Below are 105,687 nucleotides of genomic sequence, written 5' to 3'. Positions count from 1 at the left end.
GGTCCATGAGTTCATGAAGAGTCAAATACAACTAAATGACTAAACGACTAAACAACAACAACAAAGTTTGCACCAGGAGAAGTTCCCAAGCCATCTTCAAAGAAACCTCACATACAATGCATTGCAGTAGCATAGCTAGGCCACTTATGGCCACAGCCAGGCTATCTCTGTCCAGAAGGGGCTGCTGATACAATACATCATCCCAAGCCGGCAATGAGAACCATTTCCCCCCATCTGAGCCTCTAAAGCATTTATAGATGGTTGGGAAAATAAATGCCACTTTCAACTCTTCCTTGGTGACCTTCACATTGCTCCATGCTCCTCTTGAGTTATTTTCCCTAACTGGAAAGTGTCCTGGATATGTAACAATGCCTCTTGTTCGTCTGGATGGGGACATGTGGGGATAGGCAGGTTGTCTTCTTCATGGCTAGAGCAAAGTCCTCTGTGCAAAGCTAAAAGACACAGGTGGTGTTCCTTCATGCCTCTGTCCTTGCCAACCTCTACTTTTGTAGAAGCATAGAATTGTAGAGTTGGAAAGTAGCCCCAAGGGTCATCTATTACAACACCCCTGCAATGCATGAATCACAGCTAAAGAATCCCTGACAGATGCCCATCCAACCTCTGTTGCAAAACCGTGAATGAAAGAGAGTCGACCACCTTCCATGGTAAGCTATTCCACTACTGAATAGCTCTTCCTATCAGAAAGTTCTTCCTAATAGTGTTAGTCAGAATATCTTTTTTCTTTGTTCTTTTTTTGTAATTTGGGTCCATTGGTTTGGGTCCTGCCCTCTGGAGCAGCAGGGCAATCTCAGAGCAACCACAGTCTTAGGAGAGACAATTTGGGAATTCTGAAGGTCAAGCAAGCAAGGATATGTTGGGGTCTGGGACAAATTGCTCAGGTGATGAGAAGTTGGTTCAGAATGGTGGGATGCAAAGAGGTATATAAATATAAACATTTTGTAGCACTTTTCAACTCCCTAGTTGTATTTTTCAACTTCCTAAACTGAAACTCAGAAGCTTCAGCTGAGGTGAAGCAGCTGAGGATTTTTCTGAGGAAAACCAAGTTTTGGCAAGGCAAACAGATTTCTCCTGGCTGAATCACACATTTCTGGCTTGATTGACTATTGCAGGTCAATATTAAACAACAAAACTTAACTTCCATACAAATCACGTACACCCACAATGTTCTTGCAAAGGGGCTTATGAGTACTGGCAGGCATGTAGGCACGTTTTAAATGCTTTTGTTGATATTGCAGTATTGTGATTATTATTTTTAAATTAAATAAACAGCTGCAAATAGAAATTAATGTCTTAATATATTTGAGCTGGGGCTTACTGGGGCTCAGGCTCCTAGAATTGCTTTTCAGGGTCAAGAACTCCTCCTGGAAAATGTGAAGTAAGGAATGAACATGTGCAGAGTGACTTTTCCTCATCTCCACTGATTAATCTCAACCAGTATCAGGGATTGTTGCTCGAACCAGGAACCCTGATGGCTCAGGCTGGACCCTCATCTAGTAGGACCTACCTGGGACTCAGAGCCCTGTTCTGGTACAGAAAATGAAAGGGGTGTACAACTGGAGGTCGTGGAACAGGTGAGCAATATGGAGCGACTGCCTGTCAGCTCCAACACTTTGTACCCACAAAGTACTTTAAGTCCTTGCTTGCAGCTGGGTTGATCAGGCTTTTTCACAGGCACCTCTCCTTTTCCTCTGTGGTCATAAGATCTGGAAGCATGCATAGCCTGCATTGCTCCCTCAAGACAAAGTTTTCCTCATGTGAGTGCTTGAGCAAACACTGACGGCAATTCCTTTCTTGCAGAAGTATTTCACTGCACAAATTAATCTGGCATTGATGCACATTGAGGATATATATTTAGATATATTCCCTAAGTTCATATATGCACTAATGAGGTCTGAACTGGCAGAGACTGACCAGGGGCCATGATGGATGTGGCTCAATGAAACAGTCATCCCAGTTTGCAGCAGCTGTGAAAAAAAGGTGGATTCCATATTAGGCAACATTAGGAAATAAATTGAAAATAATACTGCTGACATCATAATGCCTTTTTATATGTGGTGTGACTGTGGAGTCCTAGTTGATGCACCTCAAGAGGGATATTGTAGACACAGAACGGTAGCCACTAAAATTATCAAGGGACTGGAGCAGCTCCCCTATGAGGAAAGATTACAACAATTCAGGCTTTTAAATTTAGATAAAAGTGGGGGGGCAACAGCCATGTGTCCAAGACAGTGGTCTTCAACTGATGGGTTAGGACTCACTAGTGGGTCATGGTCTGATCTAAGGTTGGTCTCGACAGCAGCACTACTACCATACAAATATATGGTGAAAGATTAAGAAGTGGATCCTCAAATGCATTTTTGAGTTAAAAGTGGGTCTTGGGTCTGAAAAGGGTTCTGGATGTAGGATAATAATACACGGTGTGGGGAGAGTGGAAAGGGAGAAGTTCTCACGCTTCCTCTCTCTCACACCCACACGCATTAATGTCCCATTATTCAGGGCAGACGACAGAAAGTGCTCTTTCACACAGCACGTAATTAAACTATGGAATTAACTCACAGAATATGTAGTAATGGCTACCAATTCAGGTGGCTGTAAAAGAGGGTTTGGAAAATTCATAGAAGATAGGGCTACGAGCCATGATGCCCATGTACCACCTCCATTGTTGGAGGTGGTGTACCTCTGAGTACCAGTTGCTGGAGGGATAGCAAGTAGGGAAGATAACAGTTGTGCCCAGGTCCTTCTGTTCCATGTTCAGGTTCTGATATTCCAGGTTCGGCTTGGAGGCTTCCCAGAGGTATCTGGTTGACTACTGTGAGAACAGGGTGCTGGATGAATGAGCCTTTGGTATGATCCAGCGGGGCAAGTTCTGATGCCAACCCTTTGTTGGAGAACATGCTCTCCAAGTTTAGAGTTGGATACAGTCACCCATAGCCCTGATCTCATCTGGAGAGCCAGACTTCCAGGGCTGGCCTGAGCCCCACAGAGAAATGAATTACTGTGTTAATCCCAATACAGCCAGAGGCTTTTTGGTGGCCTTTATCAAGGCTGTTTCTCGGCTTCACTGTCCTTGCTGTGAAATGGGAATGATGGTGCCCTTTAACTCACAAGGGTGTCACAAAGCCAAACAAGGAAAGTCTGGTTTCTGCTTTGCTGTCAAAGCAGAAACCATTCTGCATCCATGCCTATCTGTAATTTCCACAATGCATACCATGGCCAAGTAAATAATTTGCTTTCATATCACATACATGCAGGTTTAAAATAACCCTTTAATTCTAGAGCGGTTTTGGCAGAGATGCATTTTGAAAGGTTACGTGAGTCATAATCTAATCCAAACAGCAGCAAAAGGAAGCTTAAGAAATCTAACGACCATAGAAGCACATCCAGAAGGAAACTCGGCTGGAGAGATACCATCCATTAAAGAGGGCAAGTGCCACAAAATGCCCCGTTCAGGGCACCTGTGAATTGGGCTGTGTTTTTATGGTGTTTTTTCATGGCGTCACTTGAGCAAAAGACCAAAATGCAAGAGCTGGTTCCTAGGTAGAAGCAGACAGCTGTTAGTAAGCAAGAGCAATGCAATAGCCTATCTTGAAGACAGTGTGGGAGCTAGAAGGGTATCAAACACCTGAGAGAGAGGGTACCTGGGAGAGAGCAGGATAGGAAGGGGTGAAGCTGAGCAATGAGTATGCAGACTGAGCTGTTGCATTATGAAGACTAAGAGCCTCAGCCAAAGTTGTCTTGCTTACATGCTTCCCATTAGGGTACCTGGTTGGCCACTGTGAGACAAAGGTGCTGGACTAGATGTTCTTATGTTCATCATTCAGTGTAATCCTAAATTGGAAGACATAGATATACATTGAGGCAGGGAGGGAATGTTGAGGAGTGAGGTCAGAGGACAACATAATGCCTAAAGAAAAGACAATGATAATTATATCCAAGCAAAATAGTCACAGTGGCCATAAACAAAATGCTGGTGGTGATGACACAAACATTCTAGCATGGCTAAACTAAATGACATGAACAGTGGAATAAAAACTGAAAATCTCCATTCAAGCCACAGGTGACAGAATTGAATTTCCTGTTAAACTGCAAATCAGTCCTTTCACACTGGAGTTTCCCTTTGCTCTAACGTGGCTCTTTTAAGAGACGAATTGGACTGTTCTGTGAGATTGAAATATTTTCCCACTGGTTTCTGAATATTGCCTTTCTGATGTGATTTGTGCCCACTTATTGTTTTGCAGAAAGCCTGACTTGTTGGTCTTGTGTAATATGCTTTGCTGGCAGATTATATTGCATATAATCTACCATATATTTTGGAAGATGAGCAGGTGAATGAACACTCTGATGTTGTGGGTTCTATAACTAGGTTCTATTGCTAGGTTCTATAGCAGTGTTGCCAGAGTAGATATGTGGACAGAGCTGGAATCTGGGTCCATTGCAGGGCCTGGTCCTTTGTGTGTCTGTTATGTGGCCTGTTGTTGCTGGTGAATAGCTAGTTTAAGTTAGAGGTGGGGGAGACATCTGTAATACCTTCCCCCAAAGGCTTATAAAAGGGAAGAATCATTATCCTGGATGGGCTGTAGATCCTTGATTATGACATTATGAGCTTGGAGGGTCAGTCTGAATGATGCCCTAAGTCCCTTCCAGTTCTTGGGGTCATGTACCCAGTGAGGGTTAGACACTAATGTAGGAGATTGCTGGACTGGTCAGACAAGTTTCATTGTAAGACAATGACCTTAGCCAGCCACTGAAGTGTCATCATCAGCATCCCAAAATAATAAGCTAGGTTGCAAGTGGCTGTGCCTTCCAAGCTAATGGATGGGTCTTTCCTCCACACCACCTCTCCTAGCTGCTATGTAGGAGAACAATAGCCTGCATGGGCTGTGTGAACTGAGCTTGATAGCAGGCTGGAAGCGGGAGACACAGACATGCTTGCTCTGTGCTGGATCTAAAGCTTCAAATAATGTAGAAGCATTATCTTTTCAGGGTGTTAGTGTTGTGAGCCCCTCCATCTTATGATCAGGTTGTGTATATATGTGTAAATAAAACAATATATCCTAAGACAGCACAGTCTCTACTGACCTTCATTCCATGGAACCCAAATTTGGGTAAGCACTGGAACCCCTGGAGTCTCTTGCCACTCAGAGACTGGGGTGGCATGTAACTATTCACTGGAGTGGTTTCAACAAAGCCGGTGGGTGACAGAGAGGTGTTCTGCCATTTTCCATTATAGGTCTGTGCTACAGTGGATTATTCCTAGGCACCTGCCTGCTCTTACTAAACTGCTTTTTCACATCAATGGGTGGAGATTGCAGCCTAAGAAATGACTGATGCAAATCCTTAAGCTGTGAGCCTCTCTTTGATGAGTCAGAGCAGATGCAGTTGTACTTTAGGGCTTTGTTGCAGACAATGGATTTTGTAGCATGTTCTGGATGGGAGCTAGATGCATGTAGATACACATCCTTAGTATGGTTCTGATATAAAGTTGAGCTTATGTATCCATTTTTAGGTCACTGCACAGTCATGTTCAGAAAGTGAGGCTGCCACCTGGATGGGTCTAGGCTCAGGTGGATGGTGAGGTGGAAGTTCTGGTGGAACAGCATAAGCACTGTGTCCAAATGATAAGGATGGGAGACAGGAACTGAGAAAGCAAATGGTAGTTCCAAGCTGGCCATGAAAAAGTTAGCAGATTGTGAAGCCATGTCAACCTCTATGGTAGTGCCACAGATCTGGTGCTCCAGCATAACTAGCCATCAAACTCTGTCACTTTATACTTACCTATAATTACCTCAGTTTGGGGAAAAACAGGCATCTCCAACCTTGTATATGGTCACCTTAACTATTTTGAATCCTTATGGGCTGTCTGGAGAGTCGATGTGGTGTGGTGGTTAGAATGTCAGACCAGGACCTGGGAGACCAGGGTTCAAATCTTCACTCAGCCATGAAGCTCACTAGGTGACTTTGGGTCGGAGGGGGAGAACCGTGTAGGCCACTTTGTGAGTTTCTTGTAGAAAAGGGGGGTGTAAGTGCAATAAATGAATACGCATTTCATTTTCCTGTGACATCACTTCGCTCCATCCATTCCCCTCTGTGGGGGAAACTCTATATTTATCTACCTACAGTATAAGCCTATTTAGGAGTACCTTCCACACATTTAATGAAGTGGACTCTAGTTCACAAAAGCTTGTGCCATAATAAGATCGTTGGTCTTTAAGATCTCACAGGGAAACAAAGGGCTCCAAGCAACTTTGCTAGTAAACTAGCACTTTGATTTTCCTTTAGTCAAAAGTAGTGAGATGGTACTCACATGATAGTACAGGAACACAGGAAGCTTCCTTATACCAGATGAAACCAGTAAGTATTTTCTACACTGACAGGCATCAGTTGTCTGAGGCTCCAGACCATGTTCTCCTCTAGTCTTACCAGGAGATGCAGGGTCTTGAACCTGGGACCTTCTGCATGCAAAGCAGATGCATTTCCACTGAGCTAGGAAACATAGGAAGGAACATAGGGAGCAGCCTTATACAACATAAGCCCATTGGTCTATCTAGCTCTATATTGCCTGCACTGATAGGCAGCAGCTCTGCAGCATTTTTACTAGGGGTCTATCCCAGCCCTACCAGAAGATGCTGGTTGCTGAACCCGGAAACTATTGTATGCAAAGTAGTTGTTCTATCCCTGAGCTATAGTCCTTCCCCACAGCATCTTGATAAACCTGTGGGAAAGTTTTTGTGAGTGTTATAGGAGAGAAATGTGTGCTTGTGTGCGTGCACATGCCTGCGTGTGCATACCTCGTGTGCCTTGCTTGTGTGCGTGAGGGGGGGGAGGGAATTGAGTTCCCTGGAAAGCCAACCCCCCCGCCTCGAACTCTCATGTAATCAGCCACTTCTCTACCTTCTCCTCGGCTCGGTTCTTCCTTCCAGGCAGCTGTGCGATCTCTGCATCACTCGCTTCCAGTATTTTGGGAGGGACATGGGCAGCTGGGACAAGCAGCTGCTCACCAGTCCGAGTGTCAAAGCTCAGGTGCAGGCGGCGGCGGCGGCAGCAGCAGCAGCAGCAGCAAGAGCAGGAGCAGCAGCAGCAGCAGCAGGGAAGCGCCTCGCCTGCTGATGGGAGCAGCCATCCTCCTCCTCCTCCACCTCCTTCACCAAAAAGTTCCAGCAGAATCCCTCCTGGAGAGCGCCGGAGGCGAGTGGGAGGCGCCTCCTTACATCACAGGGAGCCGGAGTCTAGAATCGCGGGAGCTGTCCACTTCAGCACCACCACACTCCAGGGCACGGGCAGGCGCGCAGGGAGCTGTCCGCTTCAGCACCGCGTCGCCCGAGCGGGCGGCGGCAGCAGCAGCGGGAAGGGAGCGGCCCTCTCCAACCCAAGGAGCCCACCCACCCCGCTGCTTGGCTGGGGGGAATCCATCCCTCCAGCGCCGAGCTGGGGGCGGGCCTGCTCAGCACCACAGGGGACCCGGGAGTGACTTCCCTTTCCAGTCGCGGGCTCCGCACCTCTGGCAGTTTTCGCCGCCGCCGCCGCCTTTGCTTGTCGCTTCAGAGACGGGGAGGGGGCTTGGGGCGATCTCCTCTTCTCTCCATCGCCAGTCGTGGGGGATATTTCCACCCAGCTGCTTTTAAAGCACCTGTTTCTGTCTATTCCACCCGCATCCTCTCTCCCACCTCTTCCTCTCTGTAGCACACACACGCAGACACACACCGTGTTGATCTCGAGCTCTTTGGAATTTTTTATTTATTTTTTTTGCTCTTGTGACAGGCGTCTGGCTCTCCCAGGCTGAACCAAGGACAAGCCGCACGCCTCTGAGCCCGGCGTGCGGGGTCTGGATCGGGGATGAGCAGCAGGCGCCTGGCTGGATCTCAGCCTCATGCTCCATCCAAGAGGGGCAGGGAGGAGATCCCTCGAAACGCAGAAGACCAGCACCTGAGGAGCCCGCGGGGTCCCCCTCCTCTGGTCTGGAGAGCCCGGTTCGTGTAGAGAAGGGGCAGCCCTTCCCCTGCATGCCTCCGGCCCCCTAGCTCCAGGGGAGTGTGAGCGACACCTTTGCCTTCTTTCTCCCTCTGCCTTGCCTTCCCCTCCGGTTGGCTGCCCACGATACCATGCATCATTATGAGGATGTGTGACAGAGGTATCCAGATGCTGATCACCACCCTGGGAGCCTTTGCAGCGTTCAGCCTCATGACCATCGCGGTGGGCACAGACTATTGGCTGTATTCCAGGGGGGTGTGCAGGACTAAGTCCACAAACGACAATGACACCAGCAGGAAAAACGAAGAAGTCATGACCCACTCAGGCTTGTGGAGGACCTGCTGCTTGGAAGGTATTGAAACCCAACTCTTTGTTGCCAGCTCTGGGCTCTCCTCGTCTTTTGGAAGTGAGCTGGGATGGGGTGAAAGGAGGACTGCTGGGACTAATGTTGTAGCACAGTCAGGGGAAGTGGTGTTGCTTCCATGGGGAAAGTTTGGCTTTGCCTGAGAGATGCAGAGAGAACCCACAGCCCTAGAAACTTCCCTTTGGGCCCTTAGAGTCTCAAGCCTTTACCTGGGTCTGCTTCTAGCTTCGGACTCTGCTCTGACTTCTTTTTGGCTAAACATTGCAGTGTGGGTCTCAGGACACAACACCGAGGTGGGAAAGGGCTGTTGCACACTTGTGGGCTTCAGACTGTGACATTTGGTTGACTACTGTGTGAGAACAAGATATTAGAATAGGTGGATCCAGTTGCAGGGCTCTTGTGATGCTCTTACGGTGTCCTGCTCCATTGTTACATGTCTATATGTTACAATCTATGCCAGGAAGACAGGCAAGCATTAGATGGTCAGGTAATGGCAAAGCCAAGCCCTGCCCATTAAGAGAGTAGGAAGGGTTGAGAGAGTAGGAAGAATATATTTTCATGCATGCTTTGACTCCTGCAAAGATGGGACTAGAATTTGTGCCGCAGGGTAGGCTGGGGTGACTGTTTTCTCTGACCAGGGCTCACTTGTTGCAGAGGTGTGTGTGTGTGCATTTAACAAAAGGTTCCTTGGGAAACTGATCATGAACCAAATGACCATTGAGCAAGTCGAGGTTTTTTTGTTTTGTTTTTAGTGTTGTGGTGTTTTAGTTAACCCTCCTTGGCTGTGGAGATGGTGTGGGCATTGAAGGAGTGTTATTAGGCAATGACAAATACCAGCATCCGAAGGAGCACTTGAATTCTGGGTTTCTCTCTTTGTGTTATTGAATGTCACCTTCATTAAGATCATGGTGTGAATCTGAGGGGCTACAAAGGGACTTCTACAATATGACAAGAACACTTTATACTGTCCTTCCTTCTTTCCTTCCTTCCTTCCTTCCTTCCTTCCTTCCTTCCTTCCTTCCTTCCTTCCTTCCTTCCTTCCTCGGTCTCCCTCACACTCAGTTTCTGCTGTTGTCACAATAGTTATCTGTATGTTACAAGAGAAAGTGATTTAAGCCACATACGTAAATAATCCCAGGCGCTACATTATGTTCCCCACCACCACCATTCCCCACAAGCAAGACTAAGTAGACTAGCACAGCTGCAGGTTTTTTAAAATGAGCTAATCCCCACCCCCACCCCACCCTTCTCTCTGTTTCAAGCCACAGAGGTTTGGAGTCTTTCTCTGTCTTTACGCACTGTTGCAAGAGAATGCTCATGTGGTCCATTAGCCTGGTGGTCCTCAAACTTCCAGAGAGCTGGGCCAAAAAGGAAGCCAAATTTATCTCTCAAGCTGCCTGTTATCAGCAGCTTCAGTGAGTCATCAGGGAAGTGTTCCATGTCTCTGCCCACTAGTCTTTAACCGCTCCCCCCCCCCCCCAGCTTGTGTAGGTGGATAAATGCAAAGATCCCACTCTTTGGCAACTGCTGCATGAAGCGATGTGGGGAGAGGGTGTTCTCACTGCCCACAGTCCCCTGTCAATGCCTCTTCCCTGTGTATCCCCCATCCAGAAAACCTACTCTAGCTTATATATAGTCTTGGCTCAGCCTTCCTCGTATCTTTCTGTAGAAGCTTCAGTTCACCTTTTGCAGCTGATCATTGCTCCAGGTGGGCCATGTGAAGAGGTCCATTGAAGGGACAGGCGGTCTGATGTCTTTGAGAAAGAGGCAGGCAGCTCAGTCCAAGGTCAATGGGTAGTCAGGCTAAGGAAGGTCATGAGAGTGAAGGATGGAGGGGTGGTGGGGGTGGTGGGAGTTCAACCATCCTTCTCACCTCTATGCCAGAACAAGAAACAAGGCACACTCCTTTTTCCTGGAGCAACTGATGGTCATTCTGTAAGCCAAGGACTTAAGAGAGACAGAATTATTCTGCAACCCAAAATGTCCAAAGGGGGGGGGGGGTAAATGAAAGAGGAAAGGATGGAGTCACAAACATTAGTTGGTCCAATATTTCCCCCCCCCCAAAAAAAAAACCCACTTTTTGTCTCAAAAAGACACACAAGGTGACTATATAGTTTCAGTCTCAATTCCTTACACTGGACCAAGCTGAGCACATTCACACAGCATCCAAATTCCTCTCAGGAGAGAGAAATTGAGACAAGCCCTCATGCTCATCACTCAAGAGTCCCAAATACCCGAGTCTTTGGCATCCATAGTACTCACCAGCAAGGCTAATTCTATTGCTCTTGATGCTAACTGCTGCTCCAAGATTTGGTTTTAGCAGTAGTACGTATCTAGGAGGTAGATATTTTCAGGACGCACCTTATTTCTGTTGTTGCGAGTTGTTTCAAACTGTTTTAACTGTTGCAACCAGCTCAGTGACTTTAGGGTGAAGGGAGGGTGGTGGTGATGACGTCCCATTTTCCTAGAGACAGAAAATTATGGGGAGGCATCACTTGGGCCTGCGTCACAACGTAAGTGCCTTGGAGCTTAAGAGAGGCTCCAACAGGCATGTTGGGCAGTAACTTTCTTCTGATTGCAGCGGTTGCTTCTGTTGCCATCAAATGCTGTGTCAATTTAACACCTGGCTGTGAATGGCTTTCTGGCTGCCCAGTGCTTCATTAGCCTCCTTGTTATGCATCTCTGGACTGGGAAATTATCTGGCTCCGTTGATCAATGGAAGGATCTGTCTGCTTCAAATGTGATGCTCAGAGATCTGAGTAGAAAGACTGAGAGGCAATTTCTCTTTCCCCTTTCCTCTCACGCTTATGTAGTTTGGAATATTTGATTTACAGGAATGGGATACAGACGCCATCCCTACGTTGCAAATGGTACTATGTGTGTGTAGGGGGCTTTATTTCGAATCTCAGCTCAGGCAAGAGCTTGCTAGGTGTCATTAAGTCAGATGTTGACAGGCAGATTAGAGTGTTGGACTAGGGCCTGGGAGAGACCAGTGTTCGAAACCCCGCTAAGCCATGAAGCTCACTGGATGACCTTGGGCCATTCACTGTTTCTCGGGGTTACCAACCTCACAGGGTTGTTGTGGGCATAAAATGGGGAGAAGGAAAACTACATTGAACTCCTTGGTGGAAAAGGTGGGATAGAAATGCAGTAAATAAATTAGAAAAGTAATGAAATGGTTTGAGCGACAACGCTCACCAGCCTTGACTTTGGGCTGTGCTGCATGAGACTGGTGGGAATTATCCAAAACACAGAGGTGGATGGGAAACAAAGCTGAGAGTGGCTGCCTTAGGCAGCCCTCAACCTGCACATTCTCGGTGCAATAGAGGGTTGATGATAATATCAGACTACCTTTCAGGGTAGTTGTAAGGATTGTGGAGTGCTGTGAACACCTTCAATGTTCATGTAAATTAACAGTAAATATTATGATGATGATTTCACTTTATCTCCATGGGAGCAAGCAAAAGATATCCAAACTCAAACAGGTGTCGGGAAGCTCAAGGTCATTCCTGAAAGAGGTAGCTGCTCTTCCATGTTGAATTCCTAACTAAAATGGGAGACACTTTGAGGCTCAAGCTAAAGTGTGGGGATTAATATTTCTTCCAACATTTAAACAGAGCGGAATCAAATTTATCCTCCCTCCATCCCCCACTACAAAAGCACTGAGGCATCAAACAATGCAATGGAGTTGCCAACTTTTGAAGCAGCCTCTGTAGCTCTGCCTGCAATGGATGTGAGCAGCCTCGTCTGCCGAGTCCTGCAGATCCAGTGCCTGTTAAAGGCACAAGAGCAAGCCAGGCCTCCTTTTCTCCCTTGCCCTTACACTCCAATCAATGGCCAGTTGTTGACAACCCAGCATTGTTGAAGAAGGTCAGCTTCTTGTCACAAGAAGGCGCAGGCACCCACTTGCCCTTTGCCTGGGAGTTTGCTTTGTGATCTGCTGGCTGGTGTGGTGCTCGAAGAGCCGCAGTTTCCTCCAGCAAAATTTGAGCAGCAAAACTGTCTAAAGGGACATTTTGCCCCCTCCTTTCCCAGCTGAGCTTCCCATGAACGGGTCAAGTACGTAGCTTGTAGAAGAATCCATTGGGTCTGGTTCTTGAAGCCAAGGATACCTGAAGCACTGAGATGCTCCTGCTGAATATGAGATGCACATGGCAATCAGGGGCTTCTCTAAGAAATCATCTGGGTGTATTCTCAAGTATAAAATCCCAGTGCTAGCTAGCTCACTGTTCCAGATGGCCTTTAATAGTGTTTCAAAAGAGGTGCAGAGAACAGGGATGGTGAACCCTCCGGCCCTCCGGGTGTTGCTGAACTCTCATCAGCACCAGCTAGTGTGGCCAGTTGTCAGAGAGAATGGGATTTGTAGCCCTTGCCTGTGCAGCAGGCAGTAATGAGTTACAACGACTAAATGGAGCTTCCATGAACAGAAGGAGTCTACCTGTGAACCTCAGGTGCTGGAAACAAACATTGTATCCATGTGTTACTTGCAGGTTTCTCAGACGCTTCTGCTTGGATGAATGTTTGGCTAGATTGAACTTTGGTCTTTTTCGTTCAATATTACTCCCACGTCAAGAACTCTTATCATCACGATTTCTCTGAGTACCATGAGCATTAATAACACTGAGAGAGGGAGAAAGGTACACACACAGAGAGAGAGAGAGACTTCCTTTGTTGAAGATGCCCATGTCTGCAGTATCCACATTTCTGGATTTTGAAATGTGCTAAATGTGTCTGACTCCTAGTGCTCTAAATGTTGGCGCTCAAAGAGTCAGCACCAACAGATCTAGTAACCATTCCCATGAGAGGGGCATAGTTATGCTTTTGCATTGAAAGAAAAGCACTCTGTACCTGCCCAAGCTCGCTAATTATTTCACAAGCTCCCCAGCTGCTAGATGCGAAAAAATAAAATAAAATAAAATAAAATAAAATAAAAGCTCAATGTTGCTCCTCTGCTCCCATCAACCGTTCAGATGAACATCACAAACTATTTGCATGTCCGGCAGAAAATTCACCTGCACTTGGAAGCCAGCCAGAATGACCAGGAGAAGTTACCGGTACATCATGAGGAGCAAATGAGGCAATTGAGGAGCATATGACCCCCCCCCCCACCATCCCAGTGTGGAGGAGCCCTACCATTGCAGTTTAATTAAGGGATTGAGGTGGAGGACTGAGTAGGAATAAGATGCATGTGGAAATGTTGTTACCACACACACACTATGGTGGTGCTACTGCTGTCAAGCCTGTGGTTAAGCTAGCATTACACACATACACACACACATACACAGGGGGGGGGGATTGCATGATCTAAAGTGCCTTCAATAGAAAGGAACGCCGTTCAGTGGCAAAGTATCTGATTTACATGCACTGTGTCCAACTTTCAATCCCTGATATCTCCATTTGGATCTGGAAGAGACGCCCTGAATGAAAGAGAGCAGCACTCTGCCTGGAGAGACACTGCCGGTCAGTGTAGACAATACTGAGCTCAATGGACCAAATGGTCTGACTCAGGATAAGGCAACTTCCAATGTTCCTAATGCTTGGAACATTCAATACCAATAGACTGGAAGCTATTCTATTTTACTTATTCCCGTAATGTATTTTTCGCCCAGTCTTCCTCACAAATGATCTCAAGGTGGGTGAAAATTCCCTCGATGTACAGGACAAATCTATTTAACAACAAAGGCATGTAAAGCCACCAGGATTCCTGACCCACCTACCTTGCATGCAGAAGATCCCAAAGGCATCTCTATGGCTGGGAGAGATCCCTGCCTGAAGCCCACAACTGCTGCTGCCCATCACTGTCAACAGTACTGAGCTCTTTGGGCCATAGGAATGCAGCTTCCTATGACCCCAAGTTCTTACAGCTACAGATCCTTAAGAACAACAGATTATGTTTCAGAACTCCAACAATAATATGGATTAAAATGGATGTCCCCAAATGCCTCAGCAAAGAAATGAGGTTTTGCCTGGAGCTGGAATAAAAGAAAGTGCATGTCAGACATACCTCTGACGGGAGGGCGTTCTACAAGCCAGGGACCATCACAGATAGGATCCTTATCAGGCTCAGAAAAAGGTTTAATTCTTCCACTGCAGGGTTTGAAAGAGCTTAACCCTGACTAGATCAGCGCTGTGCTCTTTTACTCTATTGCAGGGATATAGACTTCTATTGGTGTGTAGCAAGGGTGGTTTTTTAAAAACTGAACCAATTTTTATATCATTGCAGAAAGACATTTATTTTTTGTATTTTTAAAAATAATTGAAATATTACAACAGTTCACTCAGCTTTTTAACTCTGTTATCAAGCACTGCAGTTTTGCGTTCATTGGGTCAAATAGTTCAGTTATTCCGATTATTTCAATAAAACATTGAATATTATGATATTATTCATTATGAATTCATATAGCCACCTCATGGAAATGCATCTGGATGCAAGAATTATCCTTGTCGTTCTCTGAAGAAACAATATAGTTCGGATTCTGTCCAAAATATATACAGTGGTATCTCTGGTTACGTACTTAATTCGTTCTGGAGGTCCTTTCTTAACCTGAAACCGTTCTTAACCAGAGGTACCATTTTAGCTACTGGGGCCTCCCACTGCTGCTGCACCGCCACCACCGCCATGCAATTTCTGTTCTCATTCTGAGGTAAAGTTCTTAACCCGAGTTACTACTTCCGGGTTAGCGGAGTCTGTAACCCGAAGTGTTTGTAACCTGAGGTGTTTGTAACCCGAGGTACCACTGTAGGGGGGAAAGTAGATGCTGTGAGTTTTATTGAAACATGCTGTCTAAAATCTCTTCATGGAAAAATATTAGTGACTTTTAATTTGGGGGGGATCACCACATATTTTGGCAATAGTACATTTTGAATTGTTTGCAGATCCAGTGTTATATATCAGTTTGAAGCTTCACATCAAGCCTCCTCAACCTCCATGATCCCTAGCTAGCAAGACCAGTGGTCAGGTATGATGGGAATTGTAGTCTCAAAACATCTGGAGGGCCGAGGTTGAGGAAGCCTGTTTCAGATGCACTCCTTCAGATCGCTTTTGATTCATTCTTTTGTCTAAATTACTGAGTGAGAGAGTTGGGAGGGATTTATATGAAAGCAAATCAAGGGGGGGCGGGATGTGGCAACATCAAAAGGAATAGAATTTCCCAATATGTGATTTTTGTGAAGCTATTTGTATGCAATGGAGTCGGCAGCCTTCCCCAACTTAGTATCCTCCAGATCTTTTGGACTACAACTCCCATCTGGCATAGTCAGGTTGGTCTGTAGAATACTGGGTCTGATGGGAGCATTGCTCTCTGGCTATGGCTGATGGGAGATTGATTGATTGATTGATTGATTGATTGATTGATGCATTTGTATCCCATCTTTTCTTCCTCCGATGACCTTAAGGTGGCATACCTAGATCTCCCCCGCCTCATTTAATTTGCACAACAATGCTATGAGGCAGGTTAGGCTGAGAGGCAACGTTTGGCCCCCAAGATCACCCAGTGAGCTCCAACCTGTGTCCTTGGCATTAAGATATATTTACTATTTTCCCCAGACGGCATATAGTCAGATACCAGCAATACAATATTCTGAATATAACATATATTGAAATAAATTTATTTCACATTGAATACCCCCCCCCCAATGGGACAGGGAGCTTTCAGCCATCCAGAGTTGTGGCTACATAATTCTAGACTTAATTGTCTTGCAGGAGGCCCCCTTTCTATGGGGTATGAGTACATTACACACATTTTCCCCTTCCCCATCCCCTGCCATGTCATTCCATATTTTTGCATTTTGTTTTACATTGCATGTTTTTATCTAGTTTAGTATAATAAGTATGCTTAGTTGGGGAAGGAAACTTCAAAGCAGTTTACAAAAAAGATAAAACAATAAAATTATCAATAAGGAAAAAATAGCAAAAATAATTAAAATTATGAAAAGTTTTTTTAAAAAAACAGATTAAAACTTGCACCAGCTTTCTAAGCATCTGGGTAGGCTTGTCTAAACAAAAATGCTTTTAGCAGGCTCCAGAAAGAGTACAGTGAAGGTGCCTGCCTCATATCAATAGGCAGGGAGTTCCAAAGTGTAGCTGTGGCCACACTAACAGATCGATTGCCTTTACATTCCTGATACATTAGAGAGAAGAGTTTGTCAACCCCGATATTTATAAAAGAAATACTCTGAGCATGTGCAGTTTCACATTCAATTTTATTTTTTAACTGTTTTTATTTCATTCTGCAATATATAATAAACAAGAATGGTGACATTTCCATCATAGCACCATCATAGCTGCAGTATTTCTGGCTACAGCCCTGCACATGGAGCCTGCCACACATCATCCACTGAAGTGAACGGAGAATTCTGCATGTGCAGACATTTTGTGGCCACCCAAAGGGCAGGGAACCTCAAGACTTGAGGTCAAATGCGCCCCCCCACGCCTCTCTACTGGCCATCGGAACTCTCCCCAAGGCACAGCTTTTGCTGGCCACAAGTGGCTTTGCCTGGCTCTGATGTGTCCTTGAACTCTAATAGCACCTCTTCCTTGTCTGGATGGAAGATAGAGTGTGGTGGGTCAGTGTGTGTAGAAACTAGCCCATTGTACAAAGCTAAAATGCTCATTCATTGTTCTGCTCCCTTTCCCTTCTGGCTCCACCTACCTTGGGCATCTGGCCCTCGGAAAGTTGCTCAGAAGGCAATGCGGCCCTTGGCCTGAAGAGGGATCCCCGTCCCTGAAGGATACCACTGGTGCACATTCAGTTCTCTGGTTGCAATGATGTGGGTCTATAGGAATGTGGTTGTCAGAGGTCCTTGCCGTATATACCAGCCCTTCCATCGCTCAATTTTCCTCTGGCATCTCCCCAGCCCCAAGCTAAAGTTCCAGGGGGGAAACCCTTTTGTTTGGGCTTCCTCCATGAAATTATTATCGCTTTTATTTTTGATTGATTTGCACAATACCGTTCTAATCACACGCTCAAAATGTTGTACAGTAAAACCAAATCTTGAAAACAGCAGGAAGGATCACCTGCCACCAGTGATGCACTTAACCAGCCTCAGGCACCCCAGGAAAAGCCCTCGCAGAGGCCCAATATTATCCACTGTTTGGACTATAATGAACCAGAACTTGACACGGATCCAGGCTTGGGGGGGGCATGGAAGGTGCCAGCGGGAATCCAGGCTCACTCCTTTGATTAAGGCGGCCTCCCGCTGGGCTAAAGAACAGCTCCTGCCCGATAACTAGCGCCTTATCCCTTTGCTCATGTATATTGACAGAACTCAGCAATGGGTCAATAACAGGCTGCCAGTTCGGCGTCTGCTTGAAGACACACGATCTGAGATTTCTCTACAGCATTTTGAAAGATGGAGGAGAAGCGGAAGACACAGCAGACTGCCAGATTGCTCTGGCCTTTTCAGGCAGGCTGACAACTCCTGGAACATTTCTGATGACACTCCATCACCCTCGCTTCCTCTAATGAGTGCCAAAGAGTTTGGGAACAAAACGGGCCCACCACACAAAAAGAGGAGGGCACCACAGGGCTCCTGTTCCAGGCTGACTCTTGGGAGGTGGGCATACATGGCAACATTTCATTTTCTCAAATGTTTAGAGTCTTCTTGTTTTAAATCCTCTCTCTCTCTCTCTCTCTCTCTCTCTCTCTTTCTTTCTCTTCCTTTTTCTTTCTTTCCCTATAAAATCTAAATGATAGCTAGAGGTATATACTCCAAGTTTTGCCTAATGGGCAGGGATTGGATCACTGCTAAGCCTCTCTGTAAGAGTAAAGCTGAACACCGTATCAATCTATGAGACCCAATTGTGCTAGAGGAAGATTTAAGGGAGTGCCATTGGTTGTCACACTCTTGGCACTGACTTAGAATGGAAGGCGGAATGCTGGGAGGGGGAAGAGAATTGGTGTTGCACAGGGCGCTACTGAAATTTGCAAGCCCAAAATCCTCCACAGCTTGTGGATGATGACCCTTTTCCCCACCCATATGATGACAGGACTGGTGGGGGAGGACTGGACAAATTCATGGAGGAGAAAGGGCTATTGAAGCCTACTATCCATGTTGGCTATGTTCTGCCTCCACAGTTGGAGGCAGAAATGCTTCTGAATACCAGTTACTGGGGATTGCGGGTGCAGAGAGTGCTCTTGTGCTTCTGTCCTGCTTGCAGGCTTCACAGAAATGTATCTGGTTGGCCACTGTGAGAACAAGATGTTGGACTAGAGCCTGATCCAGCAGGCTCTTCTTATGTTCTTAAGGAGATGAGAGGGGCAGAGCTTGTGATTGCATAATGTGCCTGTAAAAGGGGCGGCATAAGTAAAGAGTATCCCTCGAAGTCAATGAAAGAAGAGCCCTACTTGAATGGCTGCCCCCTGCCTGAAACTAGACTGGCCAGGCACATGAGAGAACAGGGCTGCTGACCCTTTAATTGCTTCTTTTACACAACTATTAAAGGCATGGGAGCCCTGGACTCTGTTGCATCAGGACATTCAAACCTTTCTAACTGCAAAGCCACAATGCAGAAGATTCCCGTTCTGCAGCCAGTCGCTATACAGAAGTGTTCATCAGCCCTGGCGAGGAAACAGTTGACCAGAACATGGTATGGAGAGATGCTCTTCTGCCCCATGTCTGGGGAACTAGGAGTAAGTGAGTGGATACTTTAGTGATGGGGCATTTGATGATAGACAGCCCTGTTTAGGGAAGCTTTTGCTGTTTAATAGACCACTGTATTTTAATACTTTGTTGGAAGCTGCCCAAAGTGGCTGGGGAAACCCAGCCAGATGGGTGGGGTATAAATAAATTATTATTATTATTATTATTATTATTATTATTATTATTATTATTATTAAAACTTTGCACAAGAAACAAAAATACCCAGAAGCCAAGGGAACTTTCCCCCAAAAAGGATGGGGGAGAAAGGGTAGATAGATAACAGTTGCGTTCTCAGACCTTTTACAGGTGCTGCGATTCCAGACTTCAAATATAAATACTCTCAAGAATCGGCAACTCCAAGGACAAGAGGACCACCACAGGTAAAAAGCAGAGCCTTTTGCATTCCTCCCATCTCTCCTTTCACCCCCCCCCCCCCGACCTCTGCATGTCTTCCCCAGCCCTCCCATGCAATGCAAACCAAGGCATTCCAGCTTACCAACCCCACACCCTGGCTCAGCAAGGTGCAGCAGCATCTCCCACAAGTATGTCCTGTGCACAAAAACAGGGGATCTGTTGACTGCCGGGCCCCAAATCTAGATCAGTTCTTTCACTATGCACTGGCACAAACAAAGGGGAGCCTGGTACCATTGTAGGCGAACTATCTGCTGGGTCCTGTTTTTCCTAGCAGGATCAGAGCCAGGGGGCATGAAGGCCAAGCTCCAGGGCCACTCCTTGGGGCTTCTGGGTGAGGGCTGTTTCATTGGTGACAGCATCTCCCTCAAGAAGAGGTTTTTTGGATGCAGACCCCAGGCCACCTGCCAACAAAAAGAAATCATAGAACTGTAGAGGTACTTCCAAGGGTCATCTAGTCCAACCCCCTGTAATGCAGAAACCGAGGCTAAATGGATGGAACCTGGCAGATGACCATCCAACCTCTGTTGACTAGAAGCACTTGGGGGGCAGGACCCCCCTCCTCTGCTACTTCCCCAGGAGTTGTCTGCTGCAGCCTCTTCTCATTGCTCATTACTACCACTAACTATCCCCATGTCTCTCTACAGGCAACCAGGCAGCCCTCTGCACTCATGGAGGAAAAGATGTTCTCCACTCCCCAGTGCCATAGAGGCCACAAGAGAGGCCTAGAGCAGCAGCAGGTGACTCGTGAGATGCTAGATGTTCCTCTGTGGGGTCGTTACTTTTCCTGCTCTCGCATGAGTCCTGTCCCTTTCCGGAATGTGTAAGAGACAGGGTTGCAACCAGAGCAGCAGTACTCTATGACACTGCCAGAGCTCACTCTGCCATGGATGTCCTTCAATAAAAGACTTGATGATTTCAGCGTTGCCTTTGTTCTTAAGTAAATGAGCTGGTGCCTCCAGCACTGCCCCCTTCTTAGTCACCTCCCTGGTCTTCCCTATGGGACACGAGAGGAGGACCAGGAGATGTGCCACCACAGCAGAACGGGAGGTCTGCATGCTGGCTGTGGGTCTTGCTGCTGGAGCGTTGTCAAAAACAATGGCCGAGAGGGCTACATTCTGAATACAAGTTGCTGGAACCCTAAGGAAGGAAGAGTGCTCTTGTTTTGGGGAACTGCTGGGGGTTCCCTTTGAGGCATCTGGTTGGCCACTGTGAGAACGGATGCTGGACTAGATGGGCCATTGGCCTGATCTAGCAGGCTCTTCTTAAAAGCATTTGTGTGTGTTTTAATAAAAAATAGGACAGACTCTAAGTCTTCCATTCTCCTCATGTGGTTGTTGCCAGTGTGATAAGCCAGCCGGCAGAGCTGTATCAGTCACCCTCCCTAGAAGGGCTTCTGGAGAGGATGCCCTACAAATGCTGGCAATAAACTGAAGTTATCCTGAAATGCAAGGGAGGTGCATCTAAATATTGGGCATGGCACTTGACGGGGGAGGCCATTGGCCGTTGCATCACTCACTCGGATTTCCTGTGTCGCACTGCACTCTCTTGCAGGAGCAAACTGAACACCTTTTGTGGGCTTCTGTGGGCTGAAGATGCGTTGTTCCAGCTGAGGTCCTTCAGTACTGAGCTGTGTGGCTAGATGATTCATGTGGAGCTGAGGAGAGCAGGAGGAGGGCCACAGCTCAGCAGCAGAACATCTTGCTTTACATGCAGATGCCCCAAGCATCAATCCCTGAAATTTCTCAGTAGGGCTGGGAAAGACTGAAACCCTAGAAAGCCTCTGCCAGTTCATTTTGAACAATATTGCTGTAGGTGGCTGACACAGGATAAGGCAGCTTCCTCTTTTGTTCCTACATCATGGGCTAGACAAATTGCAAATCTTCCTATTGCGTGGCTGTGTGGTTACTGGCGCTCCTTTATTTAGCATATATTTGTTGTTTGTTTGTAGTTATAGTCCACCTCTTGCCAAAAGGTCCTGGGGTGGGCTAGGAAAATGTCACAATTCAAGCAAGCACCATTTTCAATCAAAATGCACCCCCCCCCAAAAAAAGTACACAGCAGCCAAAGTTAGCAGCACAGCAGGGCACAACAACACAGCAGGAGGAAAGGCACCCACTCAACTCATCATCAAAAAGCACACAGGGACCAAGTTGCACCTCAGAGGGGTGGTCATTCCACAGCCTGGGAGCCACCATGGAAAATACCTTCTCATTCAATGAGGAGCCCTGCATTCTAGTTCCACTCTTGTTATTTTTCACCCAAAATCATTGTGTGCAAGACATTGGAAGGGAACCAGTGATGCAGTGGTGAGAGCATTTGGACTAGGAGTTGGGAGACCAGGGTTCAAGTCCCTACTCAGCTATGAAGCTCAGCAGGTGACCTGGGGCCAGTCACTGCCTCTCAACCCCAACCTACCTCACAGGGTCGTTGTGGGGGATTAAATGAGGAGTGGGGGAGAACCATGTCTGCCACCTTGAGCTCCTTGTAGGAAAGGAAGGTGGGATATAAATGCAATAAGTGAAACTTGTTCAAGGCTGGTACTCAGGTCTACTCCCTTTGATTCCTTGCATCCTTGATATCCTTACACATTGCTCAAAGAGAGGAAATGTGTCGCTGGAAAAGGAGGGCACCTATTTGCATAAAATTTGCATGTGCTCATCTAGATGTATAGCTGCAAGTTGAGGAATAAGTGCTATCATTTAAATAGAAATTATTTAAATGAATTCCACCATCATAGGAACAACTGTGGTCTGCGCCTGCTCAGGGTGGCTGCCCGACTGATAACTGTTGATAAGCAACTTCAGGGCTCTCACCCTCTGCAAATCCTTAGCCTTCACTTTCTCCTTCTGCCGGACTTGCACATTTCGGCTGGAGTGTTCCATGCATGTTTAATGTGGGGGCAGTACTGGTGCGCAATCTCATGATTGGTGGGTTGCCAGGTACACTGTGGGAGTGTCTGTCAGTCGTGTCTCTACAGCTATTTTTGCACTTCTTGCTTTGCTCTCAGGAGCATGTAGGACTGCAACTACAGAATGCCAGCCGTTAGCTCTGGCATGGCAGCCACAGGCAAGCTGGAGCCACGGGAAATGCTTAAGAATCAAGCTCCATCAGAATAGAAGCTTTATCTTCCAAATAAAGCAAGCCAGTGCAGAGCAGTGGCAAAGAGTCTGAGAGTACAAGGTGCCCAGAGCTCAAATTCTATCTCAGCGCCTTTTTTCTCTTCTTTTCTTTTGCAAACAAGTGTTTTGAGATTGCTTTTGCTTTTTTTATTGATACAACAAAAAAAGGAAAACACAGATACAGAATTACACACAAGAATAACAATAAAAACAAAATTTTATTAACAAACAATAAAACATAAATTGGTCTTAGCACTATAGACCCGACCTCCCGTCTATTCCTTACTTCAGTTTCATATTACTTATTGCCAATACACACATTTATCATAATTTAACTTTTTCTTAATATATCTTAACTCGTATGTCTAACTTGCAACTATTACTGAAATTCCTCAAATCCTGCAACAGAGTATAAACTACTGTAATTATATTTCAAATATTCTTCGAAAACCTCCCATTTTGAAACAAATTCCTGTTTTGGATTATTCTTCATTTTTTCTGATAGACCATCTAATTCAGTGTATTCTGTCAGCTTTTGGGTCCATTCATGTATAGAGGGAATTTCAATACTCTTCCATTTTGAGATTGCATTTGCAAGTGCAGAGTTCTTGGAGCAGATGTTACATCCTGTTGTGTCAATTCAAAAGAGGACCGTGGAGGAGAGGGCTGTTGAAGGCTACTAGCCATGATGGGTATGCTCTGCCTCCACAGTTGGAGGCAGCAATGCTTCTGAGTACCAGTCACTGGGGATCACTGGTGGGGAGTGATCACTTGTGCCTAGGTCCTGCTTGTGGGCTTCTCTTTGAGGTATCTGCTTGGCCACTGTGGGAACAGGATGCTGGACTAGATGGGCCATTGGCCTGATCCACCAGGGTTTTCTTATGTTCTTATGACCACATTTTGTCCACATTCACCTAATACATTCCAAGCCCCATGATACCACTTCAAACAGCCGTGCTTCCCCCAAAGGACTCTGGGAACTGTAGTTTGCCAAGAGTGCTTAGAGTTTTTAGGAGACCCTCCCATTCCCCTCCCAAAGCTGCAGTTCCCAGAGTGGTTTAACAATCAATCCCTCTTCACAATAATTTTGGGAATTGTAGCTCTGCAGGGAATGGGGAGAATCTTCTAACAATTCTCAGCACCCTTAATAAATAAATTATTATTATTATTATTATTATTAATAATAATAATAATAATAATCATTTATACCCCGCCCATCTGGCTGGGTTTCCCAAGCCACTCTGGGTGGCTTCCAACAAAAGATTAAAAATACATTAAAACATCAGTCATTAAAAACTTCCCTAAACAGGGCTATTTAAATAAATAAATAGCAGATCCCATTATGCTTTGGTGGAAGCCATGGCTGTTTAAAGATGTATGATACTCATAGAATCATACATTAAATGCATAGTGCGAATGTGGCCTTTGTGTGACTTGACGGACTGCTGCTAAGCGCTGATGATCACCTGGGGGTTCTAGAACAGGATTCCCCAACCCGGTGCCCTCCAGGTGGTTTCGACCACAACTCGACAAACCTGCTGTACCTGGAACTGGGTTTGGAAAGTGCAGCTGAATGCGACAAAGCTGTGAGCAGCCTGAAGTAGCACCATCCACCTTGGACCTGCCATCCACCTGTCTAGAGTGAAAGACTAGGGTGATGCCTGCTGTTTCCAGGATCTCTTCTCATTGTGAAAACTTTGTGGGCAAGTTAAGAGTTTGTTTGGCCCCTGGTTGAGACCCTGGAGTCTGAAAGTGAAGGTGTGTCAGGAGGGAGATGATATCGATTAATAACTTCGTATTAATGTAACATTCTTTATATGTAACTGTGTATCTTTGTAATTAAGGGACGCGGGTGGTGCTGTGGGTTAAACCACAGAGCCTAGGACTTGCTGATCAGAAGGTCGGCGGTTCAAATCCCCGCGACGTGGTGAGCTACTGTTGTTCGGTCCCAGCTCCTGCCAACCTAGCAGTTCGAAAACACGTCAAAGTGCAAGTAGATAAATAGGTACCACTCCGGCAGGAAGGTAAATGGCATTTCCGTGCGCTGCTCTGGTTCGCCAGAAGCGGCTTAGTCATGCTGGCCACCTGACCCGCAAGCTGTACACCGGCTCCTTCGTCCAATAAAGAGAGATGAGCGCCGCAACCACAGAGTCGGCCACGACTGGACCTAATGGTCAGGGGTCCCTTTACCTTTACCTTTATCTTTGTAATATTTTGTTTAAGTTGTCTGTTGTTGCTTCAGTTCTTTGTACACTGCTTAGATATATTTTTAAATAACCAAATCAAACTCCCATCAGCCCCAGCCAGTGTGCTGTCTTAGAGCATGCTAAAAGTGTTTCATAGAAGCAAGGAATGGTCAAGTTGGAAGGGACCCCCCAAGGTCATCTGATCCAGCCCCCTGCCATGCAGGAATCGCAGCTCAAGAATCCCTGACAGATGGCCACCCAACCTCTGTTAAAAAACCTCCAAAGGAGGAGAGTCCACCAACATCTGAGGGAGTCTGTGTTACACTGTCGGACAGCTCTTACTGTCAGAAAGTAATAATAATAATAATAATAATAATAATAATAATAATAATAATAATAATTTATTTGTACCCCGCCCATCTGGCTGGGTTTCCCCAGCCACTCTGTGGGGCTTCCAACAAAGATTAAAAATACATTAAAATGTCACACATTAAAAACTTCCCTAAACAGGGCTGTCTTCAGATGTCTTCTGAATGTCAGGTAGTTGTTTATCTCTTTGACATATGATGGGAGGGTGTTCCAAGGGCGGGTGCCAATACCGAGAAGGCCCTCTGCCTGGTTCCCTGTAGCTTTGCTTCTCACATTGAGGGAACCACCAGAAGGTCCTTGGCACTGGACTTCAGTGCCCGGGCAGAACGATGGGGGTGGAGACGCTCCTTCAGGTATACTGGACCGAGGCCATTTAGGGCTTTAAAGGTCAGCACCAACACTTTGGTTTACTCAGGTTTACTCAGAATCGCCTTTCTTGGTATTTGAATCCATTGGTTCGGGTCCTGCCCTTTGGAGCAGCACAAAACAAGCTGGCTCAATCATTTCGGATAGTTAGATGTTTCTTCAGTGAACAGTGACAGTTGGTGGCTACTGAGAACACCCCCACATGTATTTGAATAGAAGCTGAAGAAGCGGGGGTAGGTATCTCCAAGTAGATCTGCTAGCTTTGGCAGAGATGTGTGTGTGTCTACGAAACTGATGTCACTTCCTAGCACTGTTAAGCCGGCTCCTTGTCTGAGTCCTCCCAACCCAACACTCTTAGCTTTTATTTTTTTTTTCAGATTGACAGCTATCCTGAGAAAGCAGGCAATGCCTACAAGGCCCCACTCAAAGGGGACCCCCTGAAATGAATGAATCATCTTTAGCCATGTCACTTTGATGGGTCTACTTTGAGTAGAACTAGCACAGGATGCAAAGCTTTGCTCTATCCCCACAAGGAAACCAACCCTGTAGCAGCTGCATGTCCAAACTGGAGGGGGGGTGGAGGGCATTCACCTGTACAGAATAGAAATGGGTGCTGCCTCAGTTTGACTTGCTATCTATTTATTCTATTTCATTTTATATCCTACCTTTTTCTCCAAGGAGCTCAAGGTGGCATACATGGTTCCCCCCCACACCTTTCATTTAATCCTCACAACAACTCTGCAAGGTAGGTTAGGCTGAGAGGCAGCGATTGCCTCCTACTCAGTGAGCTCCATGGCTGAGTGGAATCCTAGTCTAAACACTAACCACTATACCACACTGTCTCATTTGATGCATGAGCTTTGCCATCAGCCTTCTCCACTAGCAGCCTGGATGCCTGGCTGACACCCCACCCCACCCCCCAAGGTGAAAAGATCATAGGCTCAGTCTGTAAGTAATACTAAAATTGCATTACAGTGGTACCTCGGGTTACATACGCTTCAGGTTACAGACTCCACTAACCCAGAAATATTACCTCGGGTTAAGAACTTTGCTTCAGGGTGAGAACAGAAATCGTGCAGCGGCTGCGGGAGGCCCCATTAGCTAAAGTGGTGCTTCAGGTTAAGAACAGTTTCAGGTTAAGAACAGACCTCCAGAAGGAATTAAGTTCATAACCCGAGGTACCATTGTACTGTTTAAAATAAAATAAAATTTTAAAAAAATTGTCTACAGGTGTGATTAGCAGCAACAGAGGTGATCCTTCCCCAGCACCCAGAGCAGAAATCTTCTTGAAGCCAAAATTCAGAAATTTGGAATTTTGCTTATGGATTAGCCTCAGCCAGCTTGGAGGATCAGAATTCCAGGAAGGTCGTAGATGCATATGCAAATGAGGTGGTTGTGACATCACCAGCTGCACGCCACTTTGCTTGTTCCATCTCTCACCTCACATATATCAAAGCCCCTTTAGAAAGTTAGTGATGTAAGAGATCGCCTTGTATTTGCCCTGAGGGTGTATAACAAATGCAGTGTTAGGTGGCTGCCTTGAATTGGGGTGGAGAGAGGACCAGGGGTGTTGAAATACAAGAACGAGAAGCTGAAGATTCCATATGCTCTCCCCACCACCAAAGAATCCTAGAATTGCAGGGTTGGAAGGGATCCAAAATGACATCTAGTACAACACACCCCTCCTTTGCAATGCAGGAATCGCAGCTAAAGAATCCCTGACAGAAGGCCATTGGATGCATACAAAAAAAAACCAAGAACCAGCAGAGATTCTGCCAGAACAGCCAGTTAGGGGCCAAAGGACTCACTGAATGGCAGGGGGAGCGATCTTTTCCTGCCAGCAAAAGGAAAGCAAAGAGAGGGCAGCCTAGTCTCCTGTAGAAGGGAATTCCACAATCTGGGAGCGGCCACTGAGAAGGCCCTGTCCAGTGTACTCACCAAGCGTGACTGTGAAGGGCATGGGACCAAGAGAGAGGTCTCCCCAGAAGATCTCAAAGCCCAGGCAGGCTCAAATATGCTCCTATACGGTCCTTCAAATAGCCGGGACCCAAGCCATATAGGGCTTTACATTGAATAGTGTGCAGAAACAATAGAATTATAGAACTGGGAGGGTACCCAAGAGTCATCTAGTCCAACCCCTGCAATGCAGGAATCAATGCTAAAGAACCCCTGACAGACAACCATCCAACCTCTGTCCAATGAAGGCAAGTCCATCACCTTCTGAGGGAGTTCTACTAGATCCTTTTCCAATGTACTACTGGCAAACCAGGTGCCCCCATCTGGTGCAGCTGGTTGTTCCTGCCTAAGTCAGCTGTTGTTTCCTTGTGCCCTTTCAGCCACCTTCCTCTGCTGTTTGCTGAGCTGCTGTGATGCCATGGAATGTTCAGAAACATTCAAATTGCTTGAGTGATGAGTTGGAATATTGGCAACTTCTGTGGTGTTCAAAAAGAAAAGTCCACGCAGCAGGAGGAACTGCATGCTGGGGCAGATGGCAGTTGTCGTCTGAAAACCTCTGGCAGGTACCTGGTTGGGGGAGGCTGCGTCTGAGCTTTGCTGTGATGGGCTTGTCTTTCCAGAGGGGTTGTTCTCCTTGCTAGGTGCTTTTAAAAAATAAATAAATCATGAGAGTTGAACATTTGTGGTTGCATGACGCTTGGGTCACATACACACCATACATCGAAAGCACGTTTAATGCATGTCTAAGGCACATGGCTTCCCCCAAAGAATCCTGGGAGAACTGTTGTTTTACACACACACACACACACACACACACACACACACACACCCCGGGCTTCAGTTCATAACACCCTGAACAAACTACAGCTCCCATAATTCTTTGGAAGGAAGGAATGCTGAATGTGCTTTAAATGTATGGTCAGGGTGTGACCTGAGTGCACTGCACCTCTTTTCCAGTTGGGCGAGGCAATACCAATCTGCTATTTGTCATAGAATCATAGAATTGTAGAGTTGGAAAGGACCCTGAGGATCATTATTCTAGACCAACCCCCTGCAGTGCAAGAATATACAGCTGTCCCACACAGGAATCGAACCTGCAACCCTGGCGTTATCAGCACCATGCTCTAGCCTACTGAGCTATTTCATTTCTCTTTGTGTTTGTGCATTAAGCATCATTCATATTCTTTGTGTTTATAGCATGTTTGTTTGTTTGTTACTCGAGAGTTTTCCTTGCATTATTTAGTGTCAATATTGTTTACAGGCAAAACTATCCTGTAATCCTCTTGAATTGATATTTTTTGTGTGCTTGGACACTGTTCTAAGTGTGATTTTCTCGTGGGGAAAACAGCATAGAAATTAAAATATAATCTAAAACTGGCCCGGTATTCCTCTGCAATAGGCAAAGATGGAGACACACAGCCCTCGCAGCAAAGGCTCCCATCACAGGGCTAGTGCCAGGTTTGGGGGAGAGGCAAGTCAAATTGACCTCTGGTTAGCAGCAGAGAGAGAAATTCAAGTCGGTTTGCATTTAAAGGTAAACATGCCCAATTCACACTTTTTGAAACAATACATGAACCGAAACAGAGAACACCCTTCAAAATTCACACTTTGCCAAATTTTTCAGTGCCATTCAAGCAATATGTAGGAAAACGCATGCATTAGTAAAAAGACACACAGAAATGCATTCTACTAGGGGGAAATGGCTTTGCAAAAATATATACCAATTTGCATACAATGTTTATGAATCTTCACTGAGATTTTTTTTCTTTTTAATAACAAACCGAAGTGGAAATGTGGAGAACTGAATTTAAGATTGGACAAATGAAAAATGGAGAGAAACTGGAACTGATAAAATTCACCTCTCTGTCTCTTTGATCCCCACACCCTTCCCCACACCTACACCCACAAGCACCCACACACAAGGAAATGAAGAGCAGCAGCAGCTGCTGCCACCCAACCCGGTCCTTCTCTGCTGAGCACCAGTGCTCACTGCTGCCCACAGCCAGTCACCCCATAAGCTAACCATGCCAGGCAGAGATGGCTAAAATAAAAAAGCAAGCAGAGAAGAGATTAGCAATGAGGCTGCAGCATCTGCCCTCATGATTGTCCTCTGGGCTCATTCTGAAATTGAGTCTGCCACATTTCACATCAGTTCATATATTTTTTAAGTCCTCAGGGGGAAAAATCACTGTGCATTTTGTATATGCAATTTTGCCTAACGGACACAATTTTTGCAAGCACTTTCCCTGAGTATCCTGCCTTTTAATGTCCATTTCGCTAATATATCACTTTCCCTTTATACGTGCATTTTGCAAACATTTTCAGGTTGAAGGACTGCATTGCAGAATCCAGTGCACCTCTTGAAGAGTGGCTCACTACTTTCCCAAAGTGGGAGTCAGGGAGGCTCACATTAGAACATGAACCAGCCTGAATTTCTCCCACCGCCACCACTGCACCCTCATAATATGGTCTCTCTTTCACTGCAGCTTTTAAAACAGAAGTTGGATGGCCATCTGCCAGGGATTCTTGAGCTATGATTCCTGCATTGAAGAGGGTTGGACTAGATGACCCCTGGGGTCCTTTCCAACTTTACAGTTCTGTGATTCTTTGGTCAATGAGGTTCTGTGATCAATGAGGTCAATGAGAAGAAAGCCACATGGTTCTCTTCCACATTTCTCACCTTAGGGCTTCCAGGACAGAAAGCAGAGCTCTCTAGACAGAACAATCTTCATTTTGAAATAAATTCCAAGCGCTGTTTTTTTCTGATCCTGCGACCCTTTCCAAGGTCATCGCGAGCCCTGGCCACAAAGGCATCTTTTCAACATCACCCCCGTTGCCGCCGGCATATCTCTGGTCAAAACCTCTCATGTGGAATTTAGACTCCCATCTCTGGCAAAGGCTTCTTTCTCTTCCCTGCTCATTCAAGAGCAACTATCTCGCGTAACCCACTGTCCTAGATTCCAGGGATGGGAAACTGTTGCCAAGTTTATTCTTATTTAATGGGAACAGCTCGGAGGTGAATGGGAAGTGGCATATTGTTCCAGTCCTGCAAGCGGGGAGTGGAGGGCAGAGATGGTGGGGGGCAGGGCTGCCGAGTGCACAATTATATTCCCTCACATTTGTCAAGGTCCTCAAGGCACGCCTGAGATATGAGCACTCGCTGTGAGATGGTGCTGTTTGTGAGGCAGTAGCAAGACATGGCACTTGAAAGCGATGGTTTAGTCAATGGGTCTTCTGGTTGATGCTTCTGTGCCCAAAATGGCATTTGCTGTGGCCTGGCTTGGGTGGTTTTTCCCCCTTCGATTGTGCATTTCTGCTTCAAATCACTATAGGAAAACAAAAGCTTGGAATCAAACATGGCTATTATTATAGTGTTCCCAAAGTTGGGTGCCTCCCCCTCTCTCTGTTGAGCAGCAGCAAGAGTCCATGGGGGACCAGGCACTCACCCAGGGTCTGTGTTCTTTCGGAGACACAACGGAAACTGTTGTAGCTTTAAGAAACATGGTTTAGTCACCTATTTAAACTTTCGGTCTGCATGAAGGGAGTACAGATCTTACGGCATGGTCATTTCAAGAGGGGGTTGTCCCCGACAGCAGAGTAGCCATGGAGTCCAAGGCATCTCTCCCAGCCAACCTTCAGCCAACCTGCCCAAGATGGATGCCACTCTTTCTTCTTCCTTCTTCTTGCCAGAACATCTTGCTTAAAAAAACCTACTCTTTTCCTGTCACCCCACATCCAGTTACCCTGGCTACCTTCCAAATCCCCAGTCTCTGTTCACATCTCAGGGCAAGAGGGGAGGACAGTTCTCTTGCATTGTCAATGGCTCTCAATGTGTTGTTTCTTAATGGCCCCAGCTTGGCCAGGTCATTTTGCGTAGGCTAGCTCAGGAATTCCTCTGCAGCTTGTATTTCTCCCTTCACATCCCCAATAATTAAAATCCTACCTTTTATTAATTTCTAGGGTATAGGGGAGGTCCTAGCGATAAATGTGGAGCAGATTGGAAGCCAGTTCTCCAGAGGGTCCCCTTGCCCAAATGCTACAATCTTCACTGGAGATTTTCCTAGAAGACTTACCACCTTCTCAGGGCCAAATTACACATTTCATGTTTCTTTAACAATAAAAAAAGAAGCAGCTGCTTGCATGCAAGAGGGGCTCTATTGGGGCCAAGCACAGAACAGAAAAAAGCGCAATTTTTGCAAGGTTGGCAGTGGGGGCCAGAGCAGAAAGAGGGAAGTCTTGTTTTATTCTGCACATTGGACACAGTGTTTGGAGTCTCTTGGACTCAAAGGCTGCAGCAATGGAAAGAACAGGACCCCCTTGGGATGTGAATGCTCTGCACTCTCTCCATCTAGATGCAGGTTGTATATATGTGTAAATAAACCATATATCATAAAAGACACCACAGTCTCTGCTCTGTCTCATTGCCCAAGAGGAAACACAGACTCTGCTAAGCATGCCTGGTACCCCTGGAATCTCACACTGCTCAGAGATTGGGGGTGACATGTAACAGCTGCTTCCAGCTGTGGAGACAGAGCATAACCCTCATGACTGGTAGCCATCAATAACCATGTATTTGTCTAATCCTCTTTGCATTTGTCTAATCCAGTTCCTTTTAAGTGAGAGGAACTAAGCTGAGGACCTTGGGCAACAAACGAAGGAGCTTACCCATCATCTTCCGTCAGCTCCTTGGCTCTTTCTTCTTCTATATTGTTTTTGGCTTTTCTAAACTACCTTGTGTAGGTTGTAATTATCCCACAGATTCCAGGATAGGAGCATGATTCATTGTTGCAATGTAGAATCAATGTAGACTTTTCCATGTACGCACACACATGCGCGCGCGCGCGCACACACACACACACACACACACACACTTATTCATTTTTTAAAAGATCATGGCAGGAAGAGTCCCCCCTGAGTTTCCAAGGACTACTTTAACTGGCCAATTTCTATCACCTGCACCTTTTCTCTTTCACTTATGCAAAAAATCACACCCTCAGGTGTGTTCTCTCTCTCTCTCTCTCTCTCTCTCACACACACACACACACACACACCCCTCCATCTATTTGCACACACCAGCAGCATACTCCAGTCATCCAACTCACAGACAAGTGCCTTTAACATTGTGTATTATTATAAGGCTTTTTTGAGTAGAGGTTTGGAAGGGGGCATGAGGCTCTGCATCACCCAGAGATCCTGATGAAATCTAGTGCGGCAAAATAATAAAAGGCAGAAGTGAGGAAGGAAAATCAGGGAAGTCAGCTAACCTGACTGCATTCTTGGAGGGATGAGCAAAGTTTCATATTTTCAGATCCCGTGGTTTCTTTCAGTGTCTGGTTTTTCCAGTTTCAGTTCTCCACATTTCCACATCTGTTTTCAATTTGTCTTTAAAAGCCCTCATGAAAATTCGCCAGCATTTTAGTGCACATTTCTCCTGACAGACACGTGTTTGAATGCAATCTTCCCTAATACACTGTTGTACGCCACCCCAATATCAGAGCAGTGAGAGATTGCAGGGGTTCCAGGCATTTACCCAGGGTTTAGTTTCCTTGGAATGAACGCCAGCAGAGACTGAAGTGTCTTTAGGATGTATGGTTTATTTGCACATATATGCAACCTGAGCCTATGATGGAGGGGCTCACGGCGTTAGCACCCCAATAATGCTCTGCTTCTCCCATAGCCACAGTCTTGGATTCCAGCAGAAATCAGGCATGGCTCTCACTCTCATGCTTCTCCCTGCAGCCTCCTTCTCTCTCACACAACTCTGGCTCTGGCTTTTGTCCTTCTAACTACGAGCCACATGAAGGAGTGGGGACACTCATATGTCCTCTGGCACAGAGCCACTGCCTTTGTTACCTTAATGACCCATACTTAGCAGAACATTACCAGGCTGGCCTGGCTATTTCAGCCATGGAATCCCTGCTAGATGCAGGAATTAGAAGGGGGGCTCAGGCCTACAGCCTAACGCCCCCCCACCTCCCAAACTCACAACAATACACAGTTTTGCAAAGCAGCTTTCCCAAACATAGGTATGTTATTTTCACAAACATGTGCATTTTTGTACATGTGCATGATTTGGTTGGAGAACTGCACTGCAAAATTCAGAGAAGTGTGAATGTGTTTCAGTTTGCATATTGTATCAGAACATGTGGATTTGATAGCTTCTCCTGTAAACATGAAGTGGATTGAATCTTGCTCCCATCCTTAGCTCTGGTGCAGGCCCAGCTGTGGCAGTGTGGCCTGGACTGGAACCCAGAACCTCTGCCTCTGATGCCAGGAGTCCAACTCATCCAGCTGACTGCTCCTTGCCTGGGGAAGAATCAAAGAATAGGGGCCATCATAATGACCCAGGCAAAACATATAAACAATCAAGGCTGAAAAGAGAAGACCCTGCTGCTGTAGCATTGGCTGCTGGTTGGTCAGAACTTTGAGAATCAGCTCTACTTTCAGACCAAGGCCTTTTGGGACATGATATATGATGAATTTTGTTTTTTAAAAAAATAAGCTGACCTTTCCCAAAAGGCCAGAAGCCTTCCTGATGGGGATACTGAGCAGTGAAATCCCAAAGAACAATTCAATTGTATTTATGTATATAACCACAGCAGCAAGGAATCTCTATGCACATAAGTGGAAGGATAAGAAAATACCCTCAAAGGAAGACTGGCTGGTGATAATCCTGGAATATGCAGAGATGGCAAAACTGAAAGCATTGATTCTTAGAGTCTTTCAATGAGGGCTAGAAACCTTTTATAGTCCATTTAAAAGACTCTTTTCCCTACATGAAGTCCACTGCAGGGTTTGACGTTTAAGGGGAGAAAAGGAGAATACAGTGGTGCCTCTGGTTATGTACTTAATTCATTTTGGAGATCCATTCTTAACCTGAAACCTGAAGCACCACTTTAGCTAATGGGGCTTCCCGCTGCCACCACGCCGCAGTTGTGCAATTTCTGTTCTCATCCTGAAGCAAAGTTCTTAACCTGAGGTACTATTTCCGGGTTAGCGGAGTCTGTAACCGGAAGCGTCTGTAACCTGAGGTACCACTGTACACTAATAAGTTGGTTAAAGAGGGTGCAATTGGACATGAGGGAATTTAAAAACACAATTGTCTGTAAGCTTGATTGTAAACATTGATGATGAGTGAGCAGGAAGTCATCAGTATTGTAGAATTGGAATACAACTGTTGAGTGACAAAATGCAGCTTTTAAGCCTGAAATAAAATAAAGTAAAACATTATATCAAGAGAGAGAGGTTGAGAATCAGCCCTCCTTTCAGGGAGAGCTCATGCTGCGCCCCTCAGAAGCAAATGAACATATGGAAAGGAGCATGTCTTCCCTCCCCCCACCCAATGTTTCCCCCGGGCATGCTAGCACATAGTTTGTATTCTGTCTCATGCCACTGGATGGGAATTCAGGGAATGCAGATGCTGGAGAAAACCCACTCGACTTTGACAACAACAAGGGCTTTCCAGGCTAGGAAAGAGGCAACACTCTGCAGCAATCCCAGAGCTCATATAGATTTGGGAATAAGATGCAGGGCAGCCCAGGTGGTCCAAATGGAGGGATGACTAACCTGTGACTCTCTAGCTGTTGCTAGTCTACATCATCCCTGACCATTGGTTCTGCTGATCGGGGCTGGTGGGAACTTGGAGGCCAAGACTGTTATCTGGAGGGTCACAGGTTAGCCAACCCCGGTGCTAAAGGAAGTGGGCACTTGCCCAGGCATAGCCAAGAGTAGCCACCTTTTTCTTCCATTCCAGACTCCACCTCCTGCAAGTCTTTCTTTGGCTATATCAAAACCTACTGGCACCACATGGTCCAGGCTGAATGCATAGATTCAGATTCCAGGGTTGCACCCATGTTGTTGATGAAGTTACCCAAGGGCAGCATGTAGAGAGAAGAGAGCAGAAGGCTGAGAAGGGATCCCTGAGGGATCCCACTGAGGAAGCGCTTGATGAGTCTGGCAAGGATGAAGGTTTGGGCAGTGGCATAGCGTGGGTTGCCAGTGCCCGGGGCAAGGCAAGTATTGCACCCCCTAACCCATGGTTCCTGTCAGGGCTGGATGGTAGCAGTGATGGTGGTGGGAAAAGGTCTTCCCAGCAAGGACGCGGAAGCTGGGGAGGCAACAGTAGTGGTGACCATTTATTTTATTATTATTTATTTAATGAATTTTTAATTGTGCTTGATTTTTTTAAAAAACCACACACACACCCCCCCTCAAAACACTTTATTTTTCTTTAGCAATTTTGCACATACACCCCCAATTTTTGCACCCTCTAACCCCCCCCCCACGCTATGTCACTGGGTTTGGGTGATACAGAGGAGATTATTACCAGGAGGCAGGAAGAAGTGGGATCAAGGAAGATGGAACTGGTGTTAGGAAAAGGCAGCAAGGAAGTCAATTCACCAAGTGAGACAGGGGAGAGAAAAACAAAGGAACATAGGATGCTGCCTTATACTGAGTCAGACTCTTGGTCCATCTAGCTTGGCACTGTCTACACTGGCAGACAGCGGCTCTCCAGGATTCCAGGAAGGCGTCTCTCCAGGCCCTATCTGGGGACACCAGGAATTGAACATGAGGCCTTCTCCTTGCAAGTCAGACACTCTACCACTGTGCTATGGCCCTTCCAAAAAGGAAAAGGTCAAAACGTGATAGACAACTAGGAGAGTGGAGGGGAAAGAGGAAGCAAGATCTGAGTGGATGGCTTTGATTTTTGCATTGTCGAAAGAGGCAAAGTCTTGGGCAGAGAGTGGAAAAGGCAGGAGAGGCAGAGAAGAGGTACTGGTGTTAATGTGGATCGGATAGATGCAGTCGTATTGAGACACAGAGGATGAGGAGGGGAGTCTGACTAACACATTTGTTCTGCTGCAATGAGAGCATTTTATAGCCCTTGAATCCAGTGGACACCGAATTATCAGAAGAAAACCTCTTGAAGGAGAATCCCGGTGGGGGGCAACTCAAAGGTCCAGCAGAAGCATTGAGATCCAAATGGGAAGAGGGAGGGTCTGAGCAGACTGTCCCCTAATCAGGGAGTGGGGCTTCAGTGCCCCAAAGGGTTCATTGGTTCCTTCCCTCCTCTCCACCAATATCAGGGGCAACAGATCGGGTCTGCATCCTGGGCTGTGGTCTGCACATTGGTTTAAAATCACAGAATCCAGCTTCTCTTTGCACCAAAAATGTACAGTTTGGGGAGGTGACAGCATAAATTCTAATTTCTTTCTCCCCCCCCCCCCCCCCGCTAGACAGGAGATGCAGTTCTGCATATTGTGGGCCAAATAGAGCAATGTGGCAAGAAGGAGACTTCCCCAACCTGGTGCCCTCCAGATGTCATGGACTGCAACTCCCATCAGCCCCAGTCAGCATGGCCAACAGCAGCCCCTGCATCCTCTGGTCATGTTGGCAAGGTCTGATGTTAGCTGCACTCCAAATCATCTGGTTCTAAAGCTAACCACCCACTTAACTGGCCTCAATGATCCAGAATAGGCAATGGTGAAACAGAGAAAAAGCCTTTCCTATGTTCCTTAGCTGTGATTTCTGCATTGCAGGAGGTTGAACTAAATGGCCCTTTGATTACCACCCAACTCTTCAATTCTATGTTTCTATGAATAAAATGAACTCATGGGGAGAATCCTGAGAACTGCAACCACTTCAGAAACATAAAACTGGGTGACACAACCAGACCACTAAGAGGGTCAGCCAGGTGGGCCAGGGCTGCTCAGATGGCAAGACCTCCCTCTCAGCCTCACTGATGTGGTCCAAAGAAACAAAGCAATACATTTGGCACCAGCTTGGCTACAAGAGTTGCCAGAAGGAGGCAAAAGAGGCAACATCCAACTGCCTTAGGGGCTCCACTCTGGATTTGTGAAGGGTTTACTCCTAAGCCTTTTCTTCTCCTGCAAGGCAGTGGAGGTTTAGGACCAGTGTTTTGCTTCTCCAAGATGGGCTACCTTCCCAGGTTGATTTACCCATCACTTCCCTCTACAGCACATGCAGAAACCGTCTTCTTGTCCATTGGACCCACTATTGCTCTCGTCTGCTGAATCCTCCAGAGCCTGCCTTTGCGTGCAAGGGAAGTCCCTAACTCAATGAGAGTTTGAGACCCATCAGCTACCCTCACCTGGTTTAGCTGGCTAGTCAAAGCCGTTTTCCAGGTTGCAGCTGCTGTCACATGCTGACAGCTTCTAGGAGCCACAAGTGAGAGCTGAGTGTAGGATGGAGACCAAAGGTGGACAAACTACCTCAGAAGGAGCATGTCATGTTCCCCACCCTCCCCTAACACCCCATACACCCACCAGTGGGTCTAATATGAGTAAAATTCAGTTGGCTACAATCCCTTATGTTTACGAACCCCCACCCTTAAATATAATTGCTCAGGCTACTCTCTCTAAGCACACGCACAGTGCTCACACTCCAGTGCTCCTGGTATCGGCGTAAATCAAAACCTTCTCTGTTCCCTTCCTTGTCATTTTTCTAAATTTACATCTGTGTAAAAAAAAAAGCACATTTCCCTTGGATCTGCCTGTCAGTCGCTCTGCAGTGATTACAGCATCCCTTCCATGCATGCTCATTTTTCATTGGTGTTTTTTTTCTCTCTTCACAAAATTGCTCCAAAAAAAGCACGGCTGCCTTCTGGGGTGCAATTCCCCAGAGCCTTGGGGGCCAAGAAGAGACATAGCGGAAAGCAGCAAAATGTGGGGTGTTCCATGGGTGGTAGTGGTCCTCTTCATCGTGGCAGAGGAGGAGAGGGAGAACCAGGGAGAGACAAGTGGCCATGGATGTGCCTGTCTTGTGCGGAGGGGGCGCGAGCATCCCAGGCCCACCCGCCCATCTGGTTGACCCTCTTAGTGGTCTGGTTGTGCCACCCAGTTTTATGTTTCTGAAGATGTCCCTGAGCAGCCCAGCCACACTGCCCAGTCTTGCACCTTGGAGAGGTCACTTCATTGTTGCTAACACAGCAGTTTACCTTTGCCCCCCGGAGGAGCACTCAATTGGCTCTCAAGACAGGTGGATGCCAGCAGCACAGACCCACTGAAATAAATGGACCTAAATCTTTTATTTCAGTGGGTCTACCCTGAGTAGGCTTAGCATTGGCTACAATCCCACTTTTAAGAAATCTGCCTTTGCGTGTAGCAAAGCATACACTCTAAAACGCCATGACAATTGCCTTCAGTGGACGCTTTTCCGTACCTGCTTTAATTTTTTTTTTGCTTAGCAAGGCTATCCAGATGCATAGATGTTAACGTGTTTTAATTTGTCTTTAGATTTCAGTCAATTTTAATCATCTTTTAATTACTTGTTTTTAACTGCTTTTATTCATAATTTTAATTTTTTTGTAAACTGTTTAGAGGTTTTATTGCAATCAAGCAGAGGTGGTTTCTGCCACCAACTTGGATGGCTTTAAAAGAGGTCTAAAATTCACGTGAGTGAATAAGGATATCAGTGGCTACTAGCTGTGCTGACCATGCTCTGCCTCTGTCTTCAGAAGCAGTAATGTTTCTGAATACCAGTTGCTGGAAACCACAGGAGGTGGGGAAGACTCTTGAGCTCAGGTCTTGCTTACAGGCTTCCATACCCTCCAACATGTTGAAAAACCAGGATGCACATCTTCTGGGGCTGCACTCCTGTATGAGTCATGTGACACGCATGAGATCACAGCCCTGAAGGATGCACATTTTTCAGAGCTGTGTATTTGCAGTGCCCCAAAATGTGTGTTTTGGAGCTCCATGAGAGATCACAGTCCTGGAGGGGGGAGAAGCTTTTGGGGTGAGATCATGGTGCCAAAAAATGCATGTTTGGGGGTGCCATGTTCTCATGCGAAAACATGGGATGTCCTGATTTTATTGGGACAGTTCAGGGGTATGGGCTTCCCAGTGGAGCACCTGGTTGGCCACTGGATCAGTGCCGGATTTATACATAAGCTAAGTAGGCTCAAACCTAGGGCCTCTAAATCTGGGGGGCCTCGCCAGCTTACCCGCTGCCCAGTGCCACAGTCTCCCCTCTCCCAAAATTGTAAACCCAAGACTTCATGCAAGGGCAGGGCAACTCAGGCCCAGCAACTATTAGACTCAGGGCTAGCCAGTGGGGCCCAATTTCTTTCTTTTTTTATATAAATTTTTTATTGGTTTTTCAACACATATTAAAAGACAAAACAACACAATACATTTACAAACAAACAAACATATAAACACGTATAATTTCTTAACCTTTCTTTCCTAAAACCTTCTTTCACCGACTTCCCCATACCTCCCCTTTCTGCATCCCTGTTTTAAATCCTTCCAGCAACCCCTAATTTCAATTTCTCATAAACACTTTCTTTAACTCTTTTTTCTTTTTCGTATCCAATTGTTTGTCACTGCAATTCTATTTTGCATTACCCAAGACATTTTAACATTCATTAATTTTGCAACAATTCTTAAGATAAACTTTAAATTTCTTCCAGTCTTCTTCCACCGTCTCTTTCCCTTGGTCACGGATTCTGCCAGTCATCTCCGCCAGTCCCATGTAGTCGATCACCTTGGTCTGCCATTCTTCCAGTGTGGGTAGTTCTTGTGACTTCCAATACTTTGCTAAAAGTACTCTTGCTGCTGTTGTAGCATACATAAAGAACGTCATGTCTTTCCTTGACACCAATTGGCCTACCATGCCCAGGAGGAAAGCTTCTGGTTTCTTCACGAATGTGCATTTAAGCACCTTTTTCATTTCATTATAAATCATTTCCCAGAAGACCTTAATCCTAGGGCACGTCCACCAAAGGTGGTAAAAGGTACCTTCAGTTTCCTTACATTTCCAACATTTGTTATTGGGCATGTGGTAAATTTTTGCCAGCTTGACTGGGGTCATGTACCACCTATATATCATTTTCATAATGTTCTCTCTTAAGGCATTACATGCCGTGAACTTTATACCGGTGGTCCACAACTGTTCCCAGTCAGCAAACATAATGTTATGACCAATGTCTTGTGCCCATTTAATCATAGCTGATTTAACCGTCTCATCCTGTGTATTCCATTTCAACAGCAAGTTATACATTCTTGACAGATTCTTAGTATTGGGTTCCAGTAACTCTGTTTCTAATTTTGACCTCTCTACCTGGAAGCCAATTTTCCTGTCCAGTTTGAAAACTTCATTTATCTGATAGTAATGAAGCCAATCTCTTACTTTTGACTTCAATTTCTCATAGCTCTGCAATTTCACTTTTCCCTCCTCATGTTCTATAATTTCCCAATATTTTGGCCATTTGGGTTCCATATTAAGTTTTTTCACTTCTTTGGCTTCCATTGGTGACAGCCACCTGGGGGTTTTGTTTTCCAACAAGTCTTTATACCGAATCCAAACATTATATAACGCTTTCCTAACAATATGGTTTTTGAAACCTTGATGAATTTTAACCTTGTCATACCATATATATGCATGCCAGCCAAATCTATTATTGAACCCTTCCAAATCCAAAATGTCTGTGTTTTCAAGAAGCAGCCAACTTTTCAGCCAGCAAAAAGCCGCTGATTCATAATACAACTTTAAGTCCGGCAGGGCAAACCCCCCTCTTTCTTTTGCATCAGTTAGTATCTTAAATTTTATTCTGGGCTTTTTGCCCTGCCAGACACATCTAGATATATCTTTTTGCCACCTCTTGAAACAATCCATTTTGTCCAAAATCTGCAATGTTTGAAACAAAAACAACATTCTCGGCAAGACATTCATCTTAATAAAAGCAATTCGGCCTAACAAGGAAAGTCTCAAATTTGACCATACTTCTAAATCTTTCTTAACTTCTGACCAACATTTCTCATAGTTATCTTTGAATAAATTCACATTCTTAGATGTCAAATTAATCCCCAGGTATTTCACCTTCTTTGCTACCGTTAAACCAGTTTCACTCTGAAACCTCTCTTTCAACCACTGTTAGATTTTTATCCAATACTTTCGTTTTCTGTTTGTTCAGCTTAAATCCTGCTACTTGACCAAATACTTGTATTAGCTCTAAAACTCTTCTTGTACTAGTGTCTGGCTCTTGTAAAGTTAGTACTAGATCATCTGCAAACGCTCTCAGTTTATATTGTTTAGCTCCGACCTGAATCCCTTTAACCAGCTGGTCCCGTCTGATCATGTTTAGTAAGACCTCCAAGACAGATATAAAGAGTAATGGGGATATTGGGCACCCCTGTCGTGTCCCTTTTTCAATAGCAAATTCTTCTGTTACTACATTATTTACAATCAGTTTTGCTTTTTGCTCAAAATAAATTGCACCTATACCATTCTCAAAACCTTGGCCTACCCCCATCCCTTGGAGATTTTTTTTCATAAAACTCCAAGAAATATTGTCAAAGGCTTTCTCCGCATCCACAAATATTAATACTGCCTTAGTATTAATATTAACTTCCAGCAACTCCATAATATCTATTATGTTTCTCACATTGTCTGACAAGTGTCTTCCTGGAAGAAAGCCCGCTTGGTCTTTATGAATCTCCCCCACCAAAACTCTCTTCAATCTTTTTGCCAAAATGTCTGCAAAAATTTTGTAATCCACATTAAGTAATGATATAGGGCGGTAGTTCTTAACCTGGTTCTTCTCAGTCTCTGACTTTGGTATAAGTGTAATATATGCTTCTTTCCACGATTCAGGTGCCTTCTTCCCCTCTAAGACCCCAGTGGGGCCCAATTTGAAGCAGTGGGGCGCAACTTGATTTTTTATTTATTTTTATTTTTGGTAGGGCCCCAGTTCACAGCCAAAGTCTGCAAAATCTTATAGATATAAATAAAATCCATCTAGATTGCCCTGGTGCAGGGGCCCCCTTAGGAGTGGCCTGCCGGGCCCAATTTGGCCCAATTGCTCCAATTGCCTTAAGGTCAGCCCTGATGAGTCTGTGCAGGGGTTGGACTGACAAGCCCTGCACCTTCTAGGTCCCTGGTGTCACCATTCAGAGTACAGACTCAAGGACTTGTTATGGAAATAAAGGGGGGCACTTATTGGAAATTAGTTTTGTCACCTCTTCCCCCCCCCCAACCCCAAGACAATGAGCCCAGCCACCTTTTATTCACAGTCGCATTAGCACTACACTACAGCATGGCCATAAACTTGTACGTTCAACCGCTGAAATATACACCCAATATTTAGCAATGGAGATTTATGTTACTGCTTTATGAATGAACACTGTGTTTTATGAATGGACTCTGTATTTTGTGAATTACCTACGAGCCACCAATAGGAAGCTCTAGAATCTGACAGCTAACCAATTGGGTACTGCCAAACAGTGACCCCTATTGCTGAAAGCAGGTGACCAGCAGGGAATGCTTCAGCTCAGCCTTTGCACCGTTGACTGAACACCTCCTGCTGTGCAGATAATGGAGAAAGCTTATAAATTGTATCCCTTTTGGCATCCTGACCAACTCTAATACGCTGGTGTAAACCCTGGTGCACCAGAAGCACAGAATAGCAGCAAATAAAATCCACTCATACGTCAGCAACTGATAAGACTTGTCAACCAGTTCTTCCAAAGTCTTCCTAAATTATAAAGCTCCAAAATACAGGCCAAAAGAGAGCAGGTCTGGGAAGAGTGAAGCAGACAATGGGCACCACCAGTGAAAAGGCCCTGCTCCGTGTAACTCCTGCCCTGTCATTTGATAGGGTGCCCACTTGCCCTCCTTCTTGACATGGAATGCTCTCTACTGGAGTCTCCAGGACCAGTACAAAAACCATAAGAAGGGAGAGCAGGCACCTTGAAGTTGCCAGCAGCTGTTAATCAAGCAAGCAAGCAAGCAAGCACCCAGGTCACCTTTGTCACAGTCAGGATGCCTATGTCCTGGCCAGGCCTGCACCCAATCTTGTTTTTGTACAATCTTGTTTGTCCTCAGTAACAAAAATTATATTATCTACATATACAAGCAAAAAAGTTGTTTTCCTTCATTTGCAAGGAATCGTGCAAAACAAAGTAGCACTAATAAACAAAAGTTCCAAGGTGGCAACAGAAAGCAAACTAAAAATTATTTTGCAGTTCATCAAAACTATCTAGCAATATCAAGTTATAGGAAAACTGGTGCTATTAACAGTAATCCTTCTAGTTGGTTAATTGGTTCGGCAACTTCCATGCACATGATGTGTGATGCTAATTATTTCCCCCAAGAGCTAAATGATAACTCATCAGAGGCAGCTACAGGAGAGCTATAAGAGTCAGGTGAGGGTCAGATGCCTTGCCAATCCCCACAGGTATATAAGAGGACAACACGGCCTGCCCAGATTCTGTTTGTGGACATCATCTGCTTGACTACTGTGAGAATAGGATGCTGGACTAGATGGACCCCCTTTGACCTGATCCAGCAGGATGTTCTAACGTTCTTACACATTTTGTTAAATAAAAGTAAACAGATAAGGTGAAAGCAGTGTCACACGGTTTGCCCTGTGCTAGATGATCATCTGTAATTTAGAGAAATTGATCCATAGAAACCACCTGCATGGAGGTGATAAGGCCAATGCTCAGAAACCAGCAAATGAGCCCATATGTTTCAACAGCCCTGGTTTTTGAGAAAGCATCGTATGTAGTTTGTCACTTGGGGGATGTTTAAAAGGATGCTAATTATGTGCCAGTATGGACACTCATCCTTTAATGCAGCCTTCCCCAACATGGTGGCCTCCAGACTCCAACTCCCATCATCCCCAGCCAGCATGGCCATGGGAGGCTACAGCTGATGGGAGCCCAGTGACTGGGGTGATGGGGATTGTAGTCCAAAAGATTTGGAGGGCATCCAGGCTGGCTTATCTTGGGAACCTTCCTCTATACTTCAGCTCATGTTGCTCACTATTTATGCATTTAGTGATTTGTTAGTGGGATTCCTTTCCAGTCTTTCTAAAAATGCAATTGAAGCAACTTAAACCAGTAATAAAGCAATATAGCCAGTAAGAAAAACCTAAAAGCAAAACCACACGATCGCAACAGTGAAAAGCAGCAAGAGCGGGAAATGCAGCAAGAGCTGGAGAAGGCCCAACAAAATAACAGCAATTTGCTGCCTGCCTGAAAGAGAGGAGTGAGTGGGGCCAGGCTGGCTTTTCAAGGGGGAGGGGGGCAAATCCAAATTCCGGGCACCACAACCAAAAACATCCTCTCTCTGGTGCCAGAAGCAAGGAGGCAAGGAGGTGGGACCTTGAAGTGGGACCAAGTTCACAGGTCAGCTGCAAGGATGAGAGGCAAATTTGGATCTTTTTTTTTTCTTTTGCAAGCCCAGAGCCCCCAATCTGGTTTAGGACCACAACAGGGGCAAATGGTTAATGCCCCCTTAGCCCCGCCCTAGAGGACTGACGCTGAACAGCCCCACCACCATCACCACCACCAGGTGTTCAAGGCTAGGGTGAGACATATTGATAGTCCATTTCCATTTTGCTCAGCTTCTAATTTTCTTGGGTTCTGCTTGCTACACTTCTGCCTACCAATTTCTGGGAATTACAAGGGGGGAGAGTCCTACTTTTGTGCTCAGGTCTTGCTTGTGGGCTTCCTGTTGGACACTGATATACTAAGATCTTCTTATGTTCTTACGTTTACAGTGGTATCTCTGGATGCGAATGGGATCCATTCCGGAGCCCCGTTCACATCCTGAGCAGAACGGAACCCGTGCCTGCGCGCCTGCACATGCGTGGGTCACGATTCACTGCTTCTGCGCATGCATGTGACGTCATTTTGAGCGTCTGCACATGCGTGAGCAGCGAAACCTGGAAGTAACCCGTTCTGTTACTTCCAAATGCAACCTGAAAATGCTCAATCTGAAGCGTATTTAACCTGAGGTATGACTGTAATTAGGGATGCCGGTGGCGCTGTGGGTTAAACCACAGAGCCTAGGACTTGCCGATCAGAAGGTCGGCGATTCAAATCCCCGGGACGGGGTGAGCTCCCTTTGCTCAATCCCTGCTCCTGCCCACCTAGCAGTTCGAAAGCATGCCAGTGCAAGTAGATAAATAGGTACCGCTCAGGCGGGAAGGTAAACGGCATTTCCGTATGCTGGTGTGGTTCGTCAGAAGTGGCTTAGTCATGCTAGCCACATGACCCTGAAGCTGTACGCCGGCTCCCTTGGCCAATAAAGCGAGATGAGTGCAGCAACCCCAGAGTCGGTCATGACTGGACCTAATGGTCAGGGGTCCCTTTACCTTTATGACTGTAATTAGCTAGAAATAACCTCTCTTTTTTTGGAGGAAGGTTTCCTAGTGGGACTGGGTCCTTTGGCATCTTGTATCATGCAAGACTTTGCTGTGGGACCTTCCAGTCAGGGCATGAAGTGTGTGAATGCACATAAAAATGCTTGTCCCCTTGGGCGCCATGCAGCGCTGGCCGAGAGCTGCACTCGAGTGCATATTCAGCCTCTGTTTCCCTCCGCAGCTCACTCAAGGGTCTGTGCTGCTATTTGCAACTACCAATTCTTCATGCACAGCTTCCCCCGCCCACCATGCAAAATCGGATCGGACATAAGGAAGATTTGGGATAATTGCATGCACCAGAGGAATGAAAATATCTGTGTAGGAATTCAACAGGCCTTCCTGTTTCCCTGCTTCTCTCATTCCGGCGGAGCTCAGTCACCTTTCAAACTGCTTATTAAGTCTGCCTGCGCGCAAAGGAAGTGGATGGCAAAGGCTGGAGTGGAAGAAAGCTGTCAGAGGGTGGAGGGAGATGAGAGGCAGCTCAGGGCCCCTTAACAGGAGACTGTCAGGGATCCAGGCACAAGCGAGAGCTTTGCAGAAACTCCCAGCATTATTGCTGAAGCCAACTCCTTGGTGGGGAGGGGGACGCACAATGACAGAAGGGGGCAACTCCACCCACTTTTAGTGTGGTAATGCAGAGACCGGTGAAAATGTGGGAGGGGCAGGGATTTGGCTACCCAATTTGCAGGTCTTGAAGCAACACATGAACCCAAGTTGAGCTCCATTTTGTGATCCTCGCTCTCTCGAATTTTGTGGGGCAATTTTCCAACCCCCCCAAAATGCGTACCAAGAACCTGTGTGTATATGAGTTGGATGTGTGCATAAACATGCATATATTTGTGGGAAATAACCTTACATTGTCTATTAGGAAGTATTGCCCATTGAAATGTGCATATTATAAGGAATGCACACTAAAATAATGATGGTGAAAAATTGCAAACTGGTGCAGAAAAAGGGGTGGGAACTGAACTTAAGGTTCTTAAAATAAAAAGCTGAGCAGAGAAATAAAAAGTGACCAATTTGTCCCTCCCTATGCTCGTTAGAGTGACTGGGGACCCTTGCTCCTTGAGCTCAGCCCTTTCTCCAGAAATCAGATTCTCTCCCCCCAAATTAGAGGTCACCACTGAGCATCCCTTGGAGTTACAACACTCAGTTTACTAAGCCTTTAAGAGCAGACGCCAGACAGAAAAGAGCCTTGGGAAGTTTTTTCTCTCACTGTTTTGTCCTGCCAAGAAAACATTTGCCTGCGGATGTGCACGCACCACATAGTTCAATCACATCCCCCTCCCTATAGGAACTGTGGAACTCTCTTCCACAGGAGGCAGTGATAGCCACCAACCTAAATGGCTTTAAAAGAGGATTAGACAAATCCATGGCAGGGGCAAGGGCATCAATGGCTACTAGCCACAATGGCTATGCTCCGTCTCCACCATCAGAGGCAGCAATGCTTCTGAACACAACCAGTTGCTTGAAACCATGGGAAGGGAGAGTGCTCTTGGGCTTGCAGGTCCTGCTTGCAGGTTTCCAAGGAGAGGCAGGCATCTGGTTAGCTACTGTGATAACAGGGTGCTGGACTTGATGGGGCACTTTTGGCCTGATCCAGCAGTGCTCATCTCTTCCTATGTTCTTAAGTGGCTGGGTTTCTGCATTCAAACTGCCAGCTGTTCCTGTGTCATACAGCCATACCTCAGGTTAAATATGCTTCAGGTTAAATACGTTTTCAGATTACGCTTCGCAGCAACCCGGAAGTAATGGAACTTGTTACTTCCGGGTTTCGTCACTCGCACATGCGCAGACGCTCAAAATGACGTCACACGCATGCGCAGAAGCGGTGAAGTGACCCACGCAGATGCGCATATACAGGTTGCATTCTACTCAGGGTGCGAACGGGGCTCCGGAACAGATCCTGTTCGCCTCCAGAGGTACCACTGTACTTTCTGTTGGGACAAACCAGTGGGACTCAGGAGTTGGTAATCCATCTTGTGCACCACTTCAGTCGTGGAGGAAAAGGCTATCAAAGCTACTAGCCAGAGTAACGCTTCTGAATGCCGAATGTTGAGAACGATAAGAGGGGAGAGAGTGACTGGTGCTCAGGTCCTATATGCAGTTCTGCTTGGCCGCTGTGAGAACAGGATGCTGGACTAGATGGGTCACTGGCCTGATCCAGCAGGCTCTTCTGAGGTACTTATGAATGAGGTGCTGTCTTCTCCCTAACAACCAATCAGGGCTGGCTTTGCCTATCATTGGTTCTGACTCCGCCTACTCTTGATCTCCCTGCCTTCCAACCTACCTGTCCCCAAAGGGTCTCAGCTGCCACCTCGCAGGTCAGCCAGAGGCAGGCAAGCCCATTTTTCCTCCACGATGGCCAGAAAAGGCCCTGCTCTCCACTGGCAGAGCCCCGTGGGAGGGTGGCAGAGTGTGGGCGCCACTTTCCAAGCAATCCATGATCCTTTTCTCTTTGCTTAAATATTATTTTTACGGTGTTTCCTCCGAAGTCTGAGAATATTTCTGGATGCCACATGACTAGGTGGTTGCCATGGGAACTATCTTAGGGTTTTAATGAATAGAGGGGAGGTTTTTTTAAAAAAAAAATCCAAGATAAATGTCAGAGGATAAAATAGACTGGCGCTGGCACGGAACCCAGCGATGGGCACGGCTAGGAGCCCCCTGCCCACACGGAGAGGATTAGATGCCAGCACCACGCAGGTGCTTGTGAAACTTTCTCCCCACATCCCTTCCGCCCTAACTCACTCCACCCGCCCACAAGCACACACCCCTTCCTCCATCCCCTCTCTCGCCTTTGAGAATCAGGTATCCAAGGGAGAATCAGCGCATTGTTCCCCCTTCCCCAAAATGAAAGCCTCCTTGCAACGACATAGCTTTTCTTTCCAGTGTATTATTATGTGCACCAGGTTTGATCTCTTTTTGGCATGAGGCCACGGGAGGCTTTTGGCATTTTTGTAACATTTGTGTTCATTTACAGATATACACGTTGCAACCGTTCAACCCCTCCAGCAGGCAGACTAAGTTCACTGCACCCATATCAGGTCTTGCCGAGAAACAGGCAGCTGCACCCCAAAGTACCTGTAACTTTTTCTCAGACTCCCTTCTGTGTCTGGCTCCAAAAAAAGAAAACACCTGCCAAGTCTGTCCTTTTGTTACCTGCTTCTCTCTGGCCGTTTCCTCAGCCATTGTCTAAGCCAGCTAGTCTGAGCCACCAGCCTATAATTTCCCTAACAAAGGGGATCTGCCTGGCTACACTTGGCCAATCTTTTTTGACCCACATTTACAATCACAAGAATGGAAGGAATCTCAGGAGATCAGTTGAGTTCAGCCCCCACATCCTGCAACACTACATTACAAGTTCAGTGTCAGCCCCCTGATTTTACCTTTCTTCTTCCAACTGTTTGAATTTGAACTGTTTTAGTTACTTTTTGCATTTCTATCCCTCCTTTTTCTCCAAGGCACTCAAAGTAGTTTCCCCCTGCCTCATTTTATCCTCACAACAAGCCCAAAGTCACCCAATGAGCTCAACGGCCAAGTGGGGATTTGAACTCTGGTCTCCCAGGTCCTAGTCTGACAGTGTAACCACTACACCACACCGGCTCTTATAACAAACTATAGGATACATCTGTATTTTAGATAATGTCATCTGAACATGGATTAAAAAACCCAGCCCTAGAAAAGCAGCTGAATGCCTGGAAGAGCATCTGCTGTGCCTGCAGAAGCTCCCAAGTTCAGTCCCCAACAGCATCTCCAGGTAGGCTGGGAGAGTCATATATTTATATTCATATTGACATCCGTCATCTCAGACAATGGAAAAGTAAGCCATCAGCACTAAAGTCAAACCATTGGAAAGTTACAGCGCCTGCTGTGGCTGTAGAGACTGATATGGGAGAGACATGTTTAGTTGCAGCTGGGGCAGGTGCTGTTGGGATACTGCCAGGGAGACGGGGGCATCAGGCAGGCCCCCAGCAGGCTCCAGCCACTGGCCGGCAGCCGGATGATCACCGGTCTCCCTTGCAACAGCATCAATCGGTGACACAAGCCTCAGATACGTTTAGAGACCCGTGCACGCTCTATCAGCAGAGTGAATAAATCTTCTCACAGCAGAAGAGGCGGACAGAGCCATGTGTAAGCAGTATATTACAGCATTTTATTCAGCAGCGGGAACAAAGGAAAAAACATGTCTGCTTCACTTCGTGTCCAGCAAAAAACAGCAGCAATACAAAAGCTATATACAAACGGAAGTTCCCAGCAAGTTCTGGAAGTAAACAGGCATGTGACACACAGCAGTCATACCTGTACCCTTTTAAGGTGGAACGGAACTATATCCTAACAGGTGCACCATGGCATTTCTTCTCTCTGCGCTCCTTCCAGCAGCCATTCCTCCTTTGTCTAAATCCCTAGAGCACTTCTGCCAGTCAGTGGTAGACAAGACTGGCCTAAGTCTGACATAAAGCAATTTCCTTTCTTCCTGTGAATCCTAAGACCCACTCTTGCCCAATACTCAGTAGCAGTTCACCGTAAGGAGCTTCTGGGGTGGACACTTGAATAGCATTGTCCTGGGAGATGGCATGTCCATGGTCAATGAATGTCTTGGGCTCCCTCGACCACTAGGCTTGCAGTTTCACCACCCGGCTCAGAGACCATAGCCCAGTGAAAGAGCATTGGCTGGGCATGCAGAACCTCTCTCTTCTGGTCTACTGCTTCCACAGGTGGCAGTGAGGGCCACCAACCTGGATGGCTTTAAAAGAGAATTGGGCAAATTTGTAGAAGAGAGAGCTACCCATGGCTACTGGCAGTTGGAACCAGCAATGCTTCTTATGCTTGAATCCTGCTTGCTGGTTTCCACAGGCATCTGGTTGACCCCGTGAGAACAGGATGTTGGACAAGATGGGTCATTGGCTGGCTCCAGCAGCCTACTCTAGATTTTTAGGTTCTTATGATCAGTTGCATCTCCTGCTCAAGGTCTCTCAGGTTGCAAGGCTGGAGGAAGCTTTGTCCTGGGACCTGGGACCATTGCTGCCTGCTTCTTGGAGGAGGGAGTTCTCTGCTGGGTGGGGGTGGGGACTCAAGTCCTGGTGAAGAAACTGCAGGAGTTCTCTGCCGACTTTTCAAATGCAAACTCTGTGAAAATGGAACAGATGCCGTTATAAATTATAAGTTAGGCACAAGGTTTCATTTTGCAGGGAATCTCTAAATTTCCCTCTCTCCCTCCTGCTACTTTCTCATCTTAAAGAGCACCCACCACCCAGGTTTCTAAGCAACTCTACTGTGGGTGGGAGTGACTTGCCTAATTTCACTGTCTTCTCTTCTGAGTGTAGGAGGGCAAAGTGGGAGGGAGGGGGTTTGCATTGAAAAAGAGGCAAGCCCCACACACAAACTTATAGACACTCGCAAACCGTCCCCAGGATGTCCTGATTCCACTGGGCATTGGGCAGGACGGCTGGGTTGGGTTCCTGAAGTCTGAGTTTCAGGAGACAATATGAAGAATCCTGTCTGTGGGAGAGGAAAAGCTCTAACAAAGAGTCCTCTCTTACTTGGTACTGCAGCCAGCACTACCCTTTCAGAAAGCATTTCAAATTGGCCAAAAAAAATATGTTTCTTTCTAATTTAATGCCCTTGTGGGAGAGTGTGAGCTGAGAGGCTGTGCTAAGGAGCTCAGATTGTCATTTCCAACTCCACAGAAAACCTGCCACTAAAGATCTGGCTTCCCAGCTCTGATTAATTGGAGAGAGCCTCCTCCACAAACTTCCTGCCTTTTGGGGTTCACTGTCCCAAGGGCTTGACAGCCTCAGGCACCTCTGTAGGACCCTTCTGTCCCAAGGCCCAATATCAGGAGTGGAGGCCACATCACCCCAATGGAAAGCTGCTGGGGGCCACTTCCTGATTGTGGCTGATACACACATGCATGATCAAAAACCCGAACTGGCCCGGTTAGGCTGGTGCGAGGGGGACAAAGGTTTGGGTCGGAGCAGGAGGGCACACACAAAAACTGTTATCTGCTACAGTAGTACCTCGGGTTAAGAACTTAATTCGTTCTGGAAGTCTGTTCTTAACCTGAAACTGTTCTTAACCTGAGACACCACTTTAGCTAATGGGGTCTCCTACAGCCGCCACGCCGCCGCCATGCTATTTCTGTTCTCACCCTGAAGTAAAGTTCTTAACCCGAGGTACTATTTCTGGGTTAGCGGAGTTTGTAACCTGAAACGTCCGCAACCTGAAGCGTCTGTAACCCGAGATACCACTGTATTGTTCTTTGGGATTGCTGGGCTATTCTGCTGTCATCTTATTTTTTCACCTTCTAATTATTCTTGACAATTATTTGTTACGCCAGCTGCGCAGGCTGTTTTTGGGCTTGGTTCTGATGGTGGTGGAAGGAGACAAATTTTTTGCCACTGCCTGGTCATTTTCCTAGAGCACTGGGATCTTGTAATGCCTGACCCGGACATGATGCCAGTGATTACTTTGTGCTCGCACAGTGTGCTTCCTAGATCACTGGAGTACTACAAAACCCATTTTGCTGCACAGTCTAAAGCCGCAACAGCAGCGGAGGCTAGTCCATGGGGGCTAGTGAGGCACTGCCCTACCCACCTCAGCCTATCCTCACCTCCCATCCCATGTCTGCCTGCTTTCTTACTTATAATCAGTCCAGGGAGACCCTGGAGAAGGATGAGGGCAAAGCCAGAATTGGCTGGCTCTGCCTCCCATTGGCTCTAGCACCACCTACTGATGCCTTCCACACCATCAGATCCAATGAGCACCAGCCACGACTGTATGGGATCACGAGACACTCCGGTTCCAGTGCCAGGTTTTCTTGCTACCCTTGCAGAATATGTTTAAAGGAGGAAGACCAAAGACACCTTTTCTCTGTCTGTGGTTTTAAATCACTGGAAGACAGAGAGGGTGGGGGGAAGCAGATTTTATACGCATTGCTCATCCAAATCTCCCACTATAGCAATGTGGGCATGGGAAGAAGATAAGCAGAAGTCAGCAATGAGGAGAGGGAGCCATACCTTATGAGTTACTAAGGGAAGAGGTATTCTTTCACCACCCAAAAAAGTGGAGTGCAAAATCTGACCTTCATGTTGATCGTGAACAAGTGTGGAGCTTGAATCAAATACTCCTCTGCCTTGGGCCCATCTTCTTCCAAGCCCTAAAGGTTTTTACCACCCTGTGTGGGTTTCTAAATGTGACTCTCAGCAACAAAGCATCTGCCCACAAGCACAAAAGAGAAACACACAGGTGTTCTGTACCAATGTAGGATACAAGTGCATGAATGACAATGTTTTGTGGGCCCCAATAAGAGAACTTTCTGGAAACACTCTGAGCGCAAGATCTTCGTACACACCCATTTTCTTTTATCTTTTTTTTATTTAATTATTCCAAAGGGGTGGGCAGGGACAATAAAAAATATACTGTGAAGCGGTTAAAACAGCCTAAAATGCTAACACAGAAATCCATAACAACACAATATATCCCAGCATGGTGTAGTGGTTAAGAGACTCGTAATCTGGTGAACCGGGTTCGCTTCCCCGCTCCTCCACATGCAGCTGCTGGGTGACCTTGGGCTAGTCACAGTTGTCTCTGAAGTCTCTCAGCCTCACTCACCTCACAGGGTGTCTGTTGTGGGGGAGGAAGGGAAAGGAGATTGTTAGCCGCTTTGAGACTCCTTAAGAGGAGTGAAAGACGGGATATCAAGTCCAAACTACTACTACTCCTCCCCTTCTTCTTCTTCTTCTTCTTCTTCTTCTTCTTCTTCTTCTGTAGTACAATATTCACTGTAAAAGGTGGCACTTGCCAATACAATTTTAATGGTCCAGAAATATCTGTGTGAATAAATAAATTTAAAGCATACAGGGTATTTATATAGTTTATAGTATATAGTTTAGCTACGATTCTTCCATTGCAGGGCTTGGACCCTTTGGCTCCCTTCCAAGTCTACAACTCCTTGGCACAAGCCTTATTTGTTGATAGAAGGGAAGTCTCAGTTGAAACCACAGTGTAGGCCCAGTTATTAAGTGGAGGATACAAGCAAAAGTCAAACAATGAGCCATGCGCCATGTTTCAGCTCAGTTACAAGCTAGTTTCAGTTTCAGACTGAAACACCAGGAATCACCACCCACTGTCCTGGTAAAAATACCTCTTTCCAGGGGTGTCAACTCGCCTGCATCTGCCACTACAACCCTTCCAAATTCCTGCTCCCTGGAATCTAAATAGCCCAGCAATTGAGCCACGCCTCCTTGTGCTTTTCCAGCACAGACCTGACCGTGTTATCATGGTGAAAGTTTGGGTTCCATACCAGTTTACAATGCAGAATCAAACACAAGGAAAAACGAAACCAAAACATGAACATTCTGTAAATCACAGCAGCAAAGCTAGTTCGCAGTCGGTTTAGAACCGGAAATCACAAATGGAAAAGGCCTAGGAAAATAAATGGGGGGGGGGATTCCAGTAGAATGGGAAAAATAGGCTTGGCAGCAGGCAAACCTCCCTGGGGAAAGTTTGGTGTTTGGGTGCCACCAGCGAAGAGGCTCTATATACAGCCCCCACCTGCCAGACCCAGACATTATGAGGGTGATGGGACTTTGATAAGGGCCCCCGGGGGTGCAAACTCTAAAAACACAACCAGACTTGCATGGAAGGAGGCCCGCCCAGACTGGCAACTTAGGGTGGGGAGGCAAGCGGGAGGTCTGAGCAGGACTTTGTTTCCCTTCCCAGTGGCAAGCAGAAATCAGGCCAAACCGTGCAACAGCTAAGCAACCAGCAGCTAATTTGCTTAGCTCGCATGACTTATTCCATGGGCTGAATTCCATTTTTCCTGGCGCCTGGCACCGAATCTGGGTTGCTTTGGTGGACGGAATTTGCTGGCTTCTTTGATCACTCCTCCCTCCCTAGGAAGGAGGCACGCTGCGGGTAGCCACAGCTCTCCATGTCAGCTTCTCTCATTTTTCCAGTCTTGAATTCAGTTCTTCACAACTCCACCTCAGTTTGTGGATATTATTATTATTATTATTATTATTATTATTATTATTATATTGTGAAAATTTCAGTATGAATTTATCCTAATGGTCACAATTTTGCATACCTATATACATTTTTTAGAAAGTCATTTCCTCTCATATAATGCTTTTCCCCACTTTAATAACTGCGTTTTTATGCGCATTTAAACCCACTGTATGCAGTCTTGTAAATGTTGCTTGACTGGAGAACTGCATTGCAAAATTCAGAGAAGTGTGAATTTCAAAGGACAGCACTGTGTTTCAGTTTGCATCTTGTTCCAAAAAGTGTGAATCAGATGAGTTAGCCTTTAAATGTGAACTGCATCTAATTCCCCCCCTTTCGTCCTCTTGGTCCTTTGCTGGCTGCCATCAATCTCCAAGGAAGGCAACAATGTCTGTTCATTATTGCAATGATCCTCCTCTGCTTTGACAATGCCCCGCTCTTGCAACATGCCATCCTCTGACAGCTGGCAACAGTCTTTGCTTGCAAAGAACCCCAGGAGGGAGCCCACAAATGGAAGGCCCCATCCCGTATGCCAGGGGTGCATGTCAGAGTGCATCATCGTGCTGCCTGATCCACTTGCTCTCGCCATGTCAGTCTTGCGGGGGGAAGAAGCACACCAAGTGCAGTGACCAGAGAGCTCAGCTCAGTTCAAGGAGGCCTTGATTCAAGTCCCACCCAACCACGCCATGGAACCACTAGGGACAAACTCTGTAAGGTGGTCAACGTATCAGCATTCCAACAAGGCTCCATTCCCGTTAATTTCAATCCTCCTGAAATGTGGTTTTCACAAGAGTCATTGGTGGATCAGGACCAGCCACAGATTCACACACCCATAACCAGGGAGAAGAGCACATCAGAAGAGAAAGGATCATCTGTGCTGTAGTCATTCACTTGGGGCCCATTCAAATAGCAGGCCTCTTTGGATGGGGATGGGGACACCATCCAGACTGGGGGTGGAGACACCTCCTAAGCCACAGGGAGGTTAGGCTGGCCTCAATCAGAGCCAGGGCTTTCTCGGCCGTGGCCCCGATCTGTCACAAGAGACTAGGGCCCTGCAGGACTTGACATCTTTCCACAGGGCCTGCAAGACAGAGCTGTTCCACCAGGCCTTTGGCCAAGGCACATCTGACCCCCTCCTTCGGTAATCCACATAGAACTCTAGCCCAATGGTTGCCATTAATTTGATTTTGAATTGGTTTTAGAATGAATTGATTTTAGAATGCATTTCAATTAATTGATTGTGATTTTATGTAAACTGTGTTACTTTTATTGTTGTTAGCTGCTCTGAGCCTGGCTTCGGCTGGGGAGGGCAGGATATGAATAAAATATTATTATTATTATTATTATTATTATTATTATTATTATTATTATTGAAGTGAAGCTCGACTGGGGACAAAGAATGCAAGAAACTAGGGGCCATGTCTAGTGAGGACTCTGAAGGTGTGGTCTGATCTGGTTCCACTTCCAGAGCCAAGAAGGGAGGACTCCTGTTCAAAGTCTTCCTACGAAGCTGCTTAGGCAGGGGCAGACTCAATGCATTTTGCTACCTGACGTGATGTTGCCCTTTCCCCAGGCGTGCAAACTCCTAGGGGCAGAAGCAGTCCCCCACCACGAAAAAGTATTAATATTAATTAATATTCAGGGGGCATTTGGCTCCACCCCCTGATGTCGCGCAGTGTCACACGCATGACATCATGATGTGCAGTGTCACACACAGGCCCCCTCAACCCCCTTAAGAAGATGGCACCTCAGCCCTTCCCCATTCATACACAGAAGCTGACTAAACATTAATTCTTCCTACAAGGTGGTTAGCTTGCAAACATCCTACATTGCTTCTGAGAGGTAGCAAGTGCAGCATAATGAGACACAGCCCTAACCTCCAACATCTGCCTGCACCTCATCTCTCTCTTTGCCTAATGGTTGAAATGGCCCTGCTTAGGCAGAAGGTTTCTCTACAGAGGAAGTGTATCTGTTTAGCTGGATAGCAGCAAACACTTTTCAAGCAAGAAATGTGACCTGAGGGGCTCTGCATTCCAAAGCATCTGGGAGGCGACACGTTAGATAGGACTGATCTGCTGCTGCCCTTCTGAGACTTGGGGATTCATTCTGGAACAAAAAGATATAAATCCAAATAAAGAAATTAGTGTTGCAGCAGTGGGAGGGGGGGATTAAAGGGGATATCTGGAAGAAGTCCCAGCTAGGAAAAGCCAAATATGCCCATTTCAGTTTGTCTCACTTTTTCCTTTCTCCATTCTTAAGTCCAGATCTCCACATTTTCACATCAGTTAGCTGCTGCTGCTGCTGCTGCTGTTGTTGTTAAAGTCCCCACGAAAATTCACCAGCATTTTAGTATGATTTTTCCCCAAATAACATTTACATCCTAATGGAGTTTTGTGTTATATTCATATTTTTGTGAGGCAATTTCCCTGAATGCATTTTAAAATGTTATGTTTACTAAAATATGTCTTTCTATGCACATTCTACCTTATATTTCCATTTTTATGCATATTAGAGAGAATTGCATTGTGATTTTGAAGGCTGTCTGTGTTTCGGTTTATGTATAGTTTCGAAAAGTGTGAATTAAGTCATGTCCTCCTTTAAATACGAACTGAGTTGAATCTCCCTCTCCTTCCCTACTCCCAGCTAGGAATGGGAGATCCTCGACCTTCAGCTGGGGACTGCTGTGGAAGCGCAGCGAGGGTCTGAAAGAGCTGGTCTTGTAGGGTTGATTTTAATCTCCAGGGCGTGCTTTAGTTGATGAGCTGCACTGTCTATTATGATTCCAGGCTTTGGATCTAGTTTAGGGGAATTGTCTTGGGTGGTTAAGGGCCATCTGGGGAGTGTTCCATAGGACTGGCTTGCTTCCTAAGGCTGGGAGGGCAGGGTGAGAAAGAGTTAAAGCAGCTGCTGAGGAATCCAGGCCAGGAGACCGTTTCTGGAAATGAGTGAGCAATGTGAATTCGAGGGAACTGAGTTGGATTCAAACCGCTGCATGCTGAGCCAGCCTGGCCCTTAGGGGAAAGGGAGATGCTATGTGCAGAGGAGAGACCGCTTTCTGCAGTGGTGCTGAGCGAGGCAGCCGATATATGGCCACACACCCAAAAGCACAAACAAATCCAGCAAGGTTTGCTCCTAAAAAAGTATCATCTCCTATTTGTGCACCTCTTGTGACTTCCAGAACCGTCTTACTTGCCCCCCTTCCCCCCCCCCCGAAGCAACACTGAAAGGCAGGATGTGAGAACCCCCCCAGTTGCAGGAGTTACAAGGGATACAGCATATTTACTGATGTTCTTATTAATATTTTAATTTGTCTTACTGTAATTTTGTAGGCTGCAATTTAGGTGAAATGTTTAGGGAAGAATTTCCTTACAATCAAAGAAAGTGATTGTAGCAAGATGAAATTGATATGTCTTACACAGACTGCCCTGGTCTTTTACATTTTGAGTGTGTAAGTCATGGAGAAGCCTAAGTCAGGGGTTTTGCTGCATATTCCTCTAATGAAAGCTTAGCTAACTGGTCTATTGATCTGGACTTGTTAGAAGTTGGTTTGTATGCTCCCAGGCAACCTCAGCTTCATCCATATAATGACACCTCTGCTAGGAATAATAACAATCTTGGCACAACAGAGACTGAATCTCCTTCATCAGGGGAACTTTTATGTGACCGACATCTCCTGATGCGTTGGAAAATAAAGTTTTGGGCCTGAATGCCATAATTGGTATACCGGTCAGGAATTCTGAATGTAGCCCCGTGGATAAGACCTACCAGCAAAGAAACTGTAGTTAGTGATGGTTTGAAGGTAGACCTATACGAGGATAGGTGCGAGTTCGCTAAGTCCCTATCAGATTCAGTAACCAAACAATTAAATGGCATTGATCAAGGTTGGAACTTGAACTCAGAAATCTGCTTTTACACCAATATAAATGCTCCAGATGGACTTGGAGGAGTGGTTTCCCATTCTTAATCCCTTCAGAGCCAAGGCTACTGATAGTCGATGGGTATGCTGATAACCCACTTGCTACCATCCAAGGAAATGATCGTGGCACGTCACCTAATCTAATTTGTTCAAACCCCAATCTGGGATCTTTCGGAGGAAGTCTGAAGGCTTCAGGTCAGCACTCCACATTTCCTGTTCTACAGCTTAAGACAGGAGGAAAAGGCAGTGTACAGTAGATTAATAAACATACAGTGGTACCTTGGTTTACGAACTTAATCCATTCCGGAAGTCTGTTCTTAAACCAAAGCGTTCTTAAACCAAGATGTGCTTTCCCATAGCAGCGGGGAACTCAATTTACAAATGGAACACACTCAACAGGAAGTGAAACATGTTCTTATTCCAAAGCAAAGTTTACAAACCAAAACACCTTCTTCCGGGTTTGCAGCGTTCTTAATCCAAGTTGTTCATAAACTAAGTTGTTCTTAAACCAAGGAACCACTGTACTTGGAAAGCAAGCGAATGAGGAGGGAAGTCTAGTTTCCAGTGATGATTCTTCTAGAAAGAGGTCCCCAGATGTTCTACAAGTGGTCATTCATAACTGGCCAGTGAAGAAACCCAGTGGAATAATGAAAAAAGATTCTGAACTGCAAGACAGAATTCAAGCCATTGTAGGGACTTCCCTGGATTTAGGAAATGGTTGATGGGATAAATTTTGATCTCTATATGTTTGCTGACAGAGAGCTGTTATTCAAACTAAAAGGTTGTCCAAATAACTCCCCGCACCCCAATCTGGAAAAGGCAGTTTGAGAGGAAGGAACAAGAAGTTCTTAAGTCACAAGTGTCCTGCACTTGTCACCTAGCCTAATAATATCCAGATATGCTCCAATAGACAAGAAGGGAAGATTCATTATATTGGCCCAAATGCAGGTATTGGGGAAAATATGCCCAAAATAGAAATATGCCCCCAAACTACCCTGCTAGCAATCCATTTTCCAGATATCAAAGGGATTATCCATTAACAAACACTCATGATAAATCCAGGCCTAGGGGTAATTACAGAAAAGCATATTATGATACCTTCAGCTCTCCTCTAAGATACCATACCTGATTAGAAAACATCCAGAAATGTCTTAATATTCTTTCATGGAACCTGACGGGTTGGGATAATAAGAAGGCAGATAAGCATATTTGTATGCTCCAGCAATTTGATATAATATGTTTGCAAGAGATTTCGTCACACAAACTTAACCCTCCTCCCCACTTACAGGGTCATAACTCTTTTAACCAGCCAGCTGATAAGAAATTGAAAAGGGGCCAAGGAAGTGGGGAGCTGACTACCTTTATATTGTTATGAGTTGGGGGGAATAGGCTGCATGCTTAAGTCCCGTTTCTGATTCCTGGATCCAGCACAGATTCAATTGCAGGACTAGCCAGGCCAGCCTGGTAACGGTCCACTAAGTATGTGTCCTTAAGGTAACAAAGAAAGTGGCTCTCTGCCAGAGGGCAAATGTGTGGGCCTCGCTCCCTTAACTGTTTGTTAGAAAGACAAAAGGCCAGAGTGGAGAGTCGGGTTATGTGAGCTAGATGTTGGGTGCAAAGGCTACAGGCTGGGAAGGCAGAGAGAGAGAGCCATGCCTGATTTCTGAAGGAATCAAAGGCTGTGGCTGTGGAAGCAGCGGCGTTCCAAGGTGGGGGCAGGGGGTGGTCCGCCCCAGTGCCATTCCAAAGGAGGAGTGACAAAAAGCCAACCCCCCAATCGGCGGCACGCCCCCTAGGATGTGCGCCACTCCGGGTATCAGAGCAGGTTGCTCCGCCTCTGTGTTTGGAAGAAGCAAAGGTGTCTTTGAGTGTTGATGCTGTGAACTCCTCCAGCATAGGCTCAGGCTGTATATATATGTAAATAAACCAGTTATCATAAAGACACTACCGTCTCCAAAATGAAAAACTCAACTCAACAATTTTGAGGTCTTCTTAAAAATAGCTCAACAACTTTCAGGGTGTCCTGGTTATTACTTTTTTAAATATGGCAGCCCTACCACTGCACCTCATTCGAAAGGAAACACGAACCCTGGGCAAGTGCCTGAAACCCTTGGAATCTCATATCGCTTGGAGTTTGGGGTGGCGTGCGATAATATCATTTGGCAGGGGAAGTTTTGATAGCAGATTTTGGAATTCAAAATAATTACCTGTTGTCAATACAAAGCAGAACTGAATTAGGAATCTTTCTTTTCTTTATAAATATCTCCCTTCTCCCTACTAATTGTCTGGCCCTGACCACCAAGATTTGGGCAGGTGTAAGATCCCGAACCAGAGCAGCTCAGTCATAAATTCCCCTCAGCATTTATACGTTTTTGTGGACTGGAGCAATTAGAGAGGATCTTTTGGTACCTTTAGGCTTGGGAAATATTTTCCTAACCTAATATTGTTATTTGTACAAGAAATATAATACACAGGCCTGAAAATGTTGGAATTTGTATTCCAACATAATTCCTATATTCCTCACGGGAGTCCTGTAGACATATCTAAGGGTCAATATACTTATTTGAGCAGACATGGTGGAAGTGCTATCGATCACATTATAGTCGCTCCTTCATTACTCACTGCTGCGAACACCTTTGAAGTATTAGAACAAACAGAAAGTGATTGCTTTCAAATATCAGTGACCCCATGTCCTTTCATAGAACGCATACCAACCACCAAATCTGCAGGAGTGTGTGGAGAAATACACGGTGTGAAAAGACTGAAATGCTCTCACAGATTGAACAGCGATATTCAAGAGACACCCCAACTTTTGCCCCAACTTTTTATGAGCAAATCTCCAAATCATGTTGATGCCCGTGGGGGCATGTCATGTGTCCCAGGGGCATGCGTGCATCCCGGGGGCGTGGTGCGCCGCCCGTGGGGTCATGGTGCTCGGCGCAGTGGGGGGGTGGCGCTTGTCCAGGGGCAGCCGCAATGGTACCCCCCCTCCCCGATGGTGCCGGGGGCAATACGCTCCCCCTGCCCCCCATTCCTCTGCCAGTGTGTCTTCCAGCAAATTGTCACAAAACTCAGGCCCTATGAAATAACTTCTACAATTAATAACTACACACAATCAACACACCTTGGCTGGTTTGATGGTCGATGCAAAATGGCTAGGAAAGTTTTGGCTAAGGCTATTAAGGATTTGCATAAGAATCCATGGAAAATTTGGTCAAACATAGATTGGAACACAAGAGTCTGCTCAAAAGCAAGAAAGTTGAATATACGAAAACCCAGTGGCAGGGATTGGGACTAGCAGTGATGGAACAGAGGGAAGACAATTTCTGGGAACTAGTGGCCCAGGGTTTAAATGAAGTGAGATCACCACAGGAAATCTCAGTTCCTGCCTCTGACTGGGTGACATATTTCTCCAACATATTTGGTGGTCAGTTTGGGCAATCACATGCACCAGCAGTGTATAAGAATTTCTCAAAGCTACCTGAATAGCAGACAGCCTCCTGTAATCATAGATTCATAGAACTGTAGAGTTGGAAGAGACTACAAGGATCATCTAGCCCCATCTCCTGCAATGCAGGAACCTTTCATGCAACGTGGGGCTCAAACCCACAGCACTGAGATTAAGACTTTAATGCTCTACTGACTGAGATAAAGGCCCTCATTTCTTGCCTGGAATCAAATAAAGCTCCTGGAGAAGATATGCTTCCACCTGAGCTCTCTAAGGCAGTGTTCCCCAACCTTGGGCCTCCAGCTGTTTTTGGACTACAACTCCCATCATCCTTTGCTAGCAAGACCAGTGGTCAAGGATGATGGGAATTGTAGTCCAAAAACAGCTAGAGGCCCAAGGTTGGGGAACACTGCTCTAAGGGATATTTAGAATGGCAGATGTCTATCCCAGCTGGCATGCTTGCCACCATCAACAATATGAGCCAAATGCCCTCTGGATGGAAAATGAGTATCATTTTCCTGATTTATAAGACAGGTGATAGGAAGGATCCACAAAACTATCAGCCGATTAGCTTGTTAGACATCTCAAAGCTATATGCATTACATCTCCTTCAAAAATCATCAGACTGGTTTGCAAGATAACATTTTTCATGAAGAACAAGCAGGATTCAGAAAAGGATACAGAACCATTGATTAAAGTTTTACTCTGAACCGTATTGTAAGGAAATATACTAAGAACATTAAGGATAGTCTTTATGTGGCCTTTATTGATCTTTCTGCTGCATCCAGCTCTATTAATCAAAACAAACTGTGGGAGAAATTTCAAATTGCTAACATTGACGGCAGACTTCTGCTATTGATCCAAGAACTATACAGTAATACAGAAAAGAGGGTCAGAGTAGGTTTAAATGGTGGTATGACTGATGCTTTTAAAATGTCATAAGGAGTGAAACAAGGAGTGCACTTTGGCTCCCACTCTTTTTAACGTTTATATTAACAATTTGGTGCCATATTTAGCCAATTCAGACTCCCCCTCTCCGGTAATTAGGCACAGAAATATCTTAATATTGATGTATGCAGATGATTTAGTGCTCCTCTTTCTTCCCCAATTGCCCCCCCCAAAAAAAAAATCTATTGGAGGTGTTCAGCACATACTGTTAACAGAAGAATTAAGACCAAGATTGTGATTTTTGGCACAGTCCTAGTTATAAATGGTGCTTAGATCAGCAAGTTATATAACAAATTCACTCGTTTAGATACTTGGGTGTACCCTTTAGTGAAACCCTCTCCTGGAGGTGTTATATGAAGACAGTGAAAACACAGAAAGCCATAGGGAGATTGATGGAGTTCTATTGCAATAAGGAAGGGCAGCTGATTGAACCTAAGGATATTTGGTAGCAAAGCACTTGCTCTGATTTGAACTCCATTAAAATTTTGGAAACTGTGCAGAATATTATTTTTTTCAAAAGCTATACTCTACCATCAGGAATATCAGCAGCTCTTCTTCATACAGAATCCGAGAGGCCAACAATTAAGGCAAGAGCAGACTGTGCTCATTTAAAGTATATTTATTTTAAATTGCTACTACCATATGCCTATTGAGCATTTTCCTGTGCTATATGGAACTGGGTGATAACCAATTCTGGAAAGCAGCTTGTCCAGATGTTCTAGACTATCATTATTTTCCAGATCTGAGCTCTGCTTTGACCTTGAATACGTGTCAGCTAAGGGATTGGCTCTTCTGGATAGAATCCAGAAGGGACCTACAACTAATTAGAAACACCAGATTTCCCCCTTGATACCCACTCATGAGGACAGAGCATTTTAGAGCTGGTTCTCTGACCAAACTCTCACCAGTTTCCTTAAGAAATGATTTTATTGAGCTGTATCTCCATGTGATACCTATTGCCGTATTGGATGGTTGCTAAAACAAGCTCCTATACACAGGCAGACCTGGTATTTATGGTCCATCTCAGATGGAAGACATCTCTCATTCTCTATTAGCCTGCCCCTTATTATAGAGATACAAGAGATCACTTTCTGAAACCTTTCTTCACATAAGCAAGTAGCAACACCCTGGCAGAAATGGTTCAGTTTCTTTTGAGTGACAATAATAACTGTGTAACACAGAGAGTGGCCTTCTATGCACTGGCTGCCAAGAAAGAAAGAAAGAAAGAAAGAAAGAAAGAAAGAAAGAAAGAAAGAAAGAAAGAGTTAGATAAAATTGCTATAAATTGTTTTGGCTTGATTTGATTTGATTGTGTTGGTGTCTCTGGTAACTTCTGTCTCTTACAGCGTGGATGCTGGCAAATTGGATTTTAAAAAGGCAAAATAATAGAATTGGATTTGTCAGAGGTACACAATGCTCAGGAACTTGGCAAAATCTTTTTTATATTATGGATTTTTATTTTATGGATGTATGTCCTGTGCTATATTATCAATACTGTTGACTAATACACGTTTGTCATGGCCTTTGGCTAGAAGAGCAGACTTATGAACCTGAACAATCAAAATTGTCTGGCAGGGGAACTGAACAGCTTGGAGAATGGTGGACTGTTCTTCACTAGAGGTTTTTAGATTCCAGATAGCAGCCTATCAGGGATGCTGTAGGTATTTTCTGCATCAATGGGGGGTGGGCAAACCTTTGAGGTTGCCTTCCAACCCTATCATAGTAAAACTATGAAATTCACTTGGGATCTGGTGATGGCCACCATATTGGACAGTTTTAAGATGGACTGAGACAATTTAACAGAGGGCAAGAGGGTGGGGGTTTGGGGGGGGTTGTCAGCATTGCATGCTGAACTGCCTGGGCCAGGGGTCTGATCCAGCAGAGCTTTTATGGTGTTCTTAAGCATATTTTCTCTTCTTTATTCCTTAGGGACGTTCAGAGGAATCTGTAAGCAAATCAATCATTTCCCAGAGGATGCTGACTATGAACAGGATGCAGCTGAATACCTCCTGCGTAAGGTTTACAACCTCCCGGGCAACTACAATTCTGTGCTTGTTGGGGGGGGTCTACACACAGAAGGGATGGGGCTCACCCCTGTAGACAACTGAGTGGCCAGCAAAATCCAGCTGGAGATTTCCTTGTCAGAGTATGTGTGAATCCCACTTTTGATGGAGCTTTTTGAATTTTCCCTGAGCATTAAGGATAAGTTGTGGGGTGTATTTTTCAATGCAGTGCATTAACTAATCACTTTCCTTATTTCGTTCATTTGCAACAGTGTCCTTTTCTCCCTTGGACTGACATCATTAAAAGATCATATCTCTGAAAGGGATAGGCGAATCTGTCCCTTTTGGTTCTCTCGTTTTTCCAATATTAAATTCAATTCGTATTTCTGCAGCAGTTTGAGGATTCTTTTTCTTCTTCTTCTTTTAATCCACATGAAACTTTATCAGCTTTTCTGTGTGAATTTCTCCAGATAAACACATTTCTCTATGGCAGGCATATTTTTTGCACTGGAAAATCATGCCTCTGAATGCCAGTTGTTGGGAATCACAAGCAGGGAGAGCTGTTGTTGTGCTCAGGTCTTACTTGGGGGCATCTGGTTGGCCATTGTAAGAACAGGAGGCTGGACTAGACGGACCAGTGGCTGGATCCAGCAGGCTCATCTTGTGTTTTTCTAATATAATGCATCACTTAATGTCATTCTCATCAATTTTATGCATCTTTTCCCCTAATATAGGCATTTCTCTACATTTTTTTTGACTGGAGAGCTGCACTGTTAAATAAGTGCAAATTTCAGTTCTTCAAGGGTGAATTAGGCAGTTTCTTATCCAAATGCAAACAAAGTTGAATTTCTCCCCATCCCTCATCAGAAGTTTTTATACTTGTTTCAAGATCCAGTCACCTGGGCAGGATGTGATGAGTGAAGGGATGGACAGATCGGCTTAAGCCCCATCCTTATCTGTTTCCCTCAGTCTGTTCTGCCCCCTATTTTTGCAGACTTTCCGAAAGAACCCATGAAAAATCCACATGTAAATTATGTGTGTTTTGTACCCAACGTTTCCTGGAAAATACACATTTCCCAGTGCATTTCCTCCCCAAAATATGCATTTTGTATGCATTTTTATTCTAAAGATGCATATCTTTATGCAGACATTTTTGAACCAAACTGTATAGCCATGGGTGCCAACTCATGGGGGCTGAGCCCTTGCGGTCACCTTCCAATATTTTTAGTAGTGAGCTATGCCCCCCTAATGTCCCAAAAAATTAGAGGGCGGAAGAGGCTGAGCATGGAGCCAAGCGTGGCATGGCTTCAGTGACTGGCTCCTTCTCCTTCTCCTCTTGCCATGGAGGAGAAAGAGGACTGAAGCAGCCCCCCACCAATGGCAATGGCGGGAGGAGGAGCTGCCAGTCATTGAAGCCATACTGTTGCCACATTTGGTTCTGCCCCCAGCTCATTCTGATGCCCTGACATCACACACAATGTCACACACACGACATTGCCCGTCCCCCCATATCACCCTTGGAAGCTGGCGCCTCTGTGCATAGCCCAGGTGATAGTTGCATTCTCATCCACAATAGAATTTGGAAACGTCAATTCAAGTCAGTCCTCTGTGACAAGCAGACCAAACAAATTCATCCCCCATCACTTGACAGAGGATTTAGTCCTCCCAAAAAAATGTACCCAGTAAATTAAAAGCTCCAGGGCTTACCTGAATATCAGGAGGAGAAATCTAGGCAGCTGCCTGGGCTGGCAAGATGTAGGAAATAGCAAAAATGCAAGAAATAATTATGTCAGTCTGGAGAACCGATCCCATGTTGAGATATTATTTGGCTTGTGTGCAGCGGAACCAATGTGGGAACAGCGCCCTTCACAGACTCACTGTCACAATGTGTCTCCATAGAGCAGTAGAGACTGGTGGGGCAGAAGGAAGGGAGCCCAACAGTAGGTGGCGCCAGAGCCAGTGACAGGCAGAGCCAACTAACTCTCATTTTGTCTCCTCCTGCTCCTTGTCCTTCTTCATCCTCCTCATCATGAATGTGCAGGCGTCCCCCCCACTTACATGTGATCGACATGCACGCGACCACATATACGCATGGCGCCAGGAAATAAATAACTAATTCAATTCAAACCTGGAAGTGGCTGGTGAGAGCTGGAGAGTCTTCCCCAGAGCCTGAAATGGATATCAGTGAGGGCGGAGGAAGCCCTGAAGAGACTGGAGGCGCAGCAAGACTTTGTTTAGGCTGCTCAGCCTCCCTGCCTAACAGCTGATGTGTGCGGTACAGTAGCAATGCCAGCCACTTTTCAGCTCATCCTCCAGCCTGCAGTCAACCCCAGAGCTTCAGTTCAAGTTGTGGATATTTTTGGATACGGTATTTTTGGTCTGGATTGGAGAGAGTGCGGCAGAGGGCAATTTAAGGGTGCTTAGAGGGTGCTTCCCACTTCCCACTATTTCACTTCTGCGCGCGGAGGGCCCAGAATATAACACTTTGTAAGTGTTGGGTGGGGGCCACCCATTTTCATTGCCTTCTAAACCACCCTCTCAGGGCAATTCATGCACAAGTTAATTAAAAGCAGTTATAACGGAGATTATAATGGAGAAATTGACAAGCAAAGTTCAGGAAATAACACAACATAAGAAATCCAATAACTTTAACAAAATGTGGTTTAGCTATATGACATATGTTTTGTCAAAGGAACATGGTTATAAACCACAAAAAAGGCATAGAAATCTGTGGAACAGCTTTTATTAAAGTGACTCTTAATAAATATGCTTTGAAACTTTGTGTTGGGGAAATTAAAGTGGGGGGCAACTTATTCTATTATTTACTTAAGTATGTAAAATCAAGAAACTTTTTTTAACAAAGAAAACCAGTTAAAACACAAAAACAACAAATTCGTTTAAAACAAGACTAAAACCCTAACAAAGAGACACTCGTGGTAAAGATCCTGTTAGAACAAAAATGTCTTCAATTGCTTCCAGAAAGTGCTCATCATATCATCTTGACAGAGATGCTATTCCAGGGGCAGCTACACTAACAGCAACTTCATCCCCCCACATCCCACTGAGTTCTTCAAGGCCAGCACAGAGACTAAGGGGGAGGCAAGCCTAAGCCCTGGGCAGGTTTTAAGCTGGTGGGTTCATGACATTGGTGGGTGGGACTTTAATCAAGGCTTCCCTGAACTGAGCTGTGCTTCTCTGGTCCTTGCACCAGAGCTGAGCTTCTGAGCAGTCTTCATGATGTCCCGAGTCCCTCCCCATTCTTGGGGTCCTGTAGCCAGTGAGAATTAGAATCTAAGAGATTCTAATTCTCACTGGCTACAGGAGAATTAGAATCTCTTAGATTCTAATTCTCACTGGAGATTCTAATTCTAATTCTGTGCTTTTATCTTTATTTTTCTTTTCTCTTTTATTATGTGTTCTTGTATTTATGTTTTTGTAAAACTTCAATAAATATTTCTTTAAAAAAAAAAGAGTATTAGAATCTAAGAGAGGCAGTTGCTGAACTAGTTTCTTTAAAAGACAAGAACCTTAGCTGGCCGCTTTAGGGTCCTCACCAGCATCCCCCAAAGAATAAGCAAAATTTCAAGAGCTACAATTAGGTGACGTTTCCCTCCAGGCTGATGGGTGGGCCTTTCTTTCTTGTAATGGGTAGAGTGCTAGACTGTCAATGACTGGCTGGATGATGAGGAGTAGTGAGAAGCTCCAGCCAGAGACCCCCTAGAGAAGCCTCAGAAGAGGAAGGCTCCAAGCCAGAGGAGTGGTGGTGGGACATGGAAGACAGGTCAGAGGATGAAGGTGCAGGGGGCGGAATGGTTGGATGCGGAACAAGCAACAGGCTCAAGTGAGAGAGAGGAGGAAGAGGCAGAAAGCACTGCAGACATAGGACAGGCTGCTGAGGAGGAGGCAGGGACTGAGGTTGCAACAGATTCACGGGAGCCAGCCGGTTCTACTGTATTCAGCTCCCCTCCTGTCTTGTCTCCAAGAGCTTTGCAGAGCAAAAAACAGAGAGAGCACAATGGGGGGGGCTCCCCTGAGGAGTTTAAGACTGCTTTACTGGGGCCAGTCTTGCTCATAGGTTTCTCTGTTTGTATTCTGTTTCCTTAAAACTTTACTGCTCGTCTCTGAGTCTCCGTGCTGATCTGCAACTAAACCATCACTAACATAGACTGAGACTCCCCACTCGGCCATGAAGCTCCCTGGGTGTGACTTTGGCCAATAACTGTCTCTCTCAGCCACTACCTCTCAGGGTTGTTGTGAGGATAGAATGAGCAGGAGGAGAACCACACACACCACCTTGAGCCCCTTGGAGGAAAAGGTGGGGTACAAATGTAATAAATATGTCATAATACCAGTCACCTGAATGGACCAGCCTCCACTAGTACTTTAACTAACATGCTACGGTAATGATGTGAGGGATCGCTTAGTCTGTAGAGCATGAGGCTCTTAATCTCAGGGTCGAGAGTTTGAGTCCCATGTTGGGCAAAAGATTCCTTCATTGCAGGAATTTGGTCTAGATGGTCCTTGTGGTGGCTTCCAATATTACAATTCTATGATTTCATGATTCTATGAGTGTAGTCTGAGCAGGATTTGCCTCTTCCCCTTCTCCTTCCTCCTCCTCGTCCAGGTGCAGTGAGAGCATCCAGTATCTTCCCCATCTTGAGTGTGGGTCTGCTGTTCTTCGGAGGTCTCTGTGTGGCAGCCAGTGAGTTCTACAAGAGCAAACTCAACGTCATCTTGAGTGCAGGGATTTTTTTTGTATCGGCAGGTGAGTCCCAAGTCACTTCTCCACTGTCTATGCTGCTTCACATAAGATCAAAGCTCTGGCCTTTGCTGCCAAGGCTGACTCCCAGCAATGGGGTGCCAACCAGATTTGAATTCCGTGCTCCCAGAAGGCAACACTTTTGCTCTCCACCCTTCTGGCTCCATCTGGTCTATTCCAACTTTGCATGCCTATGAATGGGATAGCTGGGTATCTGTCCCAAAAGGGCCATAGAGCAGAACATCTGCCCTGAAAGCAGAGGGGTCCAGGTTCATCCCCCGACATCTCCAGATTTTGATATGGGATGCAGTGATTCTGTGTGAAGATTGAGCCCTCCTTCTCCTCCTCCTTGCCCATTAACCCTTGCCAAGAACTGCTGCTTAGGTCAGGAAGGGCCAAAGCTTAGTAGGCACAGCTCCTGCTTGGCATGCAGAAGGTCCCAGGTCTGGTTCTCTGCATCTCCAGGTAGGTCTGGAATGTCCCCTACCTGACACCCCGGAGAGCTGCTGCCCATCAATGTCAGCAATGCTGAGCTGGAAGTGTCAAAGGTCTGACTCAGTATAAGGCAACTTCTTATGTCTCTGAGCTGCTGCTGCAGCAACAGCAGCTTCAAAGGGATTTGGAGCCCCAGAATCCCTCTCAGAGCAGTTTCTGTGTACTTTGATGTATTTTACAAAACTCAGAATTGGCGCTCAACAGCAGCATCTTAATTCTGAAGTTAAAGGTTGAGCTGATAAGCCCTGTGTGATGTCTTAGCTAAGCTGGCGCTCTCTCTCTCGCTCTCTCTCGCTCTCTCTCGCTCTCTCGCTCTCTCTCTCTGTGTGTGTGTGTTGGAAGATGCTGTGCTTTTCTGAGGATGCTCTGCATTTTCTGGAAAGCTAAGCCAACCTTTGTTTCTTGGCAGAATGCAATTGCCTTTAGGGAAACAGCCAGAGGAGTAAATAAGATAATTCAGGGCAGCACAGTAAAAGGGTAACCACTGAATAACAGAAATGTCTTGGGACCAGGGTAGCTAAAGGACTCCCTCCAGCCATACAATCCTGCCCAGATATTTAAGGCCAGGTTCTGAGGTCCCGCTTGTATGGCCACCAGGAAAATAAATGAAATTGGTAGTACAAGCACTCTCTCTGTGGTGGCTCCACAGTTCTGGAACTGCCAGCTGGATGGATTCTGTTCAGGCTTGCAAGCAAGCTTTCAAAATGCACCTGTTCCAGGCTGCCTTTTCTCGACAGTCTCATGCTGCTGCCTTTCTGTGCCACTTTAAATGATCAAGTTCTTGCAAACGCAGAATAAGTGTGTTGTGGTACCTGTAGTGCTGCAAAATTCCACCGATCGAAGTAGTCAGCTTTGGGGGGCCACAGCCAGCTTGGTTCCATAGACTCATCCTAGTGCCCCGTACCCTACTATACCCTCCAACACCTTGAGTCCCCAAACCGGGGTCCATGTGCTCCCTCCCACGCTCCCAAGTCAGTCATGTGACCAGCGCAAGATCACTGAGCCCAAAAAACATGCTTTTTCGGGGCCAAGCTCACAAGGCACCCAAAAATGCACCATGAGATTGCAGCCCTGGGGGGGGGGGAGAACTTTGGGGGTTGCTTTTTTCTGGGCGAGGTCTTGGTACGTTCTCACTTGAGATCACAGCACCCCAAATGGCCGCTGTGCTCTCACACAAGAAAATGGGATGTCCCATTTTTCTGGGATACTTGGGTAAACCCTGACCTGCCCAGGCCTGTACAGAGCTTATCTGAGGTCCAAGGTGGGAGTCTTGTTAGAACAAAGTTATAAACACAAACAAAAAAACAGGCAGCCTCTGGCAGGGTAGCCCAGCCAGCTTAGCTCTCTGAGGCCCAGGGCAAGCGAACCCAGCTGCCCCACCCCCTGCGCAGGCCTGCCCTATAAAACGCATTATTCAGAAGAGTGGTTTCCATTGCAAGGAGGTCAAACATGAGACCAATCCGGTTGCAGGGCGTTCCAAAGGTGGAACGGGTACTACAGGGGTATACTAGGGGTATACACACATGACCCACTAAGGAAGATAGTCACACAATAAAATTCGAAACAGTAACAATTAATTGCACATTTATTCAAAATCCAATTAAAACTATGTGGTTTAATTAATTCAATGAAGCTGATGAACGTGATCCCGATACCAGCTTTTCAAAGGCTGATAGTCATTTACACTTCTGGTGCCCCCTGCACCCCCCCATGACTCTTAGCAACCCCTCCCCAAGAATCCTAGTGACCCCCAGGGGGCAGTACTGCCCACTTTGGGAAACACTGGATTGGCAGAACCTGCTGAAACCAGGCCTCTCCCATTCCCAGGAGGCTGCTGTGCCTTTGCACTGCCCTGGCCAATTCAACATCTGGAGAGGAGCAGCCATCTGGAGAGGAATGCGAGCGAGTGGCAAATGGCTTCCTTCCTGACTGCTGTCGTGGGCTATTTCGTGACAGTATCTTTGTCTCCAGGAAATCTTTTGTCTTTGGCTCCCTCCACAAACGCTCCACCCTAAAAAAAAGACAGAGAGCATTGTTCTCACTTCTTCAGCCGAGAGGAGTAGAGACACAAAGCAGCAAACAAAACGCTCTTGGCTCATTAACGCAACACAAAGCTCCTCTGTGGCAAGGAAGCAAGGGGGGCGCCTCATGCATGTTAGCTGAAAGGGTGCCCCCCCCCCTCCTGTTTCACACAGAGTCCAGAAAATGCCCCTGGGGTGCTGGCTGGTGCTGGTGTCAGGCAGGAATGCTGGAAGATGTGATAATGCGTCAAACTGATGGTGCATCTAGCTCAGTGTTCTTGCATTGGGTCTCCATCAGCTGTCAAGCAGTGGACACTCCCAGTCCTACCTGGAGATGTGGGGGATGAACCTGGAACCCTCTGCTTCCAGGGCAGATGTTCTGCTCTATGGCCCTTTTGGGACAGATACCCAGATATCCCATTCATAGGCATGCAAAGTTGGAGGAGACCATATGGAGGCAGAAGGGTGCAGAGCAAACGTGTTTCCTTCCAGGAGTTGAAATGAAAATAGCATGACTTCACCAAATATGTTGGTGTTTGTGTGCCACCAGTTCATCCCTTGCATACTGCAGAGTCCCATTCATCTCCTCTGACTGGATGAGCAAAGTGTCAGGAACTGGCTGTATGGGGAAGAGTGGCAGAAGCCACCTGACCAGAGCCCCCGGGGGAAAGCACAGAGGGAGAGGGTTTGGATCCTGGCTCCTGGTGGTGGGAAATCAGCCACACCCCAGAGGAGGGGGGAAGCTGGGAAGTGCTGGAGGCTGGGAGCTTGGAGGAGGATGAAGAGGAGGAAACAGGCAGGTGCCCCAGCCCACAGGAATCAGACTTGACAGCTCCACCAGAGCCACCCTGACAATTTCTCTGCTGACAGCCTGCAAGCCTCTTCCCTTCCACTCCTAGAACAAGGCATCTACTGCATGTCACAGAGCAGAGAGCCAGGCAAAAACAGAGAGCGTTCTTTGGGTTAGAGAGTGAAGGCAGGGAGTTACAATCCAGTCCAGGCAACTGCTTCATCTAGACAGGAACAACCCTTAGAAGCCCCTGTGTATTCTCTGCTCTGCTTCTTTAATAACGAAACTAACTGTAACAGGATAGTACGCACCCCGGAAATGATCTCTTTCAGCTTCTGCCTTCTCGAAGAAGGTATAGGGTTATAAAGACCAGGACTAGCCGCCTGAGAAAGTTTCTACTCAAATTCAATTCTGGTTCTAAACGCAGCATAAGGAGTCTCTATAGTATATTGTATTTTAAAACGGGGTTTCAGAGTTTTTAGGGGGGTTTGAATGTTTTATGTAGTTTTTCAATTTCATTGTTCTGTATGGGACAATGACAATAAAGATATCGTATATCGTATAGCATATATCGTATATCGTATATCGTATATCGTATATCGTATATCATCGCATATCGCATATCGCATATCGCATATCGCATATCATAAGTTAACCAGCATGTCACTGTCTTTCTCTGTTCTGCAAATGACCTGTTCTCCCTGTTGGCTCCTGGACACAAAGTTACTTTAGTCCTCCTCTGATTCTTCCCTTCAGGGCTAAGCAACATCATTGGGATTATCGTTTACATCTCTGCCAACGCCGGGGACCCTGGGCAGAGCGACTCCAAGAAGAGTTACTCCTACGGCTGGTCCTTCTACTTCGGGGCCTTATCCTTCATCATTGCTGAGATGGTGGGGGTGATTGCCGTCCACATGTACATCGAGAAGCACCGCCAGATCCGAGCCAAAACCCATTCCGTGGCGCTGCTGAAGAAGTCCACCTTTGCCCGCTTGCCTACCTACCGGTACCGGTTCCGAAGGAGATCCAGCTCCCGCTCCACGGAGCCCAGGTCCAGGGACCTGTCCCCCATCGGCAAAGGCTTCAACACCATCCCGTCCACCGATATCTCCATGTTCACCCTCTCCAGGGATCCTTCCAAGCTGACTATTGGGACACTGCTCAACTCAGAGAGAGATCACGGGTTTTTACAGATTCACAACTCCCTCCCCAAAGAGTTCAAGGAGTCCTTACACAACAATCCAGGCAACAGACGAACCACGCCAGTCTGAGGCCAGCCTCGCCCCTGGTTGGCTGAGAGTCCTGGCAGTCAGAGCTGCCCTGCTGGCTGCCATGTATAGAGGTGTATCGTTGAGACTGCATGACATGACCCGCCCCCTGTGATGGTGTAACCAGTGAAACTTTGTTTTTCAGAAGAAACCCTCGGCGGGGGACCTGCCCCCATGGGCAACCTGGGTTGAGGACTTCGTTTTTTCCGTTTCGTTTTTGAAATCCTCGAATCTCCACTTGCTAAGCCCAAGCGGTTGTGGCTTTGGTTTGACTGCCGCTGAGCCTCCCCAATCCCCAAACCTCTCATTCTTTGAGCAAGAACAGACATTGTAGCTTTGCCACATGCACAGCAAAAGGGGTTCCCATTGGACTGCCAGGAGGCCCCATCAGGAATGTAGGGAGTACCCCATGGCTATTGGTCCCCCCGCGGAAATCCCACTTGCGCGCTGTGGTCATCCCGAAATCACCTCTGTGGGAAATCTCCAAGCACGAAACGGCGAACCTGAGTGTGTTTGAGAAGACTGTGACCATTGTCCCTTCTTCCATCCGGATTGTATTGAGTGATGCTGGGGGGGTTGGGGTGGGGGCTGTCTGTTTTTGTGTGCATGCATTAAATAGCTTGGAATCCCATTTCCTGCCATGTGGTTGGAAGAGATGGCCCGGAGCCATTTCTGTGGGTTTAGGGAGGGCTCTGTGTTTTTCTCGCATCTTCAACGCTCCCATCAAGGACTCCGGGTCAGGTGGGGAGAGGCAAATGCTCCCCCTCCTCCATCTCTCCCAAGGTGCTGGTCGTCATCTGCCATCTGTGGGTCAGCTTTTGACATTGCAGGTAGGATGAGCTCACTCTCTCATGCCCAGAGGTAGATCTCTGGACACCATGAAGATTATGTGTGGTTGAGTTTGCAATCTGCTTTTCCAGCTGCAGCACCAGTCTATGTCCTGTACAGATGGGCGGTCGATATCTGGAATGTTTGAAAGGTCCAAGGAAAGCAAATATATACCAATAAAACACATTCGGATCAGCATTTGTGGTTCAGAGGCCTTTTGTCGGTAAAGGAAGGCATGGGGAAGGGAGCAATATATGGAGGGAGGAACATGGGAGGGGTTTTTTGTTCATATTGCAAAATAGCGAAGATCAGTCAGCAGCTTTCTTGAGGAATCAGCACAAATGCTACCACTGTCAACTTCAAGGAAGCCCTACCTGCGAATTGCAATTTACATGCAATATATTTTCCTGGAGCTGCCAAGAGCATCTGCTGTGTTCTGCCCCAAATATATCTCTCCACACACACACCTTGGCAGGTGGAACATGGAAAGGCAGTCAGCTTTGAAGACCTGGGGAAGAAAAGGGACAAGCAGTCTGTTGGTTTTCCTTAGCCTTCCTCTTGCACATGGTGACATAGGGATGCTGGTAGTGCTGTGGTCTAAACCACTGAGCCTCTTGGGCTTGCCGATCAGAAGGTCGGCGGTTCAAATCTCCATGATGGATTGAGCTCCCATTGCTCTGTCCCAGCTCCTGCCAACCTAGCAGTTCGAAATCATGCCAGTGCAAGTAGATCAATAGGTACCGCTGTGGCGGGAAGGTAAATGGCATTTCCATGTGCTCTGGGTTCTGGCCCGGTGTTCCATTACGCCAGAAGCAGTTAAGTCATGCTGGCTGCAGGACTTGAAAAGCAATCTGTGGACAAACGCTGGCTCCCTCGGCCTGAAAATGAGATGAGCGCCGCAACCCCATAGTCGCCTTTGACTGGGTTTAACCATCCAGGGGTCCTTTACCTTTACCTTTAAATGGTGACCTAACTTGCTGATGTTGAGCCCACCCCAATTTTCATCCTACTTTTGATCCAAGAATGCCCAAGGCACTCTGTCTCTGTTTGTTTAAGCTGGTTGGCATTTCCCTCTATGCCCACCCAACAGTTTCTCCAAAAGAGACCAGCCAAGTGCCCTTTAATGCAAGAGTCTTTTAATGGGTTGGGGGGAGTGCTGAATCAGGTAATTATTGGTGGGAAGTGGCCTCTAAGGGAGAGTTCTTTTCCCTAAATACAGGCTGTATTTCCCCCCACCCCTTATCTAGAAAGCTTTACATAGTGCTTAATCAGAAAAGGGGGGGGGGACAACAGCCTCTTAGCAGTTTAGGTAAAAACAATAGAAAATAGTCAAAAGGAAAACACTGGTAAAATCAAACTTTAAAGACAAGTAGATGTACAAAATTGAATTAAAAAAAACAGGGGGGAAACAACAGTTTTTAAACAAATACACATATCGGAATTTTGTGTCTGGGTAGACTGGTCTGAACAAACAAGCCTTAAGCATTGGAAACAGTTCAGCAAAGGTGTCTGAAAAATAAGAACATTTTAAGAGCTGGGTCAGCACAGCATTCTTTCTTCACAGTGGCCAACCAGATGCCTGTGTGCAGTGGCGTAGCGTGGGGGGTGCAGGGGGGGCCGGCCGCACCGGGCGCAACATCTGGGGTTAGGGCAAATCCACGGGTTAGGGGGCGCAAATCCACGGGTTAGGGGGCGCAAATCCACGGGTTAGGGGGCGCAAATTACTTGCCTTGCCCCGGGTGCTGACAACCCACGCTACGCCACTGCCTGTGTGAAACCCACAAGCAAGATTTGAGCAAAAGAGCCCTCTTCCCCTCCTGTCGTTTCTGGCAACTGGTATTCAGAAGCATTGCTGCCTCCAGCTGCGGAAGCAGAGCAGAGCCCTTGTGGCTAGCAGTCATTGATACCCTCCTTGAATCAGTCCAGTCCTCTTTGGAAGCCATCCAAGCTGGTGGTCGTCCCTACCTACTGTGGGGATGAGTTCCATAGATTAATTCTGTGCTGCAGGAAGCACAGAATTTTTATCCTTCCCAAACCTTCCAACATTCAGTTTCATCGGTCGTCCACGAATTCTAGTGTCATGAGAAAAGGAGAAATTTTTTTCTCTTTCCACTTTCTCCGTGTCATACATTATTTTATAAACATCTATCATATGCCCTCTTACCATAGCTGTCAACTTTTCCCCCTTTTTAAGGGAAATTCCCTTATTCCGAATAGGATTCCTCATAAGAAAAGGGAAAAGTTGACAGCTATGCCTCTCGCCTTTTTTTCTAAACTAAAAAGTCCCAAACAATGTAAGTTTTCATCATAGGGAAGTCGCTCCCTCCCCTTGATCATTCTGGTTTTCCTTTTCTGAACCTTTTCCAACTCTACAATATCCTTTTTGAGGTGAGGCAACCAGAAGTGTACACAGTATTCCAAATGCGGTGACACCATAGATTTGTATAATGGCAAGAACACCTATTATGTTTGCCTTGGTGTCCTGAAACTCAAACTGTGGCCAGCCTCTTTTGGAGGAAAAACTGTTAAACAGTATTTAAAATAAAGAGCAACATAACAGGAGAGCAAAGCTAAGCAGCATCCAAATGTTTTCTTTTACCCCCAAGTTCCCACTTGACTATTACTATTATTATTATTATTATTATTATTATTATTATTATTATTATTATTAAAATAGTATACAACCCTTCATGTGTAGATCTTTGGTGGGCTTAGGGGAAACATCATGTTGAGGTGGGTGGAGGACAAAAAATTGGAAATACTCAAATGGCTGAAGCTTCTTTTTTAAACTCACTGAAGGAGAGAAAACTGCAAGCATATTCCCTCTGCTTGCAAACGTATTTCGAGAGCACCCTTCCTAGGACCTCTGTGTCCTTGAGAAATATTTAAAATGCAAAACTTATCAATATTAAATGCAGCTTTTTTGCTAGAGGCAGTGTTCCTGACTGTGAACCATAAAACAGACATAGACTTCCTGTATGGTCTGTTACAGGAAGGGTTGTGGGTGGAGGTGGAGAAGACTCTTGCTAGGCTGGGGTGTAATGGGAGGGGGGCTCCTTACAGCAGTGGGAGACTTTGAGACACACATGCTCAGTGGTGGAGCATCTGGTTTGCATGCAGAAAGTCCCAGGTTCAGTCCTCGGTTTTCTGTCTGAAAGCCTGGAGAGCTGCTGCCAGTCAGTGCAGACAGTACTGAGCTAGATGCAGCATTGATCTGACTCCGTATAAAGCGTGTTCCAATGTGTCACTTGAGCACCATCTTAAATACATGGTGACTTCCAAATGTTTCAGCCTACAACTCGCACCAGCGCCAGTCGGTATTTTGGAAATCGCAGCTTAAACCTGCGACTGTAAGAGGAGGATCAAAGTTGTTGAGGGTGTTTGTATTTGAGAGAGAGAGAGAGAGAGAGAGAGAGTCTCGTCCTACCCCTGGAAGAAGATATTTTGAGAACGAAGAACTCGATTCCATTGAGTTAGATCCAAGAATGAGATATTTGTGGCAGCGATGGGTGACGTGGCCAACTGTGGGATGCTGACTCGCGATGCCAAGCACGGACCAGCTGCTTTGTGGAGGAGAGATGTGCCTGTGGATCAGCAGAGGGGGCGGATCCTGGTGCCAGCTCATAGCGGAACCCTCTGGAGGTATTTCTCTCCTGAGCGTAACACATGGAGCCATGTGGGGCATTCGCCGCGCTGAGTGGGAGGAGGCCACTCTGAAAGGAAGGTACAAAATGCCAACAGCAGGAAGGTGGCCTTCAAGCCCACCGGCACTGGAGGTACACAAGCTGGCGATCCCTGAAAGACATCATTGGTGGGGGGAGGGTCCCAAGCAGGTTCTTTTAACTTGGGTTTGCTTGGAAAAATTCAGTTCCCATTCATCCTTTTTAAAGCAAGAGCTATACCATCCATTGCAGAGACTCTCCTGGAAAGTTCTAGTGCTTTTGCTGGAAAGCAAAATGTGGGAAGAAGAGCCATGCAGCTCGCGGTTCAACTATGGAACTCTCTCCTGCACATAGCTGTCAACTTTTCCCTTTTTTTAAGGAAAATTCCCCCTATTCCGAATAGGATTCCTCGCAAGAAAAGGGAAAAGTTGACAGCTATGCTCCTGTAGGAGGCAGTGATGGCCACCAACCTGGATGGCTTAGGTTGGTGCAAATTCACAGAGGAGAGGGCTAGCGATGGTTATTAGCCACAGTGGCTATGCTCTACCTCCACAGCTAGAAGCAGCAGTGCTTCTGAATCCCAGCTGCTGGACACCCCAGGAGGGGAACGGTCTCTTGTCCTCTAATCCTGCTGGAAGGTTTTCCAAATGGGGGATCTGTTTGGCCACTGTAATGACAGGCTGCTGGACTAGATGGGCCATTGGCCTGATCCAGCAGGCTCTTCTTAAGCTATGTTCTTATGAGTCTGCCTATATGAAGGTCCCCAAGCCATGCAGGTGTCAGGATGCTATCAGCGGCTCCCATTTGGTTGCCCAAGAAAGTACAGTGGTACCTCGGGTTAAGTACTTAATTCATTCCGGAGGTCTGTTCTTAACCTGAAACTGTTCTTAATTTGAAGCACCACTTTAGCTAACGGGGCCTCCTATTGCCGTGCCGCCGCGCGGCCGGAGCACAATTTCTGTTCTCATCCTGAAGCAAAGTTCTTAACCTGAAGCACTATTTCTGGGTTAGCGGAATCTGTAACCTGAAGCATATGTAACCTGAAGTGTATGTAACCTGAAGTACCACTGTATAAAGACAAGGAAAAGTTTCTCACCGTGCTTTTTTATTTCAGTCTTTATAGAGAGAGGCTATAGAACCCTGGATAATGGTGTTGTCCCAAGTGAATCCACATGCACACACACACACCGTCTCTCCCACTTGCCTCATTCATCACTTCTATGGGTGCTGCTACGTGCCCTCTGTCTCTGAGTTCTTTGCTCTCCTACTTTTAAGGCTCACTGTGTTCTGGGAGATGGAATGCTTTCCAATGACAATGTGTCAGCCAGCTGCTGCTCTGGCTCCTCCTCTCCCAACATCTGCCTCTGAGCAGTAACCTCCCTCAAACCACTGTTGTAAATTTATGCTGTCTTCCTCTTCCTTCTCCCTGAAGGGTCAGGATGGGGAAGCGGTCTCTACCATTCCTCCTCTGCCCAGTCCCTGAAAGCAATTGACTGTGCAGCATTGTGCCCTCTGATTGGCAGGCACCTTGAAGCTTCTGGATTGGCCAGGCCTTGTGCTGTAAATACAGTTGGTTGGAAAGCATAGGAAGTTGCCCTATACCAAGTCAGAACATCAGTCCCTCTAGCTCAGTATTGTCTGCTCTGACTGGCAGCGCCTCTCCAGCATATTCACCTCTCGACACAAGTGGAGTCAAACCTCATAAGGACTGAGCAACTGGAGCTCAGTTGAGAGAGCAATGGGGGAAAGGGGGGCTGAAAGGCAAACCTCTGTGTCTCTTTTTCTGCCATAGTTCTTGCCCAGGATCAGGGTATTGGCCAAGAGAGGACCAGGTTGTGTGACCAAGATCAGGTGCATAAAGTCACTGTCTCTTTAACTGTGTCCAGCAGGTTGCCTGCTGGACCTAAATCATCCTATTCATTGAGCTCTACACAGGTTCTGGAAACTAAACTGCTGCATTTAATTGAATTATATAAAGATTCCAGGCAGGTTTCTTAGCACACACGTGCAGTCCAGACATTTCATTCTGTTGGAATGCAATCTTTGCAAGAAGGGGAAGGGGCAATACTTTGCTGGTAATGATTCTGCTCCCACTGCCATTAGCAGATCTCATCACCCCTACCTGCAAAAGCACAATCCTGGATTAAGAATCACAGCTGGTTTATTGACTCATCAACTGATTCTGCAGGCAGGGCCTCGGTCTATTCCCTAGAAAAGTTTTCTCCCTATGAAAGCTGTAGGCAGACCCAAATCATGCAATCAGTCCTGCCTGCTCCTATAATATTTTCACCAGAGACCCACACTTCAACAAAAAAAAAAAAAATTAAAATCCCTCTCTTTGAAGAGTTGAAGACTGCAGACAGGAACAGCAGGGAAGCAATTTGGGGTCCACATTACATAATGAACTTGTCATTCTACAACTCTGGAAGTATTGTGCTTGTCAGAACATGGCATATTCCAGAATCACCAGTCCTGCCAGACTGGAAGAAAATGGCCTGAAAATTGCATTAGAATCATAGAACTGAAAGTTGGAGGGTACCCCAAGGGTCATCTAGTCCAACCCCCCGCAAAGCAAAAAAATCACAGCTGAAGAACCCCTGGCAGATGGTCATCCAACCTCTGTTTGAAAACCTTCAAGGAAAGAGAGTCCACCACCTTCCAAGGGGGTCCATTCCATTGTTGAACAGCCCTTACCGTCAGAAAGCTCGTCCTAATGTTTATGCAAAATCTCATTTCTTGCCATTTGAATCTATTGGTTTGGGTCCTCCCCTCTGGAGCAGCGGAAAACAAACTTGCTCCATCTTCTGTGTGACAGCACTTCAGATATTTGAAGATGTGATGATGCTTCATGATATGCTGTCCCTCCAGGTGGTACTATAAGGATGAAGATGAGAAATGATGACTGCCCCCATCAGTACATGGGAACAGTGTGTCTTCATGTGCTGCAGAATCCAGGGACCTTTTCAGATGCTTTTCAGTGTGGCGAGCTGTAGCCGCTCCAAGTGGCTGTAGTATAGATGCTTTTACAAAAAAAGGAAAATAAAAGGCAGCCCTTGGGCTGCATTGTAGAATTGTAAGTAGTTTTTGAAAACAGAGAGAGAGAGAGACATTTGTGTGGATTTTTAAAAATCTGCTCATGCATCTGAAAAGGGACCTTCACTTGGTCACATATGAAATACAGTGGTACCTCGGGTTACATACGCTTCAGGTTGCATATGCTTCAGGTTACAGACTCCACTAACCCAGAAATAATACCTCGGGTTAAGAACTTTGCTTCAGGATGAGAACAGAAATCACGCAGCGGCGCAGCAGCAGCAGCGGGAGGCCCCATTAGCTAAAGTGGTGCTTCAGGTTAAGAACAGTTTCAGGTTAAGAACGGACCTCCGGAACAAATTAAGTACGTAACCAGAGGCACCACTGTAGACATGGGCTGAATTAAGACCATTCCATCCATCCTTAGCTGCAAGACTACTTCCTTTTGGCTCAGTGGTGAAGGGTCACAGCTGAGTGGCAGAGCATCTGCTTTGCATGCAGAAGGTCTAGGTTGAGTCCCCCTGGCATATTCGGGTAGGACTGGGAGTGCCCCCTGCCTGAAACCCTTGAGAGCCACTGCTGCCATTCAGTGTGTGGACAAGAGTGAACTAGGCAGACCAATAGTCTGATTTGGAATGTTCTTCCCTGATCCTGTTCATGCAAAACTGAGCTCTATCAGTTTCTTCAGTCTAGTCTCATTCTCAGCAAGGCTCCCCATTTCAAAATCCAAGAGAGGTACATTCTTTGCACTGGTCTACATGGACTTTATTGTTTTGGGTATTGTCTCTTGTACCACAGCTACAGAGGTTTGCTGTCTGAAGTGGGGCTCAAATCTCTGCTGGAGTGCAGGGAGAACACATTTGAAAAGTGTTACTCCACCACTGAGGCTCCAGTTCCTGCCTATATCTCTCCTGGACACACAAAGGTGGTTTCTCAGCAGATCACCTCACCCAGTCACAAGGCAGGATCAGCTTTGATTCAGGCTCCATACGGGCATTGCCAGGGCCGGACAAAGACATTTTGAACCTGAAGCAAAATAGCCCATGTAAAAGCACCCAAGGCTGGTCAGGTTATTTTAGCACTTGAGAGAGGAAATCTCACTGACCATTCTCCCTGGGAATCAAAATGCAATACATGGCATTCAAAGTCAACTGCTTTGAAGGGTTCTTGGCAGCAGTGGCTGCTGTCCATTGAGAATGGCGAGGCAGAACCAGTCTTGGGTGTTGACAAGGTGGCAGGTCCAGCAATAACATGTTTCTGCAGATTCCCAGGTGTGTGCACACTCTCTGTTTCACAGTTGCAAGGACATGTCGAAGGGAGACCTGCCTTGTGAAACTCATGGATTACAATACAGGCAATGACCATTTTGCATGGGGGTTACATTACCGACCACCCCCACCCCACATGCACACTGACAGAGGGCACATAAGCCCACTTGGCCCCACCCCATTATGCCCCCCACCCCTGCTCTGCCCCACCCCCTTTTCCAGCCACTTCTAGGTTGCAGCAATATGCACATGCGCAGTCACACAAATATTGGACAAGCATAAAATGGTTGTTGCCTTATGTAAAGCATTTCAGTGCCATGGTTTGCAACTTGACTGGAGACAAAGGATGTTTAGCACATTGTACATATTAATTGGCTCACCAATGCCAAGGTGTTTGTCTCATCAAGAACTGTTTAGTGATTGTCCACTGTTTACATAATTATCCCTGTACTTTTATGGATTTCATTTCCAACCGACCTCACTGTTTACAATCCCTCCCCTCCAAAAAAAACCAAACCCACATGTGAATGTATACCTGGTGGCCAAAGACCTCACTCCCATGCATTTGGTGAAGTGGACTGTTGTTCATGGAAGTTTATGTCTTTTTGAGGTGCCAAAGGACGTGGTTATTATCTGAAGAGGATTACCAGAAATAAGTTGAATCCATGCAGAAGAGAAGGAGGTCATTGCATAGTGAGCATCACTTATTTCCTGAGCAGCCTTTAATATAAAGTATTCATTTTTACTGCTCTTCCTGGACACGATGCTTTGAATTTCAGGCAGTGCTGGCTGAAATCCTCTCTCACACACACTCGCTCTTCCCCTTGGCATCAGACTCCTCCTCATCAACTGGGTGAGGAAGGACTGCTGTTGCCTGCATTACACCCCATTGGTGTGCATCTCATTGCATCAAAAGCATCCAGGGCTGGGAGCTGAGCTCCAGCTGTGGCCAAACAGCTGGGCAGATGAACTCAATGGTTGTATGGCCTGCAGCTGATCAATCAGCTTGGGGTTAAAGCATCCCCTAAGCATCCAGCCAGTGACACACTTCTGGCTTGCCTCCCCAATTTCCACAAGAATACTTAGTTTCAACAGTGAAGGTCCTTGTGGTTATTTGATTCCCCTCCTTCCTTTCAGTAACTGACTGGTTTTTGAGATAGATTAATTGCTTTATGGTAATGCTCAGCACTGGAGCTCATTACTAGATTAGAGTATGGTGTGATTTGAGCCTGTTTCAGTCCAACCCTTTCAACTATTGATAAAACACAGATGGAACCCAAATGTTTTGGAGATGGCAGAACAACTCAGCCCCAGCCCCTCTGATCTTAAACCCTATACCGGAATCTCTTGGCTATTATTTTCAGTCCATTTTTAAATGTAGATAGTTAAATCACACACACCTTCTCTCATTGTCTAGAGAGGAACATTCATTCATTCGTTCAAGAGCATTTTAGTGTCCATGAGTGCCAGAGAGGAGCATAGCTTTAAATAAAATGTGCACCTCCTCCATGGTTCCCCAAGTCCCCAAGTGAAGGGACATTTCATGAAGTGGAGGTGTTGGGCCTAGTTTCCTTTTGAATGACACAGAGCAAGGGCATTTTTGTGGTATCTTTATATTTACTCTGCCTTGGTTCCATGGGTGAGCCCATAAGTGCAAGTAGCAAAGCAGGTCGGATGTTACAGCACCATGGAGAGCTCAGAGGGAACCACTTGCTCCAAGGCAGCACCATGGACAGCTCCAAGGTAGCAAAGTAGGTCGGTGTTGTAGCACCACAAAGCACTTAAAGTGGGCAACTGGCTTGGACAAGGACTAGGAGTGCCTCCAGTCTACCTCTCTTACGGTGTCTTTTCCTCCAGGGCACAATTAAAGTTATTGTTTTGCGCCCAAAATAAAATAAAAGCCAGCCCGATCCATTGGGGGACTGCAATGGGGAAAGGCATGAAGAAGAGCAAGTTGGTAAGTTTATTTTGATGAAATACAATAATTATCAGGCTTAGCAGCTGTTGCTATTTAAAACAAGCAAAAAAAAAAAAGCAGGGCTCGCATTGAAAAATGTTTTGCAAACCAGTTGCACCAACAATCTGTTCCAGCCAAACCAGCCATTATGGAATCCGTATAATAGCAGCAGCTCATTACAGAAAAGTTAAATTGCAAATCATTTTTTTTCTCCCCTGCACAAAAGCAGGGAGATGAATGCACAATTTTGTCTCAAAGAGAGAGTCTCTTAATTTTTGATGTGGCTGCCAAAAGATACCTCACTTCATGCTGCAGCTGCTTCGCAGGGACTGATTGTCCGTTTCAATGACAGGAAGTTTCTGTTTCAAAAGAAGGATTTAAGAGCAATAAAATATGCAAGTTAAAAAGCCAGAAGTTTACCAAACTGATCTCCATTTTTTTTATTTAAAAAAAAGGAAATTGGCTGTCCTGAGTGTTCAGGAGGATGTTTTAAAAGGCAAATTGCCAAATTTGCAATTTTAGGTGCCACTTCACCCATGACAAATTTAATAGGCACATGTTAACAGCCTCTCATAGTGCGCCCACAGTGCTGTCCCACAATAGTGCTAAAAAATGAAGCACCTCAAATGTTATACTCAGTGGATATATGTACCTTTAATGCATTGGACTGTAGGAAGCTGCCACATACAGACCACTGGTCCATCTAGGTCAGAACTGTCCACACTGACTGACAGTGGCTCTCCAGGCAGGGAAGACTTTTCCCAGCCCTACGCAGAGATACTGTGGATTGAACCTGGGGCCTTCTGCATGCAAAGCAGAACCTCTATTTCATGAGGCCCTTCCCCCTAAAGATAACAAGTAAGATTCTAGTCCTCATGGTTGTGAAGAAAGAGCTGATAGAATAGGAACACAGGAAACTGCCTCATTGGGGTCCACCTCTCTCAGTAATGTCAACACTGACTGGCAGTGGTGCTCCAGAGTATCAGGCAGGGGATGGTCCCAGCCCATCCTAAAGATGCCCTTAGTGATTGAACCTGAGACCTTCTGCAAGCAAAGCAGATGCTCTACCACTGAGCTACTACACTACACTGACCTGTAGACCACTGACCTATCTAGTGCAGTACCATCTACACTGATCATCAGCCAACTCTACAATTCTATAATTCTATCTAAAGTTAGAGATGGGTGGATTAGTCTATTTCCAGTCTGCAGTCAGTTTCATTTGCATTCATTCAGAACTCCATCTGTCCTGTTTTTTTGCTTCTTCTTTTTAAGGTTGTGTCCGTGTTCAGAAGAAATTGAAACACAGGCAAGGAGCATCTTATATTCTGTAGCATTGATTGTCCACTCCAGAAAGAGTTGATTAATCCAACAAACACCTTGGATTCTAGAAGCTGGAAGGTTCCTGGAAGATCTTCTCGATATTGGGCGATATCCAATGTTAGTCCTATTCTGAGTGTGGCTTAGTTGGATATCACCCACCATATATTCTTCTTCTCTCTAATACAAATAAAGAAACTGTAGCTAAATTCCTGTTCCTGTTGGGAGCAATGAAGACATGAGAAAAAATCTTATCCAAATATTTGCAACCTTGTTTTCCTAGCTGTTGAAGCAGATGTTTAGTAATCTGGTATCTCACTTGGTATGTAAATGGATGTGTATGTTTTATTGTGAGGTCGTTTGATGGGATCGATGGTGGATTGATTCTGCTTTTTTTAATAATAAAAAAGGAAACTGCACAAAGTTTTGCATTTAAATTGTACACGGGTGGGGAGCTCTTTACAGTCCGCATTCATTTCTGGATAACCTTGGGAGAGGGGCCTACATGCCAGTGGTGGGTGGGGCCAGAGGCAAAAGTGGGTACGGGAAGGAATGTCAATGCTACCTTTGTACACACCTGTCTCTATTACCCCATCCCAGTGGTTTTCAACCAGTGTGCCGTGGCACCCTGGGGCGCCTTGAATGATGGTCAGGGGTGCCGCGGGCAACACTGGCCTCTGTCCCTCTTTCCTTCCCTCCCTCCTCTGATGCCCTCTTCCATCTCTGCCTCCCAAAGGCTTGCACAGCTGTTTGTTGCAGTAGCTTTCCTGGCTACAAGCGCCACAGGTGAATGATGCCCCTGGGACTGGCCAGGGGGTGCTTCTCAGTCCCCTGTGGGGCAGTGTGAGCAGGCAGGGAGGGGGGCAGCTCAGAGACCAGAGGTAGCAGCTGCGGCTGCCCAGAGGACTCCCAAGGAGAGGGGAGAGGAGAGGAGGCTGGTGGAACACTCCACAAGGCATGGTGTGTGAAAAAGGGGGAGAGTCTGCCAGCTCTGCAAGTAAGGGGTGACATAACTGGGCACTTGAGGGCCACAGGGGTGCCGCAGAAAGAATGCAGTTGGTCAAGGAAGCCGTGGACTCAGAAAGGTTGGAAACCTCTGCTCCATCCAGTCAAGGAAGAGGCATCATCAGCACTCATCCAGTCAAAAACGCTCAAGAAGAGTGCAAAGCAGGGCCTGTGATGTGTGTGGCCTGGAAAGAATACAATGGGCCAGGTTGAGGGGCTGGAGGGCCACATTCAGCTTCCTGCAGAGGTGAATTCCATAGTTTAATCATGTGCTGCGTGAAGAGGGAGTTTATTTTACCTGCCCTGACTCTTCCAGCATTCAACTTTCTTAGATGTCCCTGAGTTCTAGTATTATGGGGAAAGGAGGAAAACGTTTCTCTATCCATCAGCTCAGGATCTCCCTTCATTCATCTGATGACATGGACAGCAGCCCTCAAAAATGCATCTGATAAAAATGTATTCCTTTACGCAACAGCAGCGGCCAGAATACTGATCGCAAAGAACTGGAAGGGGGATAGAATACCATCATTATTAGAATGGCAAAGTAAACTCTGTGAGTTTGTAGAAATGGTAAAATTGACAGCAACTATTAGTGACCATTCAAATCAGAGAATAATTAAAGAGTGGGAGGGAGTGAAGGAATATATGAAAAAATATGGTTCCAGAACTGGAACCATAATTGATAACGTGTAAAATGTGCAGGGGTAAGCAAGGAAATAATAAAAGAATCAGCTGAACAATGATTATATTATAATAACACAACAAGACGGAAAAAAAAAATCACACATGGGTGAAGGGGAACGGGGGGGTATAGGGGAATTTGAAATATTATTTATAATATAAAAGCTTTAATATAAAATTTCTAACTGTGTTACATTTGGATACAGCAAAGAGAAGTTTAGAGTATTTGGTATATTTTAATTTAGATAATTATGTAATAGGTTTATGTTAGAAAATGAATATGGATGTTGAATTTGATGTTTGTAATTCTTCTTTTTTTGGTTTTGGATTTTTTTTTTTTAAAATGCATCTGATAAAGTGGGCTGCAAAAACAGGGGGTTGGGGTTTTGAGCCTCCGGTGAGCGACGACATCTTTAAGCCTTTGCTGCATAGCACCACAAGTTCCATTGGCCCCACCGCTGTTGCTGTGTTCTTTGAAACCTAAAAATATTCCTCTCCAGGACCGAGCACATAACTTATAAACACGAAAGCACTTATTATCGTTTAATCACCGGCTTTGTCCTCGCCACCCTTAGCAGTCGCTCCGTGCTCCCATCAAGATGAAAATTAATTTGTCATTTCAGCTGTATTTTTAGGAAGGGGTTTCTCTCTCCCCGCCCCCCTCTCTCTCCCACTTCAAAACAATACACAGCGCTTGGAGATTGCTCCAGAAACACCCGTCTGCCTTCCTTGCGCCTTGACTGACCTCATGCCCTAAAACAGACTTCTCCTGGTGCCTGCGAGATATTGGAAACTACAACTCCAATCATAAGAAAGTAATATGAGCCTGCGGCATCAGGCCAGTGGCCCATCTGGTCCAGCACCCTCTTGTCACAGTGGCCTTTGGGAAATGCGCAAGCAGGATTCAAGCACAAGAGCCCTCTCCCCACCTGTGATTTCCAGCAACTGGTATTCAGAAGCATTGCTGGCTCCAGCTGTGGAGGCTGAGCACAGCCATCCTAGCTAGTAGCCATTAGTGAGCCTCTCTTCCATGAATTTGCCCAATCCTCTTTTAAAGCTGAAATATACTCAGAGTCGCAAAGTGATTTCATGCTCTTTATTCAGCTCATAGTGGTGAGGAGGAATGAATGAAAGTCCCCTCAAAGTATCTGCTTTATATACATTATTTACACAATGGGCTGCACATGATTGGCTAATTCCGGAATTCTACTGTAAGCCAATCAGGTTGTGGATTCACTTCTATCTGGAGCATGATTGGGTGGTTCCTGCCAACCAATCATACTGCTGCATTGTTCTAGGACCAATCAGACTGCTGCATTCTGAATCCTATTGTTCTAGGACCAATCAGACTGCTGCCTTTTGGATCTTATTGTTCTAGGACCAATCAGACTGCTGCAGTTTGGATCCTATTCAACTCAGTACATAACAAAAGCCATCTGAGTTGGTGGCTATCACTGCCTCATGGGGGGTGCGGGTTCCCACAGTTTAACAATGCACTGAATGAAAAGGGTTGTTTTGTATCTGTTGTGAAATTCCAACATTCAGCTTCATCAGATGTCCACAAATTTCAGTGTTATGAGAGAGGGAGAAAAACTTCATTCACTTCATCCATGCTGTACATAATTTTATAATCTTCTATTGTGTTGCCTCTTCCTCACCTTTTTCAAATCTAAAAGGCCCCAGATGCAGCTACCTGTCTTCATAGAGGAGTTGCTCCATCTCCTTGAATCATTTATTGAAGGTTGAAAAAGGAGTACAGTGGTACCTCGGGTTAAGAATTTAATTCATTCTGGAGGTCTGCTCTTAACATGAAACTGTTCTTAACCTGAAGCACCACTTTAGTTAATGGGGCCTCCCACAGCCGCCACACCGCCGGAGCACGATTTCTGTTCTCATCCTGAAGCAAAGTTCTTAACCTGAGGTACTATTTCTGGGTTAGCAGAGTCTGTAACCTGAAGCATCTGTAACCTGAAGTGTCTGTAACCCGAGGTACCACTGCAACAGCATTGCATTATCTGGATTTGGGGGATACCCTGTGAACTAACACAGATTCCTATGTCCTAACTCAGCCAGGATTCATAAAAACTGCATATACACTAAACACAGAGACTGGAGTTCGAATCTGTGAGGTGCTTTATCAACCTTCTATAGGAATGGTTCAACAGATGACAGCTGCTCAATGAGCAAGGAAGACAGACTTTGGTTTTTCTGCTGGGCTACCTGAATGTGGCAGCTGAAGAATATTTGTGCTATTAAGTTCAACAGAGCTCTTCATTGCTTAGAGCAAAGGCATTTATACTGTTGACATCAGAAACTTGCCAAATATTTTGAAGAGTGACTGCTATCTGAAATGTAAATGCTTCTGGGCATTTGCAACGTAAACCAACACACACAAAACCCAGCGCAAAGAGTGTTGAGCTTTGCAAATAGTTGAAAGCAATTATGCTGTCATGGTTTTTATGCTGCTGTAAGACACCTTAAAGTCCTATGGGCAGAAGGGTGGTATGTAAACATTTTGAATAAATAAATGTAGTGCACTATAAGCCAGCAAAATATCAATCTATTTTTCTGGCCTGGTTTAGGGACAACAGCTGCTTTGATAACTCTGTATTAAGTATTAATGTGTAAGTATTTTTATAGAGTTATATACATTGTTGTATGCATCTGTGTATGTGCTGGTTACCTTAGGAAACCTGGACCGTATAAGTATATAATGTACACATGTTATTATAATGTAATGATGCATATAATATGCAATCATTGTTCACATTTTAAGTGGAATCAGTGGGAAGGAGGGGGGAATACCTGCTTCTTCTTGAGCTAAAGGAGCAAGATTGGAATTGGGGGGAAATCTGTGTGGATAAGCTCAACGTTAAGGGCAGATCTGCACCATACATTAAAAAGCACATCCAATGCCTCCCCCGAGGAATTTTGGCAACTGTAGTAAAGAGCACTGAGAATGGTATCTCTGTGAGGGGGACGCTACAGATCTCAGGATTCATCTGCAGAGTCATGTGCTTTAAATGTGCGTTGAATGTGTGGATCTGCTGCCAGATTTTCAGAAAATGCCATGCACCCATGACATCCAGGCAGCACAATGGAGAGCTCCAAGTGACTCATAAGTTGCTCTGGCAGAAGCTGGAGGCGAACTGAGGTCATAGGAGCCTCTTCCCCCAGGTCACCTTTCCCCAACTCCTCCTTCTTAGCCTGAAGACCAGGCATATTCCCGGCTCTGTTGGGCAGGTGTCGTAGTGCAGCAAGCACTCGGTTGCTCTGGCAAGTCAGGCTCAGGAAGGATTCCAACATGGGCTATGCAGAGCTGAGGCCGCCAGCCTCAGATTTTCTGGGCTCCAAACCACCAGCATCAGGACCCTGGTCCAATTCCCCAGTGGGTGATGCAGCAGCTTCCTGATTCCACCCATGACTGTGGGGTAAAGTTGCAGCCTCAAAGTTTTGTGCAGTTGTAATATCAGGGCTGATATTGAGTTCTATAAGGCACCCTCAGTTCAGTTAGCTCATACGTTGCTTAAGTAAGTGTTAAGTATTCATGGGAATAGCAAAAATGAGAGGTGAAGAATCTGAGATCAGCTGAGGCAAGCTAGGACTGAGCTAGCTGAGAAGTGAATAAATTACTCTTTCTTTCTTTCTTTCTTTCTTTCTTTCTTTCTTTCTTTCTTTCCTTCCTTCCTTCCTTCCTCCCTCCCTCCCTCCCTTCTTTCTTTTGCAAGTCCCTTTGGTGTTACCTCTGAAGGTTCAAGGACCTGTGAAATAAGAATGGAAGAAGGTGACTTATACTGAGTTCAAAGCCTTAGTGCATCAAATTTAGTATTGCCAACACTGAATGGCAGATGCTCTGCAGGTTTCCAACAGAGATCTGGGATCTTAGTGGACCACAAGCTTAACATGAGTCAACAGTGCAATGCTGCAGCAAAAAAAGCTAATGCTATTCTAGGCTGCATCAACAGAAGTATAGTGTCCAGATCAAGGGAAGTTAATATTACCACTCTATTCTGCCTTGGTTTAAGAAGGATATTGAGAAGCTGGAATATGTGCAGAGCAGGGCAACCAAGATGATCAAGGGTCTGGAAATCAAGCCTTATGAGGAACAGTTGAAGGAGCTGGGTAATTTTAGCCTAGAAAAGAGGAGACTGAAAGGAGATATGATAGCCATCTTCAAATATTTCAAGGGCTGTCACATGGAAGAGGGAGCAAGCTTGTTTTCTCCTGCTCTGGAGGGTATGACTTAAACCAATGGCTTCAAGTTACAAGAAAGGAGATTCTGACTAAACATCAGGAAAAACTTTCTGACGCTAGGAGTTGTTTGACAGTGGAATGGTCTCCCTCAGGAGGTTGTTGACTCTCCTTCCTTGGAGGTTTTTAAGCAGAGGTTGGATGGCCTTCTGTCATGGATGCTTTGGCTGAGATTCCTGCAAAGCAGGGGGTTGGACTAGATGACCCTTGGGTCCCTTCAAAACTCTACAATTCTATGATTCTATTATCTCTCCCAGCCCTACCTAGAGATACCGGGGATTAAACTGTCAGAATCTCCGCTCCTCCGAGCTCCTCCAGAATCGCCCTCCGACGTGATTAACGACCTGAGCCTCTGATAAGGCTCCAGGCTCCCTGTTCATCAGAGTTTCCAGCACAGGGAAGAGACGAGAAGTTTGAGCTACATTGCTAGGTTTTATTACTAAGCTACGCAGACAGAAAAGAAATACATCCTCTCTCTGTGAGAGCAGAGAGCAACTGAACAAACAAAGAAGACAGGAAACCAGTAACGTCACATCCGTCTCCCGTCTCCCGTGAGACTTCCAACAGTATGGAATCTCTGGAATGTAAACAGAGTCTTGTGACTCCAAGAACTGCACAGTGGCAACAAACAGAAACTAACATAAACCTGGGACCTTCTACATGCAAAGGGGGTGGTCCTCCTCCAGATTGTGGTCTCTCCACTTCCTTAAAGCCCTGGAGAGCCACTACTAGTCAATGTAGACAATTCTGAGCTAGGTGGACCATTGGCCTGACTTGGTATAAGGCAGCTTCTGATGTTCTTATGTTCTCCGCCAAACATACGGGGTCAAGCTCCTGGTCCATGTCGCTGAAGTTTGTTTGAAGTTCTTTTCCAGGCAGCGGCTTCTCAAGATTTCAGACAGGGAATCTTTCACAGCCCTGCCAGCAGATACCATCAGGGATTGAACCTGCAACCTTCTACATGCAAAGCAGGTGGTTTTCCACTGAGCTTAACCTCCTTGTGCATCTTCTGCAAGGGGAGCAGGAGCTCTCTGTGAAGTGTCTGCAAACTGAAGCTGTGAGCTCTAAACAGGGTGGGGGGAGGAACAAAAGGCTCAGGAGCGCAGGATTGGCCCTCTGGAGGCTCTGCAGAAAAACAGCATAGAAAACCATGTCTGTCCCCAAAGAGACACTGATGCCTTTCATCTTTATCAACCAAAAAAGACAACAGAGGAGAAAGTGTTTCAAGTGTATAATGGAAGCAAGACACCTCTAGAGTCCAGGTGTGAAAATCACCTAGGCAGCTTCATGTGAAAGAGAGAAAGGAATCTGTCACACGGGTGAAGGGGCACAACATCTCCTGCCAGTGTATAGGAATGTCCGGATTTTCCATGGCTGGAATGTAGCCAACAGTACAAATTTCAGCTACGCCTGAGGAAGGGACTCCTGACCTGTTCAGAGCTTAGCACTAGGAGTTGAAAATAGGTTAACCCTTATATCTTTGCAATAAATAAAAGGAAGAAAGGAAATAGGTTCTGGGGCTCTGCTCTGCTCGGTTGGCACTGCTGCTTCTTTCAAGTAAAATTGCCTCCCCACTTCATTATCTCCCCTTTTTTAGTGAATTGATCTCCAGCCTCAGAACTCCATTGATACTGCGGAGGCTGCTCCATTAGGCTAAATGGTGAACGGCTTTGCCACAGTAATAGGAATTTTGAGGTCTTAGATATATGTTAAATGTTCATAAGTGTACCAAGAGCCTTCCCATTGTCTCAGGAATTGAGTAATCAGCATTTTAATGGGTGACAGACTATCAGGGAAGGCAATCAGATAATGGGTGACAAACTATCAGGAAAGACAATCAGGAAATGCTATCAGGAAAGGCAATCAGATAACCTGGCAGACAGGAAAAACAACAACACCTTTTCTGTGATGTAGATATGATGTTTGTGGGAGGTGGTCTTGGGTTACACCCCTTCTGTGATGTATGTATGGTGTATGGAGGGGTGGTCTTGAGCTCCAGGGCAGGGAATTTAAAATGTCTACATAAGGCCTTGTGCGCCATTGTTCTGGGTTCCTCCTCCTTTCCTGCGTGAGGGGAGCACCCTGTTGAAACAGATCAATAAAGATCAAGCTCACTAGCTGCTTTGCTTCTCAATATTCTCTGGTTGGCCTCTGTTATTTTCTCCTACCAATAGGCAACCTATGTAAGGACTCTATATGGGCTCTTGGATACCCCATAAGGGAAAAAGGGCAGATTTGGTTTACAACACCACCCCGCTACCTGCCTTCAGCCAGACCCCAACTACCTGGCTGCTTTCTCACAAGCAGGAGTACTGCCAGTCAGCTTCTTCTTCCTCTACCAGCTTGGTCTTGCCTTTGTTGAGCTCAGCTGAGAGGAGGATGCCCTCATGTCTGGCCCTGGCCTGGTGCTGGATGCTGAGTCCTGGGTGGCGGCGGCTGAAACCAGACACTCCCCAGACCAAGGATCTTGAGGAGCAGGCAGGAGCCCCAAATCCAATGCTGAAGGGCCTTAAGGGGCCCTTTCGGTAGAGTCCTGGGACTCAGCTATGTTGGTCAGAAAACAGCAATTTGAATTTCTTATAAACGTGCGACACCAGATGGCGACAGAGAGCAGGAAATTTCTGACTTATTTATAGGGGGGTTTTCCCGGTGGGGAAAAAAATCCTGGAACTGTCATTCATGGGTCTACTCATGAGTAAGCAGTCCCTGATACTGCTTCGCTGCCAGCAGCTGTGATTAGGGTTAGCTATGATTCCTACATTCCTTCCTCTTGCATAACAGTAAGACCACAGTAGAGTCATCTAATGAAGCTGAAGAGTTAGAGATAAAGGGCAGACAAAAGCAAGGACCTCTTTAGACAATTTGGAATGAACATATTGAAATCCCTGCAGCTGGGTAATAGTAACAGCAGCAACAATGATACAGTACAGAAGGTGCGAGGTGGGGAGGGTTCATTTTAGCATTGCACATAGCGCCACTGACACTTGAAAGTCCAAATTCCATCACTGTCATAATTGAGCTTCGTAGCTAACTGGGACTGTGCCCAGCCTTTCCCAGTCAGGTGCCAGTCAAATGTCTCAGATTGCAGCTCTCATCACCATCATGGTCATTTGATCCTGGGGCTGATGGGACTTGTAGTCCAAAATGGCTTTGCTGGCTGGGGGTGATGAGAGTTGCAGTCCAAAGCATCTGGAAGGCACCAGATTGCGGTAGGCTGGTCTGTCCATTGCAGCTGGCTCTCTGTCCAGCAGAATCTCCACTGCAGGACATAACAGGGGGAAAAGAGGATTGTTGCAGCCACTAGGTTTGGTAGTTGAGGGGTTGGGGTGGGGTAAAACAGCCAGAGCTCTCTTCCTTTGACAATTATTTTAACGAGCTGCAATCTCCGGCAGCCTGACATCAGTGCAGTGCACGCTGCATTAAATGCACAAATAATGAATATATATTTGTTTCCATCTGATCAGCATCTTTGAGGTTCAGAAAGCTCTTATATCATCAGATGCTCCAGCAGGGATGGTCACATTGTGCTTTGCTCTGCAGGAGCGAATCTGTCAATAACTTTTTAAAGCCCTATTAGGAAACATGAATTGACAGGAAGAGCCAGGAGGGAAAGTTTGCTATTCCGGCTCATGGCCAAGTCTTCATTATGCACAACAAGAAGAACTCTCCCCCATTTCTGTGCCGAGGCAACCGAAAGCCAGTGTACTAAATGCAAGATGTAAATTAAGCAAATGGGCAATTTTAAAAACCCCTATCATTTTGCATTCTGTTTCTGAAAGCCACAGCAAGAAAGAAGGTGCTGAACTTTCCTCTCCTGATCAGTGGAAACTCCTGCTCAGTCTCATCACTGGGTTCTGTGATTTCATTTGCTAATTTTCAAGCTTATTTCCTACAGCCATGAAGACTAGAAACTTGCTTTTTTCATACATTATTTGCTTAGAACCATCCATACACAGAGATGGCTCTCATATATATATATATATATATATATATATATATATATATATATATATATATATAATGTGTGTGTGTGTGTCATTTTAAACTGTTATTGATATTAATGTTGTTGTTGTTTTAGTTTTAGATTTTATGATTTATGTGTAAATTGTATTCCATTTGGTTGTGTACCTTTTGATGTGCTTTATTCATTGTCTATGACTTTTGTTATTGTTGGTAATTATGTCAATCTTGTCATGTTGTAAGCAGCCCTGAGCATAGTTTCAACTATGGAAAGGCGACATACAAATAAAATGATGGTGATGGTGATGATGACGCTTTAGAAAGGATGAAAAGTCAAGTCCCTGATTCAGGGGAGCTTATAAACAAGAAAATGAAGGGGGGGATTGAGAGAGCCTAAGAGGTTGGGGGTGGGGAATATACACTTATTTTCATTGCCCCTATTTAGGCTTAACTGCATCTGGACATGAAAACTAGGTGGGTTTTCTGCTTGCCCATGGCTGGGAGCTCAGTAGCTCTCATTAGACTACCACAAGATTGACAGTTTCAGAGTTGATTTGGCCTCTGGAAGTGGAGCACATATTGATGAATGGAGACAGCAGTGTGGGGTAGATTTGGTTAAATTCACATTTTAATGCAAACCCACCTAATCTGCACTTTCGGAAACAGCAGAGGGACTGAAATGCAACCATCCTTTAAAATTGACACTTTTCTGAATTTTGCATCAGAATTATTCAACTCAGAAATGTGTACAAAAAGGCATGTATGGGGTGGGGTTAATTTCATTTTATAACTTCTATAAAACAGAGAGAACAATTATAACAACAGATGAAAATTAAAGGATGAAAAACAGGCACATAGAATGAATGCAGTTGCACGTGGGTTAAAACAGCAAAGTCCAAGTACAAAGTATCAGCACTGTCAGATTATCAAGTTGGGGGGAGTCTTTATTAATGCATATATTGCTGAAAAATGCAGAATGTCCAGGGAAATTATTTGCCAAAAAATGCATACAAGAGCAGAAGTGCACACTAAGATGCCGGTGAAATTTCATGAGGACCTTTTAAAAAAATATATTGCAAACTGATGCGGAAATGTGGCAAATTAGAATGAGGCAAATAGGAAAGTGAGAGAAGCAGGAATTGGCAGCTGCATCCATCGCTACGTGAGAGGGAAGTTCTGTGCTGTGCTGACTGAGCTGCCATTTGGGCTACTTTTAAGAAGCAGCCACATGGCTGGTGGGTTGTTTTCTTCTCCCGCAAGACCTTAACACAATGCGCAGTGAGGCAAATTGGGGCAAAGAGAGCTGACCTTTGACAAAAGTGCAGGCCTCCCATCGCCTTCTGGGAATAAGAATTACCTGTAATTTGGCGAGGACTTACACTACAAGGAGATTAAACAGGTGCAGGCAATGGCTCGGCTTGGAAGGTGGTTGGGGGGCAGGCAGGCAGTGTTTCGGAATAAATCCAGAGCCCGCAACACCTTCCTGCCAACTGATAATCACCCGCCACCTTTTCTTGAGCACAGACGCACATTTCCTCCAACCCAAAAACCATACGGGTTGCTCTTAGAGTGTCTCCCCACCCCCCCACCCCCCCAGGCATGTTTAAAAAAGTTCCCTTCTGTTTTTAGAAGCGGGTCTGGAAATGGAGATCAGAGTGTTAATGGAACTGTTAACGGAGAAATCTGAGGGCTCCCTTGGACAAAAAAAACCAAGGACACCAGTTAGGAATACCAGAGCAAAACAGCAGCCAGTAGGTTTGGTCTTTACTGAAGCCTGTAGCAACAGGACTCCCACCTGCCACAAGGTAGAACAAGATGGAAGCCCTCAACAAAAGAGAACCCAAACTTTTATTAGCTGCTAATCCCCATGTTACACACACCCCCAAACTACATTACTAATACATCATGGTTATATCATGAAAGGGGAGGTCTGGTGGCAATAATCTGAGAATCCTGGACCCTGCCCCGTGGTTCCCCTTGCCCTCCACCGAACACCCATCAAGTGTAACAAAAGAGATATTTACATTTCCCTGTTTCCCAGCCAAGTTAATCACACCCTTTTGTCTTCATCTGGGTTTGTTATTTCTGGAATGGCTACCTGTCTGGCACTCAGGTATCAGGATGCCAGGAATTATCACTCAGGCAGAGGGGCTGCTGAACAGCTGAGCTCACATATCTAAATGAATTTCTGAAGTTCTCCCAGTTGTGATAGGAATTTTGAGGTCTTAGATATATGTTAAATGTTCATCAGTGTACCAACCAACCACGTACATAGATCAGCACAAGAAGACCGACCTGGAACCATTTTGATTCCCAAACTGGGCAAATGTTTTCCCTGCAAGGAGAGAGGGGGGTCAGGGAGCCTTCCCATTGTCTCAGGAATTGAGTAATCAGCATTTTAATGGGTGACAGACTATCAGGAAAGGCAATCAGGAAAGGCTATCAGATAACCTGGCAGACAGGAAAAACAACACCACCTTTTCTGTGATGTAGATATGAAGTTTGTTGGGGGTGGTCTTGAGTTACACCCCTTCTGTGGTGTATTTATGATGTATGGAGGGGTGGTCTTGAGCTCGAGGGCAGGGAATTTAAAATGTCTATATAAGGCCTTGCACGCCATTGTTCTGGATTCCTCCTCCTTTCCTGCGTGTGAGGGGAGCACCCTGTTGCAACAGATCAATAAAGATCAAGCTTACTAGCTGCTTTGCTTCTCCATATTCTCTGGTTGGCCTCTGTTATTTTCTCCTACCTATAGGGAACCTTCGTAAGGACTCTATATGGGCTCTTGGATACCCCATAAGGGAAAAAGGGCAGATTTGGTTTACAACACAGTGAGCCAGTACATAGACACATTTATCAGTGAATTCTTACATTTGGTATCATGCAGCAAAGGCCCTTTGAATAGATAGGAAGAAACTTTGATGAAGTGTTTTGTAAGGACAAATCACAAAAGTCACAAAAGTGATTGTACTGATTTTGGCAGTGGGCTGCATGTGCATGATATCTGCTGGAGGGGCAACCCCCCCCCCAACCTATAGATAAATTCCTGCAACAAGAGGAAGTAGGGAAAGTAGCTATACAGTGAAGCAAACAAAATTCTGTTTTTAGACGCTGCATTTCCACTGCTGGCAATGCAAACGTTTGTGTCCTTACAGAGAGAGACATACATTAACCCAACTTCTCAGAAGGTCAAAGCAGAAAGTCTGCAGTTGTAAGACTATCAATGGCTACTAGCCATGATGGCCCTGCTCTGCCCCACAGTCAGAGGCAGCAATGCTTCTGAATCCAAGCGACTGGAAACCACAGGAGGGGAGAATCACTGCTGTTGTGCTCAGGCTTGCTTTGCGGGGTTCCCATCTGGTTGGCTACTGTGAGAGGACAGGAGACTGAACTAGATGGGCCATTGGCCTGACCCAACAGGCTATTCTTACGTTCATTAAGTTGGTAGTAGATAACTCGGGCAATGGCCATGGTGGCTCTAGGAGCACTCCCAAACTATGGGCAAAACTACACCATACATTTAAAGCTCATCCAACACACATTTAAAGCACATGACTCCTCCCCTCAAACTCTGGGAACTCCTGTCTGGCAGGTTACTTGATTGGATTTCCTGGGGAGCCTGGCTAGTCTTTTGTAATGATAAATACTAAGTTCCTGGGCCAGGTCACAGGCTCACACCCTATTCTTATCTTAAATGTTCTCTTAAGACAGGATTTGTGAGGAAAGAGACAATGGGGAGGCTTTTCCATTTTCCTTTGACCTTGCAGAGAAAACATTTGGTCAGTTTGGTACAGTTTGGGAATCAAAATGGTTCCGGGTTGGTCTTCCTGTGCTGATCTATGTACGTGCTTGGTTGGTACACTTATGAACATTTAACATATATCTAAGACCTCAAAATTCCTATCACAATATAAACTACAGTTCCCTGGGACAGCCGTGCGCTTTCAATATGCAGTGTGGATCTACCCTACATACCTGCTTCTTCAGAGGGAGTGCAAACCCATCCATATAAAGACATGGCTTCAAGGGAAATAGCTATTCTTGCAATGCCCCCCACCCCACAGTCACTCCTGCTTCTCTCCTAACACTGTGGACTGTGTTCCATGGTCCTTTGACCGCCAAGGATCAGCTGCTCCTCCCTTCCTACTCGGTACCCTGGGCTCCTTCCAGAGGAAGGGCGTGATATATAAATTCAATAAATAAATACTTCGTCAGCCTACTTTTTGCATGCTGCACTTTTGCAGACTGATGCTTGGCAGTGGTTGGTTTTTTTATACATATATATAAATGTGTCTGTCAGCTGCTTTGAAAAGCTACAGGTGTATGTTAAATGCTTGGAGAGGCCTGGCTTGAAAAGGAACAGGCTAGCACTATAAATAAAAGCGACGCGGGTGGCGCTGTGGGTTAAGCCTAGGACTTGCTGATCAGAAGGTCGGTGGTTCGAATCCCCGCAACGGGTTGAGCTCCTGTTGCTCGGTCCCTGCTCCTGCCAACCTAGCAGTTCGAAAGCACGTCAAAGTGCAAGTAGATAAATAGGTACCGCTCCGGCAGGAAGGTAAACGGTGTTTCCGTGCACTGCTCTGGTTCGCCAGAAGCGCCTTAGTCATGCTGGCCGCATGACCTGGAAGTTGTACGCCGGCTCCCTCGTCCAATAAAGTAACATGAGTGCCACAACCCCAGAGTCAGCCACGACTGGACCTAATGGTCAGGGGTCCCCTTTACCTTTACTTTAGCACTATAAATACCGTATTTTTTGCTCTATAAGACTCACTTTTTCCCTCCTAAAAAGTAAGAGGAAATGTGTGTGTGTCTTATGAAGCAAATGCAGGCTGCACAGTTATCCCAGAAGCCAGAACAGCAAGAGGGATTGCTGCTTTCACTGTGCAGCGATCCCTCTTGCTGTTCTGGCTTCTGATATTCAGAATATTTTTTTTCTTGTTTCCCTCCTCCAAAAACTAGGTGCATCTTGTGGTCTGGTGCGTCTTATAGAGTGAAAAATACGGTACATAACAAAATGGGAAACTGAAAGGGAAGCCAAATGTAGGGAGCCACAGGCTACACGGCTTGGAGGGACCAAGGTCCCAAATAAGCCACCTGGGTAGATTAGATACTGATAACAGAGGCAAGATACTGGAGAGGCCTGACCCCTATCATTCAGGCTTGGGTGGCTTTTAGGTTAGACTGCTGTAATTCACTCGATGTGGTGCCGCCTTTGAAGACAGGAACTTTCCTTGGTACAGAATTCATTTCATTTTGAAGCAGGTTTGAACTTCATTTTGAAGCAGGTTTTCTTTTCCTTTTTTATAATATACATGGACTGGCAGGGGGAGAGAAAAAAAACATATATTTACATTCCCACCAAGCACAATTAATTTTTGAAACGTCTTGTCCGCATCGCCAGCAAATTGCCCCTGACAAATTATACATCTGCTGCTATTTATGTGCGGTCAAATACTATAAATAAAGCATTTAGTAATGAAATAAATTGAATTCTTTCACAGCTAGATCTAAAAAGTGTTTTGAAGTCTGGCGTTCAGAAGTCCTGCCTTGTTCAGAAACTGAAACAGCAGGCTTTCCAAGAGAGTTTTGCTCTGGCTTCCATCACAGGGTTTTTTTTGGGGGGGGGGGTAGCAAGATTGGCTGCCCCTCACAGCAAGCCCCTTTTTGGTTAGAGCCATGGTAACTCTTTATTATTTATTTGAAAGTCTTTATACACTGCTTGATATTTCAAAAAATCTCTCTTTTTAAAACTATGACAGCAATCTCCTACACACAGAAACACTCAAACAGCCCCTTCTCCTCCCTGATCCATGCAGATCAGCTGAGAAAGAGTGTCTGGTTACCCCATTCATCACCTGATGAGTCTGAGGACCAAGGAGGAGGGACCTGCACCCCCTTCAGGGTGCTTGGGGCTCTTCCAGATTTCCCTTTAGTTTGCACATTCGTGACTGAGTTGTGCTTATGATGTTACTGGGCTGGCCATATGCAATTCCATGTTCCATACTGCTTGCCCACAAAGGGGGAGGGAAGTTCATGTGATGAAAGACCTATAATCCCCACATGCCTAGACACTTGGAGTTCATGCTAGAGGCAGTTTAGGATCAATGTTGCAAGAACCATAGAAGCATATAATTGTAGCATTGGAAGTGACCCTGAGGATCATCTAGTCCAGCCCTCTGCAATGCAGGAATATGCAGCTGTCGCATATGTTGTAAACAAAAATCTGCCCTTTTCCCTTATGGGGTATCCAAGAGCCCATATAGGGTCCTTACGTAAGTTCCCTATTGGTAGGAGAAAATAACAGAGGCCAAGCAGAGAATATTGAGAAGCAAAGCAGCTAGTGAGCTTGATCTTGCAACAGGGTGCTCCCCTCACCTGCAGGAGAAGAGGAGGAACCCAGAACAATGGCGGGCAAGGCCTTATATAGACTTTTGAAATTGCCACCCTGTAGATCAAGACCACCCCCAGAAACATCATACATACATCACAGAAGGGGTGTAACCTAAGACCACCCCTCAGATACATCATACCTACATCACAGAAAAGGCGGTCTAAAACAGAAATTTGAACGTTGTTTTTCCTGTTTGCCAGGTTATCTGATTGCCTTTCCTGATAGTCTGTCACCCATTATATAATGCTGATTACTCAATTCCTGAGACAATGGGAAGGCTCCCTGACCCCCCTCCCTCCTTGCAGGGAAAACATTTGGTCAGTTTGGGAATCAAAATGGTTTCAGGTCGCTCTTCCTGTGCTGATCTATGTACGTGCTTGGTTGGTACACTTATGAACATTTAACATATATCTAAGACCTCAAAATTCCTATCACACATACGGAGATCGAACCTGCAACCTTGGCACCTTCATACACTTCTGAGATCTGGGAGGGAATTGGGGGATGTGGGCTGCCTTTACACTCTGAATAACTTATAAAAAGCTGTCTGGGGAATGCAGGGTGTTTCGGTTTCAGAGTTCCTGGGTTTTAGGAAGTTTAGTAGGGTCTGCCAGGTAAACTAGCAAACAACTTTGTTCTTGGACTAGGACAAGGCAACAGTTGAGTGCAAGTTGAGTGCAGGTTAGCAACTGCTTTGGTACATCCCAGGTCCCCTCCCATCTAGGCTGCGGGAGTAAGTGAGAGGGTGGCAGCAGCAACCATCTGAGAATAAGACCCAGTAGCAACACCCCAGGGCTGCTGTGTTGCAGCAGAACAAGGAGAGGGGTACGAGAGGCTCTCTTGGACATCCCTGCCCCCGGCCGCTTCATCACAGGTCACACTGCCACTTTACCAGTCAGTGTACATCCTGTAACTTCATGCTGAAATCCCATAACTTTTCATAACACAAACACTCTGAGATTTCTCCACACACACACACACACACACACACACACACTTCTCTTGTGCTTTGGCCCCCATCAGACAGCAATGAACAATACATAAAGCGTAACAAATCAGAACTGCTGTTATTGTGTCAAGAACATGGTGCAGAATATCACCTGCAATAAATCACCAATCTAGAGGGGCTCCCACATGGTTGAACAGGTCTAATCTTACACCCACCACAGCAATGTGTTTACAGTGGTACCTCGGGTTAAGTACTTAATTCATTCCGGAGGTCCGTTCTTAACCTGAAATTGTTCTTAACCTGAAGCACCACTTTAGCTAATGGGGCCTCCCGCTGCTGCCGTGCCGCCAAAGCACAATTTCTGTTCTCATCCTGAAGCAAAGTTCTTAACCTGAAGCACTATTTCTGGGTTAGCGGAGTCTGTAACCTGAAGCGTATGTTACCTGAAGTATATGTAACCTGAGGTACCACTGTATTTGGCTTTTTTTGCTGCCCTAACCCCAACATTCATGGGGTCTCAGGGAGCCAGAAAAACTTGAGTCTTGATCAGATTCCCAGACTGGGAGTTTTAGAAAATATGGTTGGGCTCTGTCTGCCAACTTCATTCCTGCTGGCTCCTGCAGTTTCCTAGCAGCTCTCAGACCACCTGTGTCCTCTGCCTTCTCAGGGCTGGAAAAATTCAAAGGGAGAAAGGGGTGCATTTGAATGGTAGGCTAGCAAGGGCTTGGCTAGTCAAACACAGAAAGTCTGCTGGGCTTCCTGGCCTGCATCAAGAGATTGCAACATTTTCCGTTGCCTCCCAGTGCCCACTACTGGCCAATTATGGGAAGGCGCCACAAGCCAGGATTTCATCCCACAAACTGTTTGAAATGCAGATCAAGCAGGATAGCAAAGCCATTTTTCAAAGTCCTGGAAGACAGCAACTCTCCTTACAGCTAAAGCGCTGAGGCAAAGACAAAAAGTGGGAGAATTCAGTGTTACATTTTTAAGCTTGATGTTTACCAGCCTGTGCATCTTGGAACAGAACAGCTGCAGAATTGGGAGGGGGGGAGGCTTGTTTCAAAATAAAGTTTTGGTTTGTTTTGTTTTAAAATCCCGTGAAGCGTGGGGTGCACTTCTAGACAACCTGTTTTCTGAGCATTCATCCTGACCTGTTTTCAGAAAAACGGACCGTGTTGGCTATTTAATAAGCATTCATTCTGATTTGTGAGCAGAGACGTTAGATATGCAAGTGCTATTATCCCACACTTTCCAGGGCATTTTCCTGTTGCAAAATGTCTGATCCTTTGGAGAAGGATGTTTGTTGTACAACAGCTTCAAATCAACATGCATTGTGCAGCCTGTATTTGCTGGCACATAACAGCTCCTTTTTACCATTTGAGCTCGCCTGGTATTTTTTAATTGCGTTGTTGCCTGCCACTCTGTAATGCCACTTACAGATTCTAATATAAGTAGCTATGAATTAGGGTCCTCTGTCAGAATGGATGCCAATATGCTCCAAAGTCACCAGAAAAGGTTCAGTGGCCACACTGACTCCTGCCACTCGCCCACCCTCCTTAAATAAGAATAAAATAAGTATTCCGTTCCGGAGGGACATCACAACTCTTTCCTGGAGGCTGGGGGCCTCTCAGGAGGCTGCTTTTTACCCTTGTCTTGGGCAAATAGTCTTCCCTCCTCTCCTCCTCTCCTTCAAAGGATTGTTGCAGACCCCTCCTTCTATGCACCCCCTGGCAACTTTTCTCCTTTACTCCTTTTTGTCTTTCTCCCTAGACAGTGTTCTCTCTTCTCTCTCTCTCTCTCTCTCTCTCTCTCTCTCTCTCTCTCTCTCTCTGCCAAGCCTGTAAGAGAGCACAAAGTTGCTGTTGTTGTTGCTAATTTAATTTACGCTGCATAATTGCCCAAATGGCTTCTATGCAGTTTGAAGCACAGCAGAGGAGCCCACTGATGCTTGACCAGGTGTGCTGGCACCTGTGTGACATCTGCTGAATTAACATCGGGCAAATCCTCCAAACAGCAAATTTCAGAGGGAGTGGCATTTCCCATCTCCAGCATGTAATGCCATTTCAAATGGACCCTTTTAGAGTTGGTGGAGGGTGGTCTCCCTATAGATTTTACTTGTTCCTTCAGGTATAAAAACATCTAAGCCCAG

At 45.9% G+C, this 105,687-nt stretch overlaps 1 protein-coding gene and 2 long non-coding RNA genes across 4 annotated transcripts; 2 read left to right on the top strand and 1 right to left on the bottom strand.

Moving 5' to 3' along the window:
* Positions 1–3,267: 3,267 nt before the first annotated feature.
* LOC310748800 lies at positions 3,268–4,538 on the bottom strand. The gene is made up of 2 exons (XR_014541368.1): positions 3,660–4,538; positions 3,268–3,554 (listed from the first exon to the last, which is right to left on the bottom strand). It is a non-coding gene; the product is annotated as an uncharacterized lncRNA (long non-coding RNA).
* Positions 4,539–6,582: 2,044 nt separating this feature from the next.
* On the top strand, positions 6,583–75,259 carry CACNG3 (calcium voltage-gated channel auxiliary subunit gamma 3). Of its 2 annotated transcripts, none has more exons than XM_083584685.1 (4): positions 6,583–8,341; positions 64,827–64,910; positions 69,531–69,665; positions 73,722–75,259. In XM_083584685.1, exons 1-4 carry the CDS (start codon positions 8,131–8,133, stop codon positions 74,234–74,236), a joined length of 945 nt encoding a protein of 314 aa, XP_083440811.1. In that variant the 5' UTR covers positions 6,583–8,130; the 3' UTR covers positions 74,237–75,259. The 2 variants fall into 2 exon arrangements, with proteins under 2 accessions (XP_083440811.1, XP_083440810.1); XM_083584684.1 differs by having other exon boundaries at positions 6,587–8,341; positions 69,525–69,665.
* Positions 16,848–20,306, top strand: LOC310748799. Its single transcript, XR_014541367.1, has 3 exons — positions 16,848–17,908; positions 19,290–19,374; positions 20,053–20,306. It is a non-coding gene; the product is annotated as an uncharacterized lncRNA (long non-coding RNA).
* Positions 75,260–105,687: the final 30,428 nt, after the last annotated feature.

The sequence above is a fragment of the Podarcis filfolensis genome (assembly GCF_964270895.1).
Source record: "Podarcis filfolensis genome assembly, chromosome: 14".
NCBI classification, from domain to species: Eukaryota; Metazoa; Chordata; class Lepidosauria; order Squamata; family Lacertidae; genus Podarcis; species Podarcis filfolensis.
Note: the sequence above shows the minus strand (reverse complement) of the source record. Positions and strands in the feature narration are given on the sequence as shown.

Coding starts and splice junctions, on each gene's coding strand:
- CACNG3 (XM_083584684.1), top strand. CDS start 8,131: ATGAGGATGTGTGACAGAGGTATCCAGATGCTGATCACCACCCTGGGA. Junction 64,911..69,524: donor TGCAGCTGAATACCTCCTGC/GTAAGGTTTACA, acceptor CTCCTCGTCCAG/GTGCAGTGAGAGCATCCAGT. Junction 69,666..73,721: donor GATTTTTTTTGTATCGGCAG/GTGAGTCCCAAG, acceptor TCTTCCCTTCAG/GGCTAAGCAACATCATTGGG.